The 144,179-nt window shown below is 39.3% G+C and overlaps 6 protein-coding genes across 6 annotated transcripts in view; 2 read left to right on the top strand and 4 right to left on the bottom strand.

Moving 5' to 3' along the window:
* The window catches only part of mRpL30 (mitochondrial ribosomal protein L30), a 9,306-nt gene extending 4,568 nt beyond the window's left edge, over positions 1 to 4,738 (bottom strand). The window contains exons 1-2 of the mRNA XM_065236188.1: positions 4,516 to 4,738; positions 4,335 to 4,464 (exon numbers count right to left, since the gene is read on the bottom strand). Coding sequence (XP_065092260.1) covers positions 4,335 to 4,464; positions 4,516 to 4,649 — 264 coding nt within the window. The 5' untranslated portion in view covers positions 4,650 to 4,738. The remainder of the gene's footprint in view (positions 1 to 4,334; positions 4,465 to 4,515) is intronic.
* A 1,727-nt stretch (positions 4,739 to 6,465) lies between these two features.
* On the top strand, positions 6,466 to 7,341 carry mgr (merry-go-round). Its single transcript, XM_065236185.1, has 2 exons — positions 6,466 to 6,665; positions 6,733 to 7,341. Exons 1-2 carry the CDS (start codon positions 6,582 to 6,584, stop codon positions 7,222 to 7,224), a joined length of 576 nt encoding a protein of 191 aa, XP_065092257.1. The 5' UTR covers positions 6,466 to 6,581; the 3' UTR covers positions 7,225 to 7,341.
* A 240-nt stretch (positions 7,342 to 7,581) lies between these two features.
* On the bottom strand, positions 7,582 to 8,559 carry LOC135713083 (c-Myc-binding protein). The gene is made up of 3 exons (XM_065236186.1): positions 8,469 to 8,559; positions 8,325 to 8,345; positions 7,582 to 8,270 (listed from the first exon to the last, which is right to left on the bottom strand). Exons 2-3 carry the CDS (start codon positions 8,337 to 8,339, stop codon positions 7,779 to 7,781), a joined length of 507 nt encoding a protein of 168 aa, XP_065092258.1. The 5' UTR covers positions 8,340 to 8,345; positions 8,469 to 8,559; the 3' UTR covers positions 7,582 to 7,778.
* Positions 8,560 to 14,255: 5,696 nt separating this feature from the next.
* Positions 14,256 to 15,877, top strand: Pex13 (peroxin 13). Its single transcript, XM_065236187.1, has 4 exons — positions 14,256 to 14,865; positions 14,931 to 15,161; positions 15,223 to 15,425; positions 15,490 to 15,877. Exons 1-4 carry the CDS (start codon positions 14,534 to 14,536, stop codon positions 15,789 to 15,791), a joined length of 1,068 nt encoding a protein of 355 aa, XP_065092259.1. The 5' UTR covers positions 14,256 to 14,533; the 3' UTR covers positions 15,792 to 15,877.
* Positions 15,878 to 30,902: 15,025 nt separating this feature from the next.
* Positions 30,903 to 36,197, bottom strand: LOC135713081 (uncharacterized). Its single transcript, XM_065236184.1, has one exon. The coding sequence runs from the start codon at positions 36,195 to 36,197 to the stop codon at positions 30,903 to 30,905; it is 5,295 nt and encodes a 1,764-aa protein (XP_065092256.1).
* A 36,573-nt stretch (positions 36,198 to 72,770) lies between these two features.
* ppk29 (pickpocket 29) lies at positions 72,771 to 141,380 on the bottom strand. Its single transcript, XM_065236189.1, has 11 exons — positions 141,248 to 141,380; positions 125,572 to 125,632; positions 111,941 to 112,073; positions 82,324 to 82,457; positions 82,169 to 82,268; positions 82,021 to 82,113; positions 79,183 to 79,366; positions 79,046 to 79,093; positions 77,914 to 78,004; positions 77,734 to 77,852; positions 72,771 to 72,862 (listed from the first exon to the last, which is right to left on the bottom strand). The coding sequence occupies exons 1-11, from the start codon at positions 141,378 to 141,380 to the stop codon at positions 72,771 to 72,773; spliced, it is 1,188 nt and encodes a 395-aa protein (XP_065092261.1).
* Between the last annotated feature and the right edge of the window lie 2,799 nt (positions 141,381 to 144,179).

Below are 144,179 nucleotides of genomic sequence, written 5' to 3'. Positions count from 1 at the left end.
CAGACAATCACTCCCAGATGGTGTTGATTCCTATCACGATTTGTTTACAAAAATAATTTGTCAAAATCCAAGTGAACAATGCTGGCTGCAGAGTGGTGCCGGTGATGTAATGGTAAGCGTGATTACCTCTCACCCCAGCAGGCCTGGGTTCAGTCCCAGTCGGCGCTGCCGGGATGTTCTGAGGCACAACATCTCTGATCACGCCTTCCTTCGGAAGGGAAGTAAAGCCGTTGGTCCCCGGTTCATGAGTTGATGGGTCGATAGGTAGGGTCCAGGTGTGGAAGCTGCCTTCCTGGCGTCGGTAGCATTGATGCTCAGCACGGAAAACAAGATCGACGGAAAACAAATCAAGGAAGAATGCTGGCTGCAGTGTTGTTCAGGAAAGCAAATTTTAGCCACAGAACTAATGACTATTCTTAGTAACGGACATGCTGAATCAATACATCAAACAATGGCGTTAAGTAGAGAGATGCATTATGGACTTAGTTGAAATGGACACACAGGAATTTATTGATACTTTTTTAGAAAAAAATATTCAATTTATTGCCGCACAACTTTATAGCTGAGAAACAGGCAAATTACTTGAAACCAGGCATGGAAAATCATTTACATTCATTTCATGCATTCATTTACATTCATTTGCCTATAACTTTTTTCATCAACAGCATTCCGCAAAACGATATGTGGAGATTTAGTAGGTTTTGCTACTAGCTACAACTTTTGTTCATAACTCAAATCTGTATCTCTTATGCATAACGAATTAGAGCGGGCAGAACTTGTTACTGTTTTCCAGTGAATGTAGAATACATTAACTGAAAAACAGTAGTGGTTTCTGTTCGCTCTGGTTCGTCATGCGTAAGAGATACGGATTTGAAATGTTAACAAAACTTGTAGCTAATAACAAAACCTATAAAAGTCCCGAACATCATTTTGCAGAATTCTGTTGATGAAAAAAGTTAGGGGCAAATGAATGTAAATGAATGCACGAAATGAATGCAAATGATTTTCCATGCCTGCTTGAAACACGTCAAAAGCAATTTGAAAGCTATAGAATGATCATAATCTGTGATTTTTCGGAGAATTATTCTTTCGTTGTGCAGTATGCAGTTCAAGGCTATTCACCCATGTGCTATTTATTTTAAAGACGAAGAATCGAACGATTTGAAATTTACTAGTTTTATTGCAATTGCTGATTTCACTAAACATAATCATGTCGCAGTTCGTTTATTTCTTATGCATTGTCTAGCGTTCATAAAATGTAAATTGCCAGGCTTACAACAGATTTACTTTTTCTCAGATGGATCAGGAATGCCAGTATAAAAATAAGATGACCGCTTTTAATTTATGCAACATGCAAAAAGATTTTGGCATTGCTGCCGAGTGGAATTTTTTCGCAACTTGTCATGGAAAGGGCCCTTGTGATGCTTTGGGAGGAGTATTGAAACGAAACGCTGCGAAAGCGAGTTTGCAAGGCCACCATATAACAACGGCCCAAGAACTTTATTCATGGGTCATTTCTAAGCACTATCACTATCACTATCACTAACACTATCAGTTTTTTTTTCGGAATCCGATTACAATAAAATGGAAAGAAAATTGAAAAACCGTTATATACGTGTGAACCAAATTTTGGGGACACAGTCATTCCATAGTTTTAAGCTTCAAAACGAAAAGTATATTATTGTCAAACGGTATTCATTTTCAACGGAAGAAAAATTTGTGGAATTGTAATTAAAGAAAATAAATGTTTTATGTTTTACTTATTTTTCTTCGACCTCGTCATTATTTGTAGCATTTAAGTACTTCTCCCAGAATTTTGATACCAAAATTAATAATGTCATACTGGGGTCTGTTTTAAAGCCACGAAGACTTCAATGGGGGAGAGGAGTCCAGCCAAAGTATACGCTTGGTAAAAATGTTTTAAAATTTTAGTAAAGTATACAATGTATACAAGTTCCAGGGTCATCTTAAAACCACAACACTCCAGGACAAAATACTATACGATTAAGTTTTCGTTTGGTATGTAGGATGAACAACAAAGATACGGGATAATTCATATAGTTTCTACCAGATACAGACAATTGCATAGCAATTCGAACTCCCGAACAATCAACAAATTCTTGACCAGCCTCATTCTATCATTACATATTGAAATTTCTTTCTTCCTTCAAATTCACTTGTTAGCAAACATATGATCGAAGATCTGATTACTATTTGTATTGGTTGAAATAACAGCTTCCACTATTGCCTAAAACTACAAATTAACAAAATGGGGCGATTTATTCTACATACTCAAGGCCTAGTTGCTTTCCTATTCGGACCCCCCGCATCCTATTCTCCCCACGAGATCAGCCGAAAAATAATATTTCTCTCTATCTCCTTATTATGCTACCTTTCTACATTGATCCGCAAAATTTATCTTGCTTTGTCCGTAATAAGTAACACTTTTCTGTGATAAAATGCTTCATTCTGAGATTAGTTTCCTATCTAAAGTATATTTTGTTTAGGGTTAGAACTTCCATCACGGCCACCTGACTCCATCCCAACGCACTGTCACGGTAAATGGTATTCCCAAATGCCACAACCGAACAAAACAGGACACAGCCATAACGAAAGACCCTGTTCGAAAATGAAGCAATACATAAATTATGTGTTATTCATTCAGTGATAATTATTGAATGAAAAAACAATTAAAGTCCGTCACGCACGTGGCTAAAAAAATAATGAAAAGAATGTGTGATACCATCACTTCGGGCCACTGTCTTGGTCTCCTATGCAGGTATACAGCATGAAATCAAGCTCTCCCACCATCGGAAAGGTGCTTTAAGAATGGCCTACGGGAGGGGTTTTCATGTATGTATCATAATTGAAATTAAAATTGATCCCCAACACAAATTATTAATGTTTTTTTTCATGTCATGTCATGTCATTTCTGCTCTAACAACATGCTACGGGGCAAGAGTGCCACTCTTATGGGGCAAAACGACCATTCGCCTAAAATTAAGTGAAACAGATTAATGTTTATTTATGAACAATAATTTACTATTCTTTAGCATGCCAGCAACAGTTTTAATTCTTTATTCCAAAAAAATAATTGAAATTAAAATATTTTATTATAGCAAACAACATCAAATCAATCCATGATTTCGGCGTTTCAATGCGTTATGCCGAGTTTAGAATCCGTAGGCCGAGTTTGCAGTATTAGACTTTTAACAATATCTCAACAATTTGTTTCTCTTTATCAAATCTTACGGTACGTAAGGAAAGGAAAATAAATTTGAAAGCCATCTGTAATAATAACATTCCGTTTGGTGCACTACGCTAGATTAAGAAATACTAAGTGCGGGTTGTGATTAATAGGCCGGAAATAAGGCAGTTAACCCTACAAGACATAACAACCATGTGCTGTCAAAAAATTCAAATGGAAATCATTTTTGTTACTATTTTATACAGTTCGTTTTGCATAATCTTACGAACACAATGCATATCGGAATCATGAATGCCCAATTGTGTAAATTTCTTAACAATTTTGTATAATTTTATACATAAATGTACGGGTGGCACTCTTGCCCCGTATAAAGAATATAATGTTTGATTAATTAACGAAAATTTTAATCAACCATCAATAGTGACGTCTCAATGCAAAAATAGTGAAAAAATAAATTGGGAACTCAAAAATCCTTATTTTACTATGCCTTATTCTTATAAAAAATCGCTTTTCAACACATCAACACAAAATGATTTTTTGTATTTGTCTTAAGACTTTGTTGCAAAACTTTCTAGAATGCTTCATAAGAATACCATGCATAGATTCATGGTGAGTTAGCATTAAAAATGTCTTCTATTTCAAAATAATATTTATATTGAGCGTGGCACTCTCGTCCCTTTTAAGTAGTAGGGTATAACAGTCCATAGTTCCCTTATTTGTAACCTGCATTAAAAATGGCACCGAAATCCAAAATTTCATCAATTTCAATTGGTACACTGGAACTATTTTAAATAAGTGCGATTACATTAGTAAAAATCACCGTCTTGCCACCCCTCAGTGGGACTTCGTATGGAAGCGAGCTGTCAATTTGTTAGTTTAGTGTCAAACAGTCAATGAAGTTATTTTGCCTTAAATCTGGATTTAAAAATCGAGATGAAAGTCTATGGGTTCGAAAGAAATATCATTGTGATCAGAAAACGAAGCTCCATCAGATTAAAAACCGATATATATTTTTTTAATAAGATAAACCAATTTAGAGTCTGGGAGCCAGCTGCTTTAAAAATCCACCACAAACGACACACCTAATAATAAAAGATGGTTTCATATTACCTACAAAAAAAATTACCTCATAAAGTCCAAGATCCCTTAGGATTCGCTTCTCCCAGTGAGGACATCCTTTGATAGGTTTGATCCGGCGAACTCGGAAAAGCTTCGATGACTCGTTTGTTTCCGGAAGCGAATGTGCATTGCTTTCCCTTAAAACCATTCATTATTATGTAAGATTTGGACATTAGTTACTTACTTACCTCGGATAGTAGATTATGTTGTGCATCTTTACTCCATCCTTGTAGAGAAACTTTTTGTTATGCTTGCCATAGTTTCGCACCCACAACGATGATTTGTACTGATTAACACAAGCCGTTAAAACACTTTTGAGCATCCTTGAGGTCTTGTAGAAAGGAAAGGTTTAAAATATACGCAATGCCGGATAAAGTTTTAAGTAAAAAATGTGCTGCTTTTCGTAAAGCAAGGTGTAATATTGATCGAATCAAAATTCAAAACATAAAACATAAATGTCAAAAACATACATATCCTAGGGGTCCAACAGTATGTTATAGCTATTGTGTCGTAGTAATTAAAGAGCCTGAATTTATAAAGAGGCGACATCTTATCCATTTGACAGGACCTGGTCTTCTGCTCGATTGGAATCCCGCATAAACGCGAACCATAAATTGACCTTACCTGAAATGGTTAAAAATTGTTTATAATCCCTGCTAAACTTTAACTGAAATGGTTATGGAACTTTACATGAACGTTTAATGATAAAGTTTCAACCTTATGTATTATGGTTTTTTGGAACTGGATCTTACAAATAATGGGTTGTTAAGAACCATTACCATTCCAAATTCTTGTTTTCTCCATACATTTTCAGAAAGAGAACTATATAAGAACGTTTTTACTTATGATTTGAGAACATTAATGGTAATGGTTATGGTAGTCAGTAAGGTCCAGTAATGGTTTTGTATTATCGCTCAACTTTACGTGGAATATAACGTGAATTGGTAATCAGTAAATTACAGGCAACCAATTCGCGATATATTCCACATAAAGTTGATCGATGTTACAAAACCATTCGTGGACCTTACTGACTACCATAACCATTACCATTAAAGTTCTCAAACCATAAGTTAAAAGGTTCTACGTTCTAATATAGTTCTCTTTCCGAAAATGTATGGAGAAAACAAGCATTTGGAACGGTAATGGTTCTTAACAACCCATTATTTGTAAGGTCCATTTCCAAAAAACCATAATACATAAGGTTGAAACTTTATCATTAAACGTTCATGTAAAGTTCCATAACCATTTCAGTTAAAGTTTAGCAGGGATTATAAACAATTTTTAACCATTTTAGGTAAGGTCAATTTATGGTTCGCGTTTAAGCCTGGTACGCAGCTGAAAAGTAATGACGTTTTTATGTGCTACCGGATAGGACACGGAATGCAAAAGAAATTACTTTTCCTCAGCATTTCTTGACCCAGTACGCAGTTCAAAAGAAATCGGTAAAGGAAAGATCGATTACATTAGTATCGTGATCGACATGAAGGTGGCGCATTCTGAATGCAATTTCACTTTCCTTGCGGAATAATGGTCTGATCAATTATTCCGTTAGGTAATGTTGGCGTTTATTGCAAAACTGATGTTTTGGATGCATTTAAACAACATAAACACTAATAAGTGTTGATTTTACAATTTGACCACACCTCCCTATAATCTCAAAATTTAGCAGACTATAGCTGTCAAATTTTCTTTTGGGAAAAATGCTCAAAAATTACTTTTCCGTTTTCTTTTCAGCTGCGTACCAGGCTTTATGCGGGATGACTTTTCCAATGACTTTGACAGACAATCGATTGTTTGAATTTTGACATGTCTTCTCTTTGTAAATTCAGGCTCTTTAGTAGTAATGTAGTACAAAAAATAATGATTTTTATCAGGTAGTTTTATGTGCAGCTTTATGCCGGTCATGCATAAGTTTCAATAGAAATCAAATGCTTAGATGCGAGCTTAGGTGTATAAACTCATCATGCGCTCCAGGAAACAAATAAATAAATGTAAACAAGAGTGACTTTTTCAACTTTAAAGACTTATTTATTTTCCGACGTCTTGTTCAATCCCTATTATGAGGCTTTTTATTTAGCGTGTATTATTTGACAATCATACTTTGCATAAACGATTGACAGGTGACAGTTGATGTTCAATCCATTTTATTGTAGAAAAGCATTGACCGCAAGTGAAAAAAATTCGCAAGTGCGAGGAAAATCGTGCTTTTCGTGAAAATTGTTGAAATAAATTGGTGCCCCACAACTTTCCCAAAATGTTGGACATGGAAAACATCCAACTGCCCAAGCTAGAGAATGATCAAAAGTCATACGCCGGCATACCGGAGGCAGTGTTTGTGGTAAGTAACAAATTTGGTCTTTTTTCGCTTAGTGACTTAAAAGCGCTTCGTTCGCTTTATATCGTAGGAGGATGTTGAGGCATTTATGAAGCAATCTGGAAGCGAGGAAAATGTCGAAAAGGTTCTGAAAAGCCTTGACGAGCAGCACAGTAAATACAAATTTATGGAATTCAACATCATCTCACGGAAGCGTCGTTTGCGACAGCAGATTCCGGATCTGGCCAAAAGCCTGGAAATGATCAAGATCCTGAAGAACCAATCCGAAGAACAGGAAACGCGTTTCCTTCTGAGTGAACAGGTATTCGTCAAAACCCGAGTGCCACCTACGAAAACTGTCTGCCTGTGGTTGGGTGCAAATGTCATGCTCGAATACCCGCTGGATGAAGCTGAAGAGTTACTCAAGCAAAACAAGCATTCGGCTGAGGTGAACCTTAAGTGTCTGGAGCATGATCAGGATTTCTTACGTGATCAGATTACTACTACCGAAGTGAACATGGCCCGGGTTCATAATTACGATGTGAAAAAGCGTCAGGCGAAGAAAGCCGCCGAGGAAAAGTAAACGACATTATCCGAAAGAGATTTTGCTTGGTCCATCTTGCGCAATGTGCATATTGCGTATACAACAATATTTTTAAGGTTGAATCGTTTGCGGTTTAATAAATATTTGCAAAATTCAGTTTTTAATGCATTTGAAGAAAATGCTTCCTTTAATGGCCATCGAGTGATTAAGGGTAATGGGAGACTAACTTGGGTTTCTATAGCATTTTTCTGTATTTATTTCATTTATCTTACTTTTTTGACTAGACTTCTATAGAATGCCATTATGTGTCTTAGTCGAAGGTAAATTTAATTGTAAGTTATCAAGGAATGTTTGTTCTTCACATTTATCTAAATGCTCGCGCACTTGTACTATAAGCTACTCATTTGATTATTCACGTATATCAGTGTTCCAATAGTTTCAAAACCATTTTCAACAAACTTGATATGGTTCTCTACACCTGCCAATGTTTATTTTAAACATATGTCCAAAACAATAGTAGTATTGCCTAGTATTATAGCATTCAATGCAAATATGAAAGTAGGTTCGGAAATCCAACTAAGAACTTTGAATGATTACTGCGCAACTAATTCTTTTGGATCGGATTCGGCATTTTCTGGCGTCTTCGCTACCGCTCCCGTTTCACCAGAATCAACGTTGTTAGTCGTTTCTTTGTCCGCATTCACCTTACTGGATGGATTTGTTGCTTCCGTTGAATCCTCATTCGAGCCATCTTGCAGGCCTGTCGAATCGACGGCATTTCCTGATAGAGAATCATCCGACGGTGAAACCGCATTGCCGGTTTCAGTATTGGTGGTGACATTCACCTTCAGTGCATTCATTTCCCGTTTTAGAGTTTCAATCTCGTTCCTGGCATCGTTGAGTTCATTTTCCAGTCTTGCAATTGTATCCTTATCCTTCAGCCTCTCTCCCAGATTATCCAGCAGGTATTCAATTGCATTTTCAGGACGGTCGGAATTACACTTGATCAGCACTTTTGTGATGGCGTCTAGAACTCCTTTTCGGTCTAGATACTTGCGAAAATCCTCCTTGGATCCATCGATCGGCTAAAATCGTGAAATCAATTAAGATTCAATAACAAAAGGTTCAACATTTCTTACCTTAAAGCTGGACATTTTGAACTTTTGGAAATGATGTAAAAATCAATATGTTCAATATACTCACTCAAGTAGTAAAAAAAAAGCGACCTAATTGTTCCCGTAGAGCACACGTTGCATACGGGTTTTCAAATGAGGATAACTGACCTTGAATTCGTCCTTTTGTTGAAAGCTAAACTGGTTATTGTTTCTTATCGCCTTTCACACAATCGCGATTGTTTTTCAAATGGATGATTTTGATAGAATGGCAAAAATATATCTGCAATTTTTGCATGGATCAAAACGTTACTATGCGTTATATTATACCAATGAGTGTACATAGCGAGGGTACACAGATCATGAAAATATTAGCAAACCAAAAAACTACACAGAGAAAAAAAATTACCCTAAATTTAAGTTCTTTTTACTTAATTTTGGGTAATTTTGAGTTTCGCATCCCACTCTCACTTTTTGTTGTTGTCAAAAACGGAACGAGAGATTCGACTTTCTCATGACTATCGTTCAATAAGCTACTAGTGAGTATATGAGATATCCTCAAATTGAGTCAATTTAACTTAATTTTGGGTAGAAAATGCTCACGAGTACACAGCAAAAAAAATGTAGTATCGATCAATGTAATTCAAGCAGATGTATGAAATAATTATGTAATAACAAAAAGTAGATACAATATTACATCAATGAATGTAATTTTGTTCGCAAAATCGATGTCCATTGTACAACCAACAATCAATACGAAACTAACGATTTTAAATTGGCTCACCACTTTAGTAGCCTATTGGTCCCAAGCAAACGATTAACGTACCCTATTCTAGTTGAAATTCTATTACTACACTATGTTTGTTTTGATTCGCTATGAAAGTTTGACAGATAACATCAGGGGTGTGTGGATTCATGCAGAACATGCAGGGGTGAGTGAAATAGCTTGGGACTGCTTGGGACCGTTGTTCTGGTACTCAAGCATGGGAAAATTCATTCACTCGCGCGAGCACCACAGAATCCATATAGCCATCCTCGCCTACAAACAGATTGTCGAACGAGTGTAAATTCTTCCTACCAAGTGACTCTGCAGATCGACTCAGAACTGATAGCAGTAGAAGGAAAGAAGGATAAACTGAAAGGCAGCCGAACAATTTTCTCTACACACAAATAACAAAAATTGTTGCTATAAAAATAATGCATAATCAAATTAAAAGTTTCCCAAAATTCGTAGTTTCAACTATGAAAGTTTTCAAAATTAAACTTATATTTTTGGTTTAAAAATGTTTCTTTCACTTTCGACTTGTAATTTTAAAAGTGATTTTTTTTAAATAAAAGTTGTAAAACTGTCAAAATACCTCTTCATTGAGTAGTTTTTGACAGTACTGGACTTCCGTTTCCCGCTAAAAATGACATGGGAAATAAAAAATAAAACAAAACCAGCTGTGAGAACTTGCAGGAGTAGCAGCAGTGTATTCTATTTTTTCATATATTTCATCCGCCGGCACGATAGTTTCCCTTCTTTACGATACGAATAATAATATGGAGGCACCCGCGGGGACACTACCGAGTGGAAGGATACTCCAGTTGCCGGATTTGGAGGTAAGTTGATGAAATTTTTGAAGACTTTCGATCTTGCTTCCGATTTGACTAATTGATGTGTTTTGATCTTCAGCAGCCTCGTCAGTCTTGCCGGAAAGGAAAGCTACTCCCACACACAAAAAATTATCGTTAATAAAATTAAAAAAACCATTGATAGAATTAAAAGTTTGCGTTGGTTCTTTTTGGTAGAAAGTCTTTTGCATTCAAAACAAAAGTCGGCCAACTGTCAATTCAAAAGTAGCTCATTCTTTAATTTTAAAAGTTGAAACTTTCAATACGAATTGTAGAACTGTCAATCTAATAGCCTATGGTTTTTAAATTTACTCATTAAAGGTTTTAATTTAAAAGATGTGCATTTTTATCGCAATGGTGTACGTTTTCATCTCAAATATTATTTATTGCTTGAGAAAAAGGAACACATACATATTTTATTTAATTCATTTGAGTTTATTAAAATTTTCAGTCATCACTGAAAGGCCACTGCATTATGGAATCTTCCATTGGAAGTATTTTACACTAATGGTACAATTGATATCTGAATAATTACTTCCTGATGGGCTCGGTGTGGAGACGTGCTTGAAGAAAAGTTCCTGCTTAATGGTGATGGTTGATGCACACAAAGAACAAAAATTGTTCCTATAAAAATAATGAAATTTCAATTTAAAAGTTTCTCCAATTTCGTAGTTTTAACAACGAAAATATTCAAAATCAAAACAGTTTTTTCGGATTAAAAGTGTTTCTTTCAATTTCAACTTGTAATTTCAAAAGTTATTTTTTTTAAATAAAAGTCGCAGATCTTTCAAAACTTCCTCGTCATTGCGAAGATTTTAGCATCACTTGACCTTCGTTTGCCTCTTAATTTGAAAGCGTGAAAAATAAACCATATTGCTGTGTTTTCTACGTTTCCACATTACTCTTCCGTCGGTTTCTCTTTCGAACTGGAATCGGTTCCCAAAAAGTGGTACGCCACCGCTAATTCATTTTCATCGGATTGCAGGTAATCGTCAAAGCAGCCAACGGAGGGAAGCAATGTTAGATGAAACATAAACTCTATCATAACATGGAGACAATGATGGCGTGCTGGAATTGACGGTAATTTGGTATAATTTTCAATGAATTTCCGATTGTTCTAATTGAGATGTTTTAATTTTCAGCAGCCTCAGTCTTGCCGGAAAGGAAGGTTAGGGTACGGCCAGGGTAGACGCGACGCGACCAATTCAAAAGAATCTTATTATTTATTATTATTCCTTGCGTGAGTCGCATCGCATCGCGTCGCGTGTCGCGCCTACCCTGGCCACGGCCTTACTCCCACCTCGACTCCCACCCCCATCAAGATGCCACTTTCATTCAAGTACCCCCACACCGAGTCCGTCAGGAGCAAATTATTCCAGCTTTGATCAACAATCTTTAAAATAATACAATTCATACTGTAAAAGCATCTGCTGCTTTGTAATGGACAATATAATTATTATAAAAAATAAATTGGAATAAAAGGAATTTCCCTGGTTATTTCTTTTAAAAAATAAAAGTAATTGATTTAAAATTAATTCAAATTTAAGATAAAAACGTATGAAATTGCGATTAAAATGCTTATCATTTGAATTAAAATTTGTTATACGTCAATTTAAAAACTATAGGTTTCAGTTTGACAGTTCTACAATTCGATTTGAAAGTTTCAACTTTTAAAAGTAGAAAGAGAGCTACTTTTGAATTGACAGTTAGGGGACTTTAGTTTTGAATGCTAAATACTTTCTACCAAAAAGAACCAACGCTAACTTTTAATTTTACTGATGGTTTTTTAAAATTTATTAACGATTATTTTTTGTGTGTATCTATTACTCAAATCATATAATTAATTAATAAGAGCAACCGTAACGGTACGCTGCTAAACTCATTTTAGCAGCCCTCATCATAGCGCAGCTACCGTATCGGGGGTTGCCATACGAGTAACTAAAATAGTAGTCGGCTTCTCGGTGAGAAGCGCGTTACCAAATTTAGCAGCGCGATAGCAGCGCGGGAGAAAGGTTGCTATTCGTAGAAATGTCAAAATGCTCACTACCGGTACGGACTACGGCGAGTAAATTGATAACTGCGATAGCAGCGACCGGTGTGGAGAAGAGTGACTAAACTAAAATGAGAGCGCTGTGCGCTGTTAAAATAGTCGCTCAAATGACAACGACCGTTACGGTTGCTCTAACTGTGGAAGCGAGTGTGGAAGTGCATCTAGAACACTAAGTTGAGAGCATGCAATTGGCGTCTTGCAGTGAAACTTTTCCAAGCTTTCGCCACCTACATTTCGAAGTGAGAACTACTAGAAGGAGGATAGTTTCCAAATTCTCCAAGTAAAACAGACGATTTTTGGGGCATATCGGTACATAAAGAAAAACTAATAATTTCCGGTGGAAACTTTTGCTTGAATCGTGTAAGAAAACGTGTTTGCAAACTAACTGTTATTATTTCGGTATGGATCGGACGAGGGATCGGAGATATTTTCATGGAAAATTATGCATAACAAGTTTGCACCCACAGGTAGAGGTTATCTCCTGCGCAGCTGCATTTTTCGGAAAATGGTGAATATGTGCGATTTCCACTAGGATGAAAGTGGAAATTAGGTGAATTTACGTAGGAAAGATTGTATCATGCTGGTGATAATGGAGAAATGGTTGTATAGGACGGCAATATTCAATAAATGTTCATTTTAGTCTTTTTTTAGGTAAACATATTGATACTCATAGCCGGCGCCGGTGGTGTAGTGGTAAGCGTGACTGCTTTCTAACACCCCAATGGGTTTGGGTTCAATCCCAGCCGAGGTCGGTGGGATTTTTCTGAGGCATAAAAATGTCTGGTCACGTCTTCCTTCGGAAAGGGAAGTAAAGCCGTTGGTCCCGGCCCATGTGTGTTGTGAATGGGTGCGACATCCTACGCAGGTGTGGAAGCTGCCTTCCTGCACATTCGGTTGTCGTCAATGGATGGCAATCGATGTCCGTCGGTGATTGGCACTAGATTGCGGAACAGAGACCGACGTTAAATAAAGGAAAAAGAAGATATTGATACTCAAAATTTTCGACAGAAAACGCAACGGAACTTGATTTACTCAACACGCACCATACTATAAAATGGTGCTCGATGGTTTATAAAGTGATAACAAGATGACAAATCATCTTTATTTTGAGTAATTGAGCAATTTACTTCTGTTTACATCATATGTATGATGCAGCATTGATGGAGCTGTGAAATGAAATGAATATATCTCATGAAAGTTCATCTGGAAAAGTCAAAGATGCACATCAGTCTGATCGTGAAAACATTTTCTTCTTCAATTCGAATGCCTTTTTTTTCAACTTCGGTCTGGTCACGACAATATTGGAAGGATTCTACGCAGGCTTGATGAATATTATGATTTAATGCTAATCTTCACGAATTTTATATGCAGTCTGTCAACATTATCATCATCATGCAGTGGTGACATCTGTGTCGAGCTTTTACGGCAATCTCCCAATAAGCTTATATGTGATATACAAATAAGCTTGAAATGCGAAGAAGAAGAAGAAGAAGAAGAACATGTAAGAAATTATCAGGGCGTATGATGTTTTATTCTCAATTTCACGACAAAGAAATTTTTTTTTGAGTTTTTTAGTGATGCATGATGATAGATTGCACTATTAACTATATGTAAAGCTTAAACTAATAAAATTCCACACATTTTTATCGACGAATTTCCATGTGAAATTCCACATGATTTTCATGTGACCACACATAAACAGAATCCACCCAGAAGCACACATGAAATTTATGAGTCAAATGAATACTATGTGAGGTTACACATGGCTTTTATGTGTACACATATTAAGTATGTGTCCGACACATAGATATCATTTGTTGTTCACATTGCAAAAATTCATGTGTGGGACACATGAAAACTATCTTTGAAATTTTAGCAGTGATAAAATCATCCAGAAAATGGAAAGTCGTGAAATAGGATTAATTTTTAGGTTATCAAAACTCGGAAGCGATTTTCTCGATATGGTCATTTTGGAGCTACGCCATTTTCAAATGTTAGTCTAGATTTATCTTATGTCGTTTTCGTTTTTACTACACTACACCGGTGTAGTGTAAGCAGCAATAAGTGCGAGTCATTGACAGTTCATCATCATTTGTTTGTAAACAAAGGTGCAACCGATAGCTACACCCTAAATTTTTTCGGTGTTCGGCAGTGTAGCACCGGTGTAGCTACACCGCAAAAACGAAAACGACATTATACAGTGCGTTACGCACTGAACGTCAATTGATTTTGTTTCAACTACTGGTGCATCACTGTGGCCGATATGTCATCCATCAAGACCGTCACCATATCGAACCGATCAAAGTTCAAAACATAAAAGTAAATTTACTAATAGTTTATCTGGTATTAATGCCCGTTCCTGTTATTTTCTTTGTGATTTTCATGTTAATACTTTGCTAGCTTATAGTACAAGCGTAAAATGTTTCTGTGAACGACTGTTTGAACACGAAAATATGTGAACCATTTTCGGTGAAGGCTCAATTTGTTTGTAAAAAAAAGTACCAAAACTTCTACGCTGTAAGGACGTCATCTTCTGATAGCTGCATAAAGAAGAGTATATTGGATAAATAAAATGCAGCCCACAAATTTCCGAAATCCGGTTCTCAACGAACCCAGGATTTTTGGAGGCCAGTATAGTTTTAACACACCAGCTGGCGTTGTGGCGTCTAGTCAAGCACCTCCGATTCCGCCGAGGCCGCTGCAACAGTCTGGCCATGTAGGAGCATTCGGAAGTGGCTTCGGGAACCGTTTTGGTGCTCCCTCTTATGGGTACTCTGGTTTCGGGGGTGGATACGGTGGTTTTGGTTCCTTTGGAAGCTACGGTGGCGGTTACAGTGGTTATGGCAGTGGTGGCATGTATGGAAATAGCTATGGTATGGGATCAACTGCTTTTCCGGAACATAGGTAAACCAAAAAGTTCGGCATTTGGTTAAAGTATGTTTGTGCTAATATACCATTTTATTACTCAGATTTATCCAGCTCGCCGAAGAGAGTTCGAGACCTGCTTTTCAAAATATTGAATCTTTAGTGGGAGCTATTGGAAACATAGCCGCTATGCTGGATTCCACATTTTTCGCACTGACTAGCTCTTTTAGAGCTGTGCTAGGAGTAGCAGCTAACTTTGCCCATCTACGAGGAGTTTTTGCACAATTTTGGACATCATTTGCTCTGTTCCGATGGGCAATATGGGCTTATAGAAAGTTTGTGCAACTGTTATTATTATTAAAAGTACAATAATATAATGATACTTAAACTTTACAGGATTTTGTATTGGTTAAGAATAACTAAAACCAACCCTAGTACCGCAAGCTTCAACGAGGCTTTCAAAATTGCAGAAGCTGATAAACAAGCAGTGATACAAACGAAAGGATCGTCAATGCCCGTTATTCTATTCTTAGGATTCATCATGTCTGCACCTTACCTACTGATGAAGCTTTTTGGAAATACTGACAGCACTGATCAAGGTAATCAAAAACACAAGTTGATTACTGGGTTTTTTTTTCTCTACAAAACTATTTTATAACACAGTAAAAAATCCTCGCAACTGGACCAGTCCTGTAGAAGCGGTGGCCATTTACAGCTTCGACGCCTCTAATTCAAATGAATTGACGATTCGAGCGGGACAAACGGTTCTCATTGCACCGAGAGCGGTACAGGTCGAACAAAATTTACTTAATACTGGTTGGGTACTTGCTACGGTAGACAACAAGGTATGTGGTGTGATTCCGGTGAATTATATACAAGGTTCTAAACAACAACAGCAGCAACAACCATCCAATGAGGTAAAACTACATTCCAACGAAGCAGGTCAGTTAGAAACTGATGCCTAAACCCTCTTCAGAGAGGTTGACATTTAAGTTTAAGAAATATTGAACCTGCCGGAAACCTTAATTTTCGTTGAACATCAGTAATATTAAAATTGGCACTTCTTTTACTTTTCACTACAAATCTATACTATTCTGGTATCATGTATGCAATTTTACAAGTATAAAGAGCTAGAATATTTAGTATTAAATTTTGGCAGCAATTTGCAAAGCATCATAAATGCCGAGGGGCTGTGCATAAAATACGTAGACAGTTTTTGTTGGAGTAGACCCCCTAACCTGCGTAGACAGTTGCTCATACACATTTTTGCCCCCCTAACCTGCGTAGACAGTTGCTCATACACATTGTTCCCTAAACATGCCTTAAACCCCCTCCCTTGTTTGCGTAATTTATGAACAGGCCTCTAACTCAAATTAATTTATAATGATCAATATGAACAAGTAATTTTTTTGCGATGAACTATCGTTAACGGAGTGACTTGCAAAAAATGTTGGAGTAAGTTGAGTCAACAACAGTGATGGATCGCTTTTTTGGGGCTTTTTAATGATTATAGAATGCTAACGTAAAATCCAGTTAGCCCATCGAAAAATAGATAGTTTAATGCTATTAATCTTCCTATAAAAATGCAAAACCCCCGCACCTTAAAGCCACACTCTGTGTTTTCACTGAAGGTGCACTTGAGAGCGCTCTGTTGTGCGGAAATTTTAAATTTTGTTGAGTTGATTTATAACACTAAACTACCTATTTTAAGATGGGTTAACTGAAAATTCAATTGAATTTACGTTAGCATAAAAAGTCCCAAACGATCGATCCATCACTGCCTACGAAGTTTGAGAAAATCTGCCTCTAAAAGTATAAGCCACATCGTTTCCGGTACGTTGCCTATGGTGCTGGGTCACTTAAAGATTTTCGTTCAATCTATAAATTCATTGGTAAAAAAAAACATTATTCAATTCGACGTCGCTGATGCACATGTAATTAATACTAATTGGTTTATCCTCATCCTGCAATATTTTTATTTGTGATACGGTTTGTTTTGGTGGATGAATAAAGTCGGATGGGAGGGCTGAATATGTTAGTATCAATTAAAACAAAAGTTGTGAACATCCTTATAAAGGTACGGGAATAATCTGTAGGGATTTTTCTGTTAATGATTTATCATTGCTCAAAATTTAGGTACACAGAAAGGTGAGTACATATAGGTGTTCTAGTGTGTCGAATTCATGATTCAGCCTTGTTGGATTTTTGTATGGAGAAGCGACCGAGTTTGTTTAAAATTTGATATGTTGATGATGATGATATAGAACTATCACTCACCGTCCAGAATGCAGATTTAGGTGGAAGGATATGTTTTGAGCCTGAAATTGAAACTTTAGTCTAAAAGTCTCTTGTACAAAGTTGTACCTTATAGTTAGGTCCTCATTTTTATGACAATGAATTCTTTAGTAGTTTATTTATTTATTTGTTATGTTTGCATCAACAGACTAAAAATAGTCCCAATGATGTGTTGTAAAAAAAGTACAGATTATACAGACTACATATACTACAGTTACAAATGAAAATAACTAGGAAAGCATTGTCAAGCTACTAAAAATGTATAAGCCTTAAATTTTACTCTTAGCTGTTGGGCGTCAAGCGCCTTTGGTTAGCAAAAACGGCAGAGAATCTTCGGCGAAGCATATTCCGTGTCAAGTGGAAATCGAACAAGCCGTAAATAGCGCTCCCTAAGCTATAATTAGTTCGAAGAAGTGGAAGTCTCCGCATAAGACTGTTGCGTAGTGATCGAGGTTCAACATTAATGTTCACTTGTTGTAGAATTGCTTCGCAGTCGATTCTTCCTTGCAGAGTATCGGCGACGGTTAAGGCTCTGCAAACATCTCTTCGGATACGTAAGGGCTCGACATTGATCAATTGGCAGCGATTCTCGTTGCTTGGAAGACGAAGTGGGTATCTCCAAGTGAGCTTACGGAGCGCGAAGCGAAGAAAACGTCGTTGCACAGATTCAACTCGCTCGGCCCCATTATTGTAGTTCTGGCTCCAGACTGCAGAGTAGTATTCCAACGTAGATCGTACGAGAGAGCAATAGAGCGATTTCAAGCAGTAAATGTCTGTGAAGTTTTTAGTAATCTTGAAGACAAAGCCAAGAGTTCTGGACGCTTTGTCGACGACATACGATATATGGTGTGAGTATGTCAGCTTTGAGTCTAGAAAAAACGCCTAAGTCTTTCACGCAATGCACCCGTTCGATAGTCGTGCCTAGTAGTTTGTAGTTGAAAATAATCGGTTGTTTCTTGCGTGAGAAAGTAATGACTGTACACTTAGCTGGGTTGACCACCAGTCGGTTTAGACTACACCAGTCAGCAAAGATGTCAATCTGATTTTGAAGAGAACGGCATTCGGCGAGTGAGGGGATGCGGAGAAAAACTTTCAGATCGTCTGCAAACGATAATCGTGGCCCTGATAACATGGTGAACGTCGTCGAAGTAAAGGAGAAATACCAATGGTCCCAGATGGCTACCCTGAGGTATACCGGACTTTGCGCAGAAGCTAGCTGAGCGACAAGTACCCAAAGCTACTGTCAGTTATTATTGTTATCATTAATCAAAAATCTAACTTTTTTGTTTGAAGAAATTAAGGTATATATTTTTCGGCAAAGTTATAGCTGAGCTAATTTCAAGCAACTTTTTTTTATCTTTAAATTGACCAATTTAGAGCTATTTCCTTGAATTCAGTTAGGGTGTCTCTAAAAAAAAACAGTTGTTTTGCTCTATTTTTCTTATTTCAAATTTTTCAGCAAAGATGTCTTGCAATAACTTTTAATCTTTTAAAGGCGCAAATTTTTGCTGCACAGAGCTTGTCGATGTATTTCGCTAGCAGATATCTCAGATGATGAGTCTATTAAATATCCATCATTCATTCAAAGTGTTTTTTATGTTACTTCATACGCGAAGTTAACGATTTTCAGAGTTGGTTGGAAATGCTAACATGAAGCTTTAGTGTGATGATTTATTAGCTAGAGAATGATCTTTAGAAGAGTGTAGGTGGATAGTTCCGTTAGAGTACGGCAGTATGAAAATTGAATAGAAGTTGAAAATGAGCGAAGGGCCATTAAAGCGACAGTTTTCAAGATAGACGCACATTTTTGCCTAGCCCGTACGATGTACGCGGGGACTTGAAGTATGTCTCCAAGTCCACAGGCAAAAATGTGCGTCCCTCTTGTTGCTCATAAACTGACTGCGGCTGTGGAATAGTTCTAGCGACGTTTTCATCACTACCTAAAGCCCCACGTCGCGAGAGCATTTCCAGTCGATGGTGTGTTATAATGCAGTTCTTCTTTACCCAACTATTGTGTTGCTCCTCTCGTCATGACCAACGTGATCATCTCAGAGAGAAAGCAGTAGGGTGGTTGTTGCGTGCTGTACCATCATCAGCATTGTTGACGGCTACTCCCGCCTTGAGTTGTTACATTCAAAGTGTTTTTTATGTTACTTCATACGCGAAGTTAACGATTTTCAGAGTTGGTTGGAAATGCTAACATGAAGCTTTAGTGTGATGATTTATTAGCTAGAGAATGATCTTTAGAAGAGTGTAGGTGGATAGTTCCGTTAGAGTACGGCAGTATGAAAATTGAATAGAAGTTGAAAATGAGCGAAGGGCCATTAAAGCGACAGTTTTCAAGATAGACGCACATTTTTGCCTAGCTCGTACGATGTACGCGGGGACTTGAAGTATGTCTCCAAGTCCACAGGCAAAAATGTGCGTCCTCACAAAAAAACATCGACTAGCAAAAATTTGCTTCCGCGGTTCTCGGTGGTACTGATTCGGTTTATATACTCCCTCCGCTAGAAGAGTACTCTTTTTTATCGCTACTTATCGTTGATAGCGCTCTTCAAGCACAGACAAAACACGTTCCGGGTGTTTCCGTTCGCAAATGACCTCCCACTCCGTGGGAGAAGTCCGCCGCGTTTAAACGCTTCCGCAAACACATGGTCGGGGATTTCGAGCGGTACACCGACCTCGAGAAAACTTTTAAGGGCTTGATTAAAGCCAAAAAATGCGGCTACTGGCGTCGGTTCGTCGATGGTTTGTCGCGAGAGACTTCCATGAGAACATTCTGGAATGTTGGCAGGAGAATGCGAAACGCGTCATCACCGGTCAACGAAGACAAGGAGTACTCAAACAGTTGGATATTCAGCTTCGCGCGGAAAGTTTTCCCGGATTCGGTGTCGGTTCAAACCTACATTCGTGATCGTCCGTCGAGTAGTAACGAAATACATTCCCAGTTTTCGATGGTGGAATTCTCATGTAACAACTCAGCTCTAGGAATGGATAGAATCCTCGATAGAATCAAGTTCAACTTGCTTAAAAATCTCCCAGACGTCGCGAAGAGACGCTTGTTGAACTTATTCAATCAATTTCTGGAGCACAACATTGTTCCGGATGACTGGAGGCAAATAAGAGTTATCGCCGTTCGAAAACCCGCTAAACCCGCGTCGGATTATAACTCGTACCGTCCCATCGCGATGCTGTCCTGTATACGGAAGTTGTTGGAGAAAATGATTCTTTTTCGTCTAGATACGCAATTTTTTATTTCGGAGAGGCAAAGGAACGAGTGACTATCTTGCGTTGTTTTCAATTAAAATTCAACTGGCCTATGCGCAAAAACAGTAATGGGTTCAGTTTTCTTACACATTAAGGGGCTTTTAATTCTGTTTGTATCGATGTCCTTTCGGATAAACTCCACGATAGTGGGCTTTCACCAATTATGAACAACTATTTGGGCAACTTATTGTCTGAGAAATATATGAGCTTTTCTCATGGAAACTCGACAACTTCACGAATTAGTTAAATGGGCTCATGTTTAAGCCCTCTTCTTTATATTTTTTATGTAAAAGATGTTGACGATTGTCTTGATGAAAATTACTCGCTAAGGCAGCTTGCAGATGACGGCGTTGTGACTGTTATAGGGCCAAGTGCACCGGACCTGCAAGGACCATTGCAAGATACCTTGGACATTTTTTCTACTTGGGCTATGAAGCTGGGTATCGAATTCTCTCCGGAGAAAACTGGGTTGGTTGTTTTTTCTAGGAAGCATCATCCTGCACAGTTACAGCTTCAGCTAATGGGTAAAACAATCACTCAAAGTATTTCTTTTAAGTATTTAAGTGTCTGGTTCGAATCCAAATGCACATGGGGAAAACATATTGCGTATCTGAAACAAAAATGCCAGCAAAGGATTAATTTTCTTCGTACATTTACCGGAACTTGGTGAGGAGCCCACTCGGCAGATCTGATCAGGTTGCACCAGGTTTTGAACTAGGGAGGGGCGATAAAAAAATTACTATGGAGAATTTGGCAGAATGCCATTTCACCGAACGCCATTTTTCCGAAAGCCTTTGTGTTGCTGAGTTTAGGGGGGCAGTCAACCCCCCCCCCCCCTGCCCCCTCTGGCTACGCCTATGGGTTGTAACGAACAACCATCCTTTCGGTTTTAGAGTACGGCAGCTTTTGCTTCCAATCCGCAGCAAAAACACACATCCTTAAGCTTTAACGGATCCAATACCGTTGCCTTCGTATTGCGCTAGGCTGTATGCACACGACTCATACGATGAGCCTCGATGTACTCGCGGGTGTTCTCCCACTGACAGATCGTTTCACTAAGCTGCCTTTCCGGTTTCTCATCCGTTGTGAAGCAATGAATCCTTTGGTAATAGAAAACTTTGAGAAGCTGCTCGACCGAAATCCTCAAACAAGATTCATGAGTTTGTACTATGAGTATATGATGCTGGAGGTTGGTCCTTCTACATTAATCTCCAATCTTGATTGCTTTCAATGTCACTTTTAGCCACGAGTTAAATTTAACTTGGCAAATGGTTCACAGCCTTAATCAATTTCAAAGCGCCTCCATAAACTGCAGAAACCATGCTCCGTATACGTTTTTTCCTCTGTTCGGGACCTAACATCACTGCAACCAGTAACTTGATCTATTGTAGTATATCCCGTGACCTTAGTTTAGTGCATGTCGTATTACCATAGAGGTAACTCTAAAACTAGTAGGTCCCGAAGAAAAGTGCTCAACTTTTTGGCTCAGCTCTGGTACTATCTTCGGTCCCAAGCTAATCGATGCACCCCTCGAAACGTAGGAAAATCCACGAACCCCTCATTTAATCTGTCAAACTTTCATGGCAAATGAAAACAAACATTGTGTAGTACTAGAATTTTGACTATAATGGGGTACGTTAATCGATTTGCTTGGGACCAATAGGCTAAACAAGTAGTGAGCCAATTTAAAATCGATAGTTTCGTATTGATTGTTGGTATTACTCCATCACTATTGAGAAATGATGAAGTATTCGATTTTTTACAGTTGTCATTCTTGCATTTATCGCAAGGATCCGACTCTAATTGAAAGATCCCGCTATTTATACCCTTCGGAGTGTTGAAACACCCTCCAAAGGCGCGTCCCTTTCCCGAGCAAAGTCTGAGATCAAATTGAAATCTAAATTTGATGTTGTGATTTTGCTGATAATGATTGCTCAGGTTGCTTTCGTTTTGGTCTTTTTATCGGTTAAAATATCAAAATTGAGAGCAAAAAAAATCTTCCTGTGACATCACATTGAAAACTATTTCTGCTATCAGTGAGAGCAAACTGAAAACTCAATTTGATATCAATTTTTCCTGTTGATAACAAAAAAAGTATTCAATTTGATGTTATGCTAAGGCAATGAAAACAAACCCGCAACAACATATTTTTGAAGAGCAAATGTACAGCAAAATGAAAACAAAATTTGTCAATTGCATAATCGGAAATCAAATTAGGATTTCAGTTTGATGTTGATATCAAAATTTGATTTCAATTTGATGTCATTTTGATGCTGGACTTTGCTCGGGTTGTCAGTCAAAATTAGATTCCTTAGCAACAAAATTAAGGAATGACACCGATAGTGACCATGCATCAGAACCCAAGTCTTAACCACTTCAAACTAGGGAACAACGAATAGAAGATTAGGAATCACATAGATGAAGACTAACTAACTCATTTTTCCTTGTTTCAAGATCATCCTCGGTGGACAAAACCGAGCCTTGTCACTATCGACAAGGCTTAAAAAGTAACAAGGTCTAAGATGTGTTCCTTGGATTACTGAAAAATCCTGTTCCCTTATTTTGAAGTAGTCAAGACTAGGAATCGGTGGTAGATCTTACATCCCGTAACGTACCACGAAAAGGTGATCTACCCACGTAACGGGGCCTGCTTTTGACGCTACTGTATATGGGCAGCCATATGTTAAATACTCGGTAAAATACTGTGGTAGCTTCACCTCAGCATTTTCATTGATCCATTGTAAAATATGCTGATTCGAAATAATTTGAAAATCAAAACAATCCAAAGCCAGCATTCTGGAGCCGAGGGATGCTGACCCACGCATAAATAAACAACGTTTCCTTACTACTTGCATATCAAATTCACAACATTAAAATGTAACATGCTGAAAAGGTGCTGAAAATAATTATTTTTTTTTAAATCTGATACTTAGCTGATTTCTTTCGATTCCTTCACTAGTCCAAACACTCCGAGCAGCCAGCGATTCCACATTCCTCCGAGGTAAATAAGTGATAATAATGGAATGAAAGTTAAAAAAAATAAAGAAAAGATCTCACCCGATATATTTATTGCAAAAGAATCCATGAAACTCCACTGCGTCCTAGCAAGAAGTACCGTCGACTTGGTTCGCGCTTTGCTATGTTGGAAGTTTTCTCGCTATTCGCTTGATTTAAATTATCAGTTTTTTTCTCGCCTTGTATTTCCTAACATAGTTCCCAGCTAAATAATTAACTAAAAGTGAGTTGTTTTTCTGAGAAGAAAGTGTGTTTTCGGCATCATCTGAAGGAAAATTGTTCAATTGCGATTGGCAATTCGCCAACCAATTTGCGCACCATCGGTGCTTGGTCACGCATACCTGCACACGGATCATCGCCATCAAGTGTCAGCATCTGTCTCCGCATTTACACCGCTGATCTATCATCGTGTGTTCAGCTGAGTGCCGAGCCTCGCACACAGCAACGAAGACCGCCCGCATACGCGGATCGAAAATCATTCCCGCTGCTGCTGTGTAAACGCTCGGTGGTAGTACGATAGGAATATCATGTGTTAGGTGTTTATTGTTTTTTTTTCTGTGTATTGTGTCTGTGTGAATTTGAATATCGTTTCAGTGGTAGAGCGTTTTGCGTTCCCACTAGTACGATAAATGTCGGAAGACGATATAGACATTTTGTCGAAAGATGACACCACTTTGTCACGCGATGGCAAGAAGGATCGAAAACGTACGTCATCTCAGAAGATAGATTATGTCATCCCTGGTTCGTCGTCTCAGTCTGGCAAAAGACAGACTCAGAAAAGCCCCCGATCGCGAGCCTATCCAGATGACTGGACTGGCCCATGTGTTGTTTACTTTCAGCCCAAAAACAAACCGTTTAATGCTGGTACACATTTCAAATGATTTGACGAAGCGGTTCTCGGCCGTGACCGAAACTTCGAAGGCTAGGCACAATAAACTTCGTGTTTCCGTCTTTAACCTGAAGCAAGCTAATGAGATTGCTGTCTCCCTGCTCTTTACGCTTGAGTATAGAGTTTACATCCCAGCTCGTGATATGGAGATTGAAGGTGTGGTCACCGAAGCGAGTCTGACTCCCGAGATCTTTTAGGAGCAGGCGGTTGGCCGTTTCAAGAACCCTTTGCTTCCCCCGGTGAAGATACTGGATGTTCAAAAACTGGGCTCAGTATCTGTCAGCGAGCGTAAAAAGAGTTTTACCCCCACAGACTCGTCATGTGACCTTTTCTGGTCCAGCCCTTCCTCACTACATCGAGCTGGTGAAACTTCGACTACCTGTGCACTTGTTCGTTCCCCGGGTCATGAACTGCCAAAACTGTAAGCAGTTGGGACATACGGCTTCCCACTGCGGCAGCAAGGCACGCTCTTCTTAATGCGGGGAGAAGCATGAGGATGGCTCCTGTGCAGCTACTGCACTAAAATGCGTGTAGGGGAGAATGGTATAGAACGCACCCCCTGGGCAGAACGCACCAGCTGACTTTCATTTGTGTTTTTCATGGCTTTCAAGTAACTTTTTTGTTGTCTTATCAAGCAGCACTTCTAGCATAGTATCTGAACTCAAAATCCTGCATGATAAATCCTAGAATTGGACTTAAAATTCCAAGAAAAACTCAAAATAAAATGAAAAAGTGCGTCTTACCCCGGGGGTGCGTTATGTACTGTTCTCCCCTACTGCAAAGGAACTGCTCCTCATGGCCTCGCGTCGTGGGGAGAAACTACGTTCACTTAAGAAACGTTTCAGGCAGTCTTTTGCAGAAATGCTCAAGACAGACACCCTCAAAAAAAAAAAAAAATTTATATCAACGAAATTACAATGATTTTTACTGTTGAATTTCGAGTACATTCAAATTAATTGTTAAATTGTTGTACGGGAGATAAAATAAATTTCGATTTTAACTATACAATTGGGCCTATTATGCGCGACGTGAGGCGAGGTGACAGTGAAGTGATAATTGACACCACGGGTGAGGTGACTCTCCATTTAATTTGCACGGAGAGTCACCTCACACACTTAGTTTTTTCTACCGAGCTCGGCTGTGCAAATCTCGGCAAAATAAGTTTCACTGAGATCTCAGCAAAAGTGACATTTGATTGCTGAGTCTTGGATAATGCTTAGCTGAACCTCAGCAAACAAATGAAATGTTTGCTGAGATCTCAGTAAAACTTTTTTTGCCGAGATTTGCACAGCCGAGCTCGGTAGAAAAAAACTAAGTGTGCACCCGAGGTGACAATAATTGTCACTTCACAAGTGACAGCGTGTCACCTCACCTCACACACCGCGCAGAATAGGCCAAAATGCTAAAATAATGAAAATTAGTGTGATGATATCAAATTTGTTCGAGAAAAATCAGTTTCTTTTATTGTTAAGATGCTTAACAAACCCTTCTTTTTCACTGTAAATTTCCCAAATATCACGATTTTCATTGTTGTGAACCATGAATTTCGTTGTGATTTTATGGTAATGGACAAAAATGTACAATGGAAGGAAATATCGTGGTTACAATGACATTGTAAATCATTGGATTTTTTTACGGGACGCCATCTACCAACAACAAAAATCCCTTTTACTTTTGTCAGTTGACGAGGCTGACTCTGACTTGGTTGAGGAGGGTTCTTTCAGTTTTCTGGAAGGTTCTGCACGGAACGAAAACGCATCCGTTCGCGGAAAGTTGCAAATCAAGAACCCCAAATCAGCTTGCCCAAATTAAGGAGTGGTGGAAAAAGAGGATTTCTACTCCCCCTGGATTCCGGAGAACTGACTATATCAATGATTTTCCACCTCTTCCGGGGACATCCAAAACCCCAGATGCCGCAATTTTAAGCATCTTCTTCATCTGGGTTGTTCTCATTTGATGACATTGTGGACGGTATTCTCAAACACCTCAACATTTCTGATCCTCTGAAAAGCATTGTCCTCACATTGCTTCCCACTGTGAAATCCTTCTTCAAAATGGCCCCTTCTTGCAGCTATCATCACCTTCGATGGATAATTTTCCAAACGAGGTCGGGGATTTGATCACTGTTCTACAGTGGAATTGTCGAAGCCTTATTCCGAAATTAGATTCGTTCAAGTATTTAGTCCATAACAATAATTGCGATGCATTTGCCCTCTGTGAAACATGGCTCTCTTCAGAAACTGATCTCCCTTTTTATGATTTTAACATTATTCGATTGGATCGTGATGATTCACGTACTTTTGGGGACCATTCCTTCTATAGAGTGAATCTTCCCGAATTCCCCGGTATTGAAGTTGTCGCATGTCAGGCTACCATTAAAGGTAAGAGCCTTTGTATTGCTTCTGTATATATTGCTCCTGCTAATCGCAAACAACTTTTCGACATATGTGCGGTATTTCCCGCTCCATGGTTGATCATGGGAGATTTTAACTCCCACGGTACACCAACGCCCAAGATCACGCTTGATTTTCGTAGACAAAAATCAATAAGCAAACCACTGCGGTTGATTTTGCAAGCTGTGATATCGCAGCTCGGAATATCAAGCTAACAAAACTCACCAACTGCAAATCTCACCAAACTGTGGTGAGATTGAGTTTAATGATTTTTGCTTTACACCCGAATGCAACCGAAACTTCCATAATGGCTTGCAGCAGTCCCTTCGTGTCTGCCATCGGTGAATATTAAAAAGAGATAGCAAACTATGCTTTCTCTTTCTAAAAAAAAACCGATGTGCAATGGAATCATTTTTGTGTCGAGTCAACTCTCAGCTTGATTTTTGCAGTCTCGCAATATCAAAGGAGCTTGTAAAATCAATATCAAGCATGATATTTTGTTCCAATATCACGCGTGCGATAGCTCATGAGAGCGGAAAAATATCAATTGATTTCTGATTTTGCCAACACTGGCCAGAACAATGCTTTTCAGAGGATCAGAAATGTTGAGATATTTGAGAATACCGTCCACAATGTCATCAAATGAGAACAACCCAGATGAAGAAGGGGTTTCTGTTCTTAAAATTGGGGCATCAGGGGTTTTGGATGTCCCCGGAAGAGGTGAAGAATCCTGGGTATAGTCAGTTCTGCGCAATCCAAGAGGAGTAGAAGTCTCCTTTTTTCCACCGCTCCTTAATTTGGGCAACCTGATTTGGGGTTCTTGATTGTCAACTTTCCGCGAACGGATGCGTTTTCGTTTCCGTGCAGAAAAACGGAAAGAAGTCAGAGTCAGTCTCGTCATCTGACAAAAGAGAAAAGGGATTTTTGACAACTTTAATATGACAAATCTTAATAATGGAGAACTAACACGTTTGGCTGGTCCATCCTCGAATGGAAGTAGATTAGACCTCACCCTTTGCTCTAATTCATTATCGTTGGATTGCACGTGGAATGTGATCCAACATCCACACGGTAGTGATCACTTGCCGATCAATGTTTCAGTAGCTAGTAAGCCGTTAACGTCGCGTCGCGTAATATCGATTGGGAAAAGTTCAAGACTATATGATAGATGAAGCACTAACGTCGGGCCGTTGGAGGAATATAACTTTCTCTCCAACCTAATTTTGGACAACGCGCGTTGTCGTGTATACGAAAATTGTTGGTGAAAATGATCCTTTTTCGCCTGGACAAATGGGTTGAGACGAACCACCTACTCTCAGATACTCAATTTGGTATCCGTAGGGGCAAGGGAATGAACGACTGTCTCGTGTTGCTTTCCACAGAAATTCAGTTGGCTTTTGCAAAAACAAAAGAGCAAATGGCTTCTGTGTTCTTAGATATCAAGGGGCTTTTGATTCAGTATCGGTTAAATTCCTTTCAGACAAACTCCACGGTCTTTCTCCATTAATTAATAACTTTTTGTACAATTTGCTGTCAGAGAAACATATGAGCTTTTCTCATGGAAACTCTACAGCTTTTCGATTTAGCTACATGGGTCTCCCCCAGGGCTCATGTTTAAACCCCCTTTTGTATAATTTCTACGTCAGAGAAATTGATAATTGTGTTAGTGACAACTGCACGTTGCGACAACTTGCAGATGACGGCGTAGTGTCTGTCACAGGGCCCAAAGGGGTCGACCTGCAAGGACTCTTACAGGATACCTTAGACAATTTGTCTACTTGGGCTATTCAACTAGGTATCGAATTCTGCACGGAGAAAGCTGAGTTGGTCGTTTTTTCTAGGAAGCATAACCCAGCACAACCGAAGCTTCAACTTTTGGGTAAACCGATCACTCATTCTATGTCCTTCAAATATCTTGGGGTCTGGTTCGATTCCAAATGCACCTGGAGATCCCACATTGAGTATCTGATGCGGAAATGCCAAAAAAGGATCAATTTCCTCCGAACAATTACTGGAACGTGGTAGGGAGGTCAACCGTAAGATCTTCTAACGTTGTACCGGGCAACGATTTTATCGGTTTTAGAGTACAACTGCACGTTGAGACAACTTGCAGATGACGGCGTAGTGTCTGTGTCAAAGTTTTTTTTTCGGTTTTAGAGTAAGGTAGCTTTTGTTTCCATTCGGCGGCTAAAACTCACATCATGAAACAGGAACGTATCCAGTATCGCTGTCTTCGTATCGCGTTAGGATGCATGCACTCGACTCATACGATGTGTCTCGAAGTGTTGGCAGGAATGTTACCACTGATCGGTTTTAGGACCACCCGATGTGAAATTATGAACCCATTGGTGATTGCAAACTTTGAGAAGCTTCTTGAGCTAAACCCTCAAACTCGTCAGCCCTTCACAGAATAATCCCTATCGTGTTTGCTTCTCCGACTTCGGCAATTCTTTTCATTTTGATTTATCCATGACGTGGGAGATTCGTGAGATCCCAGAACATCATCGTTCCATGATTGTTCCGTCAATTTATGCTGCAAAGTTTGGCCAAGTTGATTCCGCAAGATCGTTCTTCACAGATAGAGACGTCCGCTGGATTTGGTGTTTATAACGAATTTCATAGCGCCTCTCGAATGCTTCAAGCTCCTTGTTCCATATATTTTTCTGAGCTGGCGGCAGATCATTATTTTATTCTTACGGATAGTCTCAGTTCTGTCGAGGTTTTTCGCTCCATTGTCGTCATCTTTGCTTGGGTTTTTCTTCATTTATCTTCAACAGTCGCTCGCCAGCTGGCAAAATAAATGGAGTGAAGGGAGTTTGGGACGATTGCTATATTCGATCATCCCTAAGGTGTCGAAGTATCCTTGGTTCAAAGGATTGGAGGTGGGTCGAGACTTCATTCGTGTGATGTCTCGGCTAATGTCCAATCAATCGTTAAACGCTCACTTGTTCCGTGTTGGGCTGGGAGAAAGCAATCTCTGTGAATGTGGATAAGGTCACCAGGACGCAGATCACGTGGAGTCAGATGCGAGTTGTACGATTCCCTTCGGGCTAGAGGTAGACAACAAGACAAGTTCGGGATATTTTGGCTAGACGCAATCTAGAGATTATGCAGTTCATATATGTTTTTTTTAAGAATATTAATCTTAGATTGTAAGTTTGATTAACCTTGTGTTTAGTTTGTATTTTGTGTACGTGTGCGTTTCTGCATAACTCGAGAACTAATCAAGCAAATGGTAGCCCCTTAGATAGGAGGGGGGGGGGAGGCTACGTACAATATAGCATGCTTTTTTTTTTATTGGCGCATAAACTCAAGCTAATATTGAATCCCAAGCAAGGCCGGGCACACTCAGCTAGTAAGTTATAAGTGTGTGTCGATATCAAAGTAGAGAGCAGTAGAGGTTTCAATTTACTTCGGCACTTTCTTCACAGATCACTCAATCTTCTGTTTAGTTCAGTTCATTTATTAAATTTTACTTCGTTTCACTTCATTCACTTTATTTGCAGTTCAATTCATTTTACTTTTAGTTCAAACTAAGACAATCCACTTTTATTTTACTTAATTTCACTTAATTTCAATATTTTACAAACTACGGACTTGGTTCACTTTGGTTCTTCACAATCGGTTTCGTCCTCGTTGTCGTAGTCGAGAAAAAGAGAGTTTTTCCCATGCGGGATGGTCCTTTTATACAACGGGGCTATTCATCGGCGGCGGAAAAAGGAAGTAAACAAACGACAACACTATGCTGCATGAGTTACTCTGCTCCGTTGGGACGACAGCGGGGATGACATCTTGTTGGGACGACAACTCGTAGAAAATCGACGAACGAGGGATCTTTATTAAGGGTGATGATCATTTTCGACAACTAGGCGGCGCTAGTATATTCGTACGCGAACATCCTGGCCCCTTCAGAAATCACTATTTCTGATGGCATGTTGTTGTTGTTGCTCCCGTGCTGGTGATGATTGACGTTGGCGGATGACGTTTACTCTTCCTCGATGTTTACTCTCGTCAGGCGATAGAAGATGATCCAGTCCGGCAGCGAATTGATATTATGGAAAATAGAAGACCCGGTAGAGGGGTTTTACGGATATAATTTGTTGGACAGGGGCTTACCTTGTCCCTAATTAATTAGGGCCTTGTATTTTTTATAATTTCAGGTGACTCCGGATGGAAACCAGTGCAACATCAGTGACGAAATTGGTTGAAACGATGACTTATTGTTGGTGTTTTGATTCTGCTTCTGGACGAATGGTTTGTTTTGTTGATTTCTCGTTGGATGATGGAATCGGTAGTAAGCAAATCTTGCTAACGGGGCGAGTGTAGGTGCCGTGGGCGGTGCGGAGAGTGACCACCCGTGTGTTTCCGTCTGCTCCAGGATGTATTTCTACGATTCTCGCTGTTGGCCAGGCCATAGGCGGAGTTTTTTCGTCCATAAGGAGGACTAGTTGACCCTTCTCCAATACGATTGGCGGATTGCACCACTTCGTTCTCGGTTGCAAGGTGGCTAAGTACTCCAAGTGCCACCTCTTCCAGATGATTTGGAAGTTCTTCTGGATTTGCTGCCACTTGGCTAATCGGTTGCTTGGGATTTCGGAGACATCAACGTCTGGAACAGATTTGAGCGCAGACCCGATCAAAAAGTGTCCAGGAGTAAGCACGTCGAAATCTGTCGGATCGTCGCTCAGAGGGATAATCGGGCGTGAGTTTAAGCAGCATTCTATCTGCGACAACAGCGTCTCCATGTCGTCGTGAGCGAGTGTGCTAGTGCCAAGAACCCGCACAAAATGCTTCTGCGCGGATTGGATTGCTGCCTCCCACAGACCACCAAAGTGTGATGCTTTGGGAGGGTTGAAGCGCCATCGGATGCCGTGGGATGCACATTCGTCTGCGATAGCGCTATGGTGTTCCTTGCTTTGGATTATTTTGCGTAGCTCGTTAGCTGCACCGATGAAATTCCGCCCGTTGTCGGAGTAGATTTCGTTGCAAAGTCCTCGTCGTGCTACGAAACGTCTGAGAGCCTGCAAGAACTTGGCGGTAGTCAAATCGGCAACCAGTTCCAAATGTACCGCCCGAGTCGAGAAACAAACAAACACCGCGACGTAAGCCTTTCTGGGAGCGGCGCGACGGTGTGGGGGTTGGAGTGAAATTGGACCCCAGTAATCGACGCCGGTGATGGAAAATGGTCTGCTTGCTGTAACTCGTGAGGCAGGTAGCTCTGACATAAACTGCTGCAGCAGTTTTGGACGGGCTCTTACACAGGTGACGCAATTGTGGACGATAGTTTTTGCCAGGTTTCTGGCCCCTGTGATCCAGTATCGCAAGCGGAGGATATTGACCAGAAGCTGAGGGGCGGCGTGCAGATGCTTTTCATGCAGCGAACGAAGTAGAAGAGTGGACAAGCCGTGCTTTGCTGGCAGGATAATTTGGTGCTTACTATCGAAAGGTTGAGGGGCTTGATTTAGGCGGCCGCCGATTCTCATTAGTTGATCGCTGGCGATAAAGGGTTGAAACCAACGGAGTTTGGATTTGAGCGAAACTGGTTGTAATTTTTGTAGAGTTTTCCATTCTTCGTTGTAGGACTGTTGCTGGACCAATCGGATGACGGTAGCTTCGGCTTCTCCAAGTTCTTCTGAGCTGAGGAAGGAATGTGTTGTTTGTGCAGATGGCTTGCAGTTCCGTATGAACCGGCGACAATATGCGACGACGCGTAGAAGTCGGAAGTAGTTCGAAAACTTGCTCACTAGTACATCGACGAACGAAGGCTCGGTGGTTATTGCAGTCGCTGCCAGTGGTAGTTTGCGTGCTTCGGGAAGCGCAATTTCGTTTGTAATATTGCTCGTCAGCTGGTTGGGCCATGAAGAGGGTTCGAGATGCAGCCATGGTGGTCCGCGCCACCACAGGTCGTTGTGCAGGATGGTTTCCGCCTCTGTTCCTCGGGAAATGCAGTCCGCTGGGTTGAGTTGACCAACGACATGATTCCAAGCACAGTGCTGAGTAGCTTGTTGTATTTTTGAGACGCGGTTGGCGACGAATGTAACCCAAGTTGTAGGTGGTGCTTTCAGCCAGCTGAGTACGATTGTTGAGTCCACCCAAAAGTAGACTTCGCCGGTGTGGTTCAGTGATGCTCTGACCTTCTGGAACAGTTCTGTTGCGAGGAGGGCTCCGCACAACTCCAAGCGGGGGATGCTTTGTTGCTTAAGAGGTGCAACTCTAGATCGTGCTGTTAGTAGTGCGACCTTTATGGTGCCGGAAGAGTTTGCTGAACGAATATAACAGCATGCACCATATGCATTCTTTGAAGCGTCTGAAAAGAAATGCAGTTGGATCGACGTCGGTGTAGGACAGATGACCCATCGTTCGATTCGCAGGTCATTAAGCCGAGGTAGTTGTTCACAGTAGGCCAGCCAACGCTCCTTGATCGCTGCTGGTAATTCCTCGTCCCAGCCCCAGGCTTCACCGTTGCTGTTTTTCAGCGTCCACAGCTCTTGCATAAAGAGTTTTGCCGATGTTACCACAGGTCCGACTAATCCAATCGGATCGAAAAGTCGTGCAATTTTAGAGAGCACTGTTCGTTTGGTGATGTTAGCTTCTACAGGGTCGAGGGAGAGACAAATACTATAGCGGAGGCAATCGGTAGAGGGTTCCCAATGCAGTCCCAGCGTCTTTATGCATTGGTCACGATCGAAATCTACAGATGGTTGTAGTGCTCGATTATCGGGAGAGACATCATGGAGAACTGCAGGAATGTTGGAGGCCCATTTGCGTAGGGTAAATCCTCCCTTGGAAAGAAGAGTGTCGAGCTGTTCACGAAGTTCGATGGCTTCTTCTTCGCTGTCTGCTCCGGAGAAAAGGTCGTCTACATAGAAATCCTTTCGCAGTACTTCGGCAGCTCGGGGAAAGTTGTCTTGCTCGTCGTCAGCCAACTGTTGTAGAACTCTTGTGGCTAGAAAAGGTGCGCATGCTGTCCCATAGGTTACCGTTTTCAATTCGTACGTGTCCAAGGGTAAGTCGGGAGAAATTTGCCATACAATGCGCAGCAACGGGGTGTCGCGTTCATCAACCAGAATCTGACGAAACATCTGCTTTGCATCAGCAACCAACATGATGCGGCGGGTTCTCGATCGCATAATGATGGACCTCATTTCCTCCTGGACGATGGGTCCCACCATGAGTGCATCGTTTAGCGAACGTCCTTGGCTAGTTTTACACGACGCATCAAAAACGACGCGTACTTTGGTGGTCGTACTTTCCTCTCGGACAACGGCGTGGTGCGGAAGATGGTAGCAAGGTTTGGGAGGTGTTTCGTAGTCGTCGACCTTTTGCATGTGTCCCAAGGCGTGGTATTCATTCATGAAGTCGACGTACTGTATACGAAGTTGTGGATCGGTTCCCATTCGCTGTTGTATCATGCGAAATCTTCGTACGGCAGTGCGACGGTTGTCGCCTAGTGAAGTTAAGACGTCAGGTTTCACCGGTAGGCGAACGATGTATCGACCTTGCTGATTTCGAGAAACGGTTTGCTGGAAGTGTGCTTCACATGCGGCTTCCTCGACGGAATAGGATGGTGACGAAGTTTCTTCTTCGATTGTCCAAAAACGTTCCATTATCTGAGACAGATCGGCGATGGAGGCAACGTTTGCGACGAGTGGTCTTTTCGGTTGTGGACTGGAGGCTTTTCCAGAAACCACCCAACCGAGCGTGGAATTGATGAGAGGTGGAAGTGCATCGCCAATTCGAATTCGACCCGAGACATGGAAGATGTCGTAGAAGACCTCTGCGCCTAGTACAAGATCGATTGATTTGCGGCTGTGGAAGGTTGGGTCAGCAAGCTGGATTCCGGGTGGAATGCTCCAAGTAGAAGCATCGACGGAGGTGGATGGTAAGTCCATAGTCAACCGTGGAAGAACCAAGCATTCAACGGTGGTGGAGTAGTTACAGACTCTTGATCGGATGTGGGAGAGAACTGTAAACTTAGCGTTGACCGTCGATTCGCCGATACCAGAGATCGGAACGGAAACCCTTTTTCGTTGGACTGTGACGGTTTGGAGGAATCGCTCTGAAACAAAACAACATTCGCTTCCCGAGTCTAGAAGAGCTCTCACTGCATGCTCCCTTCCATTATCATCGACGAAGAGGACGACAGCGGTAGCGAGGAGGACAGTGGTTTGTTTACATTCGGTTGCGGCGTAGTTAGGTAGCTCGGTGACGGTCACAGAGGCTGATGTTCGTGGCTGTTCCTCCGTAGTGTGAGTTGTTGTTGGTTTCGATGTTGTAAGATGATGGTTCGCGCCTGTTGACGTTTCTCCATGGCAAAGTTGAGTGTGATGACGGTTTTTGCATTTTCGACAGGAACTGGACGACGGGCATTCTCGTACCAAGTGACCCTTGCGTAGACAGTTTCTACAGAGCTGCAGTCGACGGATTTCTTTTTCCTTGTCCTCGATGGCCAAATTCGAGAACGTGGGGCACATATAGAGTGGGTGATGTTCAGAGCAAATAGAGCATTTTCGATCGGTGCTGACGTGGCTGACGGTGTGACATGCCGCCGGGCGTTGGGTGAACTTCTTCGGCTGACTGTACGACAATGACGACGGCGGAGTTTCTACGCCTTTTCCGTGAAGCGTTTGGAGGACGGATACTCTCCTCTGAATGAAGCTGGTGAGGTCCTTGAACGAGACATCGTCCTTTGCTGATGAAAATTCCTCCCAATCACGACGAGTTGTGGCATCGAGACGAACGCTGAGCATACGAATGAGAATAAGATCCCAGAATTCCGTTTTCTCTCCTAACTGCTGAAGCACCTTCACGTTGGACTCGAATCTCTCTACGAGTGCATGTAAGTCTGCCGCTGACTCACGTTTGAGGGTGGAAAACTCGAACAAAGCGTTGAGATACGACTGCTTCAATCGGGGTTTGTTCTGGAAATGCTCCTCAAGCAAATTCCAGGCTACGGAGTAGTTCGCTGCAGTAATAGGGATCGTCTGTACAAGTTTGAGGGCGTCGCCAGAGAGGGAAGAACGCAGGTAATAAAATTTTTGAATGTTCGAGAGTTCCGCTGAAGAGTGAACCAAGGACATGTACAGGTCGTGAAAGTTCATCCAATAATCCAAATTTCCACTGAAGACAGGCAGTTTGATATCCGGTAGACGCACATGGGATGATGTAGGACCTTGGAAGTTCGAATGAGAAGTCGAAGCGGTGGGTGTCGGGGAAGGAGGTGTCAGTTTATTGACGGACAGGAGGAAACCCTTAACCTTATAGTACGACGATTCGTAGCTGGCTCGATCCTTCAGAAGTTGTTCGATGCCGGCCTCGTCGATAGTTTCCAGCTCAGACTGGACGGCGCAGAAATCAGTCCATAGCTTCGTAAGGCTCTCCAAGCGTACTGGGACTTCTAAGGAATGTTGTTCGTCGACATATTTATCTACAAACGTTTTAGTAAGCATGAAAGACGTCTGCAGGCTCTTCATGCGAAGTTTGAGCGTTTTCAAGCGGCGATCCGTGGACATGGCGACGGGGAATAGTACGGGGTTTGATCTCCTCGAGGCAGTCTATGTGCCTTGTATTAATTGTTTCAGCAGCAACTCGAAGGTTCTCGGCACTTCCAGGCGTGGCCAGGCAGTAGCTCCAAAGATGGTGGTTTCACGGGCGTAAGAGATTCCAGATGACCGGAGTTCGTCGGCCGATCCGGTTCGAAGGACCAGATGTCGATATCAAAGTAGAGAGCAGTAGAGGTTTCAATTTACTTCGGCACTTTCTTCACAGATCACTCAATCTTCTGTTTAGTTCAGTTCATTTATTAAATTTTACTTCGTTTCACTTCATTCACTTTATTTGCAGTTCAATTCATTTTACTTTTAGTTCAAACTAAGACAATCCACTTTTATTTTACTTAATTTCACTTAATTTCAATATTTTACAAACTACGGACTTGGTTCACTTTGGTTCTTCACAATCGGTTTCGTCCTCGTTGTCGTAGTCGAGAAAAAGAGAGTTTTTCCCATGCGGGATGGTCCTTTTATACAACGGGGCTATTCATCGGCGGCGGAAAAAGGAAGTAAACAAACGACAACACTATGCTGCATGAGTTACTCTGCTCCGTTGGGACGACAGCGGGGATGACATCTTGTTGGGACGACAACTCGTAGAAAATCGACGAACGAGGGATCTTTATTAAGGGTGATGATCATTTTCGACAACTAGGCGGCGCTAGTATATTCGTACGCGAACAGTGTGAATTCCAGAAAAATTCCAAATCTAAATTAATATTGCAGGGCAAATATTGCACCAAAACCAGTCTTGTAAGCGGTCACGGTAGTCGACATATTTTCTATGATAATCGACTGCCTTTGCCTCCGACATTTGCAAAACAAGCTATCATAGTACAGTACCAAACTAAAATGTCATATGACAGGCTCAGTCATACGACACTGCCGGCGAAGACCGTCACGAATGTGTGTATTTTAGTTTTTCACATAATAAGAGCTGCTGATGTTGTGCTTGTGTGAATTCTAAAAATAGCAAGCAATGATGTCCTAGTAATAACATTTCTGATCAGAAATAGTTTAATTTACACAAAATTGAGAAATTAGAACGAAATCACACTTGTCATATGATAGTTATTTGATAATTTTCTTTTTGCTAGAATATTATTCTACCGTTTGAGTTTTGTGAAAGAGACGACGGTAGAGCATGAGTGTACGAATACAAACAGACTGTCGCGCACGACAACGAAGCGAGTGTAGTAAAAAACGTCAACTGTTTCAACCCCTGACCAAAACACACCCCGTCACCTCATAATCTACCAGGTAAACTCAACCTTAAACTCGAGTTATCTGCCACATGAAACACGGCCATGACAACACAAAGGAAGGCACTTCATGTAAACAAAATCGTCCTTACTGTACTCTAAGGCTGTGAACCATTTGCCGAGTTAAATTTAACTTGTGGTTAAAAGTGACATTTCGAATGTTATTTCTTATGTTCGAAAATCATTGTGTTACCGATCGATTGGTTTTCGAGCAGAACTCAGCCACGGTTGTCAAAATTTAACTTCTTGTCTGTCAGAAATAACTACGCTCGGATAGCAGGGTTAATCGATAACTTTCCATCTCGGCATCAATATTTTAAAAGGGTGAAACTAACAATGATGTCAAACTGTGAAAGTTTTCGCATTGCAGGTCTATTATTTGTACCATTCAGCTTGAGTTGACCCTTGTTAATCAGTTCATAGTAGTTTAGATTTTTTTAAACGGTTAAAAATCCTCAAAATTATTCATCAATTTTGATTACGCCCTTTTGTTTTTGTACCTTTAGTTTGACTATAGAGAAGAAATCACCACCATCTCTGATGGAATTTTCAAAGTTTTAATTTTATTTCCCAGCGCTAATGAACGCGCAAAAATTATAGAAACTGAACATGCTAGGTCAAACGAAGGCCACTTGTGTGCGGGTACTTTTCAGTAAGAAACTGCTTCTAAGTGGTACACGTATATGCCATAGAAAGAATCAAGGAAATGATGCTGATTGGTAAATCAAAGTTGGCACTCGTGGAGAATAGAAGAACTATGAGTGTCGGGGACCGTCCCGACCGATTGTTGGTGACTTCTACTTGCCCTTGAACCATTCCTTTCCAGTCCGTATCCTTCCTTGCTCCAACCAATCCTTCTGTCATCCGTAGACCTTCCTTCACCGCATACAGAACACTACACCAATCTTCACACAAAATACAATTTATTGCAAGAACACTACATTTATTGAACTTAAACTAAACAATAATTTCGTACGGGGTTCGCCCCCGGTCGACTACTCGCGACGGTGTGCTTATTAGACTAACTTATTTTCTATATTTACATTTCTATCTCCTAATCCTACTTCCCACATTCTTCGACGAAAAACTCTCTTCTTCTCCGTGCAGTTCGTGCGTAGTAGTGAGTGACCGCGGCGAATCGGTTCACTACCACTAGCCACCACACTCAACCGATTGGTAGCACCGTGGAGTATCTAAATCCCAGTCAGTGCGTTTTAATTGGCTGCATCCGCTGTGTTTCTTGTTGCTCGCAAACAATGAGAGTTATGATGGTTATTAGACTAATTTTACACGGTATGTATACGAGTGCAATCTTAAAATGTTTTTATTGCAAATGAAGCATTTTATTTAAATCTGGTTGATGCTACGTTAGTAGAAAACTTAAGGACAACTCAATAGACTTATAATATAGAAATAATAATTTCTTTTCAAATGTTTAGGTGTAAACATAGATTTCAGCTTTTCTACCACTGTAGCAGAAACCAGATTTAAATAGAATCAGGGTGGCCAGCAAACCGGGAATACCGGGAAATATCAGGGAATTTGAAAAGTAACCGGGAAAACCCGGGAATTCGACAAGAGAACCGGGAAAATAAATTAACCATACCATAGAAACAAATTTTTACACCAGAATTTCAGAATAAACCATTAAAAAAGAGTGATTCTATACCAAATGAATATCTTGCTCTATTTGCTGTATAATTTTCTTATTCGTTTTATTGTTTTTAGAATTTAATCACTCAGCAATATTGCAAATTGATTTTTGCCGTCTCAATTGAAGATGTAAAGTGCTTACCTTACCTTACCAATCAGGCTAAGGCCTTGTTGTCCTCTGCTGTCCGAAGAAGTCGTCTCCACTCTACTCGATCCATGGCCACAGTTCGCCAGCCTCGTAGTCTGCGAAGGGTCCGCAGGTCACCTTCTACTTGGTCGATCCACCTTGCCCGCTGCGCGCCTCTTCTTGTTTCTGTTGGGTCGCTTTCTAGAACCATTTTCACTGGGTCGTCGTGCGGCATTCTTACGACGTGCCCAGCCCACCGTAGTCGCCCAATTTTTGCAATGTGGACGATGGATGGTTCTCCCAGCAGCTGGTGCAATTCGTGGTTCATTCGCCTCCTCCACGTTCCGTCATCCATCTGCACTCCACCGTAGATGGTACGCAACACCTTCCGTTCGAAAACACCAAGGGCGCGTTGGTCCTCCACGAGCATAGTCCAGGTCTCGTGGCCGTAAAGGACCACCAGTCTAATCAGCGTCTTGTAGACAGTCAACTTCGTGCGGCGGCGAATTTTATTCGACCGGAGCGTCCTCCGGAGTCCAAAGTAGGCACGATTCCCTGCCATAATGCGTCTTTGAATTTCTCTGCTGGTATCATTTTCGGCGGTCACCAGTGAGCCCAAATACACGAACTCATCGACCACCTCGATTTCGTCACCGTCAATCTGAACTCGGGGTGGGAGGCTAACATTGTCTTCCCTAGAACCTCTTGCTTTCATATATTTTGTCTTTGATGCGTTGATGGCAAGTCCAATCCGTCTAGCTTCAGCCTTCAGTCTGATGTACGTTTCCGCCATCATCTCAAAGTTCCGTGCCATAATGTCAATGTCATCAGCGAAACCAAGGAGCTGGATGGACTTCCTGAATGTCGTGCCACTCGTGTCTATCCCAGCTCTTCTGATCACACCTTCTAACGCGATGTTGAACAGCAGACACGAAAGTCCATCACCCTGCCGTAACCCCCTTCGAGATTCAAAGGGACTCGAGAGTGTCCCCGATACTCGAACAACGCACGTCACTCGATCCATCGTCGCCTTGACCAATCGCGTCAGTTTATCCGGAAATCCGTACTCGTGCATAATCTGCCATAGCTGATCTCGATCGATTGTGTCGTATGCGGATTTGAAATCGATGAACAAATGATGTGTGGGCACGTTGTATTCGCGGCATTTCTGCAGAACCTGCCGAATCGCGAAAATTTGGTCCGTGGTAGCGCGGGCACCCATGAATCCCGCCTGGTATTGCCCCACGAACTCTCTTGCATATGGTGACAGACGGTGGCATAGAATTTGGGAGAGTACCTTGTAGGCGGCGCTCAGCAGTGTGATCGCGCGGTAGTTGCAGCAATCCAACTTGTCGCCCTTTTTGTAGATTGGGCATACGACACCTTCCATCCACTCCTCCGGTAATATCTCCTCCTCCCAAATCTTGGCAATTACCCAGTGCAGCGCTCTAGCCAGTGCTTCACCACCGTATTTCAATAGCTCACTTGGTAGTTGATCTACACCAGTTGCTTTGTTGTTCTTCAGCCGACCGATCTCCTCCTCAACTTCTTGAAGATCAGGGGTCGGTAGCCTGTCGTCTTCTGCGCGTGCTCCAAGGTCTGTTGCCGTGCCACCTTCGTTTTCTGCTGCTTCACCGTTGAGGTGCTCGTCATAGTACTGCTTCCACCTCTCAATCACCTCACACTCGTTCGTGAGAAGGTTACCGTCCAAGTCCTTGCACATATCGGCTTGCGGCACGTAGCCTTTGCGCGAACTATTTAGCTTCTCGTAGAACTTCCGTGTGTCGTTTACGCGGTACAGATTTTCCATCGCCTCGCGATCTCGATCTTCCTGCTGACGCTTCTTCCTTCGGAAAACCGAGTTTTGTCTGTTCCGCGCTTGTCTGTATCGCTCCACATTCAATCTCGTGCGGTGTTGCAGCATTCTCGCCCGTGCTGCATTCTTCTCCTCTACTAACAGTTTGCATTCGCCGTCAAACCAGTCATTTCTTCGGTCCGGGATTGCAGTACCTAGTGCCGCTACAGCAGTACTACCTATGGCTGAACGGATGTCCCTCCAGCCATCTTCAAGAGAAGCTGCGCCAAGCTGCTCTTCCGTGGGTAGTGCAACTTCCAGCTGCTGCGCGTAGTCCTGGGCAACTCCGGTGTCCCGTAGTTGCTCAATGTTGGGTCGTGGCGTTCGACTTCGACGTGTGTTATGCACCGTCGAGAGTTTTGAGCGCATGCATACTGCAACTAGGTAGTGGTCCGAATCTATGTTCGCACTGCGGTACGTGCGGACGTTGATAATGTCGGAGAAGAATTTCCCGTCGATTAGAACGTGATCGATTTGGTTTTCTGTGTGTTGGTCAGGTGATGTCCAGGTGGCTTTGTGGATATCCTTGCGGGGGAAAAAGGTACTTCGAACTACCATACCCCGGGAGGCTGCAAAGTTCACGCATCGTTGGCCGTTGTCGTTCGATACGGCATGCAGGCTGTTTGGCCCGATTACCGGTCTATACATTGCCTCCCGTCCTACCTGAGCGTTCATGTCGCCGATGACGATTTTGACGTCCCGTTGCGAACAGCCGTCGTACACCTGCTCCAGCTGCGCATAGAACGCTTCTTTCTCGTCGTCGGGTCTCCCTTCGTGTGGGCAGTGCACGTTGATGATGCTGTAGTTGAAGAAACGGCCCTTAATCCTCAACTTGCACATCCTCGCGTTGATCGGCTGCCAACCAATCACGCGTTGGCGCATCTTACCCAGCACTACAAAGCCGGTTCCCAGCTCGTTGGTGGTGCCACAGCTCTGGTAGAAAGTAGCCGCTCGATGCCCGCTTTTCCATACCTTTTGTCCCGTCCAGCAAAGTTCCTGCAGTGCTACGACTTCGAAGTTGCGTGGTTGAAGTTCGTCATAGATTAACCTATCGCAACCCGGGAAGCCGAGCGATTTGCAGTTCCATGTTCCGAGTTTCCAATCGTAGTCCTTATTTCGTCGCGTAGGTCTGTGCCGATTGTTCCGATCCGTATTTCTTTCTTCGGTATTTGCAACTTTGTTTTTTTCCAGGGCGGCTTGTTGGGCCTGCCCCAACCCCCTGTCTCGCCGGGGGACCATCGTGCACAGCTCTGTTTAGAGTCCCACGCTGGCACTAGGACGGTGATCAGCCGCTCCTAACATGGAGAACAGACGCCGTTTTGAGCCGCACCTCCATGGTGAGCAGACGCTCAGGTTTGGTGAAGCATTTCCTCTATCACCGTACTATGGTTACCGCGCCAGTGTTCGCGTCGCACCTCTTCACTTTGCTATTGCCGGACTGGCAACATTGCCCAGGCTACGCCAACCAGCTGTGTCCATGTTTCAGCTGGTAGTCTTTTGTTATCATATGACTCGAGGAGGCGTGAAGTAGGAACTTGTGAGGACCAGGGCTAGGTATTCCGCTCCTTCCAGGTTGTCAACTCACCATTTTGTAGCCCAAGATGTAAAGTGCATGGTCCTTAAAAGAAAATATTGAAGATGTTGGACTTTGAAGACAAATATTTGTAAAAACCGAAACTGAATCATTCTTTTCCGGGGGTTTAATTTTTCGTTGTTCAAAATTCTCATGACATGAATTCCAGAATTAACTTGGAATTCTGTTCTGAATTATCTTGAAATTGTTCTGAAATAAACCAGGAAACAGTCCGCGTAATAATTACCGTTGAATTCTTTGATTCCTTTGAAAATCTTTTCAAAAATTTCTTTTAATTCTATTCAAAACAGCATAAATCTTTCGAAATTTTATTTAGAAACTCCTTGGAGTATTTTATAATCTAATTATCAGCAATTTTTTTGCAATCAATTTTGTTGGAGTTCTGTGATGAATCTTTCGCACTATGGTTGGTATTATTGCCAGAACATTCTAAGAACTCTGATTCTTGTTGAATTCTGATCATAATTCTCTTGATATTCTTCTGTCATTTTCCTCACGATTCCCATACAAATCTCCTCAGAATCACTTAGCAATTTTCCTCAAAGTTTTGTTTTTCACAACTTCTTTTTAAATCTTCTAAAATTACCTAACAATTTAATTGAGAACATGCATTCTTCTCCACAAAAATTCATCCAAATTCATCTAACAATTTCTAAGGATTCCATGTCAGAATAATTCTGGAATTCTGCTCAGAACTTCTCCTTCGAAAACTGTGCGAAAACTTCTCAATAGTTTTTTTGAAATCAACACTTTGAATTCTTTTAAATTTTACTAAAAAATCCAGGGTTTGTCCGCTAGATTCTATAGATTGTTCTGTAATTTGTTATAACCCTTAAAATGATTCCAAGTCTCAGAGCGTGACATTTATGACTCCACGACTCATAAGTATAATATTTTTGTTTTTTTAAATCTGTTATCTTGAAAAAATTTCAAAATCTCACATTTTAATTATTTTTTCTCCAAATCTTGCATCACGAAGATTGTTATTAATCACAAATTTTGTTAAAAAGTTCTAGCTTCAGACTCTACACTAATTTTAAAGCCCCAGAATCTTGGGAATCTTCTCAAATCACATTTTTTATCCTTTCAGTAAATTCCTTTCAGAACATTCTTAAAAAAGCGGTCAATTTTGTTTTGTTGTTGAATATTAACAACCGAGAAATTTTTAAGATTTAAACCGGGAAGATCGGGAGAAAACCGGAAATTTCAAAATGAAAATTCACTGGCACCCTGTAGAATGCTTTATTTGCAAAATAAAAGCATTTTAAGATTGCACTCGTACACCTCACCGTGTAAACTTTGAAACCATCATCACTCTCATAGTTCTTCCATTCTCCACGAGTGCCAACTTTGGTTTGCCAATTGAGTTCTCCAAGCAGGATGTCACGAACACTACACTAATAATATAATTTTACACACACTAGCGTATACTGTCATGTGCACGGTAAGAATCAAACTTGCATTTATGAGTAAAAGTGAACCCATCAGCCCAAGGCTGAAAGCCTCCTTAATAAAGCTAAATAATAATAATAATAGTGAACCTAGGGGAAGGACAGCTCCAAGTATCAGTATTAATACCGATGGTGGAAATATTAAATATTTTAATATGTGTGATATTTGCGAATCTTATACTTAGTCTGACAGTTGTTTTTTGTTTGTTTTTGACTATTTTTGTTTTAAGTGTACATTTGACATTCGTTTAATCAAAAATGTATTTCACACAAGAGGCAAGTCATTCCTTTGTGATCTTGCTGGCCACCGCCACCAAAATCATAAATTCGGCATTTTTTGGTAGCTGTTCTCAGTGCACATAATCGGCCGCACTTCCATTCCCAGGAATTAATTTCCACGAATTCTTCATCGTCTGTGAACCAATGTGCTGTTCTCCTATGGAACGGGAATCGATTGACAACGCCGCCCCTGTTAACGGAAGCCCAGAGTGATGGTCCCGTGGTCGTATTATGCTCGATTCGCCATGAGAATGCAACTTGGTGAGATTTGTTGCTGGGGGAACGTCCAGTACCGTTTTTATCATAAAAAGCCGAAGTCGAAATCGATCAGAGCTATCGAAAACGAAAATCTAGGCAAAAATTATGACAAACAGAAAGCTGCAGTAAACATAAAAAACAACGGTGCAACGTCATTGAGTGTATGCGTTAAAGTTACACTGTTATTTTTTTTACTTTGAAGCTTTCCGCTTGACAGTTAATATCATTAATATTTATATTAAAAATTATAATATCTACCAATTGGAGCAATTTTTACATCAAATATTACTTCAGATCAAGTTGTACTTCCCCTAGTAGTGAACCCATTGTCAATAAAATTGGCACTGCTAATTAATGAGTAATTTATTATACCAATTAAGTACCAACTGTTAGCTTCTGTTAGCAGAAACTAATTGTTGTTAAAATAATTTACTCATTAATGAGTAAAGCCACTTTTATTAAAAATGGGTTAACTTTTACTCATAAAAGGGTATTTGACTGTTACCGTGCAAGCGTAGGGTTTGTTTTCGTTTTGTTGTTTATTTTTACTTTAGAATGACAGTTCTTACAGCAAACAAAAAAATTCTCACAGCTAACAAAAAATTTCATCTCACTAACACACGCAAATCGCACCAATACGAACCCGCCTGGAGAGGACTATTGCGTTGGTTTTTGTATTGTTTCATCCATCAGAAATCAGCTTGACCTATTGTACGTCGATAGCAGCGAATTGACCCAGCAGCTACTGGTTTTCCGTTTGCGACGAATGATGGACAAGATTCATAATCTTTAATTTGGAACCGCGAAGACAACTTAACCGAATCGGGTTCTAGGGTTTCCAATATTAAGATAATTTGAGTTGTGGGCAATCTTGTAATATAAATTTAGAATAATGCATTTTAGCAACTACAACTAGAAACGCATAGGTGCAGTACCCTGGGAGATTTTTTCACCGTTGTAAGCGCTATGGCTACGAAACTATGTTATACATAAAAAAGCACTCCAATATTCGCATGAAAACCACCAAAAATACGGAAAACAAAAATTAGGCCACAATGCAAATCAGGATGCAGTTTCGCCCTCGATGATGGCGAACAAACCGAGGGGTGAAATTAACTTCACTATAATAAACTACAAAAAATCAGTTACGCCTTTTTGTAGATGTTAAATTTATTTTTATGAAATTTTATGAAATTGTTCATAGTATTGGATCACTGGCTGTCAATTTCTATAAAAAAAACTCACTTTGTTTACATTTGTCAGTTCCGCCCTTTTTGAAATGTTGGTACTGATCTGTCAAATTTTAACCAAAAGTTAAAAAATCCGCTAAATGGTTCAGGGCCTAAATAGATGTCCCCTTCAGCAGGATGCACTGATGAACAACATACCAGCAACTCTCAGCAACCATATCATCACACCACGGAGTCGAAAAAAAAAAATCATATTCCTAGCCAAATGATAAAAAATTTAATCTAAGTAGGTCAATTTATTTTGTTTTCTCTTTTACTCGTTTCTATAATAGTTCTGAAATACCTACGTTTTGCGTTCTGATTAGTTGTTGAAAATTCTGGGAAGCTATTTCATTCCAAGAAGTCTAGTTGAACACGGCGTCGTCATATCTCGAATGCCGTTTAATCAAGTTCCTGCGACGAAGCGATCTTGCTTCTGAGCCAGATGAAGGAAGACTACCTGATGAGGGCCACATTGCGCATATCGAAACGAAACACTTTTTGTATGAATGCTTGTATGAAAAAGTTTCGAGATGCGCAATGCGGCCCCTGAAGTTTCTGGTTGCTGGAACGGTTCCCGGTTTTTAACAGGAGAAGTAAATGATTCATCAAGATTCGTTACTGGCATTTCGTTCGCTTGTTGGAGAAGCTGCTCATCTGTCTAAGCATCCTCTCATGGAAACCCAGGAGCTCTTTTTACGCCTTGAACAGTCTTCGTATACTGGACACCTCTTTTGCTTAAAACAACTACTTTGGCGCCTGCCCTGGCTATAACCTTGTATCGTTCCGGTGAAAAGGTGGTGTTGGTTTTGTTCTTTTTCTGATGTGCAAGCAATACTACGTTACCAACTGAGATATCCGATTTCTTGGCACCTTCAGCATTGTCGGCATACTTTTTCCTGGATAATTTCGTCTCAGCATCCCGTTCACGAAGGTCAGTAAGATCAATATCATTCTTGTTAGTCTTGGTCAAAAGGCTTGGAAACGTACCACGATATTTCCAAGCGATTATTAGTTCAAATGGGGTTACCTCCAATTGAGAGTGCGGTACAAGCAACCGGTGGAAACTAACGATTTTAAATTGCCTCACTACTTGACTAGCCTATTGGTCCCAAGCGAATAGATTAACGTATCCCATTCCAGTCGAAATTCTAGTACTACACTATGTGTGTTTTGATTCACTATGAAAGTTTGACAGATAAAATGAGAGGCTCGTGGATTTTCCTATGTTTCGAGGGGTGCATCGATTAGCTTGGGACCGAAGTGAGTACCAGAGCTGGGCCAAAAAGTTGAGCACGTTTCTTCGAGACCTTCTGGATTTAGAGTTACATCTATGGTACAAGCAACAATCAATATGAAACTATCGATTTGAAATTGGCTCACTACTTGACTAGCCTACTAACGTACCCCATTCTAGTCAAAATTCTAGTACTACACAATGTTTGTTTTGATTCGCTATGAAAGTTTGACAGATAAAATGAGGGGTTAGTGGATTTTCCTATGTTTCGAGGGGTGCATCGATTAGCTTGGGACCGAAGAGAGTACCAGAGCTGAGCCAAAAAGTTGAACACGTTTCTTCGGGACCTTCTAGTCTTAGAGTTACCTCTATGGTACAAGTGTGTTGTGCCTGTGCACATATTGTTGTAAAGCGGTTCGCCAATTTCTGCCTTCCAGTGTAGAGGCCGATAGAGTCTTGATTATTCCCTGGTTCTGTTTTTTTAAGCTCTTTATTTGTTCTAAATTCAAAATAAATTACATTTCATTTTAACTTAGGTGCTCCAGCTACTGCAGGAACTTAACAGCCTTAATTGTTATTTTATATTTTTTCCTTGATTTGTTTTCCGTGCTGAGCACCAATGCTACCGACGCCAGGAAGGCAGCTCTCACACCTGGACCCTACCTATCGACCCATCAACTTATGGACCGGGTGACCGGGGACCAACGGCTTTACTTCCCTTACGAAGGAAGGCGTGATCAGAGATGTTATGCATCAGAACATCCCGGCGGCGCCGACTGGGATTGAACCCAGGCCTGCTGGGGTGATTTTTTTAATTGTTATATTTGTTATTTGTTAATATATGTTAATGTTGTTATGTTATGTTAATAATATTTGTAAATATATATACATACAGCCATTCCATAGCAAAACGATATAGTGGTTCTCAGAATTTCTTAACAATTGGTAGTTTTGTTCCTTATCGAAAAATATTATACCCGTATTATTCTATTTTCTCATTAGGCTGACCATTTCCATGTTAGGGTGGTCCAAAAAATCAATCACTGCGTATTGTGTTCTCTTTCTAGTACTCGTTTTGAGCACGTGGCTAAGGGTTGATGCATATATTATGTCTAAGGGGGGACGGGGGTTCTAAGATTTTGTGACAAGCAATGCATTAGGTATAGGAAAACCGTCACGATAGGGGGGAGGGGATAATTTTTTGCTCGATTTAGCGTGACATAATTAATGCATGGGCCCTAATCATGCCGTTGCGTAGCGCACGTGTAATGAAACAATTTTGCTTGAAGGTTTCAAAGATACCATAGCTTGCTATAATCCTTCATATGCAGAAATTGCTACCTCAAACTGTATAAACCCGCACCCGAAGAGCCCACCGCTGGACCATCCGGAGTTCCTGCTGTCAACAGCCAAGGTGAATATTGTATTTAAAAAATGCATTTACATTGGTAGCCATGAGTCAAACGAGCATGACGTCACATTATAGCATTCTGAAAACTTTTTAACGTCAGGCTCGAATGTAGTGTAGTGTTTACAGTAATGTCAAATATGTTTTTTAACTTCATTTTCAGAGTCACTCGAAGCACCCAGTTTACAATCGATCAGAAGTACTGACAGTGTGCCTACTACAAACGATGATGAAATCATTCAGCAACTCAAGGAAAAGTATCTAGAAACTCATGATAATAATGAGAAGTATCGCATTCTCACGACTTTACCTAGAATGCTGGTCAGCATATAAAATAACGATGAAATTCGGTGTTTCTCAATATATGGTGGATCGGACATGTTTTCGGAAAAGTTATCCAATTTATCACCACATAATTTCATAGCTGAAAAACAAGGTAAATACTTGAAATATTCAAAGTGTTTTTATGTTACTTCATCCGCGAAGTTAGCGTTTTCAGAGTTGGTTGGAAATGCTAACATGAAGCTTTAGTGTGATAATTTATTAGCTAGAGAATGATCTTTAGAAGAGTGTAGGTGGATAGTTCCGTTAGAGTACGGCAGTATGAAAATTGAATAGAAGTTGAAAATGAGCGAAGGGCCATTAATGCGACAGTTTTTGAAGTTAGACGCACATCTTTTACCTAACCCGTACGATGTACGCGGAGACTTGAAGTATGTCTTCAAGTATACAGGCAAAAGATGTGCGTCCTCCTTCTGCTCATACTGACTGCGGCTGTGGAATAGTTCTAGCGACGTTCCCCACGTTTGCGAGAGCATTTCCAGTCGATGGTGTGTTATAATGCAATTCTTCTTTACCCAACTATTGTGTTGCTCCTTTCGTCATGACCAACGTGGTCATCTCAGAGAGATAGCAGTAGGGTGGTTGTTGCGTGCTGTACCATCATCAGCATTGTTGACGGCTACTCCCGCCCAAAATTGTCAAAATTTGCATTAGAATTACGTTGGTTAGTATTTTGATTTCTACCCGTTGCAATAGCAGCATAGGTAGCTCCATTAACTCGCTGAACATTGTTAGCACTTAGCAGCGAGGGGAGTAGGTACAGATGAAAAAATTGAAGCAAGGGTGATATTTGTACCTACGGGTACGAATGTAGAATTTGTTCCTCGCTGACCGTTGTTAACAGCAGAGTAATTTGTACCTGGTCGTAAACGTGGAGTGTTTCCTACCTGCCGCTTAGAACGAGATTGTAGGATCGCTTTGCGAGTCTTACATTCTCAAAAAATGGATTTGTGGTTTTCACCATAATTTGAACATTTAAATTTCTTAGGATCTTCCTTCACAGGACAGTCGTTCTTTGCGTGAGAGGAATCACCACAATTCATGCATTTAGCTGGCATGTAGCAATTTTTAGTTCCGTGATCCCATCCCTGGCACTTACGGCACTGGGTGATGTTTTGGAAATTTCCTCCAGTCTTCCTGAAGTGTTGTGCGAATCGCCAGGACGGGATTTCATTTTATTTTTGATTACTTGGAGTGGCACAACTCCAAGTAATTTTGCCAGTTCATCTTTGATCTGATCCAGGGATTCACCACTGGGCAGTCCTTTCATGACAACCTTGAACACACGTTCAGTTTTGGTGTCGTAAGTAAAAAAATTGTGCTGCTTCTCAGTAAGATACTTGAGAAGACATTTAAATCCGTCCAAGGTTTCAGCCAATACACGGCATTCACCCCGACGTCCAATTTGTAGTGAAAACTTAACTTTCACGAAGTTCAAAAGTTCCGTGCGAAGAGCATGGAAATAGGAAGTGGTTATCACAATAGGGGGAATCTTTTCCTTCTTGGCATTAAGCCGGGAAAGTTTACTAAATTTTTTCTTGGATGATGGATCATTCTCATCATCCGTGAGGAAATCAAATTGATTACTCAAATTAATTTCATCAGAAGGGGGATCAAAAGTTTGCCCCTTTCTTTTGCTCTTAGGTGCCATGGCGGCAGTAATTTTTTTTATCCAAATCGACTTCCAAGCAGATTAGTATAAGAATCAGAAGGATCGTAGAGGAATTTTCAAATCGATATCCAAGAAGGATTACCTCGGGTAGGGTCCAAACAAGGATCGAAGAGGAATAAGTGTTGAACAAGGTAGAAATTTTACAGGTTGAGCACTGAAAAGTGCTGTTTTGAATTTGTTGTAGCTTTAGGTAGTAGCAAATAGATCCGCACGGCAAGAGAGCACGATGCGGACTGACCAGCATCAACGATGTTTTTTTTTTTTAACTCTTTATTTGTTCCAAATTCAAAATAAATTACATTTCATTTTAACCTAGGTGCTCCAGTTACTACAGTAACTTACCAGCCTTAATTGTTATGATATATATCTAAGTGTTTTTACATTGTTCCTGTTTTGGCAATTCAGTATTTTAAACAGGTTTTTTAAACCTGCATGTCAGTATAACAATTGATAGCTTAAAACTAAATAACTAAAACTAAATCTTATCTAAGTATAAAGGGAATTACTCGTTGCAATTGAGGATTGTAACGATTTTTGCCGGCAATTATTAATTATTTTGTTGGACATTTGTGCTAAAGTCTCAACATTCGAAATTCTATGTACTTCGGTAGTACTGTACCAGGGAGGCAACTTCAAAATCATCTTCAGAATTTTGTTCTGAATCCTTTGAAGTGCTTTTTTCCTGGTAGTGCAACAACTAGACCATATTGGCACAGCGTAAAGCATGGCCGGTCTAAAAACTTGTTTAAATATTAGAAGTTTATTCGTCAGGCAAAGTTTGGATTTCCTGTTTATAAGAGGATACAAACATTTTATATATTTGTTACATTTGGCTTGAATGCCCTCAATGTGATCTTTAAAAGTTAATTTTTGGTCAAGAACTAATCCAAGATATTTCACTTGGTTTGACCAGGAAATTGGAACTCCGTTCATAGTGACTATGTGACTACTACTAGGTTTCAAAAAGGAAGCCCTAGGCTTATGTGGAAATATTATAAGTTGAGTTTTGGAAGCGTTGGGAGAAATCTTCCATTTTTGTAAATAAGAAGAGAAAATATCTAAACTTTTCTGAAGTCTGCTGCAAATAACACGAAGACTTCTTCCTTTAGCGGAAATGCCTGTGTCATCAGCGAACAAAGATTTGTGGCAACCCTGAGGCAAATCAGGGAGGTCCGAAGTGAAAATGTTATACAATATAGGCCCAAGAATGCTACCCTGAGGAACTCCTGTTTTAACAGGTAGTCGATTAGATTTGGAATTTTGATAATTTACCTGCAGAGTTCTGTCAGTTAAATAATTTTGAACTAATTTCATAATGTAAAGTGGAAAATTAAACTTTTTCAATTTAGCAATCAAACCTTCATGCCAAACACTGTCGAATGCTTTTTCTATGTCTAGAAGAGCAACTCCAGTTGAGTGGCCTTCAGATTTGTTTGAACGAATTAAATTGGTAACTTTCAAGAGTTGATGAGTAGTTGAATGCCCATGGCGAAATCCAAACTGCTCATCTGCAAAAATTGAGTTCGTATTGATGTGAAGCATCATTCTATTCAAAATTATTTTTTCAAAAAGTTTACTTATTGAAGAAAGCAAACTTATTGGACGGTAGCTAGAAGCTTCAGCTGGATTTTTATCCGGCTTCAAAATTGGAACAACTTTTGCATTCTTCCATTTATCAGGAAAGTATGCCAAATGGAAACATCTGTTAAATAATTTTACCAAGAAAGACATGGTACTCTCTGGGAGTTTTTTGATGAGGATATAGAAAATTCCATCATCACCTGGAGCTTTCATATTTTGAAATTTTTTAGTTATGGACCTTACTTCGTCCAAATCAGTCCCCCAGGAATCGTCAAAAATATTTTCCCGAGAGAAAATATTCAGAAAATCCCCAGTAACCTGATTCTCAATAGGACTAGTAAGACCCAAACTAAATTATGGGAACTCTCGAATTGCTTAGCAAGTTTCTGAGCTTTTTCCAAATTTGTGATCAAAATTTTACCACCTTCTTTAAGCGCTGGAATTGGCTTTTGAGGTTTTTTCAAAATTTTTGTGAGTTTCCAAAAGGGTTTGGAACTCGGGTCTAATTTAGAAACATTATTTTCAAAAGTTTTGTTCCTCAGGGTAGAGAATCGCTTTTTAATTTGTTTTTGCAAATCCCGCCAGATAACTTTCATGGCAGGATCGCGTGTTCTTTGAAATTGTCTCCTACGGACATTTTTAAGACGGATCAAGAGCTGAAGATCATCGTCTATTATAATTGAATCGAATTTAACCTCGCATTTTGGTACTGAGGCAGCTCTTGCTTCAACTATAGAAGTAGTCAGAGATTCAAGAGCATAATTAATTTCATCTTTGGTTTGCAAAGGAATGTTTCGATCGAAGCTATATTCCATAAATGTTCGATATTGCTCCCAATCAGCCCTATGGTAATTGAAAGTAAAGCTGTTGGGATTAGAAATTATTTCTTGGGATATTTCAAAAGTTACTGGAAGGTGATCAGAACCGAAGTCAGCATGGGTAACCAATTGGCTACAAAGATGACATGAATCAGTTAAGGCCAAATCAATAGTTGAGGGATTTCTTGCAGAAGAAAAGCATGTTGGGCTGTTTGGATATTGAATAGTGTAATAACCTGCAGAACAATCATCAAACAGAATATTACCATTGGAATTGCTTTGAGCATTATTCCATGAGCGGTGTTTTGCATTAAAATCACCAATAATGAAGAATTTAGACCTATGACGGGTAAGTTTCTGAAGGTCACCCTTGAGAAAATTCTTTTGCTGGCCTACGCATTGGAATGGCAAATAGGCAGCTATAAACGTAAGTTGTCCAAATTTTGTTTCAACAGAAACTCCTAAAGTTTCAAAAACATTGGTTTCAAATGAAGAAAGTATTTTGTGTTTGATTCGTCTATGAATAATGATGGCAACGCCACCACAGGGTCCATCAAGACGATCATTTCTATATATTAAATAATTTGAGTCCTTCTTAACCTTATGGCCAGGTTTAAGGAACGTTTCAGTTATAACGGCAATATGCACGTTATGAACTCTCAAAAAATTAAATAGCTCGTCTTCATTATCTTTAAGAGATCGAGCATTCCAATTTAAAATGTTAATTGCTTTAAAATCCATTACTGAATTTTAAAGTCATGACAATATTATTAGCAAATTTTACTCCAGTTTGAATAGCATCAAACATGGAGTTAGATTTAAGCATATCAGAAATCATGTCAATTAATGAATTCTGTAAAAATTCCATTTTAGGAGCAGTAATGCTTCCTAAGTCAAAATTGTCAAAATTTCCGTTAGAACGTTGGTTAGTATTTTGATTTCTACCCGTTGCAATAGCAGCATAGGTAGCTCCATTAACTCGCTGAACATTGTTAGCAGCGAGGGGAGTAGGTACAGATGAAACATTTGAAGCAGGGGTGATATTTGTACCTACGGGTACGAATGTAGAATTTGTTCCTCGCTGACCGTTGTTAACAGCAGAGGAATTTGTACCTGTTTGGAAACGAGGAGCGTTTCCTACCTGTCGGTTAGAACGAGATTGTAGGATCGCTTAGCGAGTCTTACATTCCCAAAAATTGGATTTGTGGTTTTCACCACAATTTGAACATTTAAATTTCTTAGGATCTTCCTTCACAGGACAGTCGTCCTTTGCGTGAGAGGAATCACCACAATTCATGCATTTAGCTGGCATGTAGCAATTTTTAGTTCCGTGACCCCATCCCTGGCACTTACGGCACTGAGTGAGGTTTTGGAAATTTCCTCCAGTCTTCCTGAAGTGTTCCCACTTCACTCGGACATGGAGCATAAGGCTAGCTTTTTCTAAGGCCTTAAGGTTGTTTAGTTCACTAGACTTGAAGTGAACTAAATAAAAATCATTAGAAATCCCGTTGCGCGAATCGCCAGGACGGGATTTCATTTTCATTTTGATTACTTGGAGTGGCACAACTCCAAGTAATTTTGCCAGTTCATCTTTGATCTGATCCAGGGATTCACCACTGGGCAGTCCTTTCATGACAACCTTGAACACACGTTCAGTTTTGGTGTCGTAAGTAAAAAATTTGTGCTTCTTCTCAGTAAGATACTTGAGAAGACATTTAAATCCGTCCAAGGTTTCAGCCAATACACGGCATTCACCCCGACGTCCAATTTGTAGTGAAAACTTAACTTTCACGAAATTCAAAAGTTCCATGCGAAGAGCATGGAAATCGGTAGTGGTTATCACAATAGGGGGAATCTTTTCCTTCTTGGCATTAAGCCGGGAAAGTTTACTAGAATTTTTCTTGGATGATGGATCATTCTCATCATCCGTGAGCAAATCAAATTGATTACTCAAATTAATTTCATCAGAAGGGGGGTCACTAGTTTGCCCCTTTCTTTTGCGTTTAGGCGCCATGGCGGCAGTAAATTTTTATCCAAATCGACTTCCAAGCAGATTACTATAAGAATCCGAAGGATCGAAGAGGAATTTTCCAAATCGATATCCAAGAAGGATTACCTCGGGTAGGGTCCAAACAAGGATCGAAGAGGAATAAGAGGAGTTGAACAAGGTAGAAAATGTTTACAGGTTGAGCACTGAAAAGTGCTGTTTAAATTTGTTGTAGCTTTAGGTAGTAGTAACACTTCCTTAAGCAAAAAGCAAATAGATCCGCACGGCAAGAGAGCACGATGCGGACTGCGCATCAACGATGTTATTACTGTTATTAGAGCCTCGCTCTCTTTCAGTATATGTCGCATCAACAATTATAGATTCCGGGTTCGGTTTCTTTAATTTTCTTGCACTTGTGGATGACTGACCGCAAGAAGCGGTTTATGTATTATTGTTTCTTTCCTCATTCCACTGCGTCCTAGCAAGAAGTAAGGTCGACTTCGTTCGCGCTCCGTTACTTTGGAAGTTTTCTCGCTATTCGCTTGATTTAAATTATCATAAAACAGCAAAAAAGGTTATCTTCCATTTAATTCCACTTAATTAATTTGGGTATCTATGACAAATACGTATTTCGACTACAATGTGCAGTCTTCATCAGTGTCATTCCCACTAAAGAACTTATCAAAATCTAACCCCCTTAAGTACTCATCTCCTAGGTAAAAAAGTCAAGATCACAGGTATAAAAATGAAACTACAATGTGTCGGAAATAACCCTTTTTTGCTGTTTTATTTAAGCATTCCGCTAACAACCCAATTTCATTACTTCATTAAATTATCAGTTTTTCTCGCTTAGTGTTTCCTGACATAGTTCGCAGTTAAACAATTAACTAAAAGTGAGTTTTTTTTGCTGAGAAGATAGTGTGATTCCGGCATCATCTGAAGGAAAATTGTTCAATTGCGATTGGCAATTTGCCAACCAATTTGCGCACCATCGGTACATGGTCACGCATACCTGCACACGGATCATCGCCATCGAGTGTCAGCATCTGCCTTCGCATTTACATCACTCATCTATCATCGTGTGTTTAGCTGAGTGCTGACCCTCACACAAGCACACACCAACGAAGACCGCCCGCACACGCGGATCGAAGATCATCCACGCTGCACGTCGCTCCGCTGCTGCTGTGTAAACGCTCGGTGGTAGTAGTATAGGATTATCAGATAAGTTATTGTTCTTGTTTCTTTCTTTCGCCCATCAGTTAAATTTTAAGTTTGTGTTTCTGTGTTTGTAGTTTTTTTTGTGTATTGTGTCTGAGCTATTTTCATTATCATTTCAGTGGTAGAGGGTTTTGCGCTCCCACTAGTACGGCAAAATGGACATTTTGTCGGAAGACGAAATGGACGTTTTGTCGGAAGATGGCACTACTTTGCCATGCGATGGTAAGAAGGGTCGAAAACGTACGTCATCTCAGAAAACAGATGATGCCATCCCTGGTTCGTCGTCTCAGTCTGGCAAAGGACAGACCCTGAAAAACCTTCGATCGCGAGCCTATCCAGATGACTCGACTGGTCCATGGGTTGTCTACTTTCAGCCCAAAAACAAACCTTTGAATGTAATGCAAATTACTAATGATCTGACGAAGCGATACTCGGCCGTGACCGAAATCTCGAAGGTTAGGCATAATAAACTTCGTGTGTCCGTCTCTAACCTGATGCAGGCTAACGAGATTGCTGCCTCCCAGCTCTTCACGCTCGAGTATAGAGTTTACATCCCAGCTCGTGATGTGGAGATCGAAAGTGTGGTCACCGAAGCGAGTCTGACCCCCGAGATCTTGGAGAAGCAGGTGGTTGGCCGTTTTAAGAACCCTTTGCTTCCCCCGGTTCAGCTCTTCCTCACTACATCGAGCTGGGAAAACGTCGATTACATGTGCGTTTGTTCGTTCCCCGTGACATGAACTGCCAAAACTGTAAGCACTTGGAACATACGACCTCTCACTGTGGCAGAAAGGCACGCTGTTCCGAATGCGGGGAGAAGCACGAGGATGGCGCCTGCACAGTCACTGCACCAAAATGCGTGTACTGTAAGGGAACTCCTCATGGTCTCTCGTCGTGCCCGGTGTACAAACAACGCGGGGAGAAATTACAACGCTCACTCAAGGAACGTTCCCGGCAGTCTTTTGCAGAAATGCTTAAGACGGCCACGCCATCGACCAACGACAAAAATCCATTCTCTCTTTTATCAGATGACGAGACTGACTCTGACTTGGCTGAGGAGGGAACTTCTTTCAGTTTTCCGGAAGGTTCTGCACGGAAACGAAAACAGAAGACTCCCCTTCATCGGGGCTGTTCTCATTTGATGACATTGTGGACGGTATCCTCAAGTATCTCGATATTTCTGATGCTCTGAAAAGCATTGTTCTAGCAATGCTTCCAACTGTGAAGACCCTCTTGAAGCAATTGATATTGAAGTGGTCCCTCCTTGCAGCAATCATTTCCTTCGATGGATAATTTTCCAAACGAGGTCGGGGATTTGATCACTGTTCTACAGTGTCGTCGAAGTCTTATTCCGAAATTAGATTCGTTCAAGTTTTTAGTTCAGAATAATGATTGTGATCCATTTGCTCTATGTGAAAGTTGGCTTGTCGAAGTCTTTTTCCGAAATTAGATTCGTTCAAGTTTTTAGTTCACAATAATGATTGTGATGCATTTACTCTTTGTGAAACTTGGCTCTCTTCAGATACAGATCTTCCTTTTTGTGATTTTAACATTATTCGATTGGATCGTGAGGATTCACGTGGAGGAGGGGTACTTTTGGGGATCAAAAAGTGCCATTCTTTCTATAGAGTAAATCTTCCCGAATTCCCCGGTATTGAAGTTGTCGCATGTCAGGCTACCATTAAAGGTAAGAGCCTTTGTATTGCTTCTGTATATATTGCTCCTAGAGTCTCTGATCGCAAACAACTTTCGACATATGTGCGGTACTTTCCGCTCCATGGTTGATCATTGGAGGTTTTAACTCCCACGGTACAGGTTGGGGGGAGCTGTACGATGATAACCGTTCTACTTTGATTTATGATCTCTGCGACAACTAAAACATGGCAATACTTAACAATGGAGAAGTAACACGTTGGTCCATCCTCGAATGGTAGCAGATTAGATCTCACCTTTTGCTCCAATTCACTATCGTTGGATTGCACTTGGCATGTAATCCAGGATCCGCACGGTAGTGATCATCTGCCGATCAAAATTTCGATTGCCAGTGGGTTCAACTCGTCGAATCCGTTAACGTCGCGTATGATCTAACCCGTAACATCGATTGGACTAAGTTCCAATCCGCGATAGGTGATACAGTATCGTCAGTGGATGAGCTTCCGCCGTTGGAAGAATATAAGTTCCACTCTAATCTCATCGTCGACAGCGCACTTCAAGCTCAAACACGACCGGTGCCGCGATCGTCAATTCGTAAGAAAACACCATCGCTCTGGTGGGATCAACAATGCATGGAGGTTTACCGTAAAAAGTCCGACGCGTTTGAACTTTTTCGGAAATGCGGAACACGTGAGCATTTCGACGCATACACACCTCTTGAACGGCGATTTGAAGTACGGCGTGAAGTATGCGTAACCGGTCTACTAACAACAAAAGCGAGGAATACTCGGATCGATGGATTCTTAAATTCGCGCGAAAAGTGTGTCCGGATTCCGTGCCGTCGCAGTTGATTCCTCGCGAAACCGCGAATTCGGTAGACGAAATCAGTCAGCCTTTTTCAATGGTCGAACTTTCACTCGCTCTCCTTTCGTGTGGCAATTTTACCCCGAGATCTGAGAGAATCAAGTTCAACTTGCAGGAAAACCTCCCAGACGTCGCTAAGAGGCGCATGTTGAACTTGTTTAATCAGTTCTTGGAGCTCAATATTGTTCCCGACGATTGGAGTCGAGTGAGGGTGATAGCCATTAAAAAGCCTGATAAACCCGCGTCGGATCACAATTCGTATCGGCCCATCGCGATGCTGTCGTGCATTCGGAAATTGATGGAGAAAATGATCTTTTTCGCCTCGACAAATGGGTTGAGACGAACCACCTTCTTTCAGATACCGTAAAACGGGGTAACATTGATAGTTTTTTAAAGTATATTCTAAATATTTTTTACAACAATGAATGTTTTTCAAATTTTATATTTTTAAAACAAGTACTGAGGATCCAAGAGTTAATTCGTTATTAATATGTTGAACGAAAATTAAAGCATTTGCACTATTTTTTTTAGTTTTGTGACCGAACTTCAGTATTTTGATTGATAATGCTCCATGAATGTAGAAAAAAAAATGAGTGAAACTCAAACAATTTAGTTCTTTAAATATGAAATTTTGAATGAGTATATAATCAGAAAACTTCATAAGCAATAAGAAGACAACATTAAATTTGTGATGGCTATATCAGAAATACATTTCATAAGTGATGGTTTCAGTGCTTTTTCAAAGAGGCGAAAAACACGAAAATTGTGTTTTAATATGCTTGTAAAATATGTAACACATACTTTATAAAACTGCATACGATATCAACGGAAATACCCTATGCTACAATATGGAATCAATGTTTCTAATTTGGAAAAAGCACAGCGAACATTATCAAAGATACCCCGTTTTACGGTACTCAATTTGGTTTCCGTAGGGGTAAGGGAACGAACGACTGTCTCGCGTTGCTTTCCTCGGAAATTCAATAGCTTTTGCTAAGAAAGAGCAAATGGCTTCTGTTTTCTTGGATATCAAGGGGGCTATTGATTCAGTATCCGTTGAAGTTCTTGCAGAGATACTTCACGCTTGTGGATTGTCTCCATTAATAAATATTTTTTTTTACAATTTGCGGTCAGAAAAACATATGAGTTTTTCTCATGGAAACTCTACAGCTTTTCGATTTAGCTGCATGGTTTTCCCCCAAAGCTCATGTTTAAGCCCCCTTCTGTACAATTTCTACGTCAGAGAAATTGATAATTGTGTTAGTGACAATTGCACGTTGAGACAACTTGCAGATGATGGCGTAGTGTCTATCACAGGGCCAAAATAGGTTGGCCTTACAGGATACCTTGGACAATTTGTCTACTTGGGCTATTCAGCTAGGTATCGAATTCTCCACGGAGAAAACTGAGTTGGTCGTTTTTTCTAGGAAGCATAACCCAGCACAACCGAAGCTTCAACTTTTGGGTAAGCCGATCGCTCAAACGAATTGTTTTAAATATCTTGGGGTCTGGTTCGATTCCAAGTGCTGCTGGAGATACCACATTGAGTATCTGAGACAAAAATGACAACTAAGGATCAATTTCCTTCGATCAATTACCGGAACAATCGGTTCTAGAATATGGTAGTTATTGATTCCAGTCGGCAACTAAAACGCCCATCATCAAGCAGGAACGGATCCAGTATCGTTGTCTTCGTATCACGTTAGGATGCATGCACTCGACTCATACTATGAGTCTCGAAGTGCTGGCGGGCATGTTGCCACTATCCGTCCGTTTTTCAGAGTTATCTCTGAGGCTCCTCACCCGTTGCGAAGTAATGAACCCACTGGTGATCGAAAACTTTGAGAAGCTTTTGGAGCTAAATCCTCAAACATGTTTTTTGACTTTGTATTACCTATATTTAACACAGGATGTCAGTCCTTCAAGAAATATTCCCAATCGTGTAGTCTTTCCGATTTCGGAAATTCAGTGAATTTTGATTTATCTATGACGCAGGAAACAGGCGGAATCCCAGAGCATCATCGTCCTATGATTGCTCCGTCATTATACTCTGCAAAGTTTGGCCATGTTGATTCTGCAAGAACGTTTTTCACAGATGGATCTCTAATAGAGGAGTCCGCTGGTTTTGGTGTATTTAATGAATTTCATAGCGCCTCTCGAAAACTTGAAGCTCCTTGTTCTGTGTATGTGGCTGAACTGGCAGCAATTCACTACACTTTGTAAACTATTGCTTCACGTCTTCTAGACCACTACTTTATTTTTACGGATAGTCTCAGTTCTGTCGAGGCTATCCGTTCCATTAGGCCGGTAAAGCACTTCACCTTCGCGTGGGTCCCTTCGCATTGCTCAATTTTGGGAAATGAGAAGGCGGATTTGCCTTGCGAAGGTGGGCGCTAAGGAAGGCGACATTTATGATCGACAAATCACCTATAGTGAATTTTTCTCTATTTATCGTCAGCAGTCGCTCGTTAGCTGGCAACATCAATGGAGTGAAGGGAGCTGGGGGAGAGCTACATTCAATTATCCCTAAGGTGTCGAAGTTTGCATGGTTCAAAGGGTTGGACTTGAGTCGAGACTTCATACGCGTGATGTCTCGTCTCACGTCCAATCACTATTGTCTAAACGCAAGTTTTTAGACCGGTCATGCTTTTCGCTGTGCCAATATGGTCTAGTTGTTGCACTACCAGGAAAAAAGCACTTCAAAGGATTCAAAACAAAGTTCTAAAGATGATTTTGAAGTTGCATCCCTGGTACAGTACTACCAAGGTACATAGAATTTCGAATGTTGAGACTTTAGAACAAATGACCAACAAAATAAAGGGTGATACGGTCAAAATTTGGTCAAGGGAAAACGCGTGTAAATCGGTGAAATCGTTTATTTAAAAAATCAAATTAAATTTCTTTTTCAAGTTCAATTAGTATAAAATTCAGGAAAAATATTCAGTTAGGCTTCCGCTTTTCCAAATCCGAATTGCCGGGCCTTACGCTTGACCCCTGCCATCAGATTTTGTACAGCCACCTTGTCCACCTTCTTCGCCGCAGAAAGCCAGTTTGCCTTGAACTGCTGCTCGCCCTTAGCAGTTTTTTTGGTCTTCTTTAGGTTCCGCTTGACAATAGCCCAGTATTTCTCAATTGGGCGGAGCTCTGGCGTGTTGGGAGGGTTCTTGTCCTTGGGAACCACCTGCACGTTGTTGGCGGCGTACCACTCCATGGCCTTTTTAACGTAATGGCAAGATGCCAAATCCGGCCAAAACAGTACGGAACAACCGTGTTTCTTCAGGAAAGGCAGCAGACGTTTATTCAAACACTCTTTCACGTAAATTTCTTGGTTGACAGTCCCGGAAGCTATGAAAATGCTGCTTTTCAAGCCACAGGTACAGATGGCTTGCCAAACCAGATATTTCTTTGCGAACTTTGACAGTTTCATATGCTTGAAAACATCTGCTACCTTTCCCCTTCCTTTTGCCGTATAAAACTCCTGTCCCGGAAGCTGCTTGTAGTCGGCTTTGACGTAGGTTTCGTCGTCCATTACCACGCAGTCAAACTTCGTCAGCATCGTCGTGTACAGCCTCCGGGATCGCGCTTTGGCCGTCGTATTTTGTTTATCATCGCGATTTGGAGTCACTACCTTCTTGTAAGTCGATAGTCCGGCTCGTTTTTTGGCTCGATGCACGGTTGTAGACGATACACCCAGCTTATTTGCGGCATCTCGGAGAGAGATGTTAGGGTTTCGCTTGAAACTACCGGCAACTCTCTTTGTCGTCTCAGCGGCTTCCGGTTTTCGATTTCCCCCCGATCCAGACTTCCTGGCTGTCGACAAACGTTCCCCAAACACTTTAATTACATTTGTAACGGTTGATTTGGCAACTTTTAGCGATTTTGCCAACTTTGCGTGCGAGTAGCTCGGATTTTCGCGATGCGCGAGCAAAATTTTGATACGCTGCTCTTCTTGCTTGGACGGCATTTTGACAACTGAAGAGTGAATTCCAAAATCAAAATAGGAGCAACATTCTACACACACACACCTTCAAAATGAGGGGTGTTCAGGTTTTTTAAATGCAAAATTGAAAGAAATACGTCAAGTTGATATTGACCAAATTTTGACCGTATCACCCTTTAATTCATAATTTCTTGCAAAAATCATTGCAATCGTCAATTGTAACGATTAATTCCTTTTATACTTAGATAAGATTTAGTTTTAGTTTTTAGGTTTAAGGGGTCAATTGTTATACTGACATGCAGGTTTAAAAAACCTGTTTAAAATACTGAATTTCCAAGGCAAGAACAATGTAAAAATGCTTAGATATATATCATAACAATTAAGGCTGGTTAGTTACTGTAGTAGCTGGGAAAAAACAGCTGACCCTGGAATGAGTGACTTTGTCACTGCTGCTGTTAAGTTGTCGCGAGTGTATTTTCTCCTACAGTATGGAGATCTATTAATGGTTAATTTCTTACTCGGATTGATGATGGAATTTCAGGTCTTTGCAAGATCCTGAACTTACTGAGCACTTGGATCTGCTTGTGCTTATTGAAGAGCACCGGTCACGTTGAAGAAAATTTCCATCAGTTCAACCGCTGAGAACAGATCGGGGTTGTTGTTTTGCGCTGTTGGTGATCTCCAAAATTCATAAGGGGAAAAAACTTTGTTCAGCAGAACTACCGGAAGCTTCTTGAGGGAATCGGGTTGCACCCGTGAATTTGTTTGCCTTTGTTGAGGAGCAGGAGGCGGGAAATACTCCATGAATACCGGGGTTTTGTCCTTCTCTCGTCCTCGTTGATTGTTTGTTGCAGCCTGCTTTCAAATTCGTTTAAAGTCCTCGCGTTTGGAGCACTGTCTGTCGGCACACTGATGAGCACCATCACAGTTGGCGCATTTTTACTCCATCCACAGGGTAGTCGGAAGTGGCGTGTTCTTGAGCGCAGCTGCTGCACCCTAGCTTGATGGTACAGTTGCAGGTACCGCGTCCAAAATTGAGGCACCGCTGGCACTGTGTTACGTAACGATGGTCGCCACGGTATGGCTTACAGCGAACGATGCTGGAATGTATAGAATGGATGGCTTGCAGCGCATTGAGCGTCACCGTCCCCTGCTGGAAGTGGACCAGGAAAAGACAATCCGGGTACGTCTTCACGTTTTCGTCTCTCCTCATCATCCGGAAGATAGCGATTTGGGCCAGCTTTTACCTGTTCTTGTTTTTGGCTTCATCGTCTTGGGGTCGAAGTTTGATAGGTTCCTGATGACTACCTCAAAGAACTTATCACCGGGGATATCATGCGTGAAAAATTCCTCCTTGGCATCTTTCAGGAAAGCCCTTGGTGCCAATACTGGACAGCTTGAACACAGCTGCGACGCCCAGCGAAGTGAAATCGCTTATGAGCGTGTTGAGTGGCACTTTATTCACCACCAGTGGAGGGAGCTTGACTCTTGCTGAACTCTGGCCGGCAGCATTCACATTTTCTATAGATGCGCTGAAATCGAACATTTGGAATAAAAGCAAACTATTAGTAACAAGCGCGCTAACCGAGTAACCGACGTACAGATTGAGAAACGATGTCAACGAGCTTACGTACCCCATTTTCCTCATTGGCTACTAGCTGTGTCTGAATTTCTCCTAAGGATGAGATTTTGTTCGCATGCCTTCTTCTACCATCTATATCATGCTTCACGCCAACTAGATTTGACTCAAATTAATTGTTTTGTTACTCGAGAGTTCTCAAGTTTTTTTTATAACTTCAAATAAAGTTATTCCACAACTACTCCTTTTATTTGTGTGCGATTAGCGGGCTTGATGATTACTTGGTATGAGAACCAACTAAAGAGAAAAATTACTTCTCTTTCTTTTAAAAGACAAATTCTTATTCATATATGAGTTAAGAAATATTAATGATGAAGAGTTATGCCACAATAACCTGGTTTAAGGGCTTAAGTTCGATGTACAAAATGAGTTCTGTTTTTTTTCCTTTGGTTTTGTTTTTTCCGTCGATCTTGTTTTCCGTGCTGAGCACCAATGCTACCGACGTGCCAGGAAGGCAGCTCCCACACCTGGACCCTACCTATCGACCCATCAACTCATGAACCGGGGACCAACGGCTTTACTTCCCATCCGAAGGAAGGCGTGATCAGAGATGTTATGCCTCAGAACATCCCGGCGGCGCCGACTGGGATTGAACCCAGGCCTTCTGGGGTGAGAGGTAATCACGCTTACCACTACACCACCGGCGCCGTTGAGTTCTGTTTTTGAATCAATACATTTTCATCGTATAAAAGACACTTACCGCTCGAATTAATTCATTATTCCTTGAATGCAATTGATAACGGAAACCACGTAGAAGTGTTGTATACATATTTCAGCAAAGCGTTTGATCGAATTGACATACCCATGCTTCTTTTTAAATTTCAAAAAATGGGAATTCATTACACACTCCTCAAGTGGCTTGAATCATATTTAACTGACCGCCATCAAATAGTAAAATACAAAGGAAAGATATCAAATCCCGTTGATGTCACTTCAGGAGTTCCTCAAGGCTCCCATTTAGGACCACTTTTATTTATTCTCTTCGTCAATGACATATCTTTCATTATTAAGAAATTGAAAGTTTTAATATATGCTGACGACATTAAACTTTTTTTTGGAAATAAAAGATGCCAAAGACATCATCACATTCAAAGAGGGAATTCAGATATTCCATACTTGGTGTCAAAAAAGCCTGCTACAATTAAATATAAAAAAAATTAACTGCATTACCATTAGTAGAAAACAAATCCTACACGATATAACAATCACTTTAGGAAACCAGATCGTAGAAAAGTGTGATAGAGCCAGGGATCTAGGTGTTATTTTGGACTCAAAACTTACTTTCACCGATTATTATAACACAATTATTAACAGAGCTAACAACATGCTTGGTTTCATAAAACGTTTCTGCTATAACTTTCACGATCCTTATACGATAAAAACATTGTACATTGCTTATGTAAGGTCGATATTAGAATATTGCAGCATAGTTTGGTCTCCTTTTTCAATCACACACGAAGAAAGAATAGAGTCCGTTCAAAAGCAGTTTCTACTATATGCACTCCGCAAGTTAGGTTGGACTGTATTTCCTCTGCCATCTTACACAGCTCGGTGTATGCTCATAAATATCCAAACATTAAAAGAACGTCGTGAATTTGCTATGATTTCTTCCGTAAACGATATCGTATCACATCGAATTGATTCAATAGAACTATTGTCATCCTTAAATGTATATACACCATCTAGGCATTTACGAAATAGAAATATATTTGCTACAAATCGTCATCGTACGAATTATGCCAAATTTGGACCCTTGAACCAAATGATGGATACATATAATAAGCACTGCGATAACATTGACTTTACAATGACAAAAACCAAATTAAAGCAATATCTTAATTCCTCTCATAACGTCAACTAGAAGTAATGTTTTAACTTGTTCTTAAGACATATTATAAAAAATATAAACAAAGACAAAATTGTAAAAATAGCACTTAAGACAACAATTGTGAAACGGTCTACACTGATTGACGACAAATAAATAAATAAATAAATAAGAGCGGCTAAGAAAGTTGAAGTCACTCCTGAAATGATTGATGAACAAAACAACGCTTACGCGCTGTAATAACAGTGTTACAAATAAAAATATGATAGTACAAAATAGAAGTGGAATTGTGAACGAATCAGTGTATCAAAAAGAGAGAGAAAATTTGTATCCACCAAGCCATGCACGAGTTTTCTATGGACAATTTCACCATCGAATCATGCTGCCCATATAAACTGCAGGAAAAGCTTGCCTTCTGCCGCTAGGTGCGCTAATGTTAACAAATATTATATGGAGCCACTTGGATCCGAAGTTCCATTTTTGTTCTGTCTTGAAAGTCTAGTCGAGTACACCATGAAATCACATTTAAATCTGTTCGAACTCCCTTAAAATGTAATGTAATTGTTAAAAAGCAATGTTGGGTTATTGAACGCATTCCAAGAGTAACTAAATAATTTCTCAACCAATTTTGGAAACCAAAAAGTCAGAGCTTTTGAAATATGTACACATTTATGTGAATTTTACTGAAATTCGATTTTGATTAAAAAAATAATCGCATTTCTCTTACTTTAGACGCCATTAAGGAGACTAAAACATGATCCTCTCCCACGCCATAATAATAAAACTTGTTCTCTATGCACTCCTGAAGCTTTGTTCAAAATTTGAGCCTAATCGGTCAACACTTAGCCATTTGAAGCTATTTTTTTCCAAATTAAAGTTTAAATGTATATTTAGATACACCATTTTCAAAATTTTGTCGCTAGGTGGCGTTGAAAACGTTCCAAACATCTCCAAACCTAACGCCTAAATAGAAAATTACATACTCAACAACTTTGTCAATGATCTGAAGACGATCCGGGTTCATCCTGAAAAGTTATTAGCATTTTATTGAAGCGTCTGAGAGCGCTCTCAAGCAGGCTTGCTTCTACTCACTTGCTATAAAACATGATTTTCTGAATTTGGGAATCATTAGATGTTATAATCATATTTTGTACTTGTTTGATACAAGAAGAGGTTGAAATGCAAGTGTTTGACACATGAAACCTGTTAAATTCGCTTTCAGATAGTCACAATCAGCGATTTTACGACTCGCGAGCGCTCACTCTGAGTGAACGCTCACGAATCATAAAATCGCTTATTGTAACACTCTGGTAGCAAAATTGACAGGTTTTATGAGTCAAACACTTGCCTTTCATCCTCTTCTTGTATCTAATAAGTACAAAATATCATTATAACATCTAATGATTTCAAAATTCAGAAAATCATTTTTTATAGCAAGTCAGTGGAAGCAACCCTGCTCTCAAGTGCAACTTCAGTGAAAACAGAGAGTAGTGGCTCTGAGGTGCGGTAATTTTGCATCTTGAAAGGCAGATTAATACCACTAAACAATTTTTTTGACGAAGGGTTAACTGAAAATTCAATTGGAAACATTATGCATGAAAAATTAATGAAAAAGTCCCAAAAGAGCAATCCATCCCTGCCCCAGGGGGTGTGGCCATTTTCTGATATGGACCAAAACCCGTCATGCGACACCTCAAACCACATGAGAATTCAAAAACAAGTGCAATGGTGGATATCAAGTGCCCTGGACCACATTGAACACATGTTCCGGGTACCCTAGGAAAAGGGCCCAGACAACCAAAATGCACGTAAGTTCAAAGTTGTTTCTATGATATGAAAGTTGACGAAGAGAATCTGTCAATGTTACTTAGGACCTAATGCAATGTTCAGCTTGATATACACATATATACAAACAATTAAATCTTATAGAATGCAAAAAATGGTCTATACGTACCAAAGTAAAGGCCATAAACGTGCACGTTTTATTTTATTTTTAAACGAGTTGATTTACCGTAAAACGAGGTATCTTTGATAATGTGGGTATCTTTGATAGTATAATATAAAGATTACATTTACTCTCTGCGCTTTTTCCAAATTAGAAACATTGGCTGCATATTGTAGCTTAGGATATTTCCGTTGATATTGTATATTGTTTTTAAAAAGTATTTGTTACATATTTGACACGGAGGCGAACCAGCCTAAGGCTGAAAGCCTCCTAAATAAAGCTAAATTAATTAATTAATTACATATTTTACAAACATATTAAAAAACTATTTTCGTGTTTTTCGCCTGTTTGAAAAAGCACTCAAACCATCACTTATGAAATGTATTTCCGATATAGCCATCACAAATTTAATGTGGTATTCTTATTGCTCATGAAGTTTTCTGATAATATACTCATTTAAAATTTCATATTTAAAGAACTAAATTGTTTGAGTTTCACTCATTTTTTTTTTCTACATTCATCGAGCACTATCAAAGTAACCCCAAATCAAAATACTGAAGTTAGGTCACAAAACTAAACAAATAGTACAAATGCTTTAATTTTCGTTCAACATATTACTAACGAATTAATTCTTGGACCCTCAGTACTTGTTTTAAAAATATAGAATTTGAAAAACATTCATTGCTGTAAAAATATTTAGAGTAGACTTTAAGAAACTATCAATGCTACCCCGTTTTACGGTATTAACAAATTTAGTTTGGAATGTTTTACGATGTAAAAATGATTCATCGGAAATAAGTCTGAAATTTTCATTCAATGCGATTTATCCATATTGATCAGCATACATCGTGACTCATAAGACGGTAAGCGTAAACTCGTCCAGCCTAACTTTCTTAGAGCATAATAGAAACTGTTTTTTTAGCGGCGTCGGTGGTGTAGTGGTAAGCGTGATTAGCTCTCACCCCAGCAGGCCTGGGTTCAGTCCCATTCGGCGCCGCCGCACAGTGTTCTAGAACTGTGAAAAGACGGTCAAAAGTCATTATCTTATGAATCTTGCATTTTAGACTAGTGCTGTCTTGAGGAAAGTTTCTGGATATAGAAAGGCCCTTCTTTTGACATTGATAAATCAATGATTAATCCTCCTAGAAGTGAGATTCAAAATTTATTTTTCCAAAAATTCCATATTCCGGTTTGGTGTCTACGGCAAAGTTTTAGAAAATATCAAATCAAGAAAGTTTGCTGAAGACACTAGGTGGCTATTTCTTCATCTCATTTAAATATGGAACGTTTTTGATTTGTCAATGTCAGAAACTTTCCTGAAGACACCATTATTCTAAAATGCAAGATTCATGAGATAATGACTATTGACCGTCTTTTCACAGTTCTAGACCACGTGTGCCGGTATGTTCTGAGGCATAACATCTCTGATCACGCCTTCCTTCGGAAAGGAAGTAAAGCCGTTGGTCCCCAGTTCATGAGTTGATGGGTCGATAGGTAGGGTCCAGGTGTGGGAAAAAAACTTTTATGCTCCCGCTCGTTCCTTAAGAAACAGAAATATGTTTAATATTAACAATCAAAGAACAAACCATGCTAGGAACGTGCGTTGCACATTTATGTGTAAACCCAGCAAACGTCAATAGAAGTGTATTTTTACACATTTTTCAAGAACGGTTTTTACAGCAAAATGTGTAAAAAGTAATCATTTCTAGAATTTAAATATAATGGGTACGCATGGTATTTTATTAACTTCGGAATTTGCTTATTTGTATCAATGATAAAATAAAGATTGCTCGAATACAATAATATTTTATTAAAAAAGAAATGCCATCAACAAAAATAAGTAGTGGCACCGGTGGTGTAGTGGTAAGCGTGATTATCTCTCACCCCAGCAGGCCTGGCTTCAATCCCAGTCAACGCTGCCGGGATGTTCTGAGGCATAACATCTCTGATCGCGCCGAGGATCACGCCTTCCTTCGGAAGGGAAGTGAAGCCATTGGTCCCCGGTTCATGAGTTGATGGGTCGATATGTAGGGTCCAGGTATATATGCTGCCTCCCTGGCGTCGGTAGCATTGGTGCTCAGCACGGAAAACAAATCAAGGGAAGAAAAACAAAAATCAGTATATGAAGCAAGCAAGCGAGACACCGGACATTGATTAAGATTTTTTTTCTAGAATTAAACTAAAACTAAAAGCTATGAAAAAGCATAAATAACCTACCCTCTAGCATGTCCATCGTTGCACATTGTCCAGTTTGGACCGAGGTTTGGACCGTAGTACCTCTATTTTCCTGCTGTTCCTCACTGAAAATTTAGCACATGGCGTGCGTCAACAAAGCAGGATGCAGCAAAGTTTGAAGTTTTTTATACCCATTAATGAGTATAAAAATACACATTTTTTGACTGGTACTGCATTCCTAAAATGTGTGTTTTTTCACACATTTTAGGATCTCCAAATTTACACATTTTTTGACAGCTGCATATAAATATAAAAAATGTTTATTTTTTTACTCATTTATGCACTGAAATTTTTTATTCGTAATTTGTCTTTTGCTCATTTCGTAAAAACGGGTTTCGTAGATAAAACAATTATTTCGTTAGATCTGCGAAACATTCCTATTGCATGTCATCAGATAAAATTTCAACATTACACTTAATTCGTAGAATACACGAACTGAATTTCGTACGGATATTAAAACTACCTTTTGGTCGTCAGTGCAAATCAGTTTATAGCATACGATTTAGTTCCTGGGCAGCTAGAAGAACTCGATCATCATCATGAGACAGCTAAATATTAAAAACGGTAAGTACATTAATGTGTTGTGATGTGATGTGTTGATGATACTAATAATCCAATTGATAATTTGCAGGATGTGGTTCCCGTATGGAATCCGGTTTGCAGCTAATCCAGTTGTATTTTATTTTAAATTCCTTCATCGCAGGATTAAACTGTGTGCATCGATGTTTGTGCTGCCCACGTTGGATGGATGCAAGTTACGAAACGAAATTACCCAATGGATTTGTTCCTAATAAATCAGCGTTAGCGGAAATCCAGCGACAAAACAACCCACGGAATTAAAGACGTGCTGAGTGATGATGCCCCGAATATGAATTAAAAATGGTTGTACAATGCGTATCAGCGGGTTTGCTTGCGCTGAGTGATATTTAGTGCGACAAATAAAGAAGTAAAATTGTAATGATTGTTTGTTTTTTGTATATTTGATGATGATTGTTTGTTCCACCAGTACTCTGCTGTTGTCCTCCCAGGTGACCATATTCATATTATTGTTGTTTCTGCTGGCACTGATTGTTGGGCAGATGCGAATGTACTAGCTTTTTCGTACATACAACAATTGCTAGAAAGTCACTCTTACTTTTCAACGAAACTTTCGTAAGTGTGTATTATTTATCGTACAATGTATGAATGCTGTTTTATAGGTTTACTAATTATTCGTACTTTTCTTCGTCATTGGCATTTTTACATACGAATAATTCGTAGCGATTCGTAAAATGCAAGAATGCTACGAAATCAATTAGGTTGGTACATTAAACGAATCTCGCTTCATACATAGTACGAATATATTTCGTTGCAGATAGCAACGAATGAATTCGTGGCACAAACGAACGTTTTCGTAGTATAAACGAAATTTTATTTTCAGTGTGTGTTTACGCTGGTTACCGTGAAAAGGGCACAGCCCATTAAGGACACATGAAATCAATACGTAAGATGCGTCAGGTCTCAGATATGTGGATAAATTAAGATTTTTTTATGTTAGAATTACAATCAGATATAGGATCTTTGCGCCTATTTGAGCAAATCTTAAAAAAACTGTAATAGGCTCATTCATATTCGTTAATTAAGCTGAATTTATTAAATTCGTTTCATATTTTTATTTGAAATAAAATAGTATTACAAATCCTTTTATATTAAGCCTATATTAATCCAAAATTCTACATTTTAAACATATAGAGCCTCAAGTCACTACATAAGCCGAGGTATTCAATATTGATGTAATTGAAGAAGCAATAACGTTTTTTACTGCGTAACCCTAATAAATTTTTTATGGTTATTTTGCTTAACGACGTGTTTGGGGTATCATCAAAACCATTTGTGGAAAAGTTTAACTATTTGCGTTTTTGTTCGTTTATGGTATTTGTTTATTAGGGAGCTCAATTCTGTTTCTTATTTTTTTTATGTCCTCATTTAGGATAAGAAGAGAAATTTCAATACCAATATTTTTTCTAATTTTTATTAAACAAGTTGCACTTAATTTTGTTGACAACTATTTGAGATCACACGATCTTTTTGATACTAAATATTAGGATAGAATGGCAATTATAAATAAGCATTGCAGGTATACGTTGATTAGTGTGAGTTGGTCGATTTATTTTTAAACATTTTGCTTCATTCCGTATACAATTTTGAGAATTCGTAGTTTTGATTTTTTTAAACTAGAAGTTCGTATGTTAAGAATGGGCTCGACAAAGGTATAGTTTATTAACACATGGGAAATTATTAATTTTGAAGCGGTGTGCGGAATTAGGTATAAAAGTTTTCGACATTCATGAGACAAATGTGATTAGTGGATTTCTTTTTTGTTTGTTTATTTTTTAATAGTATATATTAGTTCATTAAAAATCACTCACTTGCAACTGTCGAGTTGTCAGTTCTATATTCTATACTAGAAATCATTGTCATGGATCTTACTGGCATCGACGCAGCCAAAAGTAGAAAATCTCTACAATGCTCAGCAACGATACACCGAAGAATAATCCTCCTACGCCACCTAGGGAAACTGGAATAAAGTTTTGGTTTGTTGAGGCCCAAACGCAATGTGGGCGGAAGCGGGACTGAAACGGACAGTTTGACAGTTGTTACAAATTACATCAAGATGCCTAACCGAAGTAGATTCGGTTCTAACTAGTTTTTAATCCGACTTTTCGATCGGGCTTTTCCGCTGCCGCTACGTTCCGCTTCCGCTGTCATTGCGGTTGGGCCTTTAGCTGAATCTCGGCATGTTTTTCATTCAGATCCAGCAGCATAGAGTTTGCTGAAGTTTATCGTACGCACACTACGTCACGTAAACGTATACGCAAAATGTTTTCATCAGGAAAAAAAACTTCAAAGTGGAAAATTTTACTGATGAAAACGAATCAATCACACGAGCAATCACACTTTAGTAATCTCTATAAAATGTTGAACTAGTCGGCGGAGCCAATCTCGACAGTAAAAATTAATAGCGAATTCGTTTATATCGGGGTTGGAACCAGTTCCAACCTAGTGCGAAACCGAACTTTTTGTCAGTGCGAACCTCAACCTAAGCTGGGTTGTAAAAACAAACGATCAAACTGACGTTTGTCAGAAAACAAGCAGGCCCAATCTTGATACCCGATCCAGGTTGGAACTGAATAATAAACGAATTCGCTATAAGTGTAGGTGTAGGTGCGGGGTCTAAACATGTACGATACCATCCATATAGTACGTTCGAACTACAGCTGATAACAGCTATCTTTATATCAAAATTTATACATATTATTTCCGGTTAAAATTTGCCGTGTGAGCGCTGATTGCAAGACAGCCTATATTACGTGATATCAGCTATAATCTGAGCGTACTCTTATACTATGAACGTAATATGTCCTGCAATGAGCACTGATACTTTATATTTTCTATGGAAATCATTTTGATATCAAGATAACCCGAGGGGTGCGACACATCTAAATCTCAATTTTAGATACTCAAAAAATCTCACACTAGCAAATCAATCTTCGAAAAATCTTCTTGCATTTCTCGCATCTACTTGCATCGCGCATCATCTTTTTGCAGGAAATCTTCAGAATCGTCATCAATCTTCTTTCTATCTACGCAGCGTGCGAGCAGCTAGCCACAACACAACACAATCTTTCCTGCAGCGTAGATAGAGTCGTCCCCCTCGAGATAACCTATTGACCAATGCACGGAATGAACTCACGAAAAAAATTGACTTTTGAGCGGTGCCGTGTTTACTAAAAATGAACACATGATGTAATGTTCGCGTAACTTTAGAAAAGGTCCTATCAACTTTTATAAACAACTTGTTAGTTGTTAGGCCCTTTTCTCACGAGCCGAAGAACACCCACGCAAACCAAACCACTATCGGAAAGGGGAGAATTCACCCTACCCGATGGTGTTGTTGGTTTACATGGGCTTACTTTGGTTCGCGCGAAAAATGTCTAACAAGTTTTGTGTACATAAGTTGATAGGCCATTTTTAAATGTTACGCGAGTATTATTCATGTGTTCATTTTTAGTAAACACGGCGCCGCTCAAACGTCAAATTTGTTCATGCAGTTCATTCCGTGCATTGGTCAATAGCGTCAATAGTCCATTTTATGTGCAAGCGTATTGATGGCGCGAAAGTGAGGATAACAATAACAAACCATATTTTTGGCTGGAGCGAAAGTGAGGATAACACACCTCGCACTTTAAAATAGTAGTATTACGCAAGTGTGCGTGTTATAAACGTCAGAAAGATCAATATTACGTCATATCAGTTATAGTCGGAACGTATCTGTACGGCCATCTGATATTGCGTTATATATATACAGGGTGTTTGGTTCCGGGTTTTACATATTTTTAGGGTAGATAGGGCTCCTAAAGTTATGAAAAAATCCCCATGAAACATAGGGTCGGAAATGACTGCTAAGTGAGTTATTCAACATTTTATGTTTTTTTGTATTGCCAACTTTGGTTAGCTATATTTTTTTAATCTTAATGTAGTTTTCTGATTTCAACATACCAAATGAAAGATTAAAGTCTTTGCTATCAATGCTCTTTGAAAAAGAACTCGATTAAAGTTAATTATCATACATTAAAATTGAAAAGTATGTTGAAAGTACCAAAAAAACTGGTGAAATTTCATACATTTTAGTGTTTTTAAGTTGAAAATTTTCATTTCTGTTTATTTAGTTGTTCTACAAAACATTTTCCATGCAGTTCCCTAAACCGAGTCAGTAATCCAAAAATCCAGTAAAAATACTAACTCCTGTAAAAAAAATCTAAGTGTGTATACAGATGCAGCGGAGTTGCATACTCCTCCTTCGAATCAGCACCGCAGCTGAGCTGCGACTTGCGAGTGCTATGAAATAAAAAGGACATCGACTTATTACCACTACCTACTTCTCTCCCTTCCGCTCTCAGAATTCGCCGATTCGGTGTCTCTTGTTGTGTTTTCTGCTGAGACTGAGCAATATTCGATATCGCGAAACATCTCCGCAGTTATCTTTTCTTTCGGCGCAGGAGATGTGCGGTAATCAAAAGTTAAGAATGTAGCTAAACATTTACAATAACATTCTACCAAATTTTCATGTGCGTAGTCCACTGCAACAGCCGAACGTACGAACGAATAGGGTGACTATAGCGCATTTTATGAAAACGTCACAAGTTTTTATGGCTGTTTTAAATCAATAATTACGAAGAAACCATAAAGCCTACAAGGTTACTACCAAAGACACAAATCTAGGGAACTGCATGGAGAATGTTTTGTAGAACAACTAAATAAACAGAAATGAAAATTTTCAACTTAAAAACACTAAAATGTATGAAATTTCAGCAGTTTTTTCGGTACTTTCAACATACTTTTCAATTTTAATGTATGATAATTAACTTTAATCGAGTTCTTTTCTAGACAGCATTGATAGCTAAGACTTTAATCTTTCATTTGGTATGTTGAAATCAGAAAACCACATTAAGATTTAAAAAATATAGCTAACCAAATTTGGCAAAACAAAAAAACATAAAATGTTGAATAACTCACTTAGCAGTCATTTCCGACCCTATGTTTCATGGGGATTTTTTCATAACTTTAGGAGCCCTATCTACCCTGAAAATATGTAAAACCCGGAACCAAACACCCTGTATTTGGGCATTATTAATCGTAATTAATGTTGTTTTTTCAAAGTTGAGAAATGTTGAAGTAATGAAATTGGGTTGTTAGCGGAATGCTAAATAAAACAGCAAAAAAGGTTATCTTCCATTTAATTCCACTTAATTAATTTTGGTATCCATGACAGATACGTATTTCGACTACAATGAGCAGTCTTCATCAGTGTCATTCCCACTAAAGAACTTATCAAAATCTAACCCCCTTAAGTACTCATCCCCTAGGTAAAAAAAAGTCAAGATCATAGGCATAAAAATGAAACTACAATGTGTTGAAGTGGAGTTTCATTTTTATACCTATGATCTTGACTTTTTTTTACCTAGGGGATGAGTACTTAAGGGGGTTAGATTTTGATAAGTTCTTTAGTGGGAATGACACTGATGAAGACTGCACATTGTAGTCGAAATACGTATCTGTCATGGATACCAAATATAAAATAAGTGGAATTAAATGGAAGATAACCTTTTTTTGCTGTTTTATTGAGAAATGTGTTACCAAATTTTACAGACTAACATCTGTTAACCCCTTGTAATGATGAAAAATTAAAAAAATCTATTTTATCCAATCTTTACGAATAACAGTCATTTGGATTTTAACCGAGTCAGTAATCCAAAAATCCAGTAAAAATACTAACTCCTGTAAAAAAATCTAAGTGTGTATACAGAAGCAGCGGAGCTCCATACTCCTCCATCGAAACAGCACCGCAGCTGAGCTGCGAGTGCTATGAAATAAAAAGGACATCGACTTATTACCACTAACTACTTCTCTCCCTTCCGCTCTCAGAATTCGCCAATTCGGTGTCTCTCGTTGTGCTTTCTGCTGAGACTGAGCAATATTCGATACCGCGAAACATCTCCGCAGTTATGTTTTCTTTCGGCGCAAGAGATGTGCGGTAATCAAAAGTTAAGAATGTAGCTAAACATCTACAATAACATTCTACCAAATTTTCATGTGCGTAGTCCACTGCAACAGCCGAACGTACGAATGAATAGGGTGACTATAGCGCATTTTAAGAAAACGTCACAAGTTTTTATGGCTGTTTTAAATCAATAATTACGAAGAAACCATAAAGCCTACAAGGTTACTACCAAAGACACAAATCTAGGGAACTGCATGGAGAATGTTTTGTAGAACAACTAAATAAACAGAAATGAAAATTTTCAACTTAAAAACACTAAAATGTATGAAATTTCAGCAGTTTTTTCGGTACTTTCAACATACTTTTCAATTTTAATGTATGATAATTAACTTTAATCGAGTTCTTTTCTAGACAGCATTGATAGCTAAGACTTTAATCTTTCATTTAGTATGTTGAAATCAGAAAACCACATTAAGATTTAAAAAATATAGCTAACCAAAGTTGGCAAAACAAAAAAACATAAAATGTTGAATAACTCACTTAGCAGTCATTTCCGACCCTATGTTTCATGGGGATTTTTTCATAACTTTAGGAGCCTTATCTACCCTGAAAATATGTAAAACCCGGAACCAAACACCCTGTATAAAGCAATGAATTTTTGAACCTGAAAACTCATCGGTGATTTTTGTGCAGCTGATTTTTGCAAGACAAAATTCATAGCATGAGATTTGAGATTTTCCGATAATTGGTTTGTAGTATTTCTGTATTGGTGCTGTACAGAATAAGATCCATGATTACGTTTGCACACATTTTTTACCGAAAAGGGTGGTATAGTTTAGGTTAATGCCGTGTCACGAGATTCGTACCAATTCAGTTTCAATATTTACCTATGAAATCTAGATTGGTACGCGAAACAGATCTTTCATATCTGCTTGTTGGTATGTTCATTATCTCCAATAGCACGTGACCAGGGGCATTTGGATCCTCCGTATTGAATGTGTTTTCCCTTTTATGTGAAATATTAAAATATTTAATTTAAGGATTTGTATTGATACTTTGAACCTTACCCTAACACGTTTATTTCCATTTCTAAGCATGATTGTATACAAGGCTGGTTACCATCAAAAAGGGTTTCTTTAGCTCCTGTCAGTATGTTGGCTACGGAATAAAAGAATAAAACAAAAACCAGACAGTCTTTTAATCTGGACATTTCATATTTACTTAATTATTACATCCACTGGGTAACATAATAATTACGTTTTTTTCCTCTGTTCGGGACATCAAACCACTGCGACCAGTATTTCGATCTATTGTAGTGTATCCCGTGTCCTTAGTTTAGTGCATGTTGTATTACTCCATCACTATTGAGAAATGATGAAGTATTCGGTTTTGATACAGTTGTCATTCTTGCCTTCATCGCAAGGAATCGATTCTAATTGAAAGGTCCCGCTATTTATTCCATTCGAAAAGTGAGAGTACCCTCCACAGGCGCGTCCCTTTGTTAGTCAAAATTGGATTCCTTAACAACAAAATTAAGCAATGCATAATGACCATGCATCAGAACCCTAGTCTTAACCACTTCAAACTAGGGAACAAAAAATAGAAGATTGGGAATCACATAGATGAAGACTAACGAATTCATTTTTTTCTTGTTTCAAGATCATCTTGTATATAAGGACAAGGTTGATAGAATAAAAAAATTTGACGATTTCATGGCTGATTTGCCTTGTAAAATCAGCCATGATTTACAAAGCAAATGAGCCATAATAACGACAATTTCATTCATTCTATCAATCTTGTCCTTAACCACATGGTTATTTAGCCAACCGGTGTTAAGATCATTAATTGAAACATAAATAATTTGAAATTTGCCAACAATAGTTTGTTGGGTAAAAAATTCAACATTCACATTTTTGCAGTTTTAAAACACCGAAAAACCTTCTGGCAATGGCAGGATTGTCAATGACGTTAATGGCGTTAACGTCATTAACCCTACTTTTAAGCACAGAACAATCATTGCATATATGTACAACAGTAAGTATGCGGGGCTTGAAAATATATTGCAATTACCGTGCAAGCATCATAAGTTGAACAGTGCCAAATTATATACAGTTCCATGTTTTCCATGATCAATTTGATCCCGATGTAAGTTATCATTTGTCAGTGTGCCAATACTTAGATCAACCTTTTTATACTTACCTCTGGAAATACATCCTAGACCCGTAAAGTTACAGTACTTGGGTTTAACTACAACCGTTGCAAAATGTGAAGTATTAATAAAAGTGATGTTATTATTGTTATACTATGTTTCTATGTAAATCTTCTGTAGTGCTTACACTCGTTCGGTGAAGTAGGAATTGTGCAGTTACATTGAGCAAGCTCCATTTGGATTCTTTTATAAAGAAAACAATTTGTGAAACTGTATGGAAGGTTTACAGTAATGTTTTCATATGGAAAACGACACTCTCTTTGCCCAATTGTTTCGGCTTTAACATCTGGATGGTTGTAGACTTCAATCGTCTAGAAAAGTATAAGGATATGGGATAATAAAATGTTGTCAACATGATTCAAAGCGGCACTGGTGGTGTAGTGGTAAGTGTGATTGCTTCTCACCCCAAAGGGCCTGGGTTCAATCCCAGTCGGCACCGCCGGGATTTTCTGAGGCATAAAATCTCTGACCACGTCGAAGGGAAGTAAAGCCGTTGATCCCCGGTCTATGAGTTGACGGGTCGATAGGTAGGGCCCAGGTGTAGGAACTGCCTCCCTGGCGTGGGTATCCCGAGCAGGAACGAATATCTCAATACCTTAAATTGGTATGGATGAGCCTGACATAAGAGGTAAAATACCACAAAATAATACCATAAAAATGTTTCCACAATACCATTCCAATACCAAATTATGCCACACAGGTGTTATTTTGGTAGGGTAAATGTTGGCTTCGGCACCCATTGACTGTTTTCGGCAACCAAAATTTAAACGTTAATTTCACTATGTTTTCCCATTAACGCACTTCCCTGAATGTGTCCAAACGATTGTTTAGCCTTTCAGCTTCAATCTGATTATATTTGAACGATCGAGCAATCCAGTAATGCTACATTTTTCTTCAAATAAAGCATACGCACTACAAAATGGGGTTGATTTCGAGTTGCCGATAATAGAACAGCTGGTTAACACGCAGTTCTAATGGGAAGGTTGCCGAAGAAAAAGAGGCTGCCGACAATAGTCACACTCACCTGAGAAGTTTGGAGCGTTGTAAAAACGCTTTCAAAACGTTTTGAAAAATTCAGTCGATTGGAATGGATAGAAAAGCAAGCAGCAGATGAATGTAAACAAACAGACACATCATATATGTGCGTGACGCTGAGAAAATGCTAGTAGAAGTGCAGACGCTGCTTAGATTGACGAAAATACGTAAATTCCCCTATTCAAATATCAATTTTTGTTATTTACAAAGTATTTTGCATGTAATTGTTTGGTATTATTCTTTGGTGTTTTACCTCTTATGTCATACTGGTCAATACCAAATTTTGGTATGAGGTAGCGTTGGTACTCAATACGAAAAACAAAATGACGGAAAACAAATCATGGAAAAAATAGGGTAGAGAACTACTTCGGCCTAATCGCCCATTTTGGGCCTATCGAGCAGAAAACTTCAAATAAATCCATGATTTTAGAGTTAACAAGTCAATTATGCGTTTGGTACGATGCTTTAGTTAATAAGCTACCGAACGAAGCCAATTAGAACGCGTGATATAAAGGTTTGCACCCACTATTCTCAAAAACAAAAGAAGCGCTCCGACCGAATGAGTTTTTACCTTCATCCGATAGGCCGAAGTTAATTCAATGGCGTTTCAATGGCGTTTCAATGCGTTAGGCCGAGTTTAGAATCCGTAGGCCGAGTTTGGCGTCAAGAATTAGTGTTAGACTTTTGACAATATATCAACGATTGGTGTCTCTTTATCAAATCTTACGGTACGTACGTAAAGGTAAATAAATTTGGAAGTCATCAGTAATAATAACATTCCGTTTGGTGCTAGACTGCGCTAGATTAAGAAAGACTAAGTGCGGGTTGTGCTTAATAGGCCGGAAACGGGGTAGTTAACCCTACATGGTTTAAATCATGCAAACTTATCACAAGAAATTAAAGTTGTATGCGTTTTACCAAAACACTATGCTTAACTGTTTGTGCACCAAACCAAAATTAGATTTTTACTACTTCGTCGGTAATTTTTAACGGATTGCTTATGTTTTTATATTGTTGGAAAATTCCACTTTTTAATATTTAATTGGTCATGTCATATGGTACCAACCGTTTGTTAATTAACTTAATGGATTTCTGTTTTTTTTTCTCGGTAGACAAGCCGTGTTAGCACGTTAAAACTGTTTGATTTCTTCTTACATATTTTTCCTGAAACCCTATAAAAAATATATAGTAGAATGCTACACAGTCGAATTTTTAAACGCATGAAAAGGTACTTTTTTCCTTGATTTGTTTTCCATCGATTTTGTTATCCGTGCTGAGCACCAATGCCACCGACGCCAGGGAGCCAGCTCCCACACCTAGACCCTACCTATCGACCCATCAACTCATGAACCGGGGACCAACGGCTTTACTTCCCGGCGTGATTAGAGATGTTATGCCTCAGAACATCCCGGCGGCACCGACTGCGATTGAAACCAGGCCTGCTGGGTCGAGGGGTAATCACGCTTACCACTACACCACCGGCACCGCTGAAAAGATACTGTCCTCTGGAAAAATATTGATAAAAAATTATCCGGTTTTCTAAATAAATTTAAGCACAAAAACATGTTCTGTACGTCATCATGGCATAAAGTTGGACTCAAAAACAACAAAACATCGACCTTTCGGTTTTGCTGAGGATCCATTTTTTTCATGATGAGATAGAGTTTTTTTTCGCAGTAATTTAAAAAGACCGGATTTTCTAGGATTTTTGATATTTTTACCCAAAAATTTTAGAAAAATAAAAACGAGCATAAAAAAAATTTTTTTTGGGCGTTTAAATTCCTTTTAAGTAATTTTGTAATCGAAAAAATGAATATCGGCTCAGCAAAGCTTCGGAAAATGAGCCTGAAAAAATAAACGTATTATATAAAAAAAACTTCCTCTTATGGATCACTACATGAAGCAAACTTATTCATAAAATAATGATTACGTTTAAACTGTAGTGCATGAAAGCTCCATACTTCCGAAGTCTAAAGGGGGGCATCAAAGAGTATGGGAGTTCTTCAGGACTATGTATAAAGAGCTAAAATGGAAAAACGAATTATGCTTACGATAAACCTATGTTATGGAGCTTTTACCACAAAATTTATAGCTTCTATTTCTTTGTACCGAAATTCAAATGCTCTTTTTGCATTTTCGATGGTATACTTCAAAGGCAATTTGTCATAATCCATTTTGCTGGAAAAGTAAATCCAAATTAGCTGATTATTGTTAGGTGCTTTAATACACGTACTAAGAGTAAATACTATTCGCTACATAGCAAGGCCCCATTTCGGTATGAAAAAGTTTGAAGATATCTTCACAACGATAAACTTTTCCAAGGAATATTACGTCCACGAAGATTTCCGAACACGACTGTGGAAAGAACTGATTGACATGTTCAGTATTATGAGTTTATTAACTACTAAAAACCTTATTTAATAAATCATAAAAGTGGTAAAAGCCATAAAAGCTACCCGTTTGTCATAATGTCGTTTGGCATAGGCCTTTGATCTTATTTTGGGCCTACTAAGTACAACCCGCCGTTTGCCCTTATTTTTCTAGTGGATTTTTTTTACAAAATGTAATGTTTTCACTGAACATGCCTTTTATATTGATTTACCTTTCTGTACATACCGTAAGATTTGGCAAAAAGCAAATATTATAAATTTAATTTATAATATTTGATTGCATGTAGTCTGTTATTGGCTTTCCCGCTCAGAGGTGTAAACAAAATGTCATATAACGTAGTCTGGCAGTGTGAAGGTTTTGTCTACGACATTCTTATAGACGTGCATGTGTGACGTCACATCTGCTGTTATATTGAAAAGTAAAAGAATAAAAGAGGTAGTAGATTTTACTCATCAAACCAGTTGATATTTATGATGCATAGACTGTTTTGGTACGGCAACGCACGCTACCACCGAATTTTACCAATACTTCAAGAAAGAATAAGAAGCAAAAGCAAATCGAGTGATGGTTAGTTGCCTGCGTCAGCTACGAAAGTCCTGCAGAATACTAGAATTGAAATTTGGATTTTAGAACTAATTTCCCATCTACATATTTAAAAAAAATAGCACAATTATACGCAATCGAATGCACGAAACATAAAACAACTGTTTCACAAAACTCTTGGTGAACAAAATTGATCACCAAGAAAAACACTTCAATTTAACTGCTTTGTTAGCAATCGTGAAAATATAATTGGAAAAGGGTTGCCAGATGTATTGTCTCTAGCAATGAATTTAGGTCTGTTAAAGCAAGTGATTGTGAAGTTTGACTCATAAGCATAGATGAGTGGAGGCATAAAATCAATAAATAAATATCAGAAACTTAATAAATCAATCAAAACGACTATTTTAGGCATTTTACCAGGCCAATTAAAAAAGTCACAGAAGATTGAATTAAACACTAGCAGGAAAGATGGCAGCAGTGCACTGAACCTTTCATTCGCTCTCCCTCCCATGGTGGTAAGCTCTGTAGAAAGTACTAAATCTGTCCCCATATCTATGGGCGGCAGCAAGAGGGGCGAGAGCAAGAGAGTAAACCAATATATTTTCATTCCATTGTAAAACGTCCGTGAATAAAGTGTAATATATCTAGATAACATTAACGATTATTAACGAAACAACCATTGTATTTCCGGTTTGTCTAGTTGAGGTCTTATCAGCCAACCCTATTCCAAATACTATAAAAAGAGAACAATCCATTGTATCGTCCTCTATTCCTTGATCGCCTTCGAGTAGAACGAATTGTAAATAATAATAGGTAAGAATAAAGAGTAAACCATACCGCGTGTGTTTCACTACATATCCCCAAGTGCCCCGAATATATCAATTGTGGCGACGAGGATGTAGGATTGGAAGTGTAGTTAATTGAAGAGACCACGTGTTGAGTTAAACTGGAAGTAACGGAGTTGAGAACAGTGCTACCGTTTGTTAGGGCAAGTGAGTCGTGAATAATATCAGCAGCGTACAATAGCGTATTGAGATTAGAAGACCACGTGTCGTGTAAAAGTAACGGAACCGTTTAACTAATACGACTGAACCGTAATTAGTGAGGTTAAAAATGACCGGAGAAGGTAAAGGTGACGTGGCGTCTGGTACAAACAGAGTATCGATGAATTTCGGATCGTTTGAAAATTACGTCGCGGGTGACGACTTTGAGGTGTATGAGGAAAGGATGATTCAAAACTTTCTTCTACATGATGTCCCGGAAAATAGAAAAGTGGCGTTTCTTTTGACGCATTTAGGAATGGACACTTATGCCATCCTAAAGAAACTCTTGCAACCAGTGAATCCTAGTACAAAGTCGTATGTCGATTTAGTGAAGGCACTGAAAAAACACTTCAGGCCAGATGTGAATAAGATTTCCGTGCGCTACCGTTTTAATCAGGCAGATCAAAAAGCGGGTCAATCAATTACAGAATATGTAGTGGAGCTTAAAGCTCTCGCGGAAAAGTGGTTCAATACGTTTTTGCAAGAAGCGCTACGTGATAGGTTCGTGTTCGGTGTGTACGATAGCAGGCTTCGTACTCACCTGCTAAAGCAGAAAGATTTATCATTCGACAAAGCGGTCGATGAAGCGTTGAACTGGGAATTAGCGGAAAAGGATAATAATGTGCGCGAAAACGTGTTGAGTGCGCACGTGGTGCAATACGGCAAACCAAACCGAAGCAGAAGCAAAAGTCGGTCAAAATTTGCTAGTAGTAATGGCGGTCAGAAAAATCAAAATGGCCGAAGAAAAGTCTGTGAGAAATGTGGGCGCGATCATGAACAGGGAAAGTGTCCAGCGAGAAGTTGGAAGTGCTTCGCGTGTGGTAAGCAGGGCCATACGGCAAACGTGTGTTACAGAAAAAGTTCGAAGCAGTACCGTAGTTATAGTCAAGAATCCAGGAGGAACCAAACCGTAGGTACGGTTGATGCTGAACCTAGTGCAAGAAATCGCTAACCTCCGGATGCAGCTCAACTCGGTGGAAAATGAAACTCCATTGAGAAAAAGCAAAGTGAATTTGAAATAGATAGTGGAGCCTGTGCAACGGTGATAAACGATTGCTTGTATAAAAAGTGTTTTGCGAACATTCCGTTGTTCAAGATTAACGATGAATTTTCAACCGTAACGGGACAGGGAATCAAGGTAATCGGGGGATTTAGTGCAAACGTATCTAAAAACCAACGTGGTCCGGGCATAAAGCTAGCGCTAGTAGTGATCGAAAGTAACAAGGCTTTCAGACCGCTGCTTGGACGCACATGGATGGATATCATCTGGCCCGGATGGAGGAGTAAATTCAAGGAAAGCATCGTGAGTATGAACCATGTTGAATGTTCCCTTATTGATTCCATGCGATGGAAATATCCAAATGTTATTTGTAACGACAATACTCCAATTCGAGATTTCGAAGCGGAGGTTATCATGGAAGATAACGTGAGTCCTATCTTCCACGTGGCTTATTCGCCTCCTTTTCAACAACGCCCTGCCATTGAAGCCGAGTTGAACAGACTTTGTGAGGAAAATATTTTAAAGAGAGTCTCACATAGCAAGTGGGCTTCTCCTATAGTAGTTGTACCCAAATCCAATGGGAGTTTGAGGTTATGCATTGATTGCAAAGTGACAATTAATCCTTATTTACGATCTGAATATTACCCGTTACCGAGAATTGACGACATTTTCGCTCAATTGGTGAATTGTAAATTCTTTTGCGTGATTGACCTTCGTGGGGCATATCTTCAGCTGAATGTTTCGAAGAATTCTCAGCAAAATCTCACGATTAATACACACATTGGACTTTTTCAATATGTTCGATTGCCTTTCGGTGTGGCAACTGCACCATCGATCTTCCAAAGCATAATGGATCAGATTTTGGGGAAAGTAGAGGGTTGCGTATGCTATCTAGACGATGTGCTAATTGGAGCAAGAACATTAGAGGAGTGTAGACGTATTTTAGATCACGTTCTAGAACTCTTGAGTCGGTATAACGTGAAGATAAACGTTGAAAAAAGTAAGTTTTTCTTGGAATCGGTGGATTATTTGGGTCACACCATTCGCAAAGAACCAAACCAATCCACAAATCGCCCCATCTCCGAAAAATATTAGTGAATTGCAATGATACCTTGGGTTGTTAAATTACTATTCGAAATTTATACCTTACATCTCAGCAGAACTAAAAGTTATGTACAGATTGCTTCGGAAAAATGTAAATTTTGTCTGGGATAGAGATTGTGAAGAGTTCTTTTCAAGAAGCAAACAGCTTATTTTGAAGAATAATCTGTTACAGCTCTATGATCCTCAAAAACCGATAGTGGTCGCGGCAGATGCTAGCCCTTATGGTGTGGGTGCTGTTCTATTTCACATTGTAGACGGAGAAAAAAAAAACCCGTTCTTTTTGCCTCATGTACCTTATCTCCTGCCGAAAAAAATTACTCACAGCTCCATCGGGAAGCTTTAGCCATTATTTTTTCGGTGAAGCGTTTCCACAAATACATTGGCGGGCCTCGCTTCAAGCTGGTTTCAGACTGTGAGGCGTTGAAGGAAACTTACCACCCTCGGAAAGGAACGTCGGTGATTTCAGCGTCTAGGTTGCAAAGGTGGGCAGTAATATTGTCAATGTACGACTATGAGTTTCAGTAAAGACCAAGTCGATATTTAGCGAATGCTGATGCCTTGTCCAGATTACCAGTGTCTGGTAATAAAGGTGTTGAGGAACTATCCATAAATAGACTTGAGCAATATCCAGAATTACAATTACAAACGTGTGATGTAGCAGATTTCACGGCAAGAGATGAAACTCTTGCACAAGTATTTGATTTCATTTTGCTGGGATGGCCTAACCAAGTTCCGGTGCATTTGAAATATTATTATAATTTGCGAAAGTCGTTAAGTTGTCAAGATAATTGTTTATTTTATGGTGACCGATTGGTTCTTTCGAAGATTTTGCAAAGGGTTGTACTAAAGATGCTGCACACTAATCATGATGGCATTGTAAGAGGTAAAATGCTAGCAAGAGGTTTATTTTGATGGAAAGGAATGCAAAATGACGTTGAGGATTATTTTAAGCAATGTGAAGTGTGTGATCTTAGACGTAGTGTTCCCAAGGAAACAATTGTTTCCACATGGCCAAGTTGTACGAGTCCCATGGAAAGAATTCATATTGACTTTTTTTTATTTGGAAGGTAAAACGGTGCTATTGATTATTGATTCATTCACTAAGTTTATTGAAGCCACAGTGAGTGGAACTAATACGAAACAAGTGAATGACAAGTTGGAGGATTTTTTTTCAAATTTGTTGGGTTGCCAGGACAAATTGTGTCCGATAATGGACCACCGTTCAATTCCTGGGAATTCATACGATATTGAGAATCGTATAATGAAAAGGCTACAAAATCACCAGTGTATCATTCGCAATCAAACGGAGCAGCTGAACGAGGAGTTCAAACGGTGAAGAATTTTTTGAAAAAACGATTATTAGATCAACAGTTCAATAGAAAACCTTTGTCAAAGATCGCTTGCTACAACAGTACACCATCAACAGTTACGAAGAAATGCCCAAGTGAGTTAATTTTTCGGTATAAACCAAGAACTGTATTAACGAATATCAAGCCAAAGACTCTTTTGTATGATAAAAAGAAAGAAGAAGTGAACAATAGTAAAATTGTAACGTTTGATGAATCCAAAAACGAAGAATAGGTGTATGATTTGAGAAACTATGTTCGTAAAAATCAAAATTGTAATCCTAAGAATGACTATAAAAAAGGTGAAAAGATAATGTACAGAAACCATTTGAAGGAAATAGTGAGATGGATTCCAGCAATAATTTTAGATCGTATTGGTAGCTTTCTGTATAAGATAAAATTGATTGAAAACGGAAGCATAAAAAATGTACATATAAATCAAATTAGATATCCTGGTTCCAATGCTGACAGGAATCTAAAAGTGCCAGTGAAAATGACAGAAAATGTAACAACTAAGTTTAGACGAAGCGAATCTCTCACCACCAAGTAAATTTCAAATTGATATGCAAAGGAAAAGAAGCGGATCCATGAATTATTCAATTTTCCTCAGAAGATCAGATAGACCAAGAAGATTGCCGGATAGATTTAGATTTGAAGATTACGGATAAAAGTAGTTCAAAGTCAAAAAAAGGGGAAAGTTGTAATATATCTAGATAACATTAACGATTGTTAACGAAACAACCATTGTATTTCCGGTTTGTCTAGTTGAGGTCTTATCAGGCAACCCTATTCCAAATACTATAAAAAGAGAACAATCCAACAATCTTTTCCTTGATCGCCTTCGAGTAGAACGAATTGTAAATAATAATAGGTAAGAATAAAGAGTAAACCATACCGCGTGTGTTTCACTACATATCCCCGAGTGCCCCGAATATATCATAAAGTTAGAAAACGTATCGTTCGCTTTTAACCATTTATTAAGCGGTTACCGAAAAAGTCTTTCCGGTCGATTCCTTGGTTCTTCCGTTGGTAGTTCTCCGCTGCATAACCTGTCCGCTGTGGTTAGTTATTATCCAACAGGTTATGGGCCCAGAAAAGTGGTAAAGTGATTTCGATACGCGGACACGGACATTGTTCCCCATGGGTTGCGTCATTTGGCAGTTTATTACCCGTTGCGATGGAGTGAGCTTGAGCGGTTGTTTGCGTAGTAGTGTCGCATCGTATCGTAGCTCAGTGTCATTCTATGCTACTGATCTCTGGTGTGTATGAGTGTTGTGTAGATCACTCACCGGGAGCATAACTGCTCGAAAAATACTTCTCTTGTACGGAGCACATCGGAGGCTTGCTCAAGAAGTTTGTGTGTTGTTGTGAGACGTATCTATTCGGTGCGGAATCAAAACAAAAACCAAAACCGGGTGTGTTGAACGGTTCGGTAGACGGCAGCGTTGTTGTTTTGTTTTGTTGAAAGTGATATCGTTTCGCGTTGTGATCGGTTTCGAATAGCAACGAGAAGAGCTGAGAAATATGACTGAGAAATATATGTTTCCCCGTTTGAACAACCAAAATTACTCGGTATGGAAGACCCGAATCGAAATGTTGCTGAAAAGAGAAGAACTGTGGAATGTGATTATCGGTACACCGACGAATCCAGTTACGGAAGCGTGGACGAAAAGTGATCAAAAGTGCCATGCCACGATCGTTTTGTATGTGGAGGACAACCAATTAAATTTGGTGAAAGACGCGAAAAGTGCCAAGGAAGTGTGGAATCAGTAGAAAAGTTACCACGAGAAAACAACCATGACCTCGCGTGTGTCTTTGTTAAAGAAAATTTGTAGTTTAAATTTGGCGGAAGGTGCAGATGCTGAAAAGCATTTGTTTGACCTTGAAGAGTTGTTTGACCGCCTAGCGTGTGCGGGTCAAGCACTAGAAGATTCGTTGAAAATTGCTATGTTGCTTAGAAGCTTGCCGGAGTCGTATAGTGGTCTAGTGACGGCACTTGAAAGCCGACCTGAGAAGGATTTGACAATGACACTCGTGAAGCAAAAGGTACTGGATGAATACCAACGGTGGTCGGAACGCTTTGCGGATTCTAGTGAAAAGGTAATGAAACTTCAATCGAAGGGGCAGCAGAAGCAAAAAGTATGTTTTTACTGCCAGAAACCTGGCCACTTCCGAAGAGATTGTCGTGCTTTGCAGTAGAAGAAAAATTAATACGAATCTAGAAGAGGAAAGGCAGACAAGGTGAAAGTGAAGAAAGATGACGTGAGGCAAAACAGGCTGCTGAAAAGAACAATCCGATATGTTTTACGATCGGTAGCGGCCGTCGGAAGAACTGTTGTACATTAATAGCGGATGTTCGTGTCATATGACAAACAATCGTGCTTTCTTTACGGAACTGGACGAAAGCAAGTGTATTGAAGTGGTGTTAGTAGACGGTTCAGTGTCAAAGTCCCATGGAATGGGTCTAGTGAAATGTGTAGATGGAGATGGAAACGTTGTGGAAGTGAAGCTCACGGAAGTACTTTACATACCAGTTTTGGAAAGTGGATTGATATCCGTGCGAAAACTGACCCAAAAGGGATTTTCGGTGAATTTCGTGGGATCTAGCTGTTCAATAGTTAGTGAAACTGGTGCGAAGTTGGCGTTCGGCGAAATTTATGGCAGCTTATTTGTGGTGAAGACAGTGGAGTTCGCGAAGCTGAGTAAGGAGGTCCGTCATCAGAAGAACTGCCAACATATTTGGCATAGGCGGTTCGGTCACAGGGATCCGGCGGTACTTGATTGCCTGAAAACGGGCGGCTATGGAGAAGGATTCAAGTTGCAGGACTGTGGATTGAAACAGGTTTGCGAACACTGTTTAGAAGGTAAGCTTCCTCGTTGCCCATTCTCCAATATTTCTAATAGTAGAGCAAGCCGAATCCTTGACCTGGTTCATACTGATGTCTGTGGACCAATGTCGAATGTCACTCCAGGAGGATGTCGGTACCTGATGACGTTGATCGATGACTTCAGCCGTCACACCGTGGTTTGCCTGTTACAACAGAAGTCGGATGTGGCTAGTTGCATTAAGCGGTATGTAGCCCACGTCAAAACTCGGTTCGGGCGGATTCATTGCGTCATCAGATCAGATGGAGGAGGCGAATACGTGAACAACGAGCTTCGAACGTTCTACGAGAAAGAGGGCATACAGGCACAGTATACCGCAGCAAATTCCCCGCAGCAGAATGGCGTTGCGGAGCGCAAGAACCGCACGCTGCAGGAGATGGCAACGTGCATGCTACTCGACGCTAATCTTCCGAAAAAGTATTGGGGTGAAGCGATAATGACCGCCGCTTACATACAGAATCGGCTCCCTTCGCATGCCGTCAACAGCACACCGTACGAGAGATGGTTTAGGAAACTACCTGTGCTAAGCCATTTCTGCATATTCGGTAGTCTTGCGTACGTCCACATCCCAGACGTCAAAAGGACCAAATTTGACTCCAAGGCACGACAGCTAATTTTCGTTGGCTATTGCGAAGACCGAAAAACATATCGGTTCTTGGATCCTGAGACAGATAGAATCACAATAAGCCGTGATGCTCAATTCATCGAGCAGCGAAATGGTTCCCGAGGATTAGAACCGGAGGAAAGCGAATCAACGGTGAGCTATGGGAAATTTGGATGGACGGATGTAGCAATCAACGGAAGTTCATCTCAGGAGAAGTCAACTGGGCACGAGGAGCTACCTCAGCAACAACCTAGCGAACACGAGGAGCAACGAGAGTCTGCTGAGGTGGAACATCGCGATGAATTTGAAGACGAGTTCTATGGCTGGGAGGATGAAGAATTAGTGGATGAAGCTAGTGATAGGATGCAGCGTCGTGAAAAGCGGTCAACCAGAGGTGTACGTCCGCAGCGGCTCAAGGATTACATCGTCGATGTGGCGATGGTCGTCGAAGGAGACCCGTCGTCCTATGAAGAAGCGGTTAAAGGTTCGGAAAGCGATTTGTGGCAAGCAGCCATGCAAGAAGAGCATGATTCCCTGGCGCAAAATGAAACGTGGACTCTAGCAATGGTGGACAAGAAAACCAACCTGTACACACATGTACTGGTACAGTCCTCAAAATCGCAACACGTGTGAACGAATGGTGCACACCGTGTAAAGTTTTCATTTCGTTTACACGGTAAACGAAACTGAAACCAAAACCGGGCCTCGGTTTCGAAAACACAACCGAATCCATCAGCACCGTTCACACGTGTAAACGAGTTTGGGGTCGGGTGTATGGAATATCAACCATGGATTCGGCTCAGTTTTTGCAAACCAAACCTGGTTTTTGCTGAACATGGTTAAACGGTTGGGCGAAGAAGCTGTAAATGGAGGTGCAGTGCTGCCGAATGTGCAAGTGAATGAAAACTTAGATGATCAAAATTCAAAGTGCCAAACTGTCAAATATCCCACAATATGGGTATTTTTGGAATCGTCGTGACATGTAGGAACCGGAAATTGATGTCTGACGCCATTTTGAAATCAAAGATGGCAGCTTCCGGTTAGAGAAAAACTGGGAAATATGGTCAAATACCCCACAATATGGATATTTTTGGAATCGGGATGACGCGTAGGGACCGGAAATCGATTTCTGACGCCATTTTTAAATCCAAAATGGCGGCTTTCGGTAGAAAACAACTGGGAAATACGGTAAAACCCACACAATATGAGTATTTTTGGAATAGGGATGACGGGTAGGGTTTGTAAAGCGATGTCTGACGCCATTTTGAAATCCAAGATGGCGGCTTCCGGTTGGAGAAAAACTGGGAAATACTGTCAAATACCCCACAATATGGGTATTTTTGAAATCGGGATGACGCGTAAGGACCGGAAATCGATGTCGACGCCATTTTTAAATCCAAAATGGCGGCTTTCGGTAAGAGAACAGCTGGGAAATACGGTAAAACCCCCACAATAAGAGTATTTTTGGAATAGGGATGACGGGTAGGGTTTGAAAAGCGATGTCTGACGCCATTTTGAAATCCAAGATGGCGGCTTCCGGTTGGAGAAAAACTGGGAAATAATGTCAAATACCCCACAATATGAGTATTTTTGAAATCGGGATGACGCGTAGGGACCGAAAATCGATGTGTCTGATGCCATTTTTAAATCCAAAATGGCGGCTTTCGGTAAGAGAACAGCTGGGAAATACGGTAAAACCCCCACAATATGAGTATTTTTGGAATAGGGATGACAGGTAGGGTTTGGAAAGCGATGTCTGACGCCATTTTGAAATCCAAGATGGCGGCTTCCGGTTGGAGAAAAACTGGGAAATACTGTCAAATACCCCACAATATTGGTATTTTTGAAATCGGGATGACGTGTAGCGACCGTAAATCGAAGGAAGTCTTCTGGGTCGTTTTCTATACATCATCTACACTTCCGACATTCCTCCCCTCGGAGACGGAGACACTTTTGCTGATTATGCTACCACGTGGAAAATCAAAATCAATGCCACTAAAACTCAAACAATTGTGTTCCTCCATCGGCAATCGCCCAAACTAAAATCGGCTCCCTCTTGTACTGTAATTATGGATAGCACAAGGGTTGAGTGGTCCGCCGAAGTAACCTATCTCGGGATTTTGTTTGATGAAAAGCTCCTTTTCTGGTCCCATGTAGAAAAAAACGTAGGCAAGTGTTCTCCCTGGGTTAGGAGTCTGTATCCGCTGATTTGCCGTAGATATCACCTCTCAACACGGAACCAAATTTTGTTCATTTAAGTTAAAAATATGTATGTTTTTAAATAAAAATATGAATTGTTCAAAGTAAATTAAAAACATGTTTTCAACAAAAATATGTATCATTAAATCAAATTCCAAAGCATGTTTATTTCAACAATACATAATCTGGGTAATCAATTTTTAGCGTGTCCTTTTTTTCCTTCTTGTTTACATTCGACAAACTTAACCGAAAACGGCCTGCAAGCGGCGAAACCGAAGTAGAGGGTCTGGAAACCCACGCAAGCAAGTGTTCCAAGCTCGACAAAACCGGTGGAACCTCACAATATTAACATCAATCCGTCGTTTCTGATGCCGATCCCCATATCATCCTCACCCCCTCCCGACGTCGAAGGAAAAACAGATCATCCCCGAACACCAAACTTAGAAAGAGGCCGGTATGAGGATCAGTGTCAGAAACAACAAAACGACGCTAATACCACAAAGTTTCACTGATTTTACTGAATTGGAACCTCCGGACACTCACCCCGACGGGTCTCCGCATCTCGGACCAGGATCTTAACATCCACAGCCCACCTTTAATCACACCCGTAAAAGAGCAGGAGTTTAGATGCCCTGTCTGCAGATTGTTTTTTTTTTCATCTCTTTGCAATCCATTTTTTTGCTTTATCCTACAAACATTCAAATGCTAATATAATTTAAAATTAAGTATGTTTCTTTCAAACATAAGAAGCGTGTTTAAAATAAAAATATTTATTTTTGTTCGCATAGCTGTCAAACCAAACAAAAATATTCACGTTTATTTTCAACACGAATATTTTTAAAATAAACGTAACATTATTTTTATTTTAAACATTAATATCACATGACTTCCAACATGGAATACGTTTGAAATAAACCTTGTTTATTTTTGTGGCCAGAACAAACTGAGTTTACGTTTAAATTTACCTCAACTATTATTGTTCCAACGATACATTTTTCTGCGTGAAGGGTGAACAAACTGGCCGTCTACAAACAAATCATAGCACCTGCGATCTTTAACCCAGCTCCGGTGTGGGAATCATGTGCTCAAACTCACAGGAACAAAATCCAAATAGCTCATAACAGAACCTTGAGGATGATCCTTGATCGTCGAATCGAAACTAGAATTTCAGACCTCCACCTAGAAGCGAAAATTCTCAAAATTGATCCAAGAATTGATGAAATTAAGACTAGATTTGTGAAGAAATGTATTGTAAATGGGTATTTTTCTCTAATCGGAAGTCGCCATCCTGGATTTCAAAATGGCGTCAGACATTGATTTCTGGTCAATACCCGTCATCCCACTTCTAAAAATACCCATATTGTGGGGTATTGACAGTATTCCCCTGTTTTTCTCTAACCGGAAGTCGCCATCTTGGATTTCAAAATGGCGTCACTCATTGATTTCTAGTCCCTACACGTCATCACAATTCCACAAATAAAAAAAAAGTGGGGTATTGACAGTATTTCCCTGTTTTTCTCTAACAGGAAGTCACCATCTTGGATTTCAAAACGGCATCAAACATTGATTTCCGGTCCCTACACGTCATACCAATTCTAAAAATATCCATATTGTGGGGTATTTCACAATTTTTCTAAGTTTTCTCTAACGGGAAGCAACCATCTTGGATTTCAAAATGGCATCAGACATCGAATTCCGGTCCCTACCCGTCATCCCAATTCTAAAAATACCCAGATTGTGGAGTATTTACAGTATTTCTCTATTTTTCTCTAACCGGAAGTCGCCATCTTGGATTTAAAAATGGCGTCACTCATTGATTTCCGGTTCCTACACGTAATCCCGATTCCAAAAATACCCATATTGTGGGGATTTCACAGTTTTTTCGAGTTTTTCTCTAACCGGAAGCCACCAACTTGGATTTCAAAATGGCGTCAGACATCGATTACCGATCCCCACATGTCATCCCGATTCCAAAAATACCCATATTGTGGGGTATTGACAGTATTCCCCTGTTTTTCTCTAACCGGAAGTAGCCATCTTGGATTTCAAAATGGCGTAACTCATTGATTTCTTGTCCCTACACGTCATCACAATTCCAAAAATACCCATATTGTGGGGTATTGCCAGTATTTCCCTGTTTTTCTCTAACCGGAAGTCACGATCTTGGATTTCAAAACGGCATCAAAGATTGATTTTCGGTCCCTACACATCATACCAATTCTAAAAATATCTATATTGTGGGGTATTTGACAATTTTTCCCAGTTTTCTCTAACCGGAAGCAACAATCTTGGATTTCAAAATGGCGTCAGACATCGATTTCCGGTCCCTACCCGTCATCGCGATTCCAAAAATACCCATATTGTGGAGGATTGACAGAATTTCCCTGTTTTTCTCTAACCGGAAGTCGCCATCTTGGATTTCAAAATGGCATCAGACATCGAATTCCGGTCCCTACCCGTCATCCCCATTCCAAAAATACCCATATTGTGGGGTATTGACAGTATTTCCAAAGATGAATACTAAGATGAAACTGTCGGAAGAAAACCTTTCTATTTTAGTGTCCTCTTACACGGTCCCTTTCATCCAATGAATATCCCCCGTATTCAAGGTAATTTTGTGGTTTTGCTGCGCCCTCGGTAGAGATGAAATTTTTCGCTCATTTTTATCAAAACAATCACACCAAAATCAGAGATGTCCCATTTTTTAATTACTCGATTAACAACTAATCGATTATTTTTTGTTCGCTGTGCTGCCATTTTTCCACCAATGAGAGTGCTGCAGATGTTTGAAACGATCCTCTGGAGATATTAATGCTTATATCGACATGATATAACCGATTACAAATATTTTACTTTTCGGTTCGTTAATCGATTAATCGATTATTCGCATGAAAATCAGCCATCACTAGATGAATGTGTAACGTCATTTCAAATATAAGGACCGTACATAAATAATTATACGCTTTTAAAGGGACCGGGGCTAATCACAAATTACGTCCCCACGGTAACTGAAATAAACACGAGTGTTCACCGGTTGGTATTTCCCTGTTTTTCTCTAATCGGAAGTCGCCATCTGGGATTTCAAAATGGCGTCACTCATTGATTTCTGGTCCCTACCCGTCATCCCAATTCTAAAAATACCCATATTGTGGGGTATTTACAGTATTTCTCTGTTTTTCTCTAACCGGAAGTCGCCATCTTGGATTTAAAAATGGTGTCAGACATTGATTTCTGGTTCCTAAACGTAATCTCGATTCCAAAAATACCCATATTGTGGGGATTTCACAGTATTTTCCAGTTTTTCTCTAACCGAAAGTCGCCATCTTAGATTTTGAAATTGTGGGGTCATAAATTGTTGGTATGGGTAAGATGTTTTGAGATAATTTTAAAATAATTATATAAAATGTAAAAAAAAATCTGGCACCACTTGCAGTCCGTAAAATAGCAACCCGAAAACACAACCGCTACACAACCTTGGTTCGGTTTTGTGTTTTTCATTTTTTACATACCAAACTCGTTTACCGGTAAACGAAAACCAAACAGAAACCGGGGTGTCGTGTAAACGAAATACGCGTTGGTTTACAAGCTTCGATGTAAACACAACCAGCATCGAAACCAAACACGGTGTGTAGCAGTCGACAACACGTGTTGTGCTTTGGTGAACCGCACCGGTACGCAACCAGTTTTTCCCCAACTCTGGACTCTAGTTGAATTACCGGCCGGGCGTATGGCTATATGCAGGAAATGGGTGTTCAAGAAGAAGGAAGATAGCACTGGGAACATCAGCAAGTTCAAAGCCCGACTAGTCGCACAGGGTTCCTCTTAGCAATTTGGTGTTGACTACGATGCCGTATTTGCTCCAGTCGCCACTCAAACCACACTGAAAACCCTGTTGACAGTTGCTGGCAAGAAACAGATGAAAGTTCGCCATCTTGACGTCAAAAGTGCATATTTTCATGGCCAACTGAAGGAGGAGCTGTACATGCAGCAACCCAAAGGATTCGTGCGCAGTGGTGAAGAAAAGCTGGTTTGCCGACTCCAAAGGAGCTTGTACGGATTGAAGCAAGGTGCAAAGGTGTGGAACGAAACAATTTGTGCCATTCTTGGTGAAATCAACGGCGCCGGTGGTGTAGTGGTAAGCGTGATTACCTCTCACCCCAGCAGGCCTGGGTTCAATACCAGTCAGCGCCGCCGGGATGTTCTGAGGCATAACATCTCTGATCACGCCTTCCTTCGGATGGGAAGTAAAGCCGTTGGTCCCCGGTTCATGAGTTGATGGGTCGATAGGTAGGGTCCAGGTGTGGGAGCTGCCTTCCTGGCACGTCGGTAGCATTGGTGCTCAGCACGGAAAACAAGATCGACGGAAAAAACAAACCAAAGGAAAAAAAAAAAAAAAATCTTGGAGAAATCGGATTTAAGCAATCACGGGCTGATCCTTGCCTGTTCACTAAATGTGTTTCCGGAAAGCTGATTTACCTGTTGATCTACGTCGATGATATAATCGTTGCGAGTGAAATTGAGGAGGAGATCGATCATGTCGAGCGTGACCTGAAGAAGAAAGTGAAATTGTCGTCGCTTGGAGAGATCAGCTACTTTCTGGGAATTCGTGTGAGCCGAGATGATGAAGGGTTCTTTGCGCTGAACCAGCAAAGTTATATTTCGAAAAGTGCCTGTCGTTTTGGGTTGGATCGTGCGAAAGGATCAAAAATTCCGTTAGATGTGGGGTATTACCGAAGCCGTGAAGGAAGCAAAGCATTACCCGACAATAAACACTACCATTACTTGATTGGAGCGTTGCTTTACGTGGCCGTCAACACTCGCCCAGATGTGTCGGCCAGCGTGTCGATTCTTAGTCGAAGAATAAGCGAACCGACTGAAGTGGATTGGTTGGAGTTAAAGAGGGTGGTCCGATACCTCGTGAAAACGATCGACTATAAGCTCAAGCTGTCATGCAACATCGATGAACCCTTCAAGCTAGTTGGATACAGTGACGCTGACTGGAGTAGTGACACCGCAGACCGTAAATCCAATACGGGTTATGTGTTCCAACTCGGCAGTGCAACTATTTGCTGGGCAAGCAGCAAGCAAACTAGCGTGTCATTGTCCAGCATGGAAGTGTTACCGATCCACTTGAAATCGGAACAATAGATGTTCATCTGACTGAATTTCTAGATTTTATTAACATTATTTCCTAGTAAATAACTTTTGCTGGCTCTCATTGAAAACTGCGAGTAGTTTATTAATTATAATACAAAAATCTAGCATTGTTAACTTGAATTTAAAAATAGTTTTACTATCGAGCCACCGCCTGAAAGCAAGTGGTATAAAAGCCTTTGTTGGAGTAAACGCTGTAAATGGGCAATTGGTACCGCCACATCAACACTGGATCCGGGAGGAAAAAGGAAAGGATGATGGGAGAAAAGGAAAAGGATGGAAGATGGAGGGCTTGGATAGCAGATTACCGAGGGAGCGATCGTCACTCAAGTCGGGACTAGGAAACAAACCAGAAGTTAATTAAAACCCTCGCATTAAAAGGTTAGGTCGATACGGTGTAGTGAAGCTCCGAGGAGCAACATAGTGAGTTGGTGATAAGATTACCCTAAGGAGTAATCAGGTGATTAAGCCCGAACACAGAAAAGTTCGCGATTGTGAGGTCCGTTTTGTACCACGCTACACGGTACAAAGTCGAGTAAATTACCGTTTGATTCACTTCACCATTCTGTTGCACGCTACGCTGTTTCCCAGCGTGCCAGCAGGTGAATTTCATCCCGAGCACCTCAGCTTGCGATCTACCGCTAACGATCCGCAAAGCTGATTCGACCGACTCCACTGTACGTGGAACCCACGTGGCAGAGTCCACTAGGATACGGCACACATCTCCACTGACGTTGCCGTCGTTCGTTCACCCCTCGAGATCGGCAGCACCATTAGGTAATTTCGACGAAACCACCACGAAGCAGAAAGGTACGTGTCATCCCTCCTTCCAATTCCCACCGTCAACGGGGCCCCAGCGCTACAGTGCAGCAAGAAATAGGCTTTAATATATGTAATTCAAACTAAAAAACACTTTCCAATTACTTATCTTTTTGATCGAAAGAGCCAGCATGTTCGGCAGATGAGGGTTTATTGTCCGCTAGTTATTTCATTTCGGCACAGCAGGTAAGTGACCGGTTGTTCCTCCAATTTCGAATCCTAACCCAGGTCCTTGGTTGCCACCGGTGAGTAGCTCTGTTCCGCCGAGCTCTACGGGCTACTCGGTTCCGTTTGCTGGGTACAATTTTCCAGTTTTTCAAGCAGCTCCGCCTTCGCGCAGAACCATTCCCGTGTCACAATGGAGTATTGAAAAGTACTCGGGCACAGATCAGGGAATGAAATTAAACGAATTTCTAGGTTTAGTGGATCAGCTCTCGCTTTCCGAAAAAGTGTCGGAAGGGGAGCTTTTCGACTCGGCCTTCCATCTCTTCACGGGACCGGCAGCTAATTGGTACATGTCTATGCGCTCTAGCGGTCGGTTGGTGAACTGGCAACACTTGGTTTACGAGCTCCGAAAAACTTTTGTACATCCTGAACTCGATACGTTGGTGCGCTCTCGTATTTACCAGCGACGCCAGCAGCGAAACGAAACGTTTCAAGAGTATTATTTTGACATGGACAAAATGTTTCGCTCCATGATTTTTCAAATGGATGATCGAGAGAAGCTCGATATCGTTCGTCGTAATCTGAGGACAGATTATAAAAAAGCTTTGTTATGGAAGCCAGTTCAGGATCTCCCTCAATTGATCGAGGCAGGTCACCTTATCGATGCTTCTAACTTTTCTATGTACCAAAAGGTGTTTGGTACCGAGAAAACCGTCAACGTTGTCACTCAAAAGAACCCCCCAATCAAAGCCCCCTGAATAATCGCCAACAGCCGCGGAACACGGGTCAAGCTGAGTCTTGGAAATCCCAGAAACAGAAACCAAATCCTTCCCAGCCGGAAAAGCCGAACTTTAATAAAGGTAACGAGTACCGGAAACCTCAAACTGATCTAAAAAACACAAAACCCGCAGACCCCCAAGAAGGTCCATCTAAGCCACAACGTACACTTGACTATCTAGTTGCGGGGTTTAAACCACCTTCGGCTGATGTATGTTTGAACTGTCGACAGCCCGATCATCAGATCGACCGATGCCGTTCACTAAAGGGGCTTATTTGTTTCGTGTGTGGTTTCAAGGGATTCGATTCTCAGCACTGTCCGTATTGTCGAAAAAACGGATTACAGACGATCGAAAATCGCCGATCGTCCGAGAAGTCTGCGTAAACTCTCCGCTTATACTACATAGTTCGGAATTTTGGGAACCGGGGATTGAAGATTATCAAACCGAAGCCCCTTCCCAACTCCTACAGATAACCCTCCCGGACTTTAGCGATAACCGCCCTTACGCGTGGGTGAATATTAATAGCATTCGAATCAAAGGTTTGCTGGATTCAGGAAGCAACCGTACCATTATTAGTCATAATCTTTTCCTTCAACTAAGGGGAATAAAGTTGAAAAATCCCAGTGAAAAATTGGAGTTAAGATCAGCCGATGGAGGGCTACTCAATATTGTTGGGCAAATTTATATTCCTTTCACCTTTGATGGGAAAGTTAAAATCGTCCCAACCTTAGTGGTAGAAGGTCTACTAGTGGATTGTCTTTTGGGTATGACCTTTTGGTCTCGTTTCAATATCTATCCAAAGATCGAAGAATGCGCGCTCACTCAAGGAGAAGTTACGGTAGGAGCTAAACCCAGCTTGGTGCTGACCCCCGAAGAAAGTCGAAGATTAGACGAGGTGAAAAAACGGTTTAAGGTAGCCGTACCAAATCGCGTATCAATCACTCACCTGACCAAGCATACAATCGAAATACATGAGGATTGGAAATCACGCCCCCCCATACGTCAATATCCGTATACAATGTCCCCAAAGGTCCGGGAAAAAGTCGCAGAAGAACTCGACCGCATGATAGCCGCAGGAATTATCGAACGCTGCCACTCCGATTGGTCACTGAACGTGGTACCAGTAATTAAACCCACAGGCAAGGTGCGACTGTGTCTAGACGCTCGGAAAATTAATGAACGAACTGTCAGGGACGCCTATCCTTTGCCTCACCCGGGGCGAATTCTTAGCCAGTTACCTAAGGCTAGGTACTTAAGCACGCTTGACCTGTCCGAAGCATTCCTACAGATTCCTCTAGACAAACCATCTCGACGATATACAGCGTTTAGTATACAGGGAAAAGGCATGTTCCAATTCACCAGGTTGCCGTTCGGCCTGGTGAACAGTCCAGCCACACTGGCTCGGCTAATGGACCAGGTATTAGGCCATGGTGAATTGGAACCGTTTGTATTTGTTTATCTGGACGATATCGTCCTAGTTAGCGAGTCGTTTGAAGAACACCTAAGGCTACTTCGTGAAGTGGCCGATCGGCTTACCAAAGCCAACTTAGCCATAAATCTCGAGAAGTCAAAATTCGGAGTTAATGAACTGCCATTCCTAGGATACCTCCTCTCTACTGACGGATTACGAGCCAATCCAGAAAAGGTCCGTGCTGTCGTGGAGTACGAGAGACCGAATACTCTGACAAAATTGCGTAGGTTCCTAGGAATGGCAAACTATTACCGCCGTTTCATTAATGATTTCAGTGGACTAACGGCTTCATTATCAGATCTGCTAAAATCCAAGAGCAAAATCCTGCCTTGGAATGATGAGGCGGAAGAATCCTTTTGTGTAATAAAGGAACGGCTCATCAGTTCGCCCATTTTGGCAAGCCCGGATTTTACCCTAGAGTTTTCAATTCAGACGGACGCCAGTGACGTAGCCGTAGCGGGGGTACTGACGCAGGTTCAACAGGGGCATGAAAGGGCAATAGCTTTCTTCTCGCACAAGCTGACGACTCCGGAAAGAAACTACCACGCTTGCGAGAAGGAAACGTTGGCTGCCCTCATGTCCATCGAAGCCTTCCGTGGGTACATTGAAGGAAGTCACTTCACTCTTATAACAGATTCTTCAGCGTTGACCCATATACTTCGCACAAAATGGAAGACTTCGTCCCGTTGTAGCAGATGGAGTTTGACACTGCAACAATACGATATGACGATTGTCCATCGGAAAGGTAAAGACAACGTTGTTCCGGATGCATTGTCACGTTGCACAGTGGCCGGAGGCCGGACGAAACCCAAATTTTTTTTTTTGTTATTTTGAGTATTTTATAATTTTCCAAGCTTTCTTACACTTTGAATAACGTTGTCGCAAAGTTTCATGACTATTGGATGTTATTTTGAATTTTGACAGCACTTTGAAGGCTGCGGTGTCAACAAATTTTAATGATTTTTGGTTCAAAAACTACATTTTTAAGGCTCACTTCAAATGGCTGTTACTCTTCCAATTTTAAACCGATTTGAGCACAACAAGTTTCATTTTGAAGTTTGATGGATAAACTTATTGTTCCATTCAAACCCATCCGTTTAGATTACTCTAAACTATGGAAAATGTTGATAATGTATGGTTAGTGGTATGATGAAACCTTATTTTTTTTGCAAATTCGTACTGTACAATCTTCTGAAACAGTCCGAAAAGGTCACATGATATACATTCTATAGGAAATTTCCTCAACTTTTTGAATTTATGCATCCCGACTTGCCCCTAGTTGCCCCAAGGGGTTAAAAACATATTTTAACCCTGTAACACCCAAGCCTGCTTTTTGGCAAGGTACGCTTAAACTGCTGGGACCAAACATATTGAATTTTCTACCAAATGGTGTGCACATGGTTAGAAAGATACATTGTTTATCTATCATTTCCATGAACATTTCAAGATAATCCGATGCAAAACCTTTCTGCTAAGTTATGATGAAAACAAATATTCGATGATTTTCTGAAAAATTATTATTTTTCAGATTTTGTCTGTAAAAAGTAAATTTTAATTTACCAGAATTCGCTCATTAATTCTAGACGCAACTGGCAAAATTTGGTGAAAACCTGTGCTATAGTATGCAAGAAATTAAAAAAAACAAATCTTTTTTTACGAAAACTGCTCTAGACCAGCCGAATTGATCTAGATCAAAAAAAATATGTCAATTGTTCATATTTTCATGAAGGCCTATCGAAAGAAATTATATAGAATCAAATAAAAAATTTGGACATACGAGAGTTAATATAAAATGACCGGTATGGAGGACCATGGTGATTAGAAATTCAGAAGTAAATAGACATGTTACAAAAGGATTGGGAAGGGTATCCATTCAGTTTATATGTTTTTTATCGATTTTTTTTTCAAAAGTGGTTCATTTTGGTTTCAGTTAAGCTAATTTTATTAAGAAAAATAATGGTGTCTTAAAAATACTACTTTCACTCTTAGTCTTTTATAACACTAGCATTATCCTTACTACTTAATCGTCATCTTCATCAAAGATCAACAAATCTTGCACTTCCTTTGGGAAATCACTTTTCGGTTTCGGCTTGTTGTGTCGGAAACTGGATACAACTGGATCTGATGCAACCAACAATCCATGAAAGATGTCAATTATTGTCCGTTCACGGGATCCTTTCCAAGAATGGCTTTCACGCATTCGACGAATCTCCTTGTTCATGCTTTCTTGGGCCTCTTCAGAGAGCATACCGATTGGAATTGAAGATTGGTCGATAATTTCACTTCCATGAATCAGTAATTTATGAACTGTTGTTGGCATGTGATACCAACTATACAGTTTTACGTAGTGGTGAGCTGTTTCCGTCGCGTATGACTTGAATTTTGAAACATCAATGCTCTCACCACTAGAAATCGCTGTTAGTAAAGTCCGAAATCGCAGTATCAAATCCAAATCAATTCCTGTAATCTCCGAAGATACTTGTGCATTGGCGAAGAATCGTCTAGCCGTATTACCATTGTTGCTGGTGCCAAATCCTGAACGCGGTTTGTCGATGTGTAAACCCAGTCTATTGAAGAATTCATCTTGTATGCGCTTTTTGGCACGGTTGAATTGTTCGATATGAGAAGTTTTCACCCATTTGCAGAAACTGAGCCGATAAGCGATATGCAACAGGCACTCAAAACATCTTATCCAGCAATGTAGACTGCTTAGACCCAGATCTAAGAATTGAGTAACAGGCTTTTTAAACATTTTGTCAATTTCGTTGAATTCCGCTGACGTTGATTTACACAAGTAGCATCTTTGGGCGGATGTTGTGTGTGTTACGGCATTGATGGTTTTACCATCTACCATACTCATGATAAGCTCGAATGTGACACTGAATTCTGTGTCGTTAATTGTTAAAACAAACGGGTGCAACTTTGCGATTTCGGTATTCATCCGATCATATTCTTGACGGGTTGTGTCACTAGTTTCCTTAGCTAATTGTATTGAAACTGGTCGACAGTATCGGGTTGACGATGGATAACAGTTTTCCCAAATTACATTTACCCCTTCAACCAATTTCAATGGAACAAGAGATGTCAAGATAACATTAGCGTCTGAGCTACCAGCTTTTTCAAATTTTTGATTGTACTCAGTTAAAGTTGTACCATCCATTCCCCATTTTAGGATAAGACGTAAATCTTTATGACTCCAATTCATATAGTCTGACTCTACAAGATTGATTAATCTTGATGTAGTGTGGTTCAGAAGCTCTTGCAATTCAATTTCGCAATGTACTTCTGAAGAATTGAAATATTGGTTCGAAGGATAACACTTCTTTTTAGCGGCAGTGATTTTGTCATACGATGGGTAGATGTTTTTCGCTGGTTCTCTCACGATATTATAGCTACGCTTTGATAACTTTGCATCGATAAAAATAGCTAATGCTTGTTCATCAGACAACGTTTGTGAAGTGACACCAGTCTTCAGAATGTTTGCAATGTCCCTCTGACCTTCAGACCGCAAAACGACTTCCGTAGCAAACCGCAACTCACCTATGAAAAGTATGAAATAGATATCTTCAAATATTAATATAATGATGGTGGAGTAAAATGAACCTACTAGAGCTACATGTTCGCCGCAAATCTTCAGTTTTGCGACGCTTGACTCGGTTGCAGTTATCGTCAAACTCCTTTGAAGGACGACCACCTTTATTTCTACCTTCCTCTGATGTTGATGAGCTAGGTCCAGAAAGCACAAGAAAATCTTCGAGCCATTCAGCGTTTGCTTTTAAGAAGCGTTCCTTCATCCGTTTTGCGTTGTTCCATCGACGCAAGAACTCTCGATAGAAGATTGAAATATGTTCCTTACATTCTTCATCAATATTTCCAGCATATGTTGCAATGTAGTTAGTAATTGCAGTACGCTTTTCTTCCGAATCCGGTATAGCATAGACCGCTTCCAGTATGTTTTTTCTTTTTAAGAACATTTCTAATTTAATAAAAAACAATCATTAAATGTAAATAATACATTTTTTCAATATAAGATCAATTACCTTTTGGTTTAGAACACATTTTACGACTGCTTGTTTTACTATTTTTTTTTTCAATTCCTGCCGGATAAAGTTCACCGGAAACTTCCAGTATCAAAGTCAACACATTTAAACTTTTTAAACTACTCTGGTATTCGGTTGACGTTTGAACAAGCTTCTAGGAACATCCGCATTTTACATAAGAGCAGCACAGTACTTTCTTATGAAATATTTCAGTGTCATACTGAATACCCGAGTAAAACATCTGAAAGAATGTAAATTTTAGTTTATATTGAATATGGAAACAAAGTCCAAATATCGTGTAACGCGAAACATTTAATTTGGTATGGGACGATCCACAAATGACGTAGCATTTTAGAGGGGAGGGGGTTTCAGAAGTTGTGACCAGCCGTGTATTAGGTATGGAAAAATACGCTACGAGGGGGGAGGGGGGACCTAAAATTGATCAAAAATATGCAACGTCATTTGTGTATCTTCCCTATGGAAACTGAAATGTTTCGCTTTACGTAATGTTTAAACGGCCCCTATATTTGATTATTTAAATTATTACCGGATTCGATGACAAGATAAAATGAACTTAAAAATATCATGTGTTGAAATAACTCAATAAATTATCAGTCATTAAATTTATTCTGATCCGAAAGATTATTTCGCACTTTAGGGGGATTAGTTTGCATTTTTATTGGTTGTTGACTTCAAAAATGAACTCAGCACCCAAAAATTAACATAATATGTCATTTTCAGCCAGTTTCATTGACATTTTAGGTTTCGTCCGACTTTTGTTCGCAGTGCCGCCACTGTGCGTTGTGTTGCTGTCATTTCAACTCACTCTCCCTCGCAGTGGTATGAAGACCTGAAACACAAGGTCGAGACACAATCGGACGACTACGTTGATTTCCGCGTAGACAACGGAGTGTTGTATAAATTCGTGTCCACCTCCGCCGAACCCTATGATCACCACTTTGAATGGAAGAAGGTGGTTGCCCCTGAAGATCGCGAGACCATATTTCGCGAATGTCATGATAATACACTGCATATGGGCTTTGAAAAAACCCTTGCGAGGGTAAAATTAAAATATTATTGGCCTCAAATGGCCAAGGAGGTCAAAGAATACATACAAAACTGCTCTGTTTGTAAGCAGGTGAAAGCTGCCTGCGTTCCGGTCGTCCCTCCTATGGGACAGCAGCGTTTGACCACACATCCATGGCAGATAATTGCCACGGATTATATTGGACCTCTCCCAAGAAGCAAAAAGGGGAACCAACATATTTTGGTTACCCTAGACTTATATAGCAAATGGGTGATGCTTTCTCCTGTTCGAAAGATTGACAAGGGTTCACTTTGCAGCATTCTTAAGGACCAGTGGTTTCTACGTTTTTCCACCCCGGAAATAATCATTTCTGATAATGCTTCTGTATTTTTATCACGGGAATTTAAAAATCTTCTTGAACGGTTCAATATCCGGCATTGGTTAAACTCAAAGTACCACTCGCAGGCTAACCCGGTCGAGAGGGTAAATCGTACCATCAATGCCGCAATACGTACCTATGTTCGCGAAGACCAACGACTATGGGACACTCGCCTGTCCGAAGTAGAAACCATGTTGAATACGTCGGTACATTCTTCAATAGGGTTTACCCCTTTCTTCGTCATTCATGGGCACGAAGCGTTCATTAAAGGCACGGATCATAAATGGTTCGGCACGGAAAATCAACGGCCTCTTATGGAGCAAGAAGAGGCTCGAAAAAAACTATTTGAACGTATATACGAGCTTGTTCAAACAAACCTCCGCAAAGCTCACGAAGCGGGTAAATCACGTTATAATCTCCGGCATAGGCAGTACGCACAATCACTTCAAGTTGGCCAACTAGTATATAGGCGAAATATGAAGCAGTCGAGCGCTGCAGACGCCTACAACGCAAAATATGGACCGCTATACTTGCCTGCTCGAATCAAAGCTCGCATAGGCACTTCCTCTTATGAAATAGAAGATCTGGATGGCAAGAACCTGGGAATTTGGCCGGCTGCTTGCCTTAAACCAGGGTAAGCTCTTGAGGGTCGTATTAAGCCGCGAGTTCGTTCTAAGTTCGAATTCGATGATACTTCGTCGAGAATATTGTGTGGTAATCGATTGTTTGGCTGGCTATCCTCTCTCGCAAAGGTTATGAATTTTCCCGTTGGTGTGTAAAGTTGTCCGTATGAAGAACTTTCCACTACTCCCACGCTTGTTATCTAGCTAGTATATTATAATTTCTCTAAAACGAAGAAGAGATATTTTGAGAAATTAATTTGGTAGAATAATAAATTAAACCGCAACGAAGTGTTGTGCGTTTGTCGTCTCGTCGGGACTATCAAAACAGGTTAAATGACAGTTGCTGGCATAGTCTTTTCCAGCACCGGTTATCCTGTTCTGACATTATTCGATTTCGGCTTACATCCCATACCGTTTTCTCGACGGATCGTTTAGTAAACCAGTTTTAACCGGTAGAAATCGTAGAGATGTATGAGTTCCTCTACAAGTTAAGTAATTAATCACTCATTTCAGGATCGGTTTGTAATTGAAATGATTTGTGGATCTTTTCACTGGAGAGTAGTAAATGATCAATCTTATGTCGCTGGAGACCGGAGTCAATGAGACGCTGATGGTCAGTAGCAGGCCCATCAACATGATGTGTCCTGAAAACTGCGCGGAGTTGAATCAATCAACGTTGATGCCCTATGACCCCGAATAGATTCGGATCACAAGCACTCTCCAGAAAAATATCCTGGCAAGGCAGTATAGCCTTCAATAATAACATAGACACTAGATCCAAGCTGACAGTAGAAAAAGTTTTGTCACTGGCTTAGCATTACGTTAATTTAAGTGAGAGGAATGATTGTCGTATGTATGATGAGAAGTGAATGAAATGGAGGACGCGTCCAATGAACGGGAAGAATGAATGTATCCGTGTGAAAGGTAAATGAGAAATAGGTGTTCCAATCTTGGGACAAGAGCTGGGAGTATGATAACTCGATAGGGTGAGGAAAGTTTGAGTATTATCCCCGATACGGCCAAGGTGAAGTGTGGGTAGAAGGAATGATATTCTATACGAGAGATAACGGTCTGTTTACAACGGGCAATCGCGGTTAAATGAAGGGGTCCGGTCATCCAATATATGTTAATTTCTTACAGGTTCTATGTTTGGTAAATTATGGTCGAAAGTAATTGACGAAAAATTGATTGAACAATTTTTCTACTCACCCGCGAGAATAATTGTTACCGATCCACTTGAAATCGGAACAATAGATGTTCATCTGACTGAATTTCTAGATTTTATTAACATTATTTCCTAGTAAATAACTTTTGCTGGCTCTCATTGAAAACTGCGAGTAGTTTATTAATTATAATACAAAAATCTAGCATTGTTAACTTGAATTTAAAAATAGTTTTACTATCGAGCCACCGCCTGAAAGCAAGTGGTATAAAAGCCTTTGTTGGAGTAAACGCTGTAAATGGGCAATTGGTACCGCCACATCAACACTGGATCCGGGAGGAAAAAGGAAAGGATGATGGGAGAAAAGGAAAAGGATGGAAGATGGAGGGCTTGGATAGCAGATTACCGAGGGAGCGATCGTCACTCAAGTCGGGACTAGGAAACAAACCAGAAGTTAATTAAAACCCTCGCATTAAAAGGTTAGGTCGATACGGTGTAGTGAAGCTCCGAGGAGCAACATAGCAACAATCAATACGAAACTAACGATTTTAAATTGGCTCACCACTTTAGTAGCCTATTGGTCCCAAGCAAACGATTAACGTACCCTATTCTAGTTGAAATTCTATTACTACACTATGTTTGTTTTGATTCGCTATGAAAGTTTGACAGATAACATCAGGGGTGTGTGGATTCATGCAGAACATGCAGGGGTGAGTGAAATAGCTTGGGACTGCTTGGGACCGTTGTTCTGGTACTGAGTGAGCCAAAAATAATAATGATTTTCCTCGGGACCCAGTGGTCTTAGAGTTACCTCTATGAACATAGTGAGTTGGTGATAAGATTACCCTAAGGAGTAATCAGGTGATTAAGCCCGAACACAGAAAAGTTCGCGATTGTGAGGTCCGTTTTGTACCACGCTACACGGTACAAAGTCGAGTAAATTACCGTTTGATTCACTTCACCATTCTGTTGCACGCTACGCTGTTTCCCAGCGTGCCAGCAGGTGAATTTCATCCCGAGCACCTCAGCTTGCGATCTACCGCTAACGATCCGCAAAGCTGATTCGACCGACTCCACTGTACGTGGAACCCACGTGGCAGAGTCCACTAGGATACGGCACACATCTCCACTGACGTTGCCGTCGTTCGTTCACCCCTCGAGATCGGCAGCACCATTAGGTAATTTCGACGAAACCACCACGAAGCAGAAAGGTACGTGTCATCCCTCCTTCCAATTCCCACCGTCAACGGGGCCCCAGCGCTACAGTGCAGCAAGAAATAGGCTTTAATATATGTAATTCAAACTAAAAAACACTTTCCAATTACTTATCTTTTTGATCGAAAGAGCCAGCATGTTCGGCAGATGAGGGTTTATTGTCCGCTAGTTATTTCATTTCGGCACAGCAGGTAAGTGACCGGTTGTTCTGAGTCCTCCCGAGGTCGGTGGCCGACCCTGAGAAATTTGAATTATAAGGTGAGCTAGTAACAAAAGAGGCGTGTGTTGCCCACCCCAGACGACCTCCGTGGCTTGACCAGAGGTTAGGGGATCTTGGACGTAGCCCTTCAGGCTCGTTACTTTCAGAAGCCGAATACATCGCCTTATCTGAGGCCTGCAAAGAACTACTGTGGCTTCGAAAACTGCTCGAAGATTTCTGGATGAAGCAGGATGATCCTACCGTCGTGTTCGAGGACAACATCAGCTGCATCGAATTTGTATCGATAGACCGTACATCAAGGCGCTCAAAGCATATCGATACGCGGATGTTCTTCGCCAAAGATTTGTCGGAGAAAGGTTTGGTGGCCATTCGTTATTGCCCATCCGAATCTATGGTCGCCGATATCTTAACCAAGCATTTGGAATACGTGAAGCAGCAGCAATTCTCAGCGATGATTGGTTTGACCGGAAGCAGCAGCCGCTGAAGATGTCGAGGAGGAGTGTAGAAAATACTACATCTGTCCCCATATCTATAGGTGGCAGCAAGAGAGGCGAGAGCAAGAGAGTAAACCAATATATTTTCATTCCATTGTAAAACGTCCGTGAATAAAGTTAGTACGTATCGTTCGCTTTTAACCATTTATTACGCGGTTACCGAAAAAGTCTTTCCGGTCGATTCCTTGGTTCTTCCGTCGGTAGTTCTCCGCTGCATAACCTGCCCGCTGTGGTTAGTTATTATCCAACAAGCTCCAGCTCGGATAAATTTTTAATATAGGCCCTAATTGAAAGATCTGCCAAATGTTTATTAAGGATCGTATTGATTAACATCGACGTCGACACCATAACAGCCTGACATTCGTGTTCAGGATTTAATCAGAGGATATTACCGGTTGGAGCTTACCACCATCAGGAGTGTAAACCGAGGTGTAAACACAATTTCTCACAGTGTGATATTTTGTCTACAACATCCTAATTCACTAGGTAGTATGACGTGATATTTGCTGTTGTATTTAAATGAAGGAATAAAAGAGATGGTTAAACTTTCTTCACCGTCACCATGCCAGTTGATATTTATGAAATATGGACAGTTTTGGCGTGGTGACATGCACTGGACTGAAATTTACTAATACATTTAGAAAATTATGGTCGAAGAATATTTCAAAAATAAAAAGAAAACTAATTATTTACCCTTTGTAGAACCTTAAACAAATTCTAAATGAGCACATTTGGGCTATTCAAACTAACGGGGTTCTACGGTACATGATTATGAGAATAAATAATTTTTAAATATCAAAAAAATATTTTCTTATTCATTTAAAGTACTGCCCAGCTGGTATAATATCTATTTATCGATGTAAGGTTCTGAACCATTTGGTGGATTATTTTAACTTTTGGTTAAAATTTGACAGATGGAAAGTTATCAATTAACCCTGCTATCCGAGCGTGGTTACTTCTGACAAACAATAAGTTAAATTTTGATAACCGTGGCTGAGTTCTTCTCGAAAACCGGTCGATCAGGGATTTTCGAAAATAACTTTCGAAATGTCACTTTTAACCACGAGTTAAATTTAACTCGGGAAATGGTTCACAGCCTAAGTAAGTTTTTCCAAATTTATGCCAAACGGCAGTTAGCCAAATGACACGGCATTATGCCAAATGGGGTAGAGCCATAAAAACTTACCAGTTTTTGCATTGTTTCTAAATCGAGATTACATGTTTCGTTCATTCCGCTACAAATCATTCCACGGTCGTCTATGCTATTACTGGGACTCACAAAGAGATAATTTTGAGCTAGACGCAAGAAACTTGAGAATCTGAAAAATTCAATATAAATATAAATAAAGGTACACCAACAAACACCGTAAACCGCCTTAATCGTACGCTTTATAAAATTCCAAATTTGTTCTAAAAATATGCTATTTAAATTTAGTATTATTTTCGAAACTAACATTGATTCATATTCAAATGAATGATACTTATATAAGAACCGTTGCGAGCGAAAATGGTACACATGCAGTAGAGTAAATTTTACAGGACACGCTCTTTTTCAAAATTCTCTAACAATAAAATCTATTCATCATATTTTCATTGGCGTAGCAAGAAAATTATATGGAGGGTGTCTAGGGGGGCCTGTTGCATTTGTTTTATTTTGTTAAACTACGGTTAAATATAAACTCGCGAAGATGCTATTCAATCAAATTGCGTAACGGCAACTTGTTTTGGGTATTTTTTTTTAACCAATAATATGACGTTGAGGCTTAATATTATTTTAATGTTGAAACAATAAATTTGATTATATTTATTTCATAACAGCGATTCAGACCTCGATTACTGATTTTGAACAAGCAATGATCGTTTGTTCAGGCTTTTTGTAAAAAAATCACATAGCATCCGGATCTCATAAATTTAAGCATCTCAAACTTATGGATTTTTTTTCCTCTGTTCGGGACCTAACACTACTGCGACCAGTAGATTGATCTATTGTAGTATATCCCGTGTCCTTAGTTTAGTGCATGTCGTATTACTATATCACTATTGAGAAATGATGAAGTTTTCGATTTTTTTACAGTTGCCACTCTTGCATTTATCGCAAGGATCCGACTCTAATTGAAAGGTCCCCCTATTTATACCCTTTGGAGTGTTGAAACACCCTCCAAAGGCGCGCCCCTTTGTCAGTCAAAATTGGATTCCTTAGCAACAAAATTAAGGTATGACATCGATAATGACCATGCATCAGAACCCTAGTCTTAACCATTTCAAACTAGAGAACAACGAATAGAAGATTAGGAATCACATAGATGAAAACAACTAACTCATTTTTTTTTTCCTTGTTTCAAGATCATTCTCGGTAGACAAAGCCGAGTCTTGTCACTATCAACAAAGCATAAAAAGTAACAAGGACTAAGATGCGTTCCTTGGATTACTGAAAATCCTGTTCCCCTAGTTTGAAGTAGTCAGGACTAGGAATCGGTGGTAGATCTTACATCCCGCAACGTACCACGAAAAGGTGATCTACCCACGTTACGGGGCAACTTATGGATACTCTCATAGTTAGCTAATTCCATACATTTGAAACCAAAATTAAATTCTAGCAGTTTGAATTTATATAATTTTATTAAATTGTGTACTAATTTGTGTATAAAATTTAATCTGTGTGCTTTTTACCATGTTGCAATGGTAAAGTGCACACAGAATAAATTTTATACATTTAAGACATAGAAAAGGTTCAAAATATATGTACATGCACAATTCTTAACATTCTGAATGTTAAAAAAAAATTATAAAGTGATATCCCAAACGCATTTAGTTTTCAATATTTTGTAACTAAAATAATATATATCTCTGATACAGATTGTAATGCCTTGTTCAAACTGGAGAGTTATAACATGTTATAACGGTAGTCAAATAATTGCAACACAGATACTATCATCAAGATAGCGCTATAACATGTTATAACTCTGTAGTCTGAACGTACTATAAGTTTAAATTCTTCGAATACAAATGTAATTAAAAGTCAACGAAATAATACAAACCCATACCCATACAATGATTTTCTTTTTTGGTTCAGCTTGCTACGGCAATCAAATGGAAACTAATAAATTGTGTGATCCCTCTCCGCTCATATATCCTCCTATTGAATTCTAGAAACTTCGAAACAAATGTTATCAAGTGATTTGTATTGAAATTCTGAACTTTTCTTTCCACAGTAAATCACGAATAACTTTTTAACGGTTAAAAATGAGGTTAAAGTGTCTTCGGCAAAGTTATTTCCCATATTTTTGCTGCATTTGATTGATAATAGCGCTATGTTTGATACCCACTTTTGATGATTGAATGCAGTGATGTACAACAAAAAACAACATTTTAGAGAATTTGAAAAATTGTAACTAACAAATTGGTCACAGAACATGCCGTAGCAATTTTTTCTCTTATAGTTTTGACCCTTGGTAATCTGCGAAAAATATAAAAGGGTGATAGGGTAACTGATGATGGTTGGACCTATTTAGGCCGGTTTCACACGACGTCAACATTCATGTCGTATTTTTTTTAATGAATTCAACATATAATTATAAAAAATGTGTGATTAGGGGAAAGATCTACCTTTCTAGTTTCTAGTAATAAAATAAAAAGTTAAATATTATGAACAAATGATTTTATAAAACGTTTTTATTCAGCAAAGAATTATGATGTTGGTTGGACCTAAAAAATGATGATGGTTGGACCTATTTTTGCAAATGCTAGTTTAGCCCATATTTGTTCAAAAACTTTGTTTAGAGCTTATTGGTATAATGAAAAAACTCTTTTATACAGTTTTTATGAATTTGCTATTTAAAAAAAATCAAGAAATTTGAGTTTAACTTCGTTTTTAAAAAAGTTCACTTTGCACGCATTAGCTATTCATCGTGGCTCATTTTCTCGGAAATCATTGACCCGATTTGGAAATTTTTTAGCGTCAAACTATAGGTATTGTGGTCCCATTGAAAGCTATTGAATATTTTTGGAATCGGTCAACTGGTTCCGGAGATATGGCCGGAACAAGTTTCAAGGTATATGGAACATGGACCTAATTTTGACATGGAAGGAATAAAACCTATCATGCGACACTTCACATTACTTCCAAATTCGATTACAAGATCAAAAACAAAATTGAGTGCCTTGGACCACATTGGCCACTTCCGGGCATGTCCTGGTTGCCCCCAGGGAATTTAGGGGCTTAAAATGACAGGATATCAGAACTTAATTCCGGTTTTATAGTTCTTTTTCTCCTAGGAGTTAACATTTTATTTCAAGTTAATTCACACACAGAAGGTGTATGAGAAGTGCTTAATGTAAATTCATATTAACAGATTCTTTCGGCGCTTTCGTGGTAGTTCGGAAATCGGTGGTAACCCTTTCAGCCAACCTGACGATGGAATTCCTCCTTTAAAATTACTAGTGACGCAAGGTCTTTAGCAGCTTCCAAGATCTTATTGGTCGTCTTGGGACTGCCAGAAGCAGCGCGCATACAAACCCAATCCGCTAGCTGGTTCTCCAAATCAACACTCAACACTATTTCCCTTCCATATTTCTTGCCGTGGCTTCCCTTAATTTTTGCGTGCAGCGTCGTTTTCGGAATATTGTACCTTTTCTGTGACTGATACGCGGTAAGCGATTTATTTCTTACTAAAAAAACAGCCTCTTGAAGATTTTCGACCGTATAACTCTTTTCTTTAGCCATTTTTTCAATCGAAGAAACTGATCACTCGGCCAAAACGAAATCGAATTTCAAATCAGCTGCGCATGAAGGACGTAGACAAACCAAAGCGCACCTAGCGGCCGTCTTAGGAAACACATAGGTCCAACCATCATCATGCGTAGGTGATCATATTTATCTATTCGAATTTTGTCAATTATTCAAACATTTGAGTGAAACCAATGGATAAATGGCATACTAACGTGTTGTTTACACCTTAAAGCAGTATTTTACTACATGAAAATAAAAATAAATGTAAAAAATATTCCTTTTTTGTATGTTTGAAAGTAAGGCATGATGACGAGCTAATGCGTGGAAAGTGAACTGTTTTAAAAACACATTGAAACTCAATTGTTTTGAAGTTTTTTCAATAAACACCCATGCAAATTGAAGAAAAAGAGTTTTTTATGATAGTAAAGTGATCTTTGAAAATAAAAACTTAGCGAAGATTGACTAAACAAGCGATTGAAAAAATAGGTTCAACCATCATCAGTTTTTGGATAGGTCCAACCAGAATCAATTACCCTAATGCTATCGACTGGTGGACTGTTTGTAAATAAATTTTATCGGCTTTCAGTCTTTTAGCGAGTAAAAAGATGTTTTTCCTCTACTCCCAACGTTCCATCTTTTTGAAGGGATCTACAAAGAATTGTTACATAGCTTAAGATGTTTCAAAATTTACAAGTTTGGTGACTTACAGAAAATAACGTTTTTTGTCAGGTGGTCTGTGATTAACAATGCTTATCGTCACTTGATCGAAATCTTGCATCAAATTACCTATAATTAATTTTCAATTAGTTGTTGGAGTTTAAATACATATTCTACTGTCATAATTACTATCAAACAGGAAAGACGAGAAACAAAAACGGAAAAACTATCGGTCACTACTTTCTTTGCGCTAGTCACTTTGGTTCTAAACCGTCATTTTGTATCGTTCTAGTCAGGTGGGTAACATTTGTGGGTCTAATTCAGGGGAAACATGTCAGAAGGGTATAACTCGAAACGTAAACAATGACTTTGAACGTCGATTTCACGGAATCTGACTACACTAGCTCATAGAACAAACATTTCTCGGAGATGAACTAGCCATAGGCTAAAAATCTCCTTAATAAAGAACTAAAAAAAAAAAAAAAAAAACAAACATTTCTCTGTCAGATGATTTAGTTATAGCGAATTTGTTTATTATTCAGTTCCAACCTGGTTCGGGTATCAAGATTGGGTCTGCTTGTATTCTGACAAACGTCAGTTTGATCGTTTGTTTTAAAACCTACCTCAGGTTGAGGTTCGCTCTGACAAAAAGTTCGGTTTCGCACTGGGTTGGAACTGGTTCCAACCCCGATAATAAACAAATTCGCTATTAGTTTGAGTGGGTATGTAGCAATGAGATTTATACAGGTGTGGCACAAGAGGGTATTTGTTGGTACTAGTAGCAAAAAAAGGTAAACAATCAGTGATGACGTAAAACTCCTAAAAAAATTACATGAAAAAAGTGGAGTTTGGCGTCACGGAAAGTATAATTTACAAACACTATGACATATTTTGCACTACACGAATGCCATTTTACGATCATTTCCTCACCTGTATATACTCATTGGGTATGTAGTCATTCGTAAAGGCCTGTATTGACGAGTGCACGGATGGATTTGAGTTCACTCACTCGACAAAAAGTGACACAACAGCGGGGCCCTGTTTACTAAAAATGAACATATATGTGTTCATTTTTAGTAAACAGGGCCCCGCTGTTGTGTCACTTTTTGTCGAGTGATTGAACTCAAATCCATCCGTGCACTCGTCAATAGAGATCAAAGCGAAGCGAAAATCTCATATTGCTGATTGCATCTGAAACTGGACTGTCCCAAAAATGCAAAAAGTGTGATAAAAGTGCACGTTTCCGTCAAATCGGTTTTGATGTCTTCGGAGCACTTATTGCTTGCATCATAAGGAATAAGTGCACCGAAGACACCAAGACGATTAGACGTAAACTTGCAGTTTTATCACACTTTTTAATAAGTAAAAACGCGCTTATTAGTCCAATTTGGTGTGAAACGCGCAATACAAAATACTATTTCGCTTCGCTTTGAACTGTGACAGATACGATCCAGCGAAATCTAATTTTGTGGATCGTATCTTTTTTGCTTACGTTTATTTTTTTTCACGCATGCAGCGCTAGCGAAAAGTTGACGTTTCGAGAAGAGCGTATCTGTCAGATTTTCACTTCACCAGAGGTGTAAACTGATCGATTTCGTTTCACATGAACTGTAAACTGCGAAAATAGGAAACTGGAAAATGTTCCACAAACATTTTTCACAACCTTTTTCGCTAGCAAAATTTCATGATTTTTCACGTGCTTCAATTTTTGTTTTGCTTCGATCTGTATACTAGGCTTAAGAAACCGACGATCCCCTCATTTTATCTATAAAAATTTTCGTACATGCTTACTTCAGCTTACTCACCGGGTGAGTCGATCGTATTCAATTTCGTCTTTTCCATTAGGTTGTCAAAATCTGAGTAAACGAGAAATGTCAAACTGAGTAAAAGCCACTCAGTCAGCCAAATCCGGGAAAAAATGCTAGCCGTGTCGGAGCAAACGCTCTAAGAATCGGCGAAATTATTGTAAAAAACCGGCCGAAATGTATTAAGGTAAGTAGGATTTGCATACGTAGATGATTTTCAGTCGTCTTCAGCTCCAGTTTAATGAATATGGAGCAGGTCATTTCCATTTTTTATCAAAACAAATAAAAAAAACTTCCCGGCTGACTTGCGTGTAGCGAATCAAAACAAACATAGTGTAGTATTAGAATTTCGACTAGCATGGGGTGCGTTAATCAATTTGCTTAGGATCAATAGGCTAGTCAAGCAGTGAGCTAATTTAAAATCGTTAGTTTCCATCGATTGGTAATATTCTGTTTGACGATTGTTCTGCAGGTTATTACACTATTCAATATCCAAACAGCCCAACATGCTTTTCTTCAGCAAGAAATCCCTCAACTATTGATTTGGTCTTAACTGATTCATGTCAACTTTGTAGTCCATTAGTTATCCACGCTGGCTTCGGTTCTGACAGACTTCAAGTAACTTTTGAAATATCCCAAGAAATAATTTCTAATCCGAACAGCTCTTTCTTCAATGATCATAGAGCTGATTGGGAGCAATATCGAACATTTATGGAATATAGCTTTGATCCAAACATACCTTTGCAAACCAAAGATGAAATTGATTATGCTCTTGAGTCTCTGACTACTTCTATAGTTGAAGCAAGAGCTACCTCAGTACCAAAATGCGAGGTTAAATTCGATTCAATTATAATCGACGATGGTCTTCATCTCTTGATCCATCTTAAAAAATGTCCGTATGTGACAATATCAAAGAACACGCGATCTTGCCTTGAAAATTATCTGGCGGAATTTGCAAAAAATATAATAAAAAAGCGATTCTCTGCCCTGAGGAACAAAACTTTTGAAAGTAATCTTTCTAAAGTAGACCTGAGTTCCAAACCCTTTTGGAAGCCCATAAAAATTTCTAAAAAACCCTAAAAGCCTATTCCAGCGCTTAAAGAAGGTGGTAAAATTTTGTTCACATATTCGGAAACATTTCAGTCGAGAGATCCCATAATTTCAGTTTGGGTCTTACTAGACCTATCGAGAATAAGGTTGCTCGGGATTATCTGAATATTTTCTCTCGGGAAAATATGTTTGATGATTCCTGAGATTTGGACGAAGTAAGATCTATAACTAAAAAGTTTCATAATATGAAAGCTCCAGGTGATGATGGAATTTTCTATATCCTTAAAAAACTCCCAGAGAGTACCTTGTCTTTCTTGGTCAAATTATTTAACAGATGTTTCCATGGCATACTTTCCTAATAAATGGAAAATGCAAAAGTTGTTCCAATTTTGAAGCCGGATAAAAATCCAGCTGAAGCTTCAAGCTACCGTCTAATAAGTTTGCTTTCTTCAATAAGTAAACTTTTTCAAAACATAATTTTAAATAGAATGATGCATCATCACATGAATACTAACTCAATTTTTGCAGATGAGCAGTTTGGATTTCGCCATGGGTATTCAACTACTCATCAACTCTTAAGAGTTACAAATTTAATTCCGTCAAACAAATCTGAAGGCTGCTCAACTGGAGTTGCTCTTCTAGACATAGAAAGCAGGAGTTCCTCAGGGTAGCATTCGTTGACCTATGTTGCATAACATTTTCACTTCCGACCTTCCTGATTTGCCTCAGGGTTGCCACAAATCTTTGTTCGCTGATGACACAGAGATTCCGCTAAAGGAAGAAGTCTTCATGTTATTTGCAGCAGACTGCAGAAAAGTTGAGATATTTTCTCTTCTTATTTACAAAAATGGAAGATTCCTCCCAACGCTTCCAAAACTCAACTTATAATATTTCCACATAAGCCTAGAGCTTCCTTTTTGATACCTAGTAGTATAGTCACATAGTCACTATGAATGGAGTTCCAATTTCCTGGTCAAACCAAGTGAGATATCTTGGATTAATACTTGACCAAAAATTAACTTTTAAAGATCACATTGAAGGCATTCAAGCCAAATGTAACAAATATATACAAAAATTTTGTATTGTAAACAGAAAATCCAAACTTTGCCTGACGAATAAACTTCTAATATTTAAACAAGTTTTTAGACCGGTCATGCTTTACGCTGTGCCAATATGGTCTAGTTGTTGCACTACCAGGAAAAAAGCACTTTAAAGGATTCAGAACAAATTTCTGAAGATGATTTTTGCTTCCCTGGTACAGCACTACCGAGGTACATAGAATTTCAAATGATGAGACTTTAGAACAAATGTCCAACAAAATAATTAATAATTTAAGGCAAAAATCGTTGCAATCCTCAATTGCAATGAATAATTTAGTTTTAAGATGTAAATTGTTATACTGACATGCAGGTTTTAAAAAAAACCTGTTTAAAATACTGAAAAAATTTACTAAATTTTCAATAGCGATCATAAATATCCATTAGTACCAATAACGCATTCATCTAGATAAAATTGATAAATAGCAGATTTTTAGCGATGGGCCCAATCTTAGATCCATAGGCCAACATTAGAGCCATTTCCCCTATACATAAAATATAAAATACAGCAATATATCAAATCAAAATAATTTTTCACAAAATTTAAAGTACATATAAAAAAGTAAAATTTATTTTTATTAGAGCGTAGATTGCATGATCCTTAAATGCAATCTACGCTCTAATAAAAATAAATTCGATAAACGAACTATAACCCAAATGATAAAACCATCCCACAAATTGCCGAACAGATCGTTAAGCAAAATAACCTTTAATATTAGCGCTGTGAAGTGAGTTATCAATAAGTAGGCCAATATGATGCAAACAAACTGAAATTGAATTAACAAATCTGTAAATAACACAAAAAATACAAACTTGTAACCAAGAAAGTCAAATTATATATGGACATGTCCACATTTCCACGCAACGAAATGGCCATTGTGATGTGTACCAAAAATTAAATTACTCATAACATGCATGTAAATTACCCACTTTCATTATTTTTTGTGATTTCTCTACATTGATTCAAAATCCATTGGTAAAACTTCTATATTACTGGTTTAAATTAAATACCCTACCAAATAGATTTTTGCAGAAAACAATTTACTGTTATTTCTATTAATATAACTATGCATTTTGAGCAAGCATAGTAGTTTTGCCAGAGTCACAGTAAATTTGCTTAAATTCATAGTTAACTTTAATGAAAGCATAGTAGATTGAACGGTAATAAGCGTGGTTCTATTGAAAATAAGTGTTTTCTGCAAAATAGTATTCCTAACTATGGTCCTTGTTTCAGTGCAGTAGAACCATACATACAAGCTACATGCAGAAAAAAATATTTTAAACGTAATAATATTTGACGTAAAATCAATAAGAATTTCATTTTGTTTTGGCTGCAAAAAGAAATCATTATTGTTTCAACAATCCAGTATTTTTGTTCCTCAAAACCCATGGATTGTTAAATCAAAAAGAAAATCTTTTCGAATTTACAAGAGCTTTCATGGTTTTGACGTAAGCTGTCAAATTTGGCAGCTGGTTCAACAACAAAAATATGTTTGTTTTTAAAAGAGATTTCTTGTTGATTCAATCATATTTATTATATGAAGTCTGACAATTCACGCAGTAGAAATAAAAATATATCCCAAGTAACAATTCAGCAACCATTTAGCATCCACTCTGATTTATGATGGTTTTATAACGGCAATAAACAATCCATTTAGTTTAAATATAGCATTTCAAAGTGTAAAGCATTCCTGCTTAGTATTTCAGCTTTCTGCTGTTTTAAAAACCTTTTGTTGTCTGGCAAGAAAGTCAAAAACTGTCTTGTTTTAAAAATAAATTTAAAACAGTTATCAATCCCTCCTTAAAACTGTTCTGTAATTCAAGCATAAACGTCATTAGCAATTGTTTATTAATGTCTTGATAAAATACTTTATAAACGTGTTCTATCATTATAAAAGCAACCATAAAACCATTAGGTTTTGCATTAGAGCAAAAAGCATTTATTGTTGCTGGCTTTTTAAAGTGCATCATTAACTCCCCAATTACTCTGTTTACAAATTGAGCTCAAAAGATGGTTCCTCATAGTTAATAAATGCCAAATTTATGACAAGGAAATCTCGAAGGATAGACGAAGTAGGATGAAAAATTCCAGTCGATTTCAGCAAAATTTACTTCTTTAGAAGAACCAGTACACCATCAACGACTGACCATCTGGCGTAGAAGAGCAAACTGAGCGGGGCCCTCGAATTCATAAAACATTGTCGAAAGTTTAAAAAACATACCAGTCTTCTCCAGATCTTGCGAAAAGATGACAACCGACAGCAAACCACTGAAGCTGTTAGTTAGCGGAGATTAGCTAGTTTCCAATCCATAGCAGCGATTTCATTCAGCGAAAGAATCAACTCTTCGAAAATTTCATTCAAGCGTACATCCCTGCATCGTTGGATGGTGCACTTCTGTAACCATCCGGAAGAAGGGGATCTTTTTCGGGAACGATTGCGCTTTCAGCTGTTCGAAATGCGAAATGTTAAAAAACAGTATCGCAAACTGTCTGAGTAACTGCTCCCAATCTATCGGGAGATAACCACCTGGAAGAACCCTGGATCCCACAGCACAACTATCGAAAGATATACAAACTATGACGTTTAACTTTTTGCAGGCAACTTTGCCTCCATAAATGTTGCCATAAATCTGAACGGGTTGGGATCAAGCAAAAGGGCTTTAGATAAATACAATTCAGCCTGCAAGTTTTCTTCATAAAAGCCATTTTAAAACCTTATTAATTTGTGGAGGAATTCTTGAAACCAAAACAACTTTTTCACAAATGACCCATGAAAATCAACTTTTATGCCACTGCCATGTTAGAATTAGTTTGCTTGTTTCTTACAATCTTCGATTTTCAATCTATATTTCCTTAGATATAACTATATTCTGGTAAATTTAGCAATGAGCAAACATTTAAATGCAAAAATAATAAAAAAAAATCTCGGCCAAGCTCGATCTGAAGAATTTTTTTTATTTTTCTATGTTAAATAATTAGTTAAATCGACGTTTTACTAAGGTGGACTTAATGTTTTCGATGTTTTCACGTACATTTCACATAAAATTTAATATGGCACTTAAAACTAGGCCACTTAATGAGAACTGTCGTAATAAATTTGAACATTCAACAAGATTTTTATACCATCAGTTTCTAATTTAATTATTTTGATAAGATCGGATTCATAAATCCTTTTCTATCTTGATTGATGATTTCCTAGTGGATACAGCATGCGGCTGGGGTAAGTGGCTCGGGAAGGGTTTTTATTGTTGCTAAATAGCTTTTATTGTAGCTTTCAAATGGTGCTCAATGCGTTCGTCATACAACCTTTTGCAGTAAATCAATCTTGAAGAGCTTCGAGAATACACCCTTCAGAACCTTCTCCAGGGTGGGCCAACTAGACATATTCTAGTCTTATTGAGGTTTTGGTGGACGCATTTATGACAAAATAACCTTGACCAGGGTTTTATGAATGTTGTTTTATAGTTGCTTTGTAGTATTTCATAAAACTTAAAATGTTACTTGGGATGTTTATTGATTCAAAAATCCGGAGTGATTAAAGTTTTCTTCGTAATTGCTTTTGAAAACAAACACGTCAATCACTGATTTCTCTTGAATAAAAGCTCAATCTCACAAACAAACTATACCAAATGATAGAGGAATCATTCCTCTACCTCATAGTGTTATTACTTTTCGAGATTGAGCTTTTATTCGCGAGAAATCGGTGATTGACGTATTTGTTTACAAATGCAATTACGCCCAAATCTCAAATCACTCCGGAAATAATATGGCTATTTTTTTATGTTTTGTTTTCTTTTTCACTGATCATCCTTCGGAGGGGAAGTAAAGCCGTTGGAAAACAAGATCGACAAAAAAAATCAAGGAAAAAAACAGAAAATTGATTTTATTCAGCAACTGCAGCTCGAACTGCAGCATACTTACTTACCTCAAGTCTCAAGATTTTCGGAAATTTGGCACTTATTTCCCGAAATTCACAAGTTTTGTTATTGTTTACATTTTTGTTCGGGTGAAAACGAGGGAATGGTTGGTAGTTATTTTTGCATTCATGGCCCGGGGAATGGACACAGCAAATAAATGCTAAATTAAAATGAACTATTGTTGGATTAATAATAGAATATTGTTATTTTTAAAATAGTTGCAGTTGAAAAGTGGCTTATTAAAACAAAAAGAATGCTATGTTGAATTTATTTGAATAAGTATTATTGAAACAACAAAATGCAATACAATTTCAACCGGAATTGTTTGTTTAAATACAACTAAAGTTTTGTTTAGTTCAATGCAAACAATTTTCTGTCCGTGTACTTTCAAATTCGTGCCCAAGACGCCATATTTAAAATACGTTAAACACTACCCGCATCTACTCATCCGATGGCGTCACACCATAAGCAAGGGCACGAACCCACGTATAATTTTATTGCCTTGGTTTGCGTCTCACCTCGTTTGACAGATCTGATCGCCCGGTTGAAAGTTCGAATCGCTCGTTTGACAATTCGAATTGTGGAAAAGCGAAATGCTCCTGTGGCATGTCGGTTCGTCGGTGGTAGAACCTTGCATTCGCCGATGCAAAAAAAAAAATTGATAAAAATGACCTACATGCAGGCAAAAGAACGTAAGAATTCCACAAGCAGGGTTGCTTCCACTCACTTGCTATAAAAAAATGATTTCCTGAATTTTGAAATCATTAGATGTTATAATGTGATTTTGTACTTGTTAGATACAAGAAGAGGTTGAAAGGCAAGTGTTTGACTCAGAAAACCTGTCAATTTCGCTACCAGAGTGTTACAATCAGCGATCTTATGATTCTTGAGCGTTCACTCAGAGTGAGCGCTCGCGAGTCGGAAAATTGCTGATTGTGACTATCTTAAAGCGAACTTGACAGGTTTCATGTGTCAAACACTTGCCTTTCAACCTCTTCTTGTATCTAACAAGTACAAAATATGATTAAACAGCTAATGATTTCAAAATTCAGAAAATCATGTTTTTATAGCAAGTGAGTGGAAGCAAGCCTGGTCCACAAGAAACACTTATGAATTTTAGCCACAAGAAATCAGTATGAATTTCATTGATTTACCTTATGAAAAATAATGTTGACAAAAAATAATAAATCGGAGCAGACTGGAACCGAACCTTGAACGTTGAGCTTACATGGCCCGTGGGTTGACCAATCGTCTTTCAACGCTTGGCAAGATTAAACGATTAAAGGCGTATAAGAGCTACCTCATGTTACCCGAAAATCATTCATAAGTCACACTTTTGAAATTCATATATGTTGTTCATAAGTCGAGCCTTATGAAATTTTTATGTCTATTTGCCTCAGTGTATGTATCACTTTTGCTCGCTACGGTTCAAATATGTAAGTATACATATACTTTAATATCAATTGTGACCAAATGTTTAATTTTTTACGTTTTCCAAAACTGCACAGAAGTAGACCTTAGGTATACGGTATACATTTAAACAAACATCATATACACTTACTTGACTGGTTTGGTTAAATTCCTATTAGCCCAATGATCCTCCAAAAATTTTCCAATCGACTCTGCGCATACGTTGAGATATAAAAGTTGTAATTATCATTGGTTGTTCATAATTTTATAACTATATAAAATGATATAAATAAGAGGATGCCGACTTCCTGAAAGAAAACATGTAAAACATGGAAAACATCTGGAAATACTTTGAACTATAGGGTGATGATTACTTAGAAGAAAAAAAAAACGGAAAACTTTTTGAATTAGCTTTTCCAGTAAACAGTGATTAAAATTTTTTTAAATTTTGTTGAATCTGATTCTATTTTATTATTATTAAAGGGTGATACGGTCAAAATTTGGTCAAGGGAAAACGCGTGTAAATCGGTGAAATCGTTTATTTAAAAAATCAAATTAAATTTCTTTTTCAAGTTCAATTAGTATAAAATTCAGGAAAAATATTCAGTTAGGCTTCCGCTTTTCCAAATCCGAATTGCCGGGCCTTACGCTTAACCCCTGCCATCAGATTTTGTACAGCCACCTTGTTCACCTTCTTCGCCGCAGAAAGCCAGTTTGCCTTGAACTGCTGCTCGCCCTTAGCAGTTTTTTGGTCTTCTTTAGGTTCCGCTTGACAATAGCCCAGTATTTCTCAATTGGGCGGAGCTCTGGCGTGTTGGGAGGGTTCTTGTCCTTGGGAACCACCTGCACGTTGTTGGCGGCGTACCACTCCATGGCCTTTTTACCGTAATGGCAAGATGCCAAATCCGGCCAAAACAGTACGGAACAACCGTGTTTCTTCAGGAAAGGCAGCAGACGTTTATTCAAACACTCTTTCACGTAAATTTCTTGGTTGACAGTCCCGGAAGCTATGAAAATGCTGCTTTTCAAGCCACAGGTACAGATGGCTTGCCAAACCAGATATTTCTTTGCGAACTTTGACAGTTTCATGTGCTTGAAAACATCTGCTACCTTTCCCCTTCCTTTTGCCGTATAAACTCCTGTCCCGGAAGCTGCTTGTAGTCGGCTTTGACGTAGGTTTCGTCGTCCATTACCACGCAGTCAAACTTCGTCAGCATCGTCGTGTACAACCTCCGGGATCGCGCTTTGGCCGTCGTATTTTGTTTATCATCGCGATTTGGAGTCCCTACCTTCTTGTAAGTCGATAGTCCGGCTCGTTTTTTGGCTCGATGCACGGTTGTAGACGATACACCCAGCTTATTTGCGGCATCTCGGAGAGAGAGGTTAGGGTTTCGCTTGAAACTACCGGCAACTCTCTTTGTCGTCTCAGCGGCTTCCGGTTTTCGATTTCCCCCCGATCCAGACTTCCTGGCTGTCGACAAACGTTCCCCAAACACTTTAATTACATTTGTAACGGTTGATTTGGCAACTTTTAGCGATTTTGCCAACTTTGCGTGCGAGTAGCTCGGATTTTCGCGATGCGCGAGCAAAATTTTGATACGCTGCTCTTCTTGTTTGGACGGCATTTTGACAACTGAAGAGTGAATTCCAAAATCAAAATAGGAGCAACATTCTACACACACACACCTTCAAAATGAGGGGTGTTCAGGTTTTTTAAATGCAAAATTGAAAGAAATACGTTAAGTTGATATTGACCAAATTTTGACCGTATCACCCTTTAATTTGTTTGTCAATATCAGCATTGAACCCAACCCCAATTATGGTTTACTTGTTTAAACCAGCGTTGGGGCTGCATTGACTGATATTGACAAACAAAAATATATGTATGTATTTATTTATACATATTTACATTCAGTGATGGGTTTTTCATTACTTTTTGTTATAGAATTCTAACGTAAAATCACGTAAAACGTAAGTCTGTAAGTGTCAGCCACCTCAGTCAGGAGCACTTCTGAGACTCAATGACTCCAATAGCCACAGGGTCGGCTCACTTACCGATTGCAATTTCGCGGGGTAGGGAATGGTCGCACGTGACACACAGAAAAAAAACTCCACAAGCACTTCACTACTAAAGTTCAAAGATTTATTTAACTTTCCTAACAACTTTTATTCTCCCTCTTTTGTTTCTTTAGTCACTCCTTTCGTCTCCCACTTTCTTATAGTTTACACGGTAAAAAAAAGTACTCAAAAGTAAGTTCTTTTCACACATCTCAGCACTATAGTGCGGGAACCCAAACGTACACACTCAGAAATGACGTTTGACTTCGATTTAAATAGGTTACAGCCCATCTAACGTGAGCCCAACTAAAACGTAGCCCACTTAAAGAAAGCCCAACGAGCGAAATTCGACTGTAATTGAATTTATTTTAATAAAAACTTTGGGATATTTTTTTATAATTTTAAAGGGAGTTAGTTTTGATTGAACCCATTCGGTACTAATTTATTATAAGCACGAACTTTTTACGAGTAATAGCTAGGACGTGTTTTTTGCTGCAATTTTTCGTCAGCGAATTAAGCTTTTTTTTGCCTTGAATTTGTTAATTTGTGTGCTGAAATTTAGTTTCAAGTGTTCATAAAGTTATCATTTAGTGATACATCGTGTTTTTTCCTGTGTTGAGGCGTCCAGTTTTGAAGCCAAATTAGATTAAAAAAGAGAAGAATATAGCAAGTGAAAAATAGAAACATGCAGTGACAAAAGAAAGAAGCAAGAAAAAAAAGGTCCGCCTTGAGTGCTTCGGTTGACCTTGAATTTAACCTCCAAAATCTACGTCGCAGCTTCAGTTCAATTGTTTGGTGTCGGTTTAATTGCCTCCCGGGAGCCCAGTTCTCCGAGTTCGGATGCCACACTTTCGGCGCGTAGTTCTATTGAGAGATTCGTCACCGTGGACGAGTTTTAATCCGGTCCGATTGGTGAATTAGCCCGGAAAAGTGCTGATAATGAATCCGTTGCGAGTTTTGGTGGTGATTCGGTGGCAGACGTTGCCGTGAATCAGCAAGTTTTCCGCTTGCAAAAGTGTTCGGCTGCTGGTCTTTTGATGGTGTCGGAGATTGCATCTAATTTGAAAAATGCCTCGCTCAAGACTTGACGGGGTGTTCCTAGGGAAAGCACTAGACGCGAACATCCTCCCAGGCATGGCAGTGCAAGAAAATTTGTGTTCGGAACTACGTAACCCATGGATTGGGGGATCAAATTAACATGGTGAGACCAGTCCAAATACTTTTTACAATAAAAAAACAGCGGCGCCGGTGGTGTAGTGGTAAGCGTGATTACCTTTCACCCCAGCAGGCCTGGATTCAATCCCAGTCGGCGCCGCCGGGATGTTCTGAGGCATAACATCTCTGATCACGCCTTCCTTCGGGAAGGGAAGTAAAGCCGTTGGTCCCCGGTTCATGAGTTGATGGGTCGATAGGTAGGGTCCAGGTGTGGGAGCTGCCTTCCTGGCGTCGGTAGTATTGGTGCTCAGCACGGAAAACAAGACCGACGGAAAACAAATCAAAGAAAAAAAAATACAATAAAAAACATAAACTAAATACGTGCCAGGATTCAAAAGAACATTTTGAAGCTGAAAGTGTGTGTGTGTGTGTGTGTGTATGTGTGTGTGTGTGTGTTTGTTTGTAATTTTAACACACACACACACACACACACACACACACACACACACACACACACACACACACACACACACACACACACACACACACACACACACACACGGCGAGACGCTGGAAGAAGTGGAAGTGTTGTCAACCGAGGCAATCGACATGATTGGTAACTGGATGCAAGGAGCGAAGCTGCAGATAGCCCACCACAAAACGGAAGTGTTATTGGTCAGTAACTGTAAAGCGGTACAGCGGGCAGAAATCACCGTCGGGGAGCACACTATAGCCTCGAAGCGTGTGTTAAAATATCTGGGAGTGATGATCGATGATCGGCTAAACTTCAACAGTCACGTCGAATATGCCTGTGAGAAGGCTTCGAAGGCCATCAACGCGATAGCTAGAATCATGCCGAACAACGCTGGTCCCAGCAGTAGCAAGAGGCGTCTTCTGGCCAGCGTGTCATCATCGATACTGAGATATGGAGGTCCAGCCTGGGTTCCAGCGCTGGAAACGAAGCAGAACCAAAGGAAACTGAGCAGTACGTTCCGGCTCAAGGCCATGCGAGTCGTGAGTGCGTACAGAACCATCTCGTCGGAACCAGTATGCGTTATCGTCGGTATGATCCCAATCGGCATCATCCTGGCTGAGGACAGCGAGTGCTACAGGCGGAGAGAAGCCGGAAGAGTACGGAAAGCTGTGAGAGTGGAGTCATTGGCTAAGTGGCAACAGGAGTGGAACACGACGGAGAACGGTAGATGGACACATAGACTAATACCGATTCTTTCGACCTGGGTGAACAGAAAACACGGAGAAGTCAATTTCCACCTAACGCAGTTCCTGTCTGGCCACGGCTGCTTCAGGAAATACCTGCATCGGCTCGGACACGCAGCGTCACCCCTGTGTCCGGAGTGTGGCAACGTCGATGAAACGCCGGAGCATGTGGTCTCTGACTGTCCACGGAGATGCCCGTCCTTAACGTGGAGAATGTCGTCGTTGAAATATGTCGAGAGGAGGACACTTGGAATGCCGTCAGCAGGGCAGTCACGCAGATTATGTCGGAGCTGCAGCGTAAATGGAGAGAAGAGCAGCGATGGCAGATGAGAGAGTAAGGAATGGGTTGTAGTGGAGCTGCACTAGGCAACTAGTGGATACCACACCGTGCCAACTTCACTACAGGCCAGGCTTCCTGAAGCTTTCCTAAACCTAACTATAAAAAAAACAAAAAAAAAAACACACACACACACACACACACTCACTTTTTACGAGTAAGAGCTTTTTGAGTGTTTTTAAGTTATTTACTTAAAAAATATAATCAAAAAGCACGGATTTTTGTTTTTGCTAAGCCAACCAAACTATTCTGCAGCTGAACTCCGGAACTCCCTGACTTTATTCAAATTCCATATTTTTTCCATCTCTCGAAATTCTACGAAGATCTCTGAATAGCTTTGCACTTCTGGAAAGACACCTATCATCTAATAATATTCTTGAACATCTGGAAAGTTCATGGAGCTTTTTTGAAGTAAGATCTCTGACAAACTGCAACGAAGTTCCCTAAGCTGAAGCGAGGATCCCTGAAATTCTTTAAAAAAAATATATTCTTAAGAAAAACAAATTTGTATATGTATTTGTACTAGTCTACATCGGTTGATGAAAATAAAATAAATACATATATAAAAGTTCTTTAAATTGTAATGAACTATCTTTAGATCTTCTACAATATTACCTGCATTTTTTTTCAAATTTCCTTCCACTTATATGATTTTTTACGCCGCTCTTCAAAATGCTACGAAATTCGCAAAAAATCTACAAAGATTCTTGCACTTCTACGTTTCTCGTTTCTAACCCATTTTCTTAAATTGTGTTTTTCGCAAAATGGGAAAAAATACAATTTTTTTCAAATGGAGGATGCAGGTGCTTGGTTATTTGTCCACGTTGATATAACAAACTTTCTAATACATTGAAAATAAATGCAGGTGTTCCTATCAAATTTTATTACACGAAATATTATAATACCATATAGGATAAAACTGTATTGACTTATCCATAAGCCTCTCCAACGTTTCGGAATCTAACCTTTTCCGGAGATCGTCCATTTTCGCAAAAAAAGGCTGTGGACAGTAACTGTTTGCATTCCCAATGAGTCGGTGACGGAAATGAGACGATAAAATTTCGAAGTGTTTTTTTACCCATTAGTGGGTAAAAAATACACCCATTATGCTGAACTGATTCTTCAAATGGGTATTTTTTAACTCATTTTATGATTTAAAAATTACCCATTTTTTACAGTTGCATACATGGTTTGAAAATGGGTATTAATGGGTTTTCACGAAACACCGTGTAACTTAGGTTGTGTCCTAATGGCAAATTCAGTCCAAATAAAAAAAAACGAATTTCTCACTCCAAAAGCCCTGAGTTCAATCCCAGTCGGCGCCACCGAGATTTTCTGAGGCATAGAGTCTATGATCACGCCTTCCTTCGGAAGGGAAGTAAGCCGTTGGTCCCCGGTCCATGACTTGATAGATCGATTTGTGGGATCCAGGTGTGGGAAGTTACCTTCCTGTCGTCAGTAGCATTGGTACTGAGTACGGAAAACAAGATCGACGGAAAAAAAATCAATTGAAATAAAAAAATAAAACGGCCAGGCCTACTGCGACGCAAAGATAATTCTGTAGAATGATTCGAGTTTGAATAAATATATTCAAAAAGCGATGCATTTCGTGAATCTACAGGGGTGGAAGGATCAGTGCTGCAAATCTTCACCGTCACTGCATAAGTTTGAGCTACTATGACGACCATTGCAACCATGGACCCAAAGGTCAGGACCAATAGCGTGGAAGGAATTTATCGAAAAATCATGGTTCTCGGTAATAGAATGGAAGTGCACGCAGTAGTAGGTTTTTTAAATTTGTGGGTAGTTACATTTTTGAGTGCATGGGGAAATGCTGTCAACAATGCTGTCGGTTTGTTTACCAACAATAGCTGACGTTTTGTTTTAACCTAACAAGAAGAACAACGATATTCCGGAGGCTTCACCGCCGAAACGAGCCAAAGCAACAATTGGACGGTCTTTTCCCATCCAAAAAAATTGTAAATCTCCACTAACCTCGAGACAACCGCGAGTATCCGGTCCAGCTCCTTTAACTTATATATAATATAAGACATCAATAATGTATAACGAAAATGATAATTCGGCTCTGTAAAGTTTATTCGATTGAGCCTGTACAAATAAAGTAATTAATAAAAAAAAAAAAAAAACAATTGGACGGCGGCAAGTGACGACGAATCATGACGCGGAAGAAATAAGTGTATCGGCTATTGGATGCCTTCCGGAACGGGAACGTGAAACTGAAGATCTGGCAAAGTATATTGAAGACATTTTATCGGAAAATGGTCCCGGCAGTTTGTACATAAGGTAAGTAGTTGTGTTTTGCGTTATGCGAACCAGATCTGATCTGACATTTAATTGATTTTAGTGGCCCTCCTGGAACGGGAAAAACAGCTACTCTCACCAGGATTATAAGTGAACAAAAGCTGGCTAGCAAACTTAACATGGTTTACGTAAACTGCACATCAATCAGCACTGCTGGGAGTATCTATAAGAAAATATGCGAAGGACTGAAGCTTTCGGTTGGTGGAACAACGGAGAAATTCTATCTAGTAGCTATCGAAGAATACCTGAAAAAGAAGCACAAAACTAGAAGCACCGGGAGGACTGTCTGGTGGCGATCAAGCTGCTCAGTCGCGACAAGACCTACCTGAACGAGACGGTCCGGGAGCAGCAGCTGGCTTGTTTGCTCGGTTTGGCAGGGATCGGTGGCGAAAGCTGCCAGTGCCGAGCGAGCGAAGAGGTCCAGGTGGAAGCGTTGAAGTGCTTGAGCAATTTGATTTTCCAGAGCAGCAAGTGCCAGGAGCTGTGTCTGAACAATTCTTCCACCGAGGGCATTATGCGGAGGATCAAAACTTACAAGTAGGAAGGGGGATGCTGAGGGTGTTTGGGTGGACAAAGTCAAAAATGAAGTTGATATTTTTCAGGGACGGAAATTTTTGCTATGATATTAGATACTTTGATATGAAGTTGCTGTTCCTACTAACGGCAATCAACTGTGATATTCGAGCGAAGGTTCGAGAGGAACTGCATGGATTGGTGTACCTGGTGGAAACGTTGGATCTGTTCATGGGACAGGCAGCCGAAGCGAAGGAGTTTAGTGTAAGTCTTTGTATTAATTGTTTTTGCGGGTAAAGCTTCCTTTGGTTTTGGTTTGTTTTTTTCCGTCGATCTTGTTTTCCGTGCTGAGCACCAATGCTACCGACGTGCCAGGAAGGCAGCTTCCACACCTGGACCCTACCTATCGACCCATCAACTCATGAACCGGGGACCAACGGCTTTACTTCCCTTCCGAAGGAAGGCGTGATCAGAGATGTTATGCCTCAGAACATCCCGGCGGTGCCGACTGGGATTGAACCCAGGCCTGCTGGGGTGAGAGGTAATCACGCTTACCACTACACCACCGGCGCAGTTTAAAAACGTTATTGCTACACTCTAGAAAAAAAAATGTTTAAAATTTAAAATTAAGATTTCTCAAAAATACATTTTTTTTTAAATCAGAAATTTTTTCTACATATTATCTCTTCATATATCTCAAGATGGGCACTTTTAAAGAAAAAAAAAGTAATTTATCAAAAACTTTTTCGTGTTCGCACTGAATAAAATCAATGATTTTTTTTAGTGTAGACATGAAAAATATTGAAATGTTGAGACTCATGTGAAACCTACCACTCAACCGGATTTCACTAAACAAGCTCCAAATGAAAGGTACATGAAAAAGACATTGAAGACGTATTCAATCCTAATGTGAATGATATAGAAAATTTAATTTTAATGTTATGTTTAATTGGCAGAGTATGAAAAAATGGTGTTCTTGTTTCATAAATTTTTATATTATCTTATTTAGAGAATAACTTATACATATTATTTCTTAACATTGTCAACCAAAGTTAATTTTTTTTTTGAATACTGCGTTGAATTAGAATATTTTTTAGCTGTAATTTGATTATCGGCAGGCTTTGCGTGGTGAAACAAATCTTCTAGTTCTTCTGAAATTTTTTTCGTATTGCTCAGTAAATATATAACAGAAATTCAATTTTGTGATGCTTTTCTCTGTTTGTTTAACTGTCCAGTCGTAGAGCTCTCGTGGGGTTGTAATAGTATTTCCGTATTCTTGGGCAAGGCTTGCTCTTTTTTCCATTCGTTTTAAAGTTACACCAATAGCATCACAGGGACCTTTGCCATGAGATGTTGCAAAGAAATGCCAATCTGCTTCCAATTTGTGCATTGATTTGAAGTTACATAGACTGGCACATTTTTTCTGTTCTTACAATGAGCAGCTGCTCCACACACTTAGATTTTTTTGCCGAGATGGGCACCACCGAGCAGCTCGGCATTTTATTTTGCTGGAAATTCAGCAAAAAATATGTTTGTATGCTGAGATCTCGGCAAAATTCCCGTTTGTTAGCTGAATCTCGGCAAGTTTTTCACTGAGATCCAGCAAAATAAAATGCCAATCTGCTCGTTGGTGCCCATCTCGGCGAAAAAATCTAAGTGTGCATCTGACATCAGTGTTGAAAAAGTTCACCAAAGCTCACTATGACTCGCGAACTTTTCCCTAAGAGATGAACTAGCCTCAGGCTAAAAATCTCTAAAATAAAAAAAAAAAAAAAAAAAAAAAAAAAAGAACTTTTCCCTTGGTGAACTTCGTGAAATATCGCGATCTTTTCCAACGCTGTCTGACATAAATGTAATTTTGGAGAAATCTATTGATAGTTTCAAGATTTCTATTAGTTTTGAAATGAACAATTGAACTGCTATTGTAACATGGGCCAATACCTCTGATATTATTATAAAACTAACGTTTTCTATTTTACTGTCGTTCATATAATAAACCACAAAAGGGTGAATAGTTGCCTGAGCGTTATTCCAATGGTAACCCTGAGCAGCGTTCTGAATAATAAATGAATAGTTCTCAGAAAAATCGCAAATTACAATTAATTCATCTTCTTTTAGAGAATCTTTTTTGTTCCTTAGAAATAAAGACCGTTCTTTACAAATAAAGTCATGAGTGAATAACTTATCAATTTTATCTACGAAGTACGTGGCAAACTCATCTGCAGGTTTCATAATGTTCTCCAAGTTACAACGATCCGTAGTTAGCCACTGTTGAAAAATTACATCTTTTTTACCACTTTCTTCTAATAGCGCAACAAGTTCGTCTGCAACATCTTCATTGGTGGCACATTTCTTGCAAGCTCGAAAATAACACTCTGTCGTCCTAATAGAAAAATTATAAAGCAATTTATTCATTATTTCTTCCTGGGATACGATTCCTAAACTATTTAGCATTAATTTTACATTTTCGTGGATTGTGCACACACATACATTATGAGTACCTTAACTATCAAGTAGCTTACAATGTTTAGGGCTCAACGTTGTAAATAAGGTGAAGCCAATTTTAATACTCGCATACGTTTCTTCAAATATTGTATATGCCTCTTTGAGAGACATCATAAGAAGTCGCTTTCTGAACCCGTTATTTTAGGCCATTTCGGAGTTCAGACACGTAATCGTTAATTCCAGGCATTGTTCTGCTTATATCATTACTATCAAAGAAATCTATAACAGTCTTTTTGACATGGTCATGGTCACGGTCCTCATGTTCCTTAATGAAATTGGTGAAACATTCAATGTGTGAACGATGCTTTTGAATATTTCCACATTATATGGTCCCTGTAACTGGTCCGCTGATGCAATTGATTCTAATGATGGGGTTGACGGTACTTCTGTAAGACAAGAAAAGTAAAACATGAATTAATAAATGTGCAAGGTTTAAACAAGTATTTTTTCAGCCTACAAATAAAAAAGGTGTAAATTTAATTTATCGATCTGAGTATTCTTACCTGATATGGTGGCCACTTGTTGATGGTTGTTCATCACTTGTTGGTGGTTCATACCCACTTGTGGATGGTTGTGGATTGCACAGATCCGAGCGCGGTTTTTTGGATGTATATCTATTGTGCTGAACCAATGCACGGCATGACTCACAAATGCGCATCTGTACATTCAGTTGGTGAGTACATCCCATAGATTGCATTAATGCTGGTGTTAAGGAACGTAGTTTGTTTCGGTTGCACTTGGGATTCAAAATACCAGCACTGTATTTAAAAACACTTAAAGCATCCATGAGAATAATTGTTATTAAACGTTATAGTAATTTATTTTCTCACTGTCACTGTTTCTACACTACATTGAATAGGGTCGTATCTACATCTTCACTTAAGGGGAAGCTCACCGCTCCGAAAAAAATAATTACGTTTTGATTTTTCTAAAAATATTGCAAAAAGATATCAAAATTCTAAGAAAATCACATATTTTTTAATTTTTCAAAGAAAATTCACGTGCAAAAACATTTTTTATAAGTCATTATGGCATAAAGTGGGACTAAAAAAACCACAAAACATCGACTTTTCAGTTTTGCTGAGAGTCCAATTTTTTTTTTCATGATGAGATAGAAAAAAAAATTTACATGTAATTTTTGACAAAAATCTAAGGAACAAACTGATTTGCTTTGATTTTTGTTATTTTTTCCCAATATTTTTAAAGAAATAAAAATGTACCGAAAATATTTTTTTATTTTCGGGCCGGTAAGCTTCCCCTTAAATAGCAAATAGTGTATACCTACAGACAGGCTTGTGGTCGTACTTACATCGTACCTTTTTTGAGCCTACATCTTAAACGGGAAATAATATATATTTTCTAGGTACATTTTGTGACATTGAAACTGGTTTTCTCACTCGTTAAAAATATCTTGTTTGCGATTTATGTGATTTAATATATCGACACCCATATTTACCATAACATGTTCCGTCCATATCTCCGAAACTAGTTGACCCTTCCTTAATATTCAAAAGCTTTATAAAAGATCATTTAATTTTTCATTTGGAGTTTAACTTAATCTTATTTAGTGGTAGACGTGAAACACGTCTTTCAAATTTTTTAAATTTGTCGTTCCCACCCTGATAAAAAATCATAGATTTTATTCAGTGCGAACACGAATTTTTTTTTTGTTGAATAACTTTTTTCCTTTAAAAGTGACCATCTTGGGATATATCAACGAGTTGTAGATAAAATGTATGTCTATCTTTAGAAAAAGTTTAAGATTAAAAAACAAATGGTGTTTTTGAGAAATCTCATTAAAAAAAAAATTCCTTGTAGAAAAAAGACTTTATTTTATTTTATATTTTTTTACAAAAGCTTATTTTTTTCTCTACAAATCATCCTTGGGCAATATTTTTGTAGGACTTGACATTATTGAGTTATAATTTCTTGAAGAAAATGATGACAAAAAAGTTCTGCCCTTTCCAAATGTTGGTCTAGTTTTTTTTTTAAAGAAAATAAGTATGTAAAGTAAGCGGCGCCGGTGGTGTAGTGGTAAGCGTGATTGCCTCTCACCCCAGCAGGCCTGGGTTCAATCGCAGTCGGTGCCGCCGGGATGTTCTGAGGTATAACATCTCTAATCACGCCGGGAATTAAAGCCTTTGGTTCCCGGTTCATGAGTTGATGGGTCGATAGGTAGGGTCCAGGTGTGGGAGCTGCCTCCCTTTCGGTAGCATTGGTGCTCAGCACGGAAAATAAGATCGACGGAAAACAAATCAAGGAAAAAAAAGTATGCAAAGTTGCTTAAGTAGACGAAATCTATACACTTACAAAGTTTCATTGACATCTGAGAGGGTGCTGCCAACCATTTGTCGAGTTAGCGTGAAATTCCTCGAATATATTTTTGATCCAAACATTCCTTTGCAAACCAAAGATGAAATTAATTATGCTCTTGAATCTCTAACTACTTTTATAGTTGAAGCAAGAGCTGCCTCAGTACCAAAATACGAGGTTAAATTCGATTCAATTATAATAGACGACCATCTTCAGCTCTTGATCCGCCTTAAAAATGTCGGTAGGAGACAATATCAAAGAACACGCGATCCTGCCATGAAAGCTATCTGGCGGGATTTGCAAAAACAAATTAAAAAGCGATTCTCTGCCCTGAGGAACAAAACTTTTGAAACTAATGTTTCTAAATAAGACCCGAGTTCCAAACCCTTTTGGAAACTCACAAAAAATTTGAAAAAAAAACCTCAAAAGCCTATTCCAGTGCTTAAGGGGGTATTCCCAATCTTTTGCCTTTTTTCGGCCTGTTTTTCAATTAATTTTTTTTCAAGGAAAATGAATAGTAATGCGCCTAACTCTTTAGGATTCTTGTTTATTGAACATTAAAGTTTACAAATAAATTTTTTTCGACACAAAAAAAGACATTATTGACGTCACAAAATGGTGGCAAACAGACCCCTGTTCGCCGCAAACGCCTGGACGGGCGAAGACTTTTCTCTGGAACGGCTTCATCTGAAACAGATTTCGTGATGAAATTATAATCTGCATAAGATTCTCTGGAGCTTCTCCCGTTGGCAGCAAAAAATCTTGCAAATTAACAAAATGGCGGCCATATGAAAAAACAGGCGATTTTTAGCCCGCTTTTTTGCAGCTTTAAGGTGCTTCAAACAATGTTAAATGTTAATATTTTTGGCTGAAAGTGGGAGAAGCTCCAAAGAATTTAATAAGGAACAAAATGCGTAAAGATTCAAGTCAATATCTCTTATAGTTTCTGAGAAAAATCTTCGACCGATAAAAAAAAAGTGGTTTCGAGAAAAACGCGTTTAAAGTTTTGACTTTAGTTAAAACCATTTGGGGGTTCTTACCATTAGTCAGCTATGCCTGGACACCGAATTCGCTGATCGGAAAACGGCTTGGGGGGATGAAAGTATATAGTCTAAAGTACAAAAAAACGTGAAAAAAAAAATTTGATTTTTTGAAAAAAAAGATCGGAAATAAAAGAAAGTGGTAAAATTTTGATCATTAAATTGGAAAAAAAGCTTAGAAACTTGCTAAGCATTTCGAGAGTTCCCATAATTTCAGTTTGGGTCTTAATAGTCCTATTGAGAATCAGGTTGCTCGGGATTATCTGAATATTTTCTCTCGGGAAAATATTTTTGATGATTCCTGGGGGACTGATTTGGACGAAGTAAGATCTATAACTAAAAAGTTTCATAATATGAAAGCTCCAGGTGATGATGTAATTTTCTATATCCTCATCAAAAAAACTCCCAGAGAGTACCTTGTTTTTCTTGGTCAAATTATTTAACAGATGTTTCCATATGGCATACTTTCCTAATAAATGGAAAATGCAAAAGTTGTTCCAATTTTGAAGCCGGATGAAAATCCAGCTGAAGCCTCTAGCTACCGTCCAATAAGTTTTCTTTATTCAATAAGTAAACTTTTTGAAAAGATTATTTTATATAGAATGATGCTTCAAATCAATACGAACTCAATTTTTGCTGATGAGCAGTTTAGATTTCACCATGGGCATTCAACTACTCATCAACTCTTAAGAGTTACCAATTTAATCCGTTCAAAAAAATCTTAAGGCCGCTCAACTGGAGTTGCTCTTTTAGACATAGAAAAAGCATTCAATAGTGTTTGACGTGAAGGTTTGATTGCTAAATTGAAAAAGTTTAATTTTACACTCTGTATTATGTAATTAGTTCAAAATTATTTAACTGAAAGAACTCTGTAGGTAAATTATCAAAATTCCAAATCTGAACGACTACTTGTTAGAGCAGGAGTTCCTCAGGGTAGCATTCTTGGGCCTATATTGTATAACATTTTCACTTCGGACCTCCCTGATTTGCCTCAGGGTTGCCGCAAATCTTTGTTCGCTGATGACATAGGCATTTCCGCATAAGGAAGAAGTCTTCGTGTTATTTGCAGCAGACTCCAGAAAAGTTTAGATATTTTCTCTTCTTATTTACAAAAATTGAAGATTTCTCCCAACGCTTCCAAAACTCAACTTATAATATTTCCACATAAGCCTAGAGCTTCCTAGTAGTAGTCACCAAGTGAAATATCTTGGATTAATACTTGACCAAAAATTAACTATTGAATATCACATTGAGGACATTCAAACCAAATGTAACACATATATAAAATGTTTGTATCCTTTTATAAACAGGAAATCAAAACTTTGCCTCACGAATAAAATTCTAATATTTAAACAAGTTTTTAGACCGGCCATGCTTTATGCTGTGCCAATATGGTCTAGTTGTTGCACTACCAGGAAACAAGCACTTTAAAGGATTCAGAAAAAAAGTTCTGAAGATTGAAGATTTCAATTGCCTCCCTGGTACAGTACTACCGAGGTACATAGAATTTCGAATGTCTTTATAAGACTTTAGAACAAATGTCCAACAAAATAATTAATAATTTCAGGCAAAATCGTTGCAATCCTCAATTGCAACGATTAATTCCCTTTATACTTAGATAAGATTTAGTTTTAGTTTTTAGTTTTAAGATATCAATTGTTATACTGACATGCAGGTTTGAAAAACCTGTTTAAAATACTACAATGTAAACACACTTACATATATATCATAACAAATAAGGCTGGTAAGTTACTGTAGTAACTGGAGCACCTAGGTTAAAATGAAATGTAATTTATTTTGAATTTGAAACAAATAAAGAGTAAGAAAAATAATCATACACTCAGTCAGTTTATACAAAATTTTCTGTATATAAAAATTATATTTTCCATCTGCAATGTTGTCGGTTGCAAGATACTGACATTAGAAAACGTCACAATATAACATAATTCCTCGCTAAATAAACCAAGTTTATGCGTAACTTCGGTCATTTTGACTCACGCCTAATTTTTCTAAATGCCTTTTTAAATCATAACACGAAAATGACTCTTATAATTGAAATGCCTTCTGAGACAAAGTTGTAGGAAAATATATGGCCTTTCAGAAAAAAAAACAAGCGGTAAAAAAATCAATAAAACTTCAAAAGCAAAAAAAGCGCATTTTTCGATTCATGAGTTGGTGTGAAACAGCTCATCGTGAAAATAAGAAGCTGATGTAACTTGTTTCGTACTGCGAGGATTTTAGCAAAAATTAAGCCATATAAAAGGTCTACCAAACAAAGAGTTAAGGAGAGTTAAACATTAACAAAGTATGTATGCCTACGAAGCTTATAGACAACCCGTAAAAATAATATCATCCCTTAAACTTACTTAAACTTCGTCCTTTTGTGTAGCATATTGAAGTAGCTGGGAATGTGTTATTCCACCGGAGATAAGATGTTTCTATATTGATATTGACTGTCTCGTCGAAACTTTCTAATGTATACAGCAGTATTAGGGTCATCGAAGTGAATGAACAAATTATCATTACCAGCCAAAACAGTCTGCAATGAAATTATGATTTATTATAACATTTTAAGCATTGATGATCCGATTAACATACTTTCCTAGAACATTACACCTTGAGCCAAGGTAACGTAAGCCATGAATTGAACAATTATCCAGAAAATATGTTAACGATTTCCCAAAAGTTTTCAACATGTTTAGTTCGGCTCAATAAATGCACTGAACTCAATAAAAAACATAACCTATTGGGGAATAACTGTTTAAACGATTATGCATATCAATATTGTAAGTGGTAAACTATGACTGCAAAACTGCATTAAATATCGCATGAGTATAATTGATCCACACGTGTTGCTGTTCATAATTGAAGATCCCTGTAATAAAAGTATGTTTTCCACATTAATAATTGTGTGCATGTGTGCTTGGACGATGTCCTCTTCTGAACGTTTTTTTTTACCAATTCTTCAGTAGAATGATAATCCATTTCAAAATCGTGCTTAAAGGGAGGTCGATAAACTATTATAGAGCAGTATTTCTTAATAGATGGGTGTAGTGGCAAGGTCCGCTCGGAATAATAATTAATGGATAAGCCCACTGGAAGGGCTCTCAAAGCCGAACTCCTTATTCTTAATATTACTCTTATTCTTAATATTCCTTTATTTAACGTTGGTCTCTGTCCTGCAATCGAGTGCCAATCATCGAGGTAACTCTAAGACTAGTAGGTCCCGAAGAAACGTGCTCAACTTTTTGGCTCAGCTCTGTTACTATCTTCGGTCCCAGGCTAATCGATGCACCCCTCGAAACATAGGAAAATCCACGAACCCCTCATTTTATCTGTCAAACTTTCATAGCGATTTAAAACCAATATTGTGTAGTTCTAGAATTTTGACTAGAATGGGGTACGTTAATAGATTTGCTTGGGACCAATAGGCTAGTCAAGTAGTGAGCCAATTTAAAATCGTTAGTTTCCACCGGTTGGTTAAAGCGAGGGTTAAAGTGTGTATAGATCTTAATTTAAACTTATCCACACGCGAAAAACTAATATTTTTTTGACTTGGTACAATTAAAAAATATGCGGAAAACCGATGAAATCAGCACCAGCGAAAACAAAACCGGTGTGCCTATTGTATTCCTTCGGGATCTGGACCACAAAACGATTTTCCGCATGTTTAATTTCCATAGTGCAGAGCAAAAAATATTGTAAACATTGCTGATGAGACGACATCACTCTACCATAACATTCCATACTGCAAACAATGGGTAAGGTCCGGGCATATTGAATTGATGCAAAATATCATGACACTCACTCGACACTCGCCAACGTATCAACCGACTATCGCTGACAGATTCGTTTTGTCACGCGGTGATAGGTAGAGCTAGAGTCGGTGTATAATGAGTCACGCCAAGAGAAAAACAGTTGAACTCGCATCACGGTTTTCGAAAGATTCCCTTTCTTTTAACTTGGCAACAGAGGACTTCTACATCAACTTCAAATGACTTCTAGCGAGAAAAAATAATAGCGGCTGTAGTCATTATATCAGTGATTTTTTTCAAATTATCTTAACAAAAATAGTAGAAATTCTCATTACTGATCATGACCAAACGTATCCCATGACAATTGAATGCTCACTGCGTGTTTATTATAATTTCTTCGGTTATATTTTATATTTTATTGCAATACCTTTCGTGGATCTTTCATAGCATCGTAATGTTTGTTTACTTTGCACGATAGGTAGCTGGTTTGACAGTTCGATAGGTAGACTTGGCTTCACTCTTGGCGTGACTCATTATACACCGACTCTAGGTAGAGCCATGGCAAACAACAATCACCAGTAATGGTCGTTGTTCACAGGCAGTCTTCGGTATTGAACACACAACGTAGTGTTGCTGCTTTTCATGTTTGCACTCACCCATAATCTTTTTAACCTTGTGTTCGAACATGTATCACACATGTGGGCGCGTCTAATGTTTGTATATGATGTTTGTACATGATGTTTGAACATTGTGTTTTCAACGTCTCAAACAACAACAGTGCAGCGTGTTGCAAAGGGTTCTTTGATAAAATTACGATTAATCTCCAGAGCCTTAATTTTGATTTCTTGGTGAACGAACATGCATTGCGCGTAATTTATGCTTTTGAGTTCACAAATATGTGTATGCCTGAATATATGAATTACGTTGCTACAAAATATATAGAGAACTTGTGGATTTTTTACCAACATTCGATAAAGAAAAAGTAGTGAAGTAAAACAATGATCAATTGCAAATCTCTTTCTACTTTCTATTTTACAGAAATATTTTTCATCATACTTCCAGTGCCTGTAAAATAACAAATAATGCATAAAGTTAAAGTCAAGCTGAATATTGCATTAGGTCCTAAGTAACATTGACAGATTCTCTTCGTCGACTTTCTGTTTGTATCCCCACGGCTATGAAAAGATATTCCCAGATATTTTCAGCACACAGACCGATAAAAGAAGCTTTTATCTAACATCTAATACGACAAACACAACAAGAAACGGTTTTCTGTGACGGTCACAGGCAAAACGTAACACTCGCTGTTGATGATGTAAAACACAACGAAAACAGTGAAGACTTCTGCAGTAGGGTAATTGATTCTGGTTGGACCTATTTTTTCAATCTCTAGTTTAGTCAATCTTCGCTAATTTTTCATTTTCAAAGATCACTTTACTATCATAAAAAACTCTTTTTCTTCAATTTGCATGGGTGTTTATTGAAAAAACTTCAAAACAATTGAGTTTCAATGTGTTTTTTAAAACAGTTCACTTTCCACGCA

Source organism: Ochlerotatus camptorhynchus, unplaced genomic scaffold (genome assembly GCF_037179485.1).
Source record: "Ochlerotatus camptorhynchus isolate MF236.1 unplaced genomic scaffold, CSIRO-AGI_Acam_v1.1 ptg000531l, whole genome shotgun sequence".
Lineage (NCBI taxonomy): Eukaryota > Metazoa > Arthropoda > Insecta > Diptera > Culicidae > Ochlerotatus > Ochlerotatus camptorhynchus.
The sequence above is the reverse complement of the archived record's forward strand: the minus strand, read 5'-3'. Positions and strand labels throughout refer to the sequence as shown.

Excerpts from the sequence above, each read along its gene's own strand:
- mgr (XM_065236185.1), top strand. The coding sequence starts at position 6,582 with ATGTTGGACATGGAAAACATCCAACTGCCCAAGCTAGAGAATGATCAA. Across the intron at positions 6,666-6,732 it reads TACCGGAGGCAGTGTTTGTG|GAGGATGTTGAGGCATTTAT; the intron begins GTAAGTAACAAA and ends TTTATATCGTAG.
- Pex13 (XM_065236187.1), top strand. The coding sequence starts at position 14,534 with ATGCAGCCCACAAATTTCCGAAATCCGGTTCTCAACGAACCCAGGATT. Across the intron at positions 14,866-14,930 it reads ACTGCTTTTCCGGAACATAG|ATTTATCCAGCTCGCCGAAG; the intron begins GTAAACCAAAAA and ends TTTATTACTCAG. Across the intron at positions 15,426-15,489 it reads TACTGACAGCACTGATCAAG|TAAAAAATCCTCGCAACTGG; the intron begins GTAATCAAAAAC and ends TTTATAACACAG.
- LOC135713081 (XM_065236184.1), bottom strand. The coding sequence starts at position 36,197 with ATGTCCACGGATCGCCGCTTGAAAACGCTCAAACTTCGCATGAAGAGC.
- ppk29 (XM_065236189.1), bottom strand. The coding sequence starts at position 141,380 with ATGACCCTAATACTGCTGTATACATTAGAAAGTTTCGACGAGACAGTC. Across the intron at positions 82,458-111,940 it reads TAGAAACAATGCAAAAACTG|TTCTTTCCACAGTCGTGTTC; the intron begins GTAAGTTTTTAT and ends CATGTCAATCAG. Across the intron at positions 79,094-79,182 it reads TCCTACTTCACCGAACGAGT|TTAAACCCAAGTACTGTAAC; the intron begins GTAAGCACTACA and ends CAACGGTTGTAG.